Source organism: Erinaceus europaeus, chromosome 4 (assembly GCF_950295315.1).
Source record: "Erinaceus europaeus chromosome 4, mEriEur2.1, whole genome shotgun sequence".
Lineage (NCBI taxonomy): Eukaryota > Metazoa > Chordata > Mammalia > Eulipotyphla > Erinaceidae > Erinaceus > Erinaceus europaeus.
Window position 1 is genome coordinate 137,455,197 of NC_080165.1, and position 128,693 is coordinate 137,583,889.

The 128,693-nt window shown below is 40.9% G+C and overlaps 1 protein-coding gene and 1 long non-coding RNA gene across 2 annotated transcripts; both read left to right on the forward strand.

Annotated features, from left to right (window-relative positions):
* Positions 1-22,074: 22,074 nt before the first annotated feature.
* On the forward strand, positions 22,075-42,918 carry HDAC2 (histone deacetylase 2). Its single transcript, XM_007534487.3, has 14 exons — positions 22,075-22,401; positions 27,715-27,827; positions 29,070-29,187; positions 30,146-30,220; positions 31,236-31,374; positions 32,241-32,382; positions 35,104-35,196; positions 35,275-35,383; positions 35,601-35,741; positions 35,966-36,074; positions 37,425-37,555; positions 38,640-38,795; positions 41,892-41,949; positions 42,550-42,918. The coding sequence occupies exons 1-14, from the start codon at positions 22,350-22,352 to the stop codon at positions 42,578-42,580; spliced, it is 1,467 nt and encodes a 488-aa protein (XP_007534549.1). The 5' UTR covers positions 22,075-22,349; the 3' UTR covers positions 42,581-42,918.
* A 1,447-nt stretch (positions 42,919-44,365) lies between these two features.
* On the forward strand, positions 44,366-121,141 carry LOC132538158 (uncharacterized). Its single transcript, XR_009549613.1, has 2 exons — positions 44,366-44,674; positions 120,760-121,141. It is a non-coding gene; the product is annotated as an uncharacterized LOC132538158 (long non-coding RNA).
* Positions 121,142-128,693: the final 7,552 nt, after the last annotated feature.

The window sequence follows — 128,693 nt, forward strand, 5'->3', positions numbered from 1 at the left end:
CAAGTGCAACTCTGAGTCTCCATTGCTACTACCCTCAGAATCTGGAGCAGCAACAGGGAGGGACACCAGGGTACAGAGATCTAACCGGGAAACTCAGGAGAAGACCTATACCTCGGTGGCATAGCTGAGGGGCTGTAAAAGTCTCTTTGCATAACCACTGGATTATCTCTGCTACACCCTGCTTTATCTCTTGGTCAGGAGTCAGTGATTAAGCTAAGAAGCCTATTGATAGTTTAAAAGCCCTCAGGCTCCCATAGCCTACAGGGAAGAAAAAAAAAGACTTTTACACCACTGAACTCCAACTCAGGGATTGAAAAAACGGTTAACTTATATAAAATGGTTAAAACAACAAGAAAAAATATTGGAGACTCGAACCAGGACAAGAGTCCAGCTAAAAGTCCTCCAGAGGGTGAAGCACAAAACAACGAGTTCAACATCCAAACATTAGCTAAGGAAATAATAACAGGAGTGAGTAAAGAATTTGAAAAAATTGTAATCAGAAATGCAGGAACAACAAATGAGAATATGGAAGAAAATTCTAATTATCTCATGGTTATTAGAGAGCTGAAAGCTGAAATCACTGAGCTAAGAAGGCAACTAGCTGAACAAGCTAAAACAGTATCAGAGCAGGGCAACAAAATAGATGAACTCCAGAAAGCAGTAGAGGGCAGAGAGAATAGAATCAATGAGGCTGAAGACAGAATTAGCAAGATTGAGGATGAATTAGAAACAACTAAAAAAGAAGTAAGAGATCTCAAAAAGAGATTAAGAGATACTGAAAACAACAACAGAGTCCTATGGGATGACTTCAAAAGAAACAATATACGCATTATTGGCTTACCAGAGGAAGAAAGAGAAGGGGAGGAAGAAAGCATTCTCCAGGCCATAATAGCTGAAAATTTCTCTAGTCTAGACAACACCAAAGACATAAAGATTCAAGAAGCCCAGAGGGTCCCAAATAGAATTAACCCAGATCTAAAGACACCAAGACATGTCATACTTAGATTGGAAAGGAATAAGGATAAAGAAAGGATCCTGAAGGCTGCAAGAGAAAAAACAAAGAGTCACCTACAAAGGAAAACCCATAAGATTAGCAGCAGACTTCTCCATACAAACACTACAGGCCAGAAGAGAATGGCAAGATATCTATCGAGTGCTCAATGAGAAAGGCTTTCAGACAAGAATACTATATCCTGCTAGATTGTCATTCAGACTAGATGGAATCATCAAAACCTTCTCAGACAAGCAACAGTTGAAGGAAGCAACCATCACCAAGCCTGCCCTGAAAGAAGTTCTGAAAGGTCTCCTATAAACAACCAGACCACCACAAATAGGACATATATCAAAACACTCTAAAACTCTACAAGAATGGCGTTAAAATATCTTCAATCTTTGATATCAATAAATGTCAATGGCCTGAATTCACCTATTAAAAGACACAGAGTAGGAAGATGGATCAGAAAACACAACCCAACAATATGTTGTCTACAGGAAACTCACCTAACACAACAAGACAAACACAGACTTAAAGTGAAAGGATGGAAAACTATCATTCAAGCCAATGGCCCACAAAAAAGGGCAGGAATAGCTATTCTCATATCTGACATGATAGACTTTAAAATAGATAAGATTAAAAAAGATAGGAATGGACACTACTTAATGCTCAGAGGATCAGTCAATCAAGAGGACTTAACAATTATTAATATCTATGCACCCAATGAGAAGCCATCTAAATACATCAAACTTCTACTGAAAGAGCTACAGCAATATATTAACAGTAACACAATCATAGTAGGGGACTTCAACACCCCACTCTCTCAACTTGACAGATCATCCAGGAAGAAAATCAGTAAAGACATAAGGGAGCTAAATGAAGAGATAGATAAACTAGAACTATTGGACATTTTCAGAGTCATTCATCCCAAGAAACTGGAATACACATTTTACTCAAATCCACATGGATCATTCTCAAGGATAGACCATATGTTAGGCCACAAAGACAGCATCAGCCTATTCAAGAGCACTGAAATCATCCCAAGCATCTTCTCAGACCACAGTGGAATTAAACTAACACTTAAAAATCAACAAAAGATTAGTAACAGTGTCAAAATGTGGAAGCTCAACAGTACACTTCTTAACAACTTCTGGGTCAAAGACGAAATCAAGGAAGAAATCCAAATGTTTCGAGAGTTCAATGAAAATGAAGACACAAGCTATCAAAATATTTGGGACACGGCTAAAGCAGTCCTAAGAGGGAAGTTCATAGCTATACAAGCACACATTAGGAAACAAGAAAAGGCACAAATAAACAGCCTGATTGCACATCTTAAAGACCTAGAAGAAGAACAACAAAGGAATCCTAAAGCAACCAGAAGGACAGAAATCACTAAAGTTAGGGCAGAAATAAATAACATTGAGAATAGGAAAACCATACAAAAGATCAATGAAAGTAAATGTTGGTTCTTCGAAAGAGTAAACAAAATCGACAAACCTTTAGCCAGACTCACAAAACAAAAAAGGGAGAAGACCCAAATAAATCGGATAGTAAATGAAAGAGGAGATATCACAACAGACACTGCAGAAATTCAACATATCATGCGAGGCTTCTATGAACAACTATATGCCACCAAGCTAGAGAACCTGGAAGAAATGAATGATTTCCTAGATACCTACCAACTTCTGAAACTAAGTAAAGAGGAAGTGGATAACATGAACAGGCCCATCACAGCTAATGAAATTGAAACAGTTATCAAAAATCTTCCCAAAAATAAAAGTCCTGGACCAGATGGTTTTACAAATGAATTCTACAAAACTTTCAAAGAAGAACTAATACCTCTACTTTTAAAAGTCTTCCAGAAGATTGAAGACACTGGAATACTCCCTGCCAGCTTCTATCAAGCCAACATCACCCTGATACCAAAAGCAGACAGGGACACAACCAAAAAAGAAAACTACAGACCAATATCTCTGATGAACATAGATGCGAAAATATTGAACAAAATTCTAGCCAACCGGATACAGCAGTATATCAAAAAGATTGTTCATCATGACCAAGTGGGGTTTATCCCAGGCATGCAAGGTTGGTTTAATATACGTAAATCAATCAATGTGATCCATCACATCAACAAAATCAAGACCAAAAACCACATGGTCATATCAATAGATGCAGAGAAAGCCTTTGACAAAATACAACATCCCTTTATGATCAAAACACTACAAAAAATAGGAATAGATGGAAAATTCCTGAAGATAGTGGAGTCTATATATAGCAAACCTACAGCCAACATCATACTCAATGGTGAAAAACTGGAAGCATTTCCCCTCAGATCAGGTACTAGACAGGGCTGCCCACTATCACCATTACTATTCAACATAGTGTTGGAAGTTCTTGCCATAGCAATCAGGCAGGAGCAAGGAATTAAAGGCATACAGATTGGAAGAGAAGAAGTCAAACTCTCCTTATTCGCAGATGACATGATAGTATACATGGAAAAACCTCAGGAATCCAGCAAGAAGCTTTTGGAAATCATCAGGCAATACAGTAATGTGTCAGGCTATAAAATTAACATTCAAAAGTCAGTGGCATTCCTCTATGCAAACACTAAGTTAGAAGAAATTGAAATCCAGAAATCAGTTCCTTTTTCTATAGCAATAAAAATAATAAAATATCTAGAAGTAAACCTAACCAAAGAAGTGAAAGACTTGTATACTGAAAATTATGAGTCACTACTCAAAGAAATTGAAAAAGACACAAAGAAGTGGAAAGATTCCATGTTCATGGGTTGGAAGAATTAACATCATCAAAATGAATATATTACCCAGAGCCATCTACAAATTTAATGCTATCCCCATCAAGATCCCAAGCACATTTTTTAGGAGAATAGAAAAAATGCTACAAATGTTTATCTGGAACCAGAAAAGACCTAGAATTGCAAAAACAATCTTGAGAAAAAAGAACAGAACCGGAGGCATCACACTGCCAGATCTCAAACTGTATTATAGGGCCAATGTCATCAAAACTGCTTGGTACTGGAACATGAACAGACACACTGACCAGTGGAATAGAATTGAGAGCCCAGAAATGAGGCCCCACATGTATGGACATCTAATCTTTGACAAAGGGGCCCAGACTATTATATGGGGAAAGCAGAGTCTCTTGAACAAATGGTGTTGGAAACAATGGGTAGAAACATGCAGAAGAATGAAACTGAATCACTGTATTTCACCAAATACAAAAGCAAATTCCAAGTGGATCAAGGACTTGGATGTTAGACCAGAAACTATCAGATACTTAGAGGAAAATATTGGCAGAACTTTTTTCCGCATAAATTTTAAAGACATTTTCAATGAAACGAATCCAATTACAAGGAAGACTAAGGCAAGTATAAACCTATGGGACTACATCAAATTAAAAAGCTTCTTCACAGCAAAAGAAACCACTACCCAAATCAAGAGACCCCTCACAGAATGGGAGAAGATCTTTACATGCCATACATCAGATAAGAGTTTAATAACCAACATATATAAAGAGCTTGCCAGACTCAACAACAAGACAACAAATAACCCCATGCAAAAATGGGGGGAGGACTTGGACAGAATATTCACCACAGAAGAGATCCAAAAGGCCGAGAAACACATGAAAAAATGCTCCAAGTCTCTGATTGTCAGAGAAATGCAAATCAAGACAACAATGAGATATCACTTCACTCCTGTGAGAATGTCACACATCAGAAAAGGTAACAGCAGCAAATGCTGGACAGGGTGTGGGGTCAAAGGAACCCTCCTACACTGCTGGTGGGAATGTCAATTGGTCCAACCTCTGTGGAGAACAGTCTGGAGAACTCTCAGAAGGCTAGAAATGGACCTACCCTATGACTCTGCAATTCCCCTCCTGGGGATATATCCTAAGGAACCCAACACATCCATCCAAAAAGATCTGTGTACACATATGTTCTTGGCAGCACAATTTGTAATAGCCAAAACCTGGAAGCAACCCAGGTGTCCAACAACAGATGAGTGGCTGAGCATGTTGTGGTATATATACACAATGGAATACTACTCAGCTGTAAAAAATGGTGACTTCACCATTTTCAGCCGATCTTGGATGGACCTTGAAAAAATCATGTTGAGTGAAATAAGTCAGAAACAGAAGGATGAATATGGGATGATCTCACTCTCAGGCCGAAGTTGAAAAACAAGATTAGAAAAGAAAACACAAGTCGAACCTGAAATGGAATTGGAGTATTACACCAAAGTAAAAGACTCTGGGGTGGGTGGGTGGGTGGGTGGGGAGAATACAGGTCCATGAAAAATGATGAATGAAATAGTGGGGGTTGTATTGTTAAATGGGAATCTGGGGAATGTTATGCATGTAAAAAAAAAAAGAAGTAGAAACGCAAAGCAGAAATTGACTGAGTTTAGAGTATGGCACCAAAGTAAGAAAGCAGAAGTACACTAGAGTTTGCAGTGAGTACCTCCCTAATACTTCCTCTCCACTTTTCCAAGCTTTGGGTCCATGATTGCTCAACAATTTGTTTGGCTTTGTATGTTAACTCTCTTTTCAGTCACCAGGTTCCAGGTATCATCAGGATGCCGGCCAGACTTCCCTGGATTGAAGACCCCACCAATATGTCCTGGAGCTCAGCTTCCTCAGAGACCCACCCTACTAGGGAAAGAGAGAGGCAGACTGGGAGTATGGACCGACCAGTCAACGCCCATGTTCAGCGGGGAAGCAATTACAGAAGCCAGACCTTCTACCTTCTGCAACCCACCATGACCCTGGGTCCATGCTCCCAGAGGGATAGAGAATGGGAAAGCTATCGGGGGAGGGGTGGGATATGGAGATTGGGCGGTGGGAATTGTGTGGAGTTGTACCCCTCCTACCGTATGGTTTTGTTAATTAATCCTTTCTTAAATAAATATAAAAAAATAAAAAAATAAAAGAGGAGAAAGAGGGGAAGATACCACAGCACTGAGGCTTCTTCCAGTGCTTGGGGGTTAGACTCAAACCCAGGTCTTATGCATGACAAAGCAATCTCATTGTCTAAATGTATTATCCTGCTGGCCCTTGTCTAACATTTCAACTATTGACATTGGTGAGAAAACGTAGAATTAAAGATTGTTTAATTTGAAAAATAGAATAGCTTTTTTACACATAGGGCTCAGCATTTATATAGAGTTCTCAGCACTGTTTTCACCATTTAATACATTCTAAATTTTTAGAAATCAAAATCCATAAAATCCACATTATAGAAACCAGTCTAGGGTCTTATGTACATTGTTAGCAAAATATCTTGGATAGTAGAGAGGATTCTGAAACAATCAGAAAAGGAAAGAAAAATGCATTGGCATTTTGCTAGGTACCAACTAAATACTTAGAAGTTCTTCTGTAATCAGAAAATGGCATGAAGTTTATTTTTCTAAATACTTTAAAATATAGTATAATACCCAAAGTTCAATTTGCAAATTAACTTTTTGGAAATCTATAGTCCTAGGTGTTTCTTATCATCCTTCAATTTTTTTTTCATTTTTTAAATTGTGACTTGGTGTCTTAAAGGCAGATTAGATATGAAGTGGGCTTGGGGAGGGCAGTGACTCACCAAGCTAGTCGCATGTAGTACTGTGTGGAAAGACCCACACAAGGACTGGGGTTCAAGCTCCTGCTCCCCACCTGCAGTGGGGATGCTTCACAAGTGTTAAAGCAGGTCTGTTGGTGTCTATCTTTCTCTCTCCCTTCCTATCTCCCTCTGCCCTCTTTTAATTTCTGTCTTATTGAATAAAAAATAGGGGGATAAAAGATATGAATCAGGACAAAATGTTTAATAAACAGGAACCAGAAAGTAGGAATAGAGCAGGTGAGAATAGGGATTTTTATGGTGGTAAGAAGGTAAGAAATCTGTTTTAGGTGTGTTCCTAGGGCCCACAACTCATAGTTTGCTTGAGCTTGATAGTTAACATGGAAGTGGACTAAGAATATTGTCTGGGAAAGTATAATCAGATTTGAGAATAGAACTAGAAAGCTTTATTAGGGCAGAGAGTAGCTCCCAAACTTGAAGAGACTATATAAATATAATTAACTCTTTACCACATTAGTCTGACCCAGGGCCCATGAATACTTCTATTTAGTACAAGCACTTGTATAACCTCTGAGCCCTTGTTAGTCTGAGCTTGCAGTCCATGATCACAGCTGGGAACATTCTAGGCTGCACTCATTTCAGGTCCAGTGTTCCCTGAGTGGCAGTGTAGGCTGACTCAGCCTTCCTTCATAAAGTGTGGCAGTCCCTACCATTGCCACTTTATTGTGAGGGCATGGTCCTGGTGAGATCTTCAGAAGGGCTTATGATGATATTCCCAATGGAAATAACCAGTGGAGAGAGGAGTCTATTAGAAGTATAGGCCCAGTGGTCCGGGAGGTGGCGCAATGATAAAGCTTTGGACTCTCAAGCATGAGGTCCTGAGTTCAATCCCCGGCAGCACAAGTTCCAGAGTGCTGTCTGGTTCTTTCTCTCTCCTCCTATCTTCCTCATTAATAAATAAAATCTTTTTAAAAAAATGAAGTATAGGCCCATTGTATCTATGGGAGAATCCAAAGATTCCCTGATTAGGGCCCCAGGTGAGGGGGTAGCATGGTAATGTCCAAAAAGGCTACCATTAACTGAGCCAGTCTCTTGCTCCTTTCCAGCTTTTGTGGTCCCCTCTTTATCTGACAAGCTTGGCCTTCCTGTCAGCTATTAAAGTGTTGAATGTCATTTGTTGTATCCAAACCAGTATTAGGTTTGCAGGGTCTGGCCTCAGATTGAGGAAGAAGTACATCTAGGATTTTACTGGGGTCTAAGGTAACCTCAAGTTTTACTGCATTTATTTGTTTGATAGTTCTATGAATCATGCCCAAATTTTAATAAAACAATTGAATGAAACAAGATCAGAAGGGAAAACACAAGCAGAACCTGAACTGGAATTGGCATGTTGCACCAAAGTAAAAGACTCTGGGGTGGGTTGGAGGGAGAGTGAAGGTCCAAAAAGGATGACAGAGGACCTAGTGGGGGTTGTACTGTTATATGGAAAGCTGAGAAATGGTATGCATGTACAAACTATTGTGTTTACTGTTGAATGTAAAACATTAGTTTCCCAATAAAGAAATTAAAGAGAAAAACACAACTGAATGCAGAAACTAAGATGAATCATTAATCTTGGTTCAACTCATTACCAAGCCAATGAGTGTTTCAAAGTACCAGAGAGCAAAAAGCAATAAAAATAACAATTCGATGGAATTGTTGCTTAACAGAATAAAATAAACCCTGATAAATCTTCATTTTAAAAGTACTGAATAATTTTCTATGGGGAGTAGCAAAGCTCTTTATCATCTGCTGCAAGTACTTTTTAAAAAATGGCTAGAAATACAGTGTAAAGGGAAACTCAGAAAATATACAAATTAAACTATCTATTACATTATTTTCTCCTTTAGTTTCGATGGTTTCTTAGCAGCCTTAAACAAAGGGTTCGTACAGGAGAGCAGTGGTGCAACAAATTTCAATTATATAGCACACAACTTACTTTCTAGTGACATAGTACTAATACTATTAATGTGATTATCTTACAGTTCTCTAGGAAAACAGAACCAATATGAGTGTATATGTACAAAAAAATTCACTATTTGATTGTTTTTAGAAAGATTTATTTTAATGAATTGGTTTCTGCAATTATAGAGGATAATGCCTCCAAAATCTATGGGGTTTGTTAGACCAACAAAAGTCAATGTTCACTTAAGGTTATTGTTTTTTTTTTTTTTTTTTTTTTTTTTAGTGACTTGATAATGATTAACAAGATTATGGAATAAGAGGGGTACAATTCCATACAATTCCCACCACCAGAGTTTCCGTATCCCATCCCCTCCATTGGAAGGTTCCCTATTCTTTACCCCTCTGGGAATGTGGACCAAAATTCTTTACTTGATGCAGAAGGTGGGAGGTCTGGCTTTTGAAATTGCTTCTTCTACTGGACATGGACATTGGCAGGTTGATCCATACCCCCAACCTATTTTTATCTTTCCCTAAGGAGGTAGGAGTTCTTGGGAAAGTGAGGTTCCAGGACACATCGATAAGATTGTCTCTCCAGGGAAGTCAGGTTGGTGTCGTGGTAGTATCTATAAGTTGGTGGCTGAAACGCATTAAGACATAAAGCAGAGCAAATTGTTTAATAATCGGGAACCTAAAGGTAAGAATAGAGCAGGTGAGATTTGGGGTTTCCATTTTGGAAAAAGCTAGTAAGTCTGAGGCTTCCACAAATCTATGGAGTTTGCTAGCAGGTTAGAGACCAACAAGAGTCAATGTTCAGTTAAGTTCTTATTTTATTCTATTTTTATAATTTGTCACTGGTGCATTTTGATAGGAATTAAGCTGTCATCTGTCACCAAAGGGTCCAGATATATTGCTCTCATTGATTACTGACAGCTCGTTTTTTGTTTTTTTTTTCCTCTGTCTTCCCAGGATATTATCTGGACATGAGTAACAGAGAACAGAGTGTGATCCCGGTGTGATATTGCCAACTGTATTCAAGGTCTAGATTTGAGCATGGTAGAACTAAAAGAATTTTATAGTGTCCTCCAGGAAGTAACATTGTAACCAGATTTGCCATATATTTAGCTGTGATGCTGTCTTAAGATCTTGATCCTTGTCAATTTTTCAAAACCTGCTGTTCCAGCTTTCCTATCTATTTTGTAAGTTACTCATACATTCCTTTAATGTTTTTGGTAACCAGAATGGGCAACCAAGAGCCTTGACAACTACAACATTCCTGTCTAGAAAGATTCAAGGGAAGTAATGGAGATATATTTCATAAAGGCATTTCTCTCTAGTCATAACATAGTCTCTGTAGCCTACTCAGTTGACTATGTGACTAACTACAAAAACTACTCAGCCTCAGGAGACAGGTGAGCCTTGAAGTCTGCTGCATCTGACAAGAATACGTCCGAACACAGGAGCCCATGAGAGACCTGCCATTTATAGCAATCTATCCCTACCCATTTTCTGCAGAATATGCATAGATAAGTGACCCTGCTGATCACTCTGATTAATCTGTCTCAGGCTTTATTCAATTAGTCTCATATGGCACTTAAGTAAGGCTGTGCCAAGAGTAGTCCAAAGTCAATCAGCAGTGCGCTCCTCTGTCACGCACTCAATACTGCCCACAGCCCAAACAGTTCCTAAATTCCTATAAATCCAAATTTCCATTTGAAAGTCAGTGGTTTTATACTTAACCCTCTGGTTTGATCTTTTTACTTCATCTCATTCAGTTGGATGCATCAGGGCTGGTGTGCAGTCTGTCACCTCTATTATGTCTAACAACTCTGATCAAAGTTGATGTGGTTCTGCCTGCCAACTGAAGCTCAGTTGGCGGGCTGGGTGATAGCACACCTCATAGAACAGATGTGTTACCAGGCACAAGGACCTAGGTTCAAGTCCCCGGTCCCCAGCTACAGAGGGGAAGCTTCACCAATGGTCTTTTTCTCTCCCTTATGAGACCCTTTCCCTCTCAAGTTTTCTCTCTTTGTCACACAAATAAAACATAACTCAAGTGGCATTAATTTATATCTGGAGCTAAACTCAGGGGCAAATTTCTTACCCCTTTTTCTAATTGACTGACTCCCACTGGGTAACCAACCATAAAATGTATATACATAAATTTATTCTCCCCACTCCCCCCATAGAATTCTTCCAGGGAAATAAGGGTGATCCCCTTTAAGGGAGTTTCCCATAGTTATCCAAGAGCTATGCCATCTCTTGGTCCTTGCAAGTTTCATTTGACCACCAACCTAGTGTACAAGTTTTCATAATCTTGGAAGTGGAAAATCAATGCTTAATGTACACATAGGCACATAATCTTAGGTGTAGATAGGTTGTACTCAGAAATAAAGTTTAGATGACAGCTATTGAGGCTCCACAGCAGGACTATCATAAGTCTGAGAGCACTTCACATGGTGAAGAAGTTTTCAGAACTGGAAAAAATTGCTACATCTAGAACTCCAGCCAGACACCTATCTTTAAAGCTATTCCCTGCTACTCAGCAAGCTATTTTTCACCGTGGTTCCTCTTCACTTACAGTCAACAAAGTGGAGGACTACTTAGCTTCCAGTTAATCATATAATCTGGTCAATATATTTGCTACCTATTCCTCACAAACTTCCCTCAAATTCTGTGGAAGTTGGTTGGCAAGACACTCATCTTTCCTTTTACAGAATGCCATCTCATCATTCTGCGTTCATTATCAAAAAGTGTTAAGAACTGTGAAAGGCCTGAGATTTAGCCCTATCGGCAAGCTGACAAACTAGTCAAAAATGGATTTCAGGAGTTAGGCAGTACTACAGCAGGTTAAGCGCAGGTGGCGCAAAGTGCAAGGATCCTTGTAAGGATCCCCTGGCTCCCCACCTGCAGGGGTTGTCGCTTCACAAGTGGTGAAGCAGGTCTGCAGGTGTCTATCTTTCTCTCCCCGTCTTCCCCTCCTCTCACCAATTCTCTCGTCCTATCCAACAACAACATCATCAGTAACAACAATAATAACTACAACAATAAAACAACAAGAGCAAAAAAAGGGAATAAATAAATATTTTTTTTAAAATGGGTTTCCCTAAGACAGCAGGAACCTCCCACTTCCTCTATAGAGCCTATATTTCCCACAGTCATGGAACCTCTAGGGTGGAGCTCACTCTCCTGCATGCTTCTCTCAATTCATACCAAATGATATTGCATCCGCTGCCTAATCAATGTAATGAGTACCACCTCAGCATACTTCACTTCAGACTGTGTCCAGAGACATCAGGCATGGAATGTCAACCCTTCTTCACCTTCATTACTTGGGTGAGACCTTTCCTTTCATAGGATTCTTTCATTCCATTCCAGGCAGTCCACTTCCTAACAAAGTCCCAAAACCTAGATATAGACCAGGTCCCATGAGACAGGGCATATGTTCACATGTATCTCTAAATTAAGGCAAAATATATACCTGAAAGCAAAAGTACACAATAGTCTGCAGTGAGTTAGTATCAAGTTCCTAATGAAATAGTATTTAATTAGACTTAGATACCCTCCTCACCTACTTCCTATTACAGTTCTCTCACTCACTCCAAAGCTAACCTTAGCAAAGCAAGAACTGAAAAAAGCTGAATAAGGGTAAAGAGACTGGCATACTTTAATGATGACTCTTTAGTCACTATCGGGCCACCCCATCAGCTGGGACCCTAGTCGGGGAGTCATAAGATTTCCAAAAAGACATGATGGGCCTAGACCTCGAATAAATCCCTCTCTCCATTGTTACCAGTCATCTCTATCAAGAACAACAAAATAGACCCCTTTGTGAGCCCCCCCCATAGGACCTTGCCCTCAACTTGGATCAACAACGATAGAGAACGTTGTATCCTTTGAAGGGAGGATGGACAACATACTCTATGCTACACCTGAGGAAAATGGGTCGATACTGGGACAGCTTGGAATGTTCCTACTCATGACCACAGAATGTGAGCTCAGATCTACAGGGACGCAGAGGTCACATAGGCTCCTAAGCTAATTATGGTCCCCAGGTCACATCAAATTGATGGGGTTTACAGTCAACAATAGTTATACCCCTTTCCCATATTGGGGAGCTACTTACTCTCCTCCCTGATCCAGCTTTCTGGTCCTTTTGCTAGCCATGACATCATCTCCCCAGACAATAACTTGGATCCACCTGCATATCAGATTTCAGGCTCAGGGGGAAAAAAAATAAAACTAGTATAGCCACACGCCCTTTGGAATATAACTAAAATATGCCTACTAGCTATCTACAAAATGGAGGAACCCCCCCCGCAACTCTTCATCTACATTATTCTAGCCCTTAAGTCCATGACTGGTCAACAATTTGTTTGGCTTTGTATGTTATCTCTCTTATCAACCACCAGGTTCCAGATGCTAGCATGATGCCAACCAGACTTCCCTGGACAAACAACCCCACCAATGTGTCCTGGAGCTCCGCTTCCCCAGAGCCCCACCCTACTAGGGAAAGAGAGAGGCAGGCTGGGAATATGGATCGACCTGTCAATACCCATGTTCAGCGGGGAAGCAATTACAGAAGCCAGACCTTCCACCTTCTGCATCCCACAATAACCTTGGGTCCATACTCCCAGAGGATTAAAGAATAGGAAAGCTATCAGGGAAGGGGATGGGATATGGAGATTTGGTGGTGGGAATTGTGTGGAGTTGTACCTCTCTTATCCTATGGTTTTGTCATGTTTCCTTTTTATAAATAATAAAAAAGGGGGGTTCATAGATGCTAGAATAAGGCTCAAGACTTCTGTGTTACAGCAAAAGGATAATTTATTATTAACAATAATAGCAGTGACTGATGTTTCAGTACTATTTTTTGTGCTGCTGCTCTGCGCCCCAATTTAAAAAAATTATTTATTTTTAGGTGTATTCAAAGAAACTTAGAAGGAAAGGGGAGATAGATAATAGCTAGCTGTCGTATTACTTCACCACTTGTGAAACTTCCCCCCAGGCAGGTGAGGACTGGGGGCTTGAACCAGAGTCTTTGTGTGTCCTGTAATGTGTGCATTCTACAGATGTGCCTCCATCCAGAACCAAGAATCTAGACTTTTCTCCTTCTCCTTCTTCTTATCATTCTATTAGGGAGATAAATGTCTTGCAGGACAGTTGTTGAGACAATGGTACACTTTCTCATTCCTGTGATATAGGTGTCTCCATTCCAGTTCCACCATAGGCTTAAGTTCTTCACCATTCCATAATGGGTACTCAAAAGCTCTCTCTACCTCTCTTCCTGTCTCCTTGCTTCCAGAATCTTTTGCTTTGTTGAATCCACACACACTCAGTCCAAGTTTCCCAAGTTTCTCATTTATTTCTCTGTTTATTAAGCTCCACCTATAAGTGAGATTACCCAGTATTTGTTTTCCTTCTGGGTTATTTTACTTAGTATGATTCCTTCATAAGTCAACCAAGATGAGACACGGGAGATGATTTAGTCTTTTTTTCATGGTCGAATAGTAATCTGCTGTAGTATTGGCACAACTTTTCTTGGTCACTCATCTGTCACTGGGTGTCTGGGTCGTTTCCAGCTTTGAGCTACTGTGAATGTAGATGTATGGAGATCTCTTTGAATAGATGCTTTTGTGTTTTGTTTTATTTTTCTTTGATTGGTCACAAAGAGAGGAATCTCCAGATCACAGGGGAGATTTCATTTTTAGTGTTTTGAGGAGTCTCCTTATTGTTTTCAGCAGGGGGGTGAATCAATTTACATTCTCACCAGCATAGAAGGAAAAATCTAATTTTTTTTTTATTTGCCTCCAGGATTATTGCTGAGGCTCAGTACCAGCACTATAAATCCACTGTTCTTGGTGGCCTTTTTCTTTTCTAATTTTATTGGATATGACAGAGAGAAATTGAGAAGGGGTGATAGAAAGAGCGTGTGTGTGTGTGTGTGTGTGTGTGTGTGTGTGTGTGTGTGTGTGTGAGAGAGAGAGAGAGAGAGAGAGAGAGAGAGGGAGGGAGAGCGGGAGGGAGAGAGGGAGAGGGACCTGCAGACCTGCTTCACTACTTATGAGGCATCCCCCTGCAGGTGGGGAACCAGGGGCTGAAACTTAGATCCTTGTGCTCAGTACTCTGTGTGCCCAGCCCCCACAAACCTGGATCTTTTATGATGTGTGGTAACACGCTTCAGAGGGCGGCATTTTCCCTACCCTCCCAAACTGTTCCTTAGCCAAACATCTTTGCCTAGGTTGTCTGGAACAAAGGACATTCATTACCTTTACTTTCAAGATATTCAGAAACTCATGAAGATTTATCTCCCAGCAGAGACTTGAACTATAATATAGTAAAAATTACAAGAAATACTAACTTCTAGTTATATTTTGTATGATAGATTTATACTCAGCTGCATATAACAGAAATGCTGTCAACAATGGTTTAAATATATGTTTTTTTCTTTTTTTGAATCTTCTTTATTTATTTACTGGATAGAGACAGCCAGAATTTGAAAAGGAAGGGACTGATAGGGAGAGAGACAGAGAGCTAACTGCAACACTGCTTCACTCTCTTGTGAAGCTTTCCCCTTGCTGGTGGAGATGGGGGATGGGGCTTGAACCTGGGTCCTTGTTCTTGGTAAAATGAGAACTTAAACCAGGTGCGCCACCACCCAGCCTCCAATATATGTTTTTTTTCACATATTTTCTGTATTATTTTGCCATGTCCATGACCCAGGTTCAAGCCTGACCTTGGTGCTGTGATTTCTTTCCTTCTCCCTTTGTTTCTCTGTGTCAAACAACAAACAAAAACTGTATTCTAAATAGGCCTTTTGTTTTTTTTTCCGATAATCCATCTATATTTAACCCAATTTCACTGAATAGTCTCAAAGTACTAAGCATTTTCAATATTAAAAAAATTCAGGGCAGGGGAGATAGCGTAATGGTTATGCAAACAGATTCTCATGCGTGAGGCTCCAAAGTCCCAGGTTCAATCCCCCGCACCACCATAATCCAGAGCTGAGCAGTGCTCTGGTGTTTCTCTCTCTCTCTCCCTCTACATATCTCTCAAAATTAAAATAAATATTTTTAAAAAATCATATAGATAACATGTTCACAGGGTCATGCACAAAGCATTTGTCAATTCACAAGGTAACTAGAGCATTTTGAAAGAATTGACTAATTTAGTAGATATGCTATTACTTTTAAATGCAAAGGAACAACTTTGGATTTTATTATAAACTTTCACTGGTGTTATACCCAGAAGTAAAAATTAGTTAATAGTACTGTGGAAAGTAGAGGTAACATGCTTTTCTTCTTTTTCTTTCCTTCTTTCCTTTTTTTCCCTTTATACCAGAACACTGCTCAGCTCTGGTTTATAGTAGTGGCGAGGATTGAACCTGGGACTTTGGAGCCTCAGGCATTCTCTTTGCATAACCATTATGCTATCTACCTGCTCCCCACCCCCACCCCTGGTACCATGCTTTTAAATAAGTCTATTTGCAATTTTAGATAGTTTTAGTGTGTACTATACCCTAGTTAGACACTACATATCTCTACCTTCTGTATTGCCGCATGGAATTTAACACCAAGAAGTCTAAATTTCCTTTAAGGTATAAATAAGATTAAGTGAGTTATTTCTTTATGGCAAAAGCAAATTAACCTGCCTGCTGTAGTTGAAGGTAGAGTTTAGTTTTTGGCATAGGCTGGGACACTCATTTTCTAAATAGTTCTCTTTTTCTGCAATCCCTATTTATTTGACATTTTCATAGAATAATCTCAAAGCACTAAGCGTTTTCAAGATTAAAAATTTTCAAAATTAAAAATTTCAAGATTAAAAATCAGAGACCACAGAAGAACTAAAAGAGAACAGTGTTTGAGTGATATCTTCAATAGTGTGTTCTAGAATTCCACATTGCAACTGTCACTTGTTTTCTCTCTCTCTCTCTCTCCCTCTCTCTCTTTTCAAGACATTGGCAGGGAAAGAGTAAATAAGAGGGCAGCACCAGGTTCTTTCAATGCAGTGGGTGCTGGTCTTGAACCCCAGTCACGCATATGACAAAGCACTGCACTATCCTAGTGAGCTATTGCCTCGGCCCCCAACTTGTTTTATTCTACTATAGCTCTTGTAGAGCTTCCATTTTTTAAGTAGAAAGACTTGATAAAGATGAGTTTGAGAAGCCGGGAGGTGGTGTACATAGTAGAACGTATAAGTTACACTGTACAAGTGTACAAGAACCCAGGTTCAAGCCCCTGGTCCCCACCTGCAGTGAGAAAGCTTCACAAGTGGTTAAGCAGGACTGCAGGTGTCTCTCTGTCTCTCTCTCCCCCATTTATCACTATCTCTATCTAATAATAAATAAATAAAATAGCGTAGGGTTAGATGGCATAATGATTATGCAGAGACTGTCATGCCTGAAGCTTTGAGGTCCCATGTTCAGTCCCCTGCAACACCATAAACCAGAGCTGTTCAGTGCTCTGGAAATAAAATAAAATAATAAATAAATAAATAATTTTTAAAAAGAATTCAGGTTCAAACCCCTAGTTCCCATCTGCAGGGAGAAAGCTTCATAAACAGTGAAGCATGACTTCAGTCTCTCTCAATTCTTTCTGTCTCTAACAAAAAAAGTGAATAAAGTGGAGGTTGAATTGTTATGTGGAAAACTGAGAAATGTTACGCATGTACAAACTATTGTACTTTACTGTCAATTGTAAGCCATTAATCTTCCAATAAAGAAATATTTTAAAAAGTGAATAAAAGATTTTTATGAGTCTGAACATAGTAAATTAAACCTGGAATTTATTAATATGTTTTAATGATTGTTTATACATTTAATTCTGATAATCTAGTTGGTTATAAATGTTTAGAAACACAGCTTTTTTTTTCCTCATTCTTTTTGTTGTTGCTACCAGGGCTTCAACACTTCAAGCCAAATTTTTTTCAATTATTGCCCTGCCAACAATGATATAGCCGTGTGTGTGTGTGTGTGTGTGTGTGTGTGTGTGTGTGTGTGTGTGAGAGAGAGAGAGAGAGTGTGCGTGTGTGTGTGTGTGTTTCCAGAACTTCAGAGATGTACAATCCAAGTTTGGTACAAATCTAGAAGATCATCAAGGACTCTTATCCCAGCCTTTCTGTCCCCCCATTCATTTACTTATTATATACTTTTTACCATTAGAAAAACAGATTTTACACAATATATGGTAGAAGGCAAAATAAGAACAATTTTATTATTATTTTTTTAAGTTCAAGGCAGGCAGAGAGAGAATAAGAGAGACCACAGCACTGATCTTTCCTTCAGTTTGGGGTGGGCTAGGTTCAAGCACTGGTTAACCATATGGGAAAGCAGCACACTGACCAAGTGAGTGACTTTGCCAGGTCCATGCTTTGCCCAGCTGAAGATTGTCTTAATTCATAAGCTATTTTCTACATGAGCAAATTTTATGGTAAAAAATTTGACTCACATAGTGTCTAGAAAGTCATACTTACAGGCGGGGTAGATAGCATAATGGTTATGCAAAGAGACTCTCTCTCATGCCAGAAGTTCTAGATTCAATCCCCCACACCACCATAAGCCATAGCTGAGCAGTGCTCTGGTAGGAAGAAAGAAAGAGGAAGAAAGAAAAAAAGAAAAAAGGAGGAAAGTCAGTTATACTTACTATTGCCTCATAATAACTGTAGAAGTGTACCTTGAGTTATTTGGGCATAATTCTGGTGGGAACTGATATGCACACTTCACCTCCATTTGCACAATTGCAGTGCTCAGTGAACGGAAAGATTATCAGATTTGAAGGAAAACTTTAAAAATTGAGAGAGGAGCTTTGGGTCCATGATTGCTCAACAATTTGTTTGGCTTTGTATGCTAACTCTCTTTTCAGTCACCAGGTTCCAGGTGTCATCAGGATGCCGGCCAGACTTCCCTGGATTGAAGACCCCACCAATGTGTCCTGGAGCTCAGCTTCCCCAGAGACCCACCCTACTAGGGAGAGAGAGAGGCAGACTGGGAGTATGGACCGACCAGTCAACGCCCATGTTCAGCGGGGAAGCAATTACAGAAGCCAGACCTTCTACCTTCTGCAACCCACAATGACCCTGGGTCCATGCTCCCAGAGGGATAGAGAATGGGAAAGCTACTGGGGAGGGGGTGGGATATGGAGATTGGGTGGTGGGAATTGTGTGGAGTTGTACCCCTCCTACCCTATGGTTTTGTTAATTAATCCTTTCTTAAATAAAAAATAATAACAAAAAAAAATTGAGAGAGGAAAGAGAAAGAATTAAGAGATTAAGTACAGTAAATCAAATTTGAATCTTGTCAATACATTTCAATTACTCATGTCACATACAGCTCTAGTGATATGAAATTCACTACAGGTGTATAAAAACGTAATTCAGTTAGAGAAAGAGACAAGACTAAGAGAAAGATACCATTGCAACAAGATTTACAGTGGGGGCCAGGCTGGAACTTGGATCATACACATGAAAATATTTTAATATTCTATTTATATTTAATAAAAGAGATATGTAGAGAGAGAAAGATACAAGGGCAGACAGATACCAGAGCTCTGGCTTATGGTAGTGTTGGGGATTGAACCTGCTGCCTCAGAGCCTCAGGCATGAAAATCTTGAGTAACTTTTATGTTGTCTCCCCAGGCCAGGAACTTATATAACTCTTATGACCTACTCTTGTCACCAAATACGGCCCGTTCAGTGCCAGCTTATAATTGTCATACATATGCGTATATATATAATTTTAAATATTTCATATTAACTATATAACTTGAGTTACTTTATGAGAGATTATTCTCAAAGGAATACTTCCTCACTGGACAGATATTATCAGATAAGGCAACTCAGACCAAAAAAAATTTTTTTAGGGAGTCGGGCAGTAGCTCAGTGGGTTAAGCACACGTGGTGCAAAGTGCAAGGACCTGCAGAAGGATCCTGGTTGTAGCCCCCCGCTCCCCACCTGCAAGGGAGTCGCTTCACAAGTGTTGAAGTAGGTCTGCAGGTGTCTTTCTCTCCCCCCTCTCCATTTTTCTCTGTCCTATCCAACAACGATGACAATAATAATTACAACAATAAAGCAACAAGGGCAACAAAAGGGAATAAATTTTATTTAAAAAATTTATATATATAGTTAGCATTAAGTCATAGGCACAGAGACAGATTTAAATGCATGCCACTATGATTGCTTTTCCTTTTATGAAAACCTATTCTAATGAGAATGTACAGTAGAGGTAGGGAAACTGTAGCATGCAAGTGTTGAGACAGATGGGTAGGAGTTAACAATTATCATGTGAGGGCAGTGAAAAAAACTTGGGGCTGGAAAGGAGGGACAGTCATCTAAAGTAAATAAAAGTCTTGTATCAGACTTTGCTGTTGACTCTAGTCTGTTGACATTGGTATTCATTCATTCATTCATTCATTCATTCATTCATTCATTCATGTTATCTTTGGGGTGTCCGGTAGGGACTTCAACCTGGAATCTTGCACATGCCAAAGCAGCACATAATCCAAGTGAGCTGTTTTGCCAGTACAAGAACACTACTTTTTACTATTCTGTGATCAGAAGTAAGTTGACTTTTGGTCTTGAGGGAGCATGACTTTGAAAGTCAATACCACGGAATTAACCATACTTTTAGGCCAATATATTTCTCCTAAATTCCTGGAGGAACTTCCTCTTAAGAATATGGACTGGGGGACTGAAGAGATAGCCTAATGGAAAAGAGACTTTTCATGCCTGAGGCTCCAAAGTCCCAGGTTCAAGCCCCCACTCATCATAAACCAGAGCTGAGAAGTGCTCTGATTAAAGAAAGGAAGAGAGAAGGGAAGGAAAGAAAGGAAGAAAAGGAAATCTTATGGACTGGTGCAGGCTGTGGGGAGGGAGGAGGGGAAGGAAGGCTAATTTAGGATTATTTTTTTCTAAATTTCAAGGGGGTAAAGTCCAGAAATATTACTGCTTCAAGTATGAAAAATTTGAGGATTTTTAAGTAGGAAACTTTAAGGAATTTTTTTCTGTGTGACTCCAGTGAATTATAATCACAGTGGGTTAAGCACACATGGCGCGGAAGCACAAAGACTGTCATAAGGATCCTGGTTCAATCCCCACCTGCTGGGGGGGGGGGTTCGCTTCACAGGTAGTGAAGCAGTTCTGCAGGTGTCTTATCTTTCTCTCCCCCTCTCTGTCTTCCCCTCCTCTCTCGATTTCTCTCTGTCCTATCTAGAAATAACAACAATAATAAACAAGGGCAACAAAAGGGAAAAAATGGCCTCCAGGAGCAGAGGATTCATAGTGCAGGCACCAAGTCCCAACGTTAACCCTGGAAGAAAAAAGAAAAGGAAAAAAAAAATACTGGGAGAGTGAGATCTCGTGTGTATTTGAGAGAGACTGCAAATTAAACAATTGGGAGTGTGTGGGAAGCAAGAAGGTTCAGCAGAGAGGGTGCCCGCTTTGCTCTGCACTGCAACCAAGATGGAGGCACCAGTGGACCACATGGCAGTGCCATGGCACTGGGGCACAGTCTCTCTGTTAGGGGTGGGGACACTGGAGACTGTCAGCTGCCGCAGCTTCAAGGTGATAGACTTTGTGCTTTGATCAACTTTGTCTTGTTTCACACAGTGAGAATGCGATTTGTAACTTCCAAGAGTTCTGAAAATCCTTTTCCTTAGCTTTCTGCTTCAATTTCCTTGTGCCCAGCCAGAAGCAGAAAAAAAAAAAAAATTCAACCTCCATACTGCTGAGAGGCATCCAGTTCCTTAACTTATTCTGTCTGTCCTCGTGTAGGAAGGACTAGAGACAAATATATAATTTCCATTCCAGAGCTGGAGTCTCTAGCCGGCAACAGTGAACCAGATTATAAATACGAAGTCTTATATAATAATAATCGTGCTTCACAGATACACGCGTCCCTTAAGGGCGATCGCTCAACCCAGAGAAGACACATCGCAACTGGATGTCGATCACCAAGTTTTACTCCGCAGGGAAGAACTTCTGAACAAGTTATTAGTGAAATAAGCAGAGAGGCAATGAATAGACGTGAATAAATACACCAAGGCACCCGGCAGCCTGGACCGGAGTGGGGGGTGGCTGCAGACGAGCTGGATGGACTGCGGGCGCTGGCAGGGGTGCTCCAGTGGCGACTCCACGCCCTGTTCGTGGCACGTGGTCGCCCGGGGCGGGAGCTTCGCGACCGTGGGGGAGGGGAGCTGCGTGGGCCGGCAGCGGAGCGAGGGAGGCGGGGATCTCGGCGGCCCAGGCTACGGTTGGGGAGGTTTCGACTGCGCAGGCGCGGGGCTGGACGCAACCATTGTGCAAAGCTCGGGGGGGGAACGCTCCCCCTGGCTCACTAAAGATCCGTGGTGGATGAGAAAGTTTGGCCTTTCTTCCCATTTTACCATCGTCTTTGGTGCTGCTCTCTACAAGTTCATCCTAAGAAGACTTCTTCTCCCGGGACGAAAGGGGCTGCATTTCTTTAGTAGTACTCTTCCCCCCCCTCCAGCCCCCCCCCGTGGTAGTCACAGTGGGTGCGTCCCACCTCCCCCTCGGCCTCCGGAGGTGGTTTGACCCCCTCCCCCTCTCCAGTGTCGCGAGTTGCCGCCGCGGCCGCCCCCTCCCCCCTCCCGGTTCCGCGCTCTCGGCGCCCCTCGGCCGGGCCCGTCCCCAGCCCTCCCTGCGCCCCCTCCTTCCCTCCCTCGGGGTCCCCTCCCTCCCTTGCCGGTGGGACTGACCGCCTCCGCCTCAGCCCTTTTCCTTCCCCGCCGAGTGGCATCGGCGGCGGCGGGAGCAGCAGTAGCAGCAGCAGGGACACGAGCCGAAGCCGGGAGGCGGCGGCGGCGGTGACCGGGGAGCCCATGGCGTACAGTCAGGGAGGCGGCAAGAAGAAAGTCTGCTACTACTACGACGGTGAGAGGCCGAGGGGGTGGGACGCAGGACGGACAGACGGATATCCGCGGGGGGGGGGGGGGATGGGGGGAGGGGGCTTATTCACCCGCTTGCGACTCGACGCCCCCGCGGACTCTGCGGCGGGAGCCAGGCCGGCGCCCCACTTTCCCGCCCCCACACACAACCCCCCCCCCCAGAAAAAGGTGGCGGCCCCCGGCCTACCCGGGGCTTCGTGCTGGCGGCGGAGGGGGCGGGGGCTCGCCGGGCTTTGCCGCCCCGTCGCCACGGAGCCAGGAGACGGGGGTGGGGGGGGAGTGCTTCCCCTCTGACCCCTGACCTCCGACCTCTCCTCCCTGGGTCACCCCAGACCCGCCCGAAGCCCCCCCCCCACCACGCACCCCTGCAGCTCCTCCCCTCTGCGCCCCGGGGTCTCCCCCCACCCTCGGCCTCACCTCGGACCCGCCCCAGCGGCCACCCCCCTCCCCCCAAGTCCTCTCGCCAGGGTCTGTGCTGGGGAGGGGTCTCCGATGTCGGGGGGGGACCCCAACCTCTCACCCCACGTCGAGCCGGGGGCGCCCTCCCGCCCACCGCGTGTCGCCGTGAGCTCCATTCATCTCTCCTTTGTTCCCCGGCTTGCTTTGGGCGCCACTTTTCGTGGGGGTGGCGGGGGGGGGGATTTAAAAGGGAAAGATCCTCAACTTCCTCAATTTGAAGAAAGAAAAAAAAAAAGAAAAGCAAAAGAGAGAGAGAAGGGAGGTTTCGGAGTTGAAGGTGCTGGTGAGGATTTCGCCGGGACCCGAAGGGGCGAGGGGGACCCACCCGGCTGCGGGGCCCAGCTGACACGGGTACCCGGGTCCCGACTCGCCGAGCGAGCAGCCCGGGCTGGGGGCCACCCGCGCGGGGCCCGGTGGCTCTTTTGTTCCGTCCGGAAGTAGCACCCGACTGGGGGGCGGGTGTTGGGGACCTGAGCGCTGGCTGCGCGGGACGGACAGACGGACGGCTGGCCTTCGGGTGCTGGGGAGCCGGGAGGGGGCAGCCCGGGCCGCACGGGGACCCGCAAAAAGTCCAGCGCGTTGCCGTGCAGCCTTCAGGCTTCTCTGATGGGGGAGTTTGAGCCTGGTTTCCTGTGCCGGGCTGAAAATTAAATTGCAGGGAGTAGGAGTAGCCTGTCTTTTGTTTGTTTGTTTGGCTAGTGGGTTGCTTGTTTATTTGCTGGTTGCAGATCTCAGGTAGTTTTGGGCACTCTGCAGAGAAGGAATCGCCTCGCAGATGATGGCCCTTCCTCCCTCTGATCTGTCGGTAGCCGAATGAAGCTGGAGGTTGGAATCTAGTCCGTGTGTTACATTACAAAAACCCGGGCAAAGTGGAGAGATACGATTAAAGGGCTCAGGCCAGCAGCTTACTTTATTTTGAAAATGGGCACGGCATCTCTGCGTGTTGTTAGCAAGAGTGAAGCCTTTTTGAATCTGTGTTTAGATAGAAAGTAGCCATCCTGGCCATTTGTGGGAAACATCTTACAGGAGAAACTCAGGTTGTGGACTGTTTGGTAGCTAGTAGTGAACTAAGTAGTAGTCATGTTTTTAAAGTATTCTTTTCAGAGGACCATATACATGTGTAGAACGTTTTGACTTTAAATTATGCTGCTATAAAGGGATGGAAATGGGAACAGAGTGCATTTTGATGTGAATCTCTCTTTTTTTTTTTTTTTTTTTAAACCAGAGCACAGCTCTGGCTTATTGTGTTGGGGAGGTGGGGATTGAACCTGGGACCTTGTAGCCTCAAGCATGAAAGTCTGTTTGCATATCTATTGTGCTATCTCTGCCCTCTGATGTGAATTTCTTCAAGTTCATTATTACATAATTTATGCATATCCGAGGGGGAGTCGCTGGGGGGGGGGTTGCCCTGCATTCCCTGGTAGAATTGGAAATAGCTAAAAATTGGGGAAATCAGTGCCAGAGCTCTTCATGCAGTTGTTAGTTGCCTTTGACTGACTTTGATGGATTAAGTTGACTGTAACTTCTTGGCACAAGACTTTGTTTTATGAAAAGCTGTCGTCCCCCCCCCCTTCCCGTGCTATCTGCAAGTATTAGACATATTAGATAGTAGGAATGGTGGTTCCAAGTGTACCTTTTTCAGTTGATGGATGAGACTTAAACCTCTGAGGAAAAATTAAAAAAAAAAAAAAGATTTTACTGTGGCTGTTGACTTTTCCTCCTACTTAAGTTTTCAGAAGCATTTCTAAATATTAGACATCTTATATTTACTGCAATATTATCCATAATTTATAAAATGTTAAATAAACCTAGTCACTAGTCCCTGACCATAAGAATCATTCCTGGGTCCTGGGAGATTGTACAGTGAATGAGTTCAGCCACTACCATCCCTGAAGCTGGGCGATGCTACACTAGCTACAGATTGGGAAGATCTTTCTCTCATTAACAAACTTTTTTTTTAAAGTTATTTCTGCATTATGTAATTAGCACACCAGGCTGTATAGGCTCCAATTACAGCGCTCACATTTAATATTTCATGAGCAAATATTAACTATACTTGGTTTTATTAAAAAAAGATTTAATGTCATAATGAGAGAGTTTCAAATGGAACAGAGAAGAAGACAAACCAGGGCACCACTCAGTATATTTGGTGCCAGGAAACTGATTCCTGCTTAAGTCCAATGCTTACCTGATGAGCAGGCGCCTGCTAAGCATTAGGCCACTGTCTGTAGTGCTTGTTTTTATGATATAATACGCTTGTGTGTGCACATATATATGTATTTATACACACACATCTATAATGCATACACACATGCTCAAGGAACACATATATTATCTTGTGCTGTTTTACTGAGATTAACACTGGTTTTGTTTATATCATTGTATTTATGTGTGTGTGCATATATACATATATATATATATAGAGAGAATGTTTTTCACACCATTCCAAAAGTAAGTTTTCATATCTGTCCACCACCAATGTACAGCTGTCTATTTGACCTACTCCACCCACTATCCCCCCCACTCCACCCTACTCCTCTGATATCCTTGGTTCTGTCTGGATCTGAGGGTTAACATTGAATGGCTTTTGAGTGTTCTTTTGCTTTGTTCATGTGGTATGGGTCTTTTTCCTGATTTATTTCCCTGCAGTTCCATTCATGTTATTACAAATGGCAATACATTTTTTTTTATTTTGCCTCCAGGGTTATTGCTAGGGAATCCACTGCTCCTGGAGCCTATTTTTTCCCCCTTTTTGTTGCCTTTGTTGTTTATTGTTGTTGTTATTGCTGCTGTTGTTGGATGGGACAGAGGGAAATCAAGAGGGGGAGAGAAAGACAGACACCTGCAGACCTGCTTCACTGCTTGTGAAGCAAGCCAGCCCCCCCCCCCCCCCCGGGGTGGGGAGCTGGGAGGCTCGAACCAGGATTCTTATGCTGGTCCTTGGACCTGGTGCCATGTGCGTTTAACCCACTGTGCTACCGCCCTACTCCCGGCAGTACATCTTTTTTAAAGCTGAGTTGTATTCCAGTGTGTATCTGTGACTTCTTTAATCTACCCATTTGTAGTTGAGCACGGAGTCAGAGTAGATATTTTGCACAGGAACTCTGCCAGCTGGCGGGGCGGGAGGCTATTACATCGCATTAAAAGGTAGAATTTATAAAGAGGAGGTAAGTGGGGGCTAAAAGGCTAGTTGGAAAATCCACTCCCAGAGGAGTATCAGGCAGCTCTAAGAAACTGCAGAAGAGGCGTGCATACATTCTGGCCTTAAGCCCGGTTGTCCTCTCCCTCCTTGCTCATAATTGTTCAGATCACCTTTAGTCCAGTTGACTGTGCAGCACAGGTTATAGATATGGTGGGTATTTTTTGGCCATGCATGTAAGTTCGCGGTTCTTAGGTGTGGGGTATAGTAACTTTTCACTAGGTATGGACTGGTGAGTCAAGTTCTCAGATGATTTTGGTCACAGGTGCATGTCAATTTATGTGTAATTCCAAAATCTTGGGAAGCGTATCTCTTTTCACTGTTTCCAAAACCTAAGTGTCTGCTCTGTTTTGTTGATCGCCAACTGTACATGCGTCAACCTGCTTGAAGTCAGGCAATTCAGAGAAAAACAACTCAGCGTGATAGAAAGAATACAGAAGTCGCCAAGATTGTATTTCCCAGCATAGTCCTAGTTTACACTGATAAGCTCTATAAATTCACTCTGGTAGCCACAACTATAGTGCCAAAATCTTTTGCTAGACAGGCCTTTAATATTGCATGAGTTTTTAGCTGTAGTATAAATCTTTCCTATCCATAAAATGGACAGCTACTTCTTGGAGACAGGTCAGAGCATTCAGTAAATTGTATCAGCAGTTCCTAACTATCAGTGTTCTTGATTACACATAGCTATTTAAGCATAGCAGAACATAGCCAAAACGTTTTTTTTTGTTTAGACCTTCTGTCTTCAAATAGTCTTCAAATATCTCTTCTGTCAAATATCACTTGATCAGAGAGGTTTCTCTGTTACCAGAAAAGCTATTACTATTATTCTCCCTACCACTTGTACCACCCAGCTTTCGTCTCTCTTCACCACAAGTAAACTTCATGAAGACAGTTTTTCTGTTTTGCTTATGTCTCTGTCTCTACCGTCTAAACAAAAAAATAAATCTTAAAAGCTACTGAATTAATGATAAGTACAAAGAACACTTTCTCATAACATTCACTTTAATTCTTACAGCCATTCTGAGTTACAGGTAGGTAGAGTTAAGTGGCATTTTTTTGTCTGCTTTACAAAATGTGTGTTTAGGCAGAATTTTAAAACATTGACCAAGGTGATAAAATATCATTATTTCTAGCTTGTATTTTATAAAGCCACGTTGAAATGATTGGCTTTAGCCATTGACTGTCCAAAAATATTTATATAAAGAGTAAATAAGTAAAATTAATGTATAGGATATAACAAAGCTAGAAATTCTAACTTTTAATGATGAGAAAGACATAGTATTCTTACTTTGACAATGGAAGTGTCACTGTTTGGGTGGCGATGTCCTGGCTAGAGGTCAAGACAGACTGAGGAGCGTGAGCGCCTGCATTCAGTCTCCTGTGTAGGTTGCATGTGCCAGAGTGATGCTCTGGTTTTCTCTCTTGATTAATATATTTTTTAAAAAAGATGTTATCTGCATGACAAAAGTAAACATAATATGTTGGTTTTCTAATATAATTTAAAGTTGCAGAATCTTAACACTTAAGGCTTTAAATATCATGCAGGTGGTAATTGCCTTCTGATGAACATATATAATTTTAGAATGTTTTTTGAAGATTCTCTTGTCCCTATTACTTAGTTTGTCTTTTCTATTTTAGGTGATATTGGAAATTATTACTATGGACAAGGTCATCCTATGAAACCTCATAGAATCCGCATGACTCACAACTTGCTGCTAAATTATGGCCTATATAGAAAAATGGAAATATATGTGAGTATACTTTTTGTTTTTCAATTTAACTATAGCACAACTCAGTTCTGGTTTGTTATGGTGCTGGAGCTTGAACCTGGGACTTCAGAGCCTCAGGCATGGAAGTCTTGTATAACCATTATGCTGTCTCCCTAATAAGTAAAAATTCTAAAACTACTTTGAAACTATTGTTTTCCCTAATGAGTTATTAACAGATGGACAGTTTCTAAAGAAAATGGACCTGGCCCTGCCCTTTCATTGTTTTCATAGAAAGCAATATAGTAGGTAACAGACTTTTTTTGGAGAACAAAAAGTTTAAGCATTTTTATTACCATAATTGCTAGTCTGTCTGTGCAAGTTTATACTTGAGACTGCTACAAAAGAATTATGTAGAGAGTATATTCTGCAAGTACTTACTGGTATATAGAAAACAAGTTTGCTGAAGACTGGATTATATATAAACAAACAAAAGATACACCAGCTCTTACTTTTGAGGTAAAAAGAAGACTTAAACACAGTTGACAGTGTTGGGCAATATTTGTGAGACAGTTTTCTCAGAAATATATATAAAGAGAAGTCAAGTGATTGAGCCAGAAAGTCTTGTGAATTTGTATTAGAAATGTAACTGAGTGCTTTGGATCAAGGCTAGTGACAGTGGGTAGTGGAATAGAAATGAGCGAAGATTTTGAGTCTTACTCTGGTGGTCTTTGAAATCACTGGATATAGAGCAGATGAGAGAAAGTCGAGTTTATAAGCATGTGTTTGACTTGATTTTCTTTAGAATTTTTTTTTTTAATTTATGTATTTGCTAGAGAACTAGAGAGAAAGGGGTGTGGAGAGATAGAGGAGAGAGAACAAGGGGAACCTGCAGCACTGCTTCACTGCCCTCTAAGCTTCCGCTCGCAGGTGGGGACTGGGAACTTAAACAGAGATCATTGTGCATTGTAATGTGTGTGTTCAAACTAGGTGTACCACCACCTGGCCCTTGTTTGACTGTATTATTGTTATTTTCTACCAGAGTGCTGCTAGATTCTGGTGCCTCAGACATGAGGGTCTTTCTGCATGACCACTATGCTCTCTACCCTGGTGCTTTGTTAAGTTTGAATTAAATTTGTGAAGGCTGTTAACTTTAGACATTTTTTAATTTCATTTTGGCAGACCTTGTTCAAGAGCACAGCTAGGGAAAATTATGTACTTAGTGTCTGCTTACTCTGGTATAACCAACTGTAATTTCACGGTGCTGACACATTTCTTCACGCACAGAGACCCCATAAAGCCACTGCTGAAGAAATGACAAAATACCACAGTGATGAATACATCAAATTTCTACGTTCAATAAGACCAGATAACATGTCTGAGTATAGTAAGCAGATGCAGAGATGTAAGTTTTTGTTCCAAAGTGTGTGTGTGTGTGTGTGTGTGTGTGTTTGTGTGTGTACGCGCGCTTGTCCTTGTGCTTGCTCAGTACTCTATGCTAACCCGGCGTGCCACTGCCCGGCTCCCAAAAGTCTTTGTATAACAACTACACCTATACTTAGGGCATTTTTAAGAATGTTAATTATAAAGCAATTAAATGATTATGCTTAAGAGTCTTGATTAATTTTCATATATTTGAGGAGAAATACCTAGCAAATGCAAGTCCACATTTTAATTAGGTAAGAGAAAATGCCTTTTGTATTTTAATAGCTATTGATTTCTTGCTGATAAATTAGAATATCCCACAAATAATCCTCATTAGTTCCCCCTCCCAAAGCTGATGTCTCAATTCAGTGCTTTTAGACAGGAGTCCCTCTACTCAGCCTGTGATTTTTTTAATTAATTAATTTACAGATAGATAAATTGACGGGGGTGAGGGTGGGGGTGAGGGAGCCTAGCTGGCTGCCACACTGCTTCACTGATTGTGAAGCTTTACCTCTGTAGGTGGGAACGGGGGGACAAGGGGGTTGACCTCAGGTTCCTCATGCATTGTAATGTGTGTACTCAGCCAGGCGTGCCACCTACTGGCCCCTCCTGACAAGTTTTGATAGTGGTTTTTCATATCTAATACTTTAATTGCTTTGAATGAAATAAAGGTAGATTATATTTTGGGAACTGGGTAGTGGCATGCTGGGTAGAATTCACAGGTTACCATGCACGAGGACCCCAGTTCTAGCCCCCATCCCCACCTGTAGAGGGAAAACTTCATGAGCTGCGGAGCAGTGCTGCAGGTGTCTCTCCTCTCTGTCTTTAGCTTTGTCTCTAACCCTTTATCAGAATAGCTTTTAAGTTATAAAATTTAGATTGCTGATAAGTTTTTGGTAATCTACAGAAGACTGATTAATGAAATCCACTTTCCACAGTTAATGTTGGAGAGGATTGTCCAGTGTTTGATGGACTCTTTGAGTTTTGTCAGCTTTCAACTGGTGGCTCAGTTGGTAAGTATCCCAATTCAGTGAGATTTAAAAGCTCCTTCTGGGGCCTATAAATAATTCATCTGGGAATACTTGCCATGTATAAGTCACTGCCCTGGTAGCTTTGGGGGCAAGATGTGGTGCTGTGCAGTGATGTCTCTTCCTCTGTCTGAAAAAGTTGGTGCAGAGCAGTGATGCCTTGGTAATATCAACAGAGGAAGTGTATTTGAGAATGTATCTCAATGGGTTTATTTAAAGCGAAAGTTTTAAACTCACTTGTGAATTTTGACAGCAAAAGTAATTACTGTTTTTAGTAGTATATGATTGCTTTTCTTCTTTTACTTTATGTTAACCAGAGCACTGCTTAATTCTGGCTTATGGTGGTCCTGGAGACTGAACCCAAGGCATCAGAGCCTCAGGCATGGAAGTGTTTTAACGGAACCATTATACTATCTAACCTAGCCTGAGAATTCTCAGTTATGTTTTGGATCCTCCAGGCTGTTGCACACCCAATAGAGTGTACAGTCTGTTGCACAAGTTACTATGCACGATGACTGTTCACCCGTTCGGGTAGTGGAGCAATGCTGCAGGTGTCTCAGTCTCTCTCATCCTGTGTCAAAGAAAAAATGGCTATAAGGTGTGGTCAAGTCTTCATGTAAACACTGAGCACCAGCAGTTATCCTACTTGGGGGAAAAAAAAACAAAAACTTGATGGTCGTTTTTTTTTTTAAATGTGTACTTTCAGTTTCACTTAGAAACCTCCTCCCCACCTCTCTCTGGCTGCCTAGCATTGTTCCCGCCACTCGCTATATGTACTGGGACACCTGACCTGCAGACATCAAAGTCTGGTGCTTAAATTTAAGGCTGATGTTTCCCTGGCCCACTGTGTGTGCTCTTGACAGAGAAATTGATACCTGGACAGCAATCCTTATATTTTATGGTATAAATTTTTGCTTACACAAGACATACTCTTTAGGGCTTTTGTTTAGATGTACAAATTTAAGAAAGAAAATTTAATTTTTTCCTATCTTGTTCCTAGCTGGTGCTGTGAAGTTAAACCGACAGCAAACTGATATGGCTGTGAACTGGGCTGGAGGGTTACATCATGCTAAGAAGTCAGAGGCATCAGGATTCTGTTATGTTAATGACATAGTCCTTGCCATCCTTGAGTTACTCAAGTGAGTGAGTTTTTATTACTAAGACTCTTAGGAAAAAAGTATTCTCATTAATGGAAACGTGACTGTCTGAAATATCAAGTGGGTGGTGGGTTAATGGTTAGTTAATGGTGACTCATCAGCTAATTCAGTGCAAGCTGTTGTAGAAACACAGGAAATTTGCCCAATCCTTGGATGTAGAATAAGAAACACATTGACTGCCCTATTAAAAATACATGGGGAGTAGTTTGGCAGTTTGGGTTTGAGTTACAGATAGTCATTGTATAGTGAACACTACTCTGTTGTCTTTCATTTAAGAGTGTGATCCTCAATTCACTGTATCTTAAAATAATATTTGTAGTTCACTTTTTCTTGTTTCAACATAGGTATTACTAATAAGATGGCATGGTAACGGTGACATGTTTCAGCAGCTAATACTAAAAGTAGTTCTTAGATTCGACTGCTGTACTGAGGCCATTGTCTTAATTTGTCATAGCTTGTCAACTCCCGTTTTATAATGTTGATTTACTAGAGAGATGGTTTATGTGAGTAATAAAATAGTCTTAAGTGTGGTGTAATGTGTTGAAGATTACATATAGAATGTGAAATGTAGATTACATATAGAATGTGAAATGTAGATTTCATGGAGTAGGTTTTCTGGCCTAGATTGGGCCCAAAAAGTGTGTGTGTGGGGGGGGGGGGGGCGGCAGCGACATTGGGTTTAAAGTTGTAAGATTCAGCTTTTCTGCTTGATTTATTTCTTAGGCTGGACCTAAAGTATGACTAGAGATCAAACAGTCTGGAATGCTAGAGCACGGCATAGGTTTCCTGAATCCAAGATGATCTTTTGTGTCCTACACCCCTTTAAAAACTCAAGGCTTCTTTTTCAGGTATCATCAGAGAGTCTTGTACATTGATATTGATATCCATCATGGTGATGGTGTTGAAGAAGCATTTTATACAACAGATCGTGTGATGACTGTATCATTCCATAAGTATGGGGAGTACTTTCCTGGTACTGGAGACTTGAGGGTAAGACTGAATTGTATCTGTGTAAGTGAGATCAATTTAGGAGTCTGGGAATCTTCTAGCAGACAATATTTTTTCCTAAGTATTAGTTTGAAGTCTGGGTCTAAGGAGGTGGCATAGTGGTTATACAAAAAAACCTTCATGTCTGAAGCCCTGAGGTTCCAAATTCAGTCCACAGCACCACCATAAACTAGAGCTAAGCAGGTCTCTGCTGTTTAAAAATAAAAGGATGTATGCAAAATCATTTTATGTTATATGCTAGAGTTTACTTTTTGTTGTTTGCAAGCTAAAATTTAATCAGACCTTAATGGCCTTTCTCTTGCTTATGTTCTTTGGCTAAATAAATACTTTTGCGCATCCACAAAGAAGTAAATCAGTTTCTTATATTCAATTTGGATTTTCAAAAACCTATTTAATGATAACTTAACATTGTTGTTGATCATGAAGATTAGGCTGTGGGGCCAGGCTGTGGTGCACCTGGTTAAGTGCACGCATAACAGTGCACAAGGATCCAGGCCCTTGGTCTCCATCTGCAGCGGGAAACCTTTCACAAGTGGTGAAGCAGGTTACAGCTGTCTCTCTGCCTCTTTCTCTCTCATTTCAATTTCTGTCTGTATCCAATAATAAATGTTTTAAAAAGTTTTGTTTTAAAAATTAGGTTTCTGAAGTTGGTGAAGCATGTGTTATTTAGGTACAGAAAAATCACCATACCTGACTTGGTGAGACATGAAGTACATTTATTTTTATTGCAATGCTATTCCATTTGGTACTCAACTGGCTAGTATTTTGTTTGGATTTTTTTTCTTCTTCACTAGAGGGCTTTCTGAAGTACAAAATATATACTGATGTTTATTCAGAAATTGAAGCAGTTTTCAGTTCAGCCTGGATTAACATAGTTTGTTCTTAGCTTGGCAATCAACAGTAAGCAGTAGCCATTCTAAATTGTCATTTTTCAAATCTGTGGTAAGTATAGTTTATTTAAAGAGTTGCATGAAGTGTTCAGATGTTTGACTTTATTTATCCACAAGGTGGTGCTCTTTTAGAACTGTGAAACAATTTCAGTTACTGGGAAGTCATTTTGATCTATTTCAATGTAAAGTGTGTGGCTTTTGTCACGACCCCATGGAGAAGATCTCCAGGCATTGTTTAGTCTTACTTTGCCACCATCACTCCCCTTATTTGATGGGAAGCCAGACCTTTCAGAGTAGCTTTTCTTTTTTCCTATGATAAAAGTCCTCCAGATTTGGTTGCTTTGTTCTAAAACGTAGAACAAAGCAACTTGGATTGGTTGATTGACAAAGATTGATTTTTTTTTCCTCGTACACTACATATTTCTGTAGAGTCATAATTTGAAAGAGCAAAATAAAGGAACCCTTGATGCTATTCTCTTTTGGCACCATCCTTTTTTTTTTTTTTCTTTTCCCCAAATAAATTCTTAGACTGGGCAGATCCTGATTGTGCAAAACTCTCTAAACTTGTGTGAGTTCATAAAAGTTCCACATACCTGTTAGCTAACATTCCATATTTGAACATTGGTGTGAGAATCGGATTTAGAAGAGTTCATGAGCTTAAATACTCTCATATTAATGTCCATTTTGTCTTTGCTACCCGCCCTCGCTACATACACATGCACACACTTTGAAAAATAGTCTGCCCCAAGTTGTATACTGGTGAACTATTATTCATTACCTACTGGGACAGAACTGTGAGGTTTCTTGGTTACAGCTTTTGATAGTTTCGAAGGTGTCCCCAAGATGTTTTAAGGATGCTATAGTCAACTTGACTATATATATATAATTGTATTTGAACTTGTAACTTGTGTTTTTCTACTTAATGCCAAATTGTTTTATGAGAGCTAAGGGAAGAACAAATATCAGTGTTAGCCATCCTAAAGATTTATTTATTATATGTAGTTTAAAATGCATAAGACTCAGTTATACCAGTTCAGTCCCAGACATTGGCCTGAGTCAGAGTGATGCATTGGTTCTGTCCTCAGTAAATGAATAGTTGTTACACAGACAACCCCCAGTTCTTCTGTTTTGTAGTTAGAGTAGAATTTTTAAAAATATTTATTCCCTTTTGTTGCCCTTGTTTTATTGTTATTGTTGTTGTCATTGTTGAATAGGACAGAGAGAACTGGAGAGACAGGGAAGATAGAGGGGAGAAAGAAAGACACATGCAGACCTGATTGACCCGCTTGTGAAGCGACTCCCCCGCTGTGCTACCACCCAGCTACCTTATAGTAGAATTTTATAGAAATTTCTGTCTTGAACTTTCTTAGGAATATATGCATGTGTGCGTATATCACATATGTGCATGTATATAGCATGCATGTAAATTAGACATTAATGTATGTGGGAGTAGTTGGAATTCAGCCCACTTTTCTTTGCTTCTTACTGGGGCTGGAGGAAGGGAGGATCAGTGTTCAGAATAATACTCAGTGAGCAGAGGCAGAATTGATTTCAAGCCAAGTAAAGGACATCTTTTGGAGCTATAGGTCAAACATAAGAAGCACATTATGGAGATAATTGCTGTGTAGGCTCCTCAGCTTAGAACTTACGGTTTCTATAGCTTTACCCGTATCATTGTTTCCTATTTTATGACTAATATCTTGGGACAGTTTCCTTCAGCTGTTTGAGTTAAATGTTTGACTCCCTAAAATAATTGTAAGCTAGGTGAACGTTTTATTGTGAAGCATTCTCTAAAGTCTCTTAACGATTTCAGGACATCGGTGCTGGAAAAGGCAAATACTATGCTGTCAATTTTCCAATGAGAGATGGAATAGATGATGAGTCATACGGACAGATATTCAAGCCTGTACGTATCATATTCTCAGAGCTTAAATGGACTTTCAGTGTCTTCCGAGGTACTCACATTTTGTTGCCTTGAACACAGATTATCTCTAAAGTGATGGAGATGTATCAGCCGAGTGCTGTGGTGCTGCAATGTGGTGCGGACTCACTGTCTGGCGACAGACTTGGCTGCTTCAACCTGACTGTGAAAGGTAAGCAGATTTCAGGGGGAAGTGATCAGAAGAGGTGTTTTACTTCTCAAGAAAAAAGATTCCTAACACCACTACCTAAAGATAGTCTAAGGTTAAACATTTTTATCTCATTCATTTTTCTGTACCTGTCTACAGAATTTGTTTGCACTTGTGTTTTGCTTTCCAAGCTGCTTGCAGTATACAAATTTACCGCGAGCCACATTTTTCTTTGTCGTAGGTCATGCTAAGTGTGTAGAAGTTGTAAAAACTTTTAATTTGCCCTTACTGATGCTTGGTGGAGGTGGGTACACAATCCGTAACGTTGCTCGATGTTGGACGTACGAGACTGCAGTTGCGCTTGATTGTGAGATTCCCAATGGTAAGTGTTCCTGTCGTCATAGCTTTACTGGGTGGGAAAGTGTATATAATAGAGCAAGACTGGTGAATGCCTGTCGATCCCAAACCACAGGAATAGAGTGACCATTAACGAGCACACTTGGTTTCCACTTTGTAGCAATTGATTTGGAATTATCTCACAAGTTGGTTTTGTATGTAAAAGAATACTCTTTTTTGTGTGTAACTTGGTTTTATTATTTCTAATAGAGTTGCCATATAATGATTACTTTGAGTATTTTGGACCAGACTTCAAACTGCATATTAGTCCTTCAAATATGACGAACCAGAACACTCCAGAATACATGGAAAAGATAAAGTAAGACATTGAATTGATTTTAGAAACATTTCATCTTGGTATAGCTTTCTTTTAAAGTTTTTTTTTTAGTATTTATTTATTCCCTTTTGTTGCCCTTGTTTTATTGTTGTAGTCATTGTTATTATTGATGCTGTCATTGGTGGTGGATAGGGCAGAGAGAAATGGAGGGAAGAGGGAAAGACAGGGGGAGAGAAAGATAGATACCCTGCAGACCTGTTTTACCACTTGTGAAGGTGGGGAGCCGGGGCTCGAACTAGGATCCTTACACTGATTCTTGTGCTTTGTGCCATGTGCGCTTAACCCGCTGCACTACCGCCCAACTCCCTTGGTATAGCTTTTGGAGGGCCAGGTGCTGCAGGTTATTTTAGCTTGGTACATCAGTTGTCTCCTTTGTCCTTTTCAGAAGCATTGAAACCTTAAGATTATTGATTTCCGGGAAGGTCTCAAATCATATCCCGGGAACAATAAACTTGCAGAACATTTCTCCAGTAGAAATGTATTGAAGAAATACATTGAAGGGAAGGGGGGGATGATTTTGTTAACTTAAGATAACTGAAATGTATGAGCCTCGTAGCTTGGAAATATTTCTATTTTCTTAAAATTAAATATGAGTTTTTTATTGCAAGGGACAAGCAGGGGAGATAGCATAATGCAAAAAGACTTTCATGCCAAAGGCTGCAAAATTCCAAATTTAATCCCATGCACCATCATAAATCGGAGTGGAGCAGTGATCTGGTTTTAAAAGGGGGGGAGTGGTGCACCTGGTTGAGCGCACATGTTACAATAAGCAAGGGCTCGGTTCAAGCCCCTGGTCCCCACCTGCAAGGAAAAGGCTTTGCGAGTGATGTAGCAGTGATGCAGGTGCCTTTCTGTCGCTCTCTGTATCCACCTTCCTCTCGATTTCTGTTTGGCTCTACCAAATAAAGATAATTTTAAAAATTAATAATTAAAAAATTGCAAGAGATAGTATAAAACTGCAAGTTAGGATTTGTTGTCATCTGAAATATTCTAAGTTTCTTATCTCTAAGAGTAGAGTATCTAGAGACTATTTCATAGGCCTGGGTTTATGTGGGCTTTTTTTTTTTTTTCTTTTTGGCTTTTTTGTTTTATCTTTATTTTTGATAGAGACAGCCAGGAATTGAGAGGGGAAGGGGGGTAGTTAGGGAGGAATTTTATATTTGGTTGTTATTGAAATGGGAAATAGTACCTACCTTGTAAAAGAGGGTTAAATATATTAGTAATATATGCAGTATCTATCAGTGATCAATAAATGTTAATGTTTTCTCTTACATTTAAGAGGAACCTGCAAGAAAACCAGTTTTGTCTGATACTTTTTTTTATGTCATTTAGACAGCGTTTATTTGAAAATTTACGTATGTTACCACATGCACCTGGTGTTCAAATGCAAGCTATTCCAGAAGACGCTGTTCATGAAGACAGTGGAGATGAGGATGGGGAAGATCCAGACAAGAGAATTTCTAGTAAGATGATTCTGTTACATTTGGCTTGTCTTATGAGACATCAGTACTAACTGAAGGCTTTAGTGTCCCTAGGAACTTCACTGTGGCCGTTTCTCTTACCCTTTCTTTCTTTCCTATTTTTAATCTTAAATGAAAGTTGAGTTTCCTTACATCTCAGAGCTTGATTGAAGTGACATGGTTTCAGCTTATGCTACTACTTTTATATCATCAGTTTTCCATAAATTAACCACTTAACTATACTGAAATAAAGCATAATGCCATTTACTCAAGTAAAACACGTATGATTTTAAGCATCTTCTGTCTTACTTTATTTGTCTATTTTATATGGTTACTGTATGTGTGTGTATGTATATACACACACATAAGTATATTGGCATGCTGTTATAGTATACACATTTCTAACAGGTTTGGTAAAACTGATACATTTTACTTGTTTACTTTTCTGCTCAGTTTTGAAATGAAACGTTATCTTTTAGGTGAAGACATTATCCCCACCACCTACTAGAAAAATCAACGTCTTCTTTTTTTTTTTTTTTTTAAGATTGTATTTATTTATTTATGAGAAAGATAGGAGAGAGAGAGAGAAAGAACCAGACATCACTCTGGTATACGTGCTGCTGGGGATTGAGCTCAAGACCTCAAGCAAGACCTCATGTTTGAGAGTCTAATGCCTTAGCCACTGCACCACGTCCCGGACCACGAAAAGCACTTCTTTTTCCTGATAAGTCTCTATGGCCCCTCTCTGACCTGTGGATAATAGTTTACAGTGCAGTTATTGACACGTTGATACAGTTTCTCATCTCCCGTGACAGGTCTCTGCAAGACATCTTCACCTCCAAATAGGTCCTTTTACCCCCCCATCATGCCGTGAACCACGATTTCTTCCTCATCAATTTTTTTTTTTTAATGAACTCTCAAAATGACTCTGTCTAGAACACAGCTAAATTTTCAGTCTTTAGTCATCAAGTGCATTTCATTCTGATTTTATAATTACTAGTATGGTGTCTGATGCAGTTGGTACATAAGTTATACTGTGACAATTAGAAATCTTAAAACTGACTTACTCAATTTTTATATATATCAGTTCGAGCATCAGACAAGCGAATAGCTTGTGATGAGGAATTCTCAGATTCTGAAGATGAAGGAGAAGGAGGTCGTAGAAATGTGGCTGACCATAAGAAAGGGGCAAAGAAAGCCAGAATTGAAGAGGACAAGAAGGAAACTGAGGACAAAAAAGCAGGTTAGATTTCTTTCTTCCTTTCTTTCTTTCTCTCTGTCTCTCTCTCTCTTCCTTTTTGTTAAATGTGTTTTAAGTTTTATAAAATAAGTGTCACACAGGACAGTTTTTTGAGGTTCTGAAGTCTTGGATGTGTGGGTATGCTGGATAAATGACTCATGTAAATGCTGCTTCACACTTCAGTAATTAATTTTATTTATTTAGAGTTCCAAATATTACCCATCATACTTGTTTTTATAACACAGGAAACCTTAATCCTTCTCTTGATTATTTAAAATAGTGAATTTTGCACTATGCTATAGATTAAAGATAAAGAGAAGATAAACTGGTTATAGATCCATTTATAGTGTATAAGTGGGACTGAAATTCTAAAATGATGGGAATAAAGCAGAGGAAAAATTATATTATTCTCAGACCAGTTTCATCATGGGGGGGGTGTCAAGAAATAGACTTGGCTCAGAGATAATTGGAATTAAGGAAAACAAAGAGTCTGGGAGGTGGGACTGGGTGTTGGTACACCTGGTTGAGCACATATGTTATAGTGAGCAAGGGCCCAGGTTCCAGCCCCTGGTCCCCACCTGCAGGGGGAAAGCTTTGCGAGTGATGAAGCAGGGCTGCAGGTGTCTCTCTCCCCCTACCCTCTTGATTTCTGGCTGTATCTATCCAATAAATAAAGATTAAAAAAAGAAAAAAAAAAAAGGCTGGGAGATAGTTCATTCAGTTGAACATGCACTTTCTCTGGCAAAAAGTACCCAGTTCACTTACGCATGGCTTGGTTGTACCTTGTTTATTTTACTTACCATGTTATAGCACTTCGTGTGGGATGTTTTATCTGCTTGTTTGTTTTAAACTAGAGCACTACACAGCTCTGGTTTAGGGTGGTGTGGGGATTGACTGTGTGATTTGAGAGCCTCAGGCTTCAGGAAAGACTTTTTTCATAACCTGTCTGCTATCTCCCCCATGTATTGGACCAACTAGATTGAATCGCTCATGCTTAGGGAAGAGCACACTATTTTAACTACAAGCGGGAAGCATATTTTTAATTATACCTAGTGACTTTGGTTTTGGACTCATAATATTTTGAGCTTGACTACTTTTGTTGTTGATATTAATTGATGCGCTTTAAAAAAAAACTTGACAATTTTATAATAGGGTTCTTCTTTTAGGGACTTAAAATCAGTAAAATTTGTTGGCCGATAGTTAAAAATCAGGTGTCAGGTACTTAGCTCAACATTAGAGCAAGGGACTTGCATTCTTAAAGGACCCAAGTTCAGTCTCAGGCATTGCAACATACCAGAACAGTTCTGGTCTGGTTCTAAGTCTCTGTCGGGTTCCTCAAAAAAAAAATTTTTTTTTTAAGGAGAAGTAACATAGAAGACATTATTTTATTTTATTTTATTTTTTTAAATAACTAAACCTTTTAAAAATATATTAAATACTTATTTATGATAGGGATAGGAAAGAGAACAGCTGGTAACATTCTGGTACATATGCTGCCAGGGATCCAACTCAGGACCTCATGCTTGAGAGTCCAACACTTTGTCTGTTGTACCACCTCCCAAGTGACTTTATTATTTTTTGAAGGATTTATTTTATTTAGGTCACTAGAGAGAGAGTTTCACATGAGAGTGAAAATCCAGAGCACCACATACATACATATGTTGTCATTTAACTTTTCTGGGGATGGAACCAGGAGGCTCAGGCCTGCATGAAGGCCTGTGCTCTGTCCACTGAACTATTTTCATGATGTCATTTTGTTTATTTAGATTCAGAGGAAGGGAGAGATAAGAGAGGAAGACACCTGCAGCACTGTTTCACTACTTGTGAAATTTCCCTTCTGCAGTTGGGGACCAGGGGCTTGAACTTGGTCCTTGCACATGGTCATGGTATATGCTCAACCCACATGCACCACCACACAACCACCATGGTCACATCTTTTTAAGAGAAAAATCCGCTATAATTCATAACCTTAGGATAGGTTGCCCATTCTTTTTCTGTTTTCCTGGTCCCATTTTGACATTTAAGCTTATGTATCCAAAATTAAGCCAGAAATTGAAATCGCGCCAGAATCCATACTGTCAGCATGTGTATTTACTCCAGATCAGATACGCTGTCTCAGCTGTCTTAATGTAGACTACTGAACAGTGTTTATGATTCTATTATGGTGAAAATGTAATAATGTTTTTTTTAAAAAATTGCCTTGCATCTTTGATTTGTCTTTTTATGTAAATGAAACATTCCATAGACTAGGGCCAGCTTATTTCAGCAGCCTTGAGTTTGTAGTGTCGCTCCTACTATTTGATTGGGTTTTATGAGAGTAGTGAGTGTGAATACAGAAGTTATATGGCAGCAAGACAGCAGACCCCAGAGTTCCCAGGTTCTCAGGCCTTGACCACTATGCCAGAGCTGAGCAGTGTCTGATACCTGTTTTTCTTATTTATTTATTAATTTATTTATTCACTCACTAATGAGAAAGATAGAAAGAGCCAGATATCACTTTGGTTCACATGCTGCCGGAGATAGAACTCAGCACCTCCTGCTTGAGAGTCTGACGCTTTATGCCCTGTACCACCTCCCGCATCAAACACACACATCTGTTTTTCAAATAAATGAATCCTTTTAAAATACCAATGGTAATACATCAGCCAGTAAGATTCAGTTTCTTCTGGGTCTCTGGTTTTAGTACTGTAGCCACTTCATTTCATCTTTCATTTCTCCCCAACTTCTAGATTCTTTTTGCTCTGACTTCCTTTTAGTTTTTCTGTTTAAATTGCTTGCCTCCCTCATCCAACAGCTTCTAATTCTTCAAGCTCCCTTTCAAGTGTGCGTTTTTCTTGGTAGTCTTTACTGGCATTCCATGGTACTGTATTCATATCAATATTCACAGCATACATACCAATCTAATACAAAACTCACAAGAACAGAGACTGTGTTCATAGTCATATTGGCACTTTGAATCTCTAGCAAACACAAAACTTGTGAATAGTAATATTTATAATAATTTTCTACTTTGTGTAAAGAGCACTTTTAAATAAAATGTACATGTATTTTGTAATTCAAAATAAAAATTCAATTTTGTTTTCCTCAATTTTTTTTTAGATGTTAAAGAAGAAGATAAGTCCAAGGACAATAGTGGTGAAAAAACAGATACCAAAGGGTAAGCTGTGTTGTGTATCCTAATAGCTTTTGTATAATATAAAATAATAAACACATGTAATTAATTGTATGCATGTGAAGCATTGTACTAAAAAGAGTATCAGATGTTGTATGAGATGCTCTGAATTTTAATGTATAGTATGTATGAAACATAACTATTACTCGTTCATGTCATCTGTTTGCCTGCTTTTTTTTTTAAGTAAAAACATACTTGATGTATTGTCAGAAGACTTGTAAATGCTTGACTATTATAATTTTATGCTAGCCTTTATAGGATAACTTGCACAGATTATAGAATAATTAGGAAGATAGGTGCCCCAAGGTGATGCAGTAAAGAGAGCCTGACAGTCTCAAGCATTGAGGTCCCGAGTTCACATCCCAAGTGCCAGAATGATGCTTTTGTCCCCTCCCCCTCTCTCTCCACCCCCTTACATAAATAAAACAAGTCTTAGAAAAGTTAGATGGCGACAGTTGGTACTACGAAATTCAAAGCATTATAAGCTTATTTGTTGGCTTAAGCCTAGAGGACCTGCTTGTTATGTAAGTATTTCTCAAATGAGATTATGCCATTTTAATATTTTTTTGTTGCCCTCTTTAACAGAGCCAAATCAGAACAGCTCAGCAACCCTTGAATTTGAGAGTCTCAGCCAATTTCAGAAACAACCATAAAGTGAGAAAAAAAGTGTTTTCTTTTTTGAAGACTTCTGGCTTCATTTTATACGACTTTGGCATGGACTGTATTTATTTTCAAAATGGCTTTTTGTTTTTGTTTTTCTTGGCAAGTTTTATTGTGAGTTTTCTAATTATGAAGCAAAAATTTCTTTTCTCCACCATGCTTTATGTGATAGTATTTAAAAAAAAATTGATGTGAATTATTATGTCAAACTGATCTATTAAAGAAGTAATTGGCCTTTCTGAGCTGATTTTTTTCCATCTTTTGTAATTATCTTTATTAAAAAATTGTACTTGGGTTGTCTTTTGTCTTATTTATTGCAACATGGAACCCTTTGGGGGCTAATGGTGTGACTGCTTCTGTAGACTTAGAATATATTAGAGGTGAAAGTTACTGACTAGACTTCTCCAAAGACTTCTCCAGAAATGAGTATTTTACAATTATATATATATATATGGCAGTAGATTTTACTGTCATGTCCTCTGTATGTTAGCCAGTTAGTCTTGGTGAAGATAGGCATTTTATTTTAATGTATCTTTAAAATAATTATATGATCAGGGTAATTTTAAGATAAAGGAATTAGCATTGAGCTATACCAGCGATTCACCAAAAATAGAAATGGAAATTCTGAATTGAAAAAAATGTTAGGGAAGGAAGCTTACTTCCATAATGTCACTTTTCATCAATTCTCACTATATATCAAGTAGATGAGTTTTTTTTTTTTTAAGAGTTAATTATTTCAATTGGAGAGACACCAACTCACTCCTCAACTTTGGTTTATGGGAAAGGGATCTGTACCTGGGACTTTGGAGCTTCTGGCTTGAAACCAATTTGCTATTGTTGTGCCGTTTCTCTGTCCTCTGTAGTTGTTTCTTGGCAGAATATTAAGTTGATCTAAAGTAAATTTTCCTACTTAAGAAAAACCTGGTTCTTCTACTATATTTACATGACACACAGGTTTTCTAACCAAAGGATGGGGGCTAGAACACATAGCTTATTCAAATTTATTGTCTGTTTTTTCTGAGGTTTTGCCTGTTGGAACAGATCATAATAGAAAAATGCCCACTCCCACAGCTTATATTCAAGTAGTAGGAAGCAGTCAAATAGGGTGTATGTCTGCCACTAAAATATATAAAGGAGAAAGGAAAACATCTTTGAACTTGCCACAATCAGGGCCTTTGTACCACCAGGCTCACATTCCTTAGAGAGAAATGATGCACAAAGCGCAGGGACCGGCATAAGGATCCCGGTTCAAGCCCCCAGCCCCCCACCTGCAGGGGAGTCGCTTCACAGGCGGTGAAGCAGATCTGCAGGTGTCTGTCTTTCTCTCCCCCTCTCTGCCTCCCCCCCATTTCTCTCTGTCCTATCTATCAACAATGACAGCAATAACAACAAGGGCAACAAAAGGGAAAATAAATGTAAAGAAGAAAAAAGGAGAAATGACGACATGCTAAGAGATCGATCAGTTGGAAATTTACTAATTACTGCTTATCAAATAGTTCAGACATTGACAAAAGCACACTTTTACTTAGAACACAGCTGTTCTCACACCTGGATTTAACCTGTTTCATTTTTGTCCTGTTTCTATCAAGCTTTTTTGCTTTTGGTGGTAGTGGGGTGTGTGTACCATGGGGAGTGCCTGGAACGAAAATTCAAGCAAAGCATTGTCTACTACCAAGCTCTATATCCCTGGCCCCCAAAGTTGGGAGTTGGAACCTTTTTGTAGACATCTGCCTCAATCTCCCACTTTTCAGAAGTAGTCAACAATCTGCAACCAAAGAAAACTGAGGATTTGAGAGAGACGATAGCACCACCTGGATATGCGCAGTGCAGAGAATCCAGCTCAGACTGCATTCTTGGAAAGCAAGCGCTATCTTGCTAAGCCACCTCCCCACCTGTGCAACCGCTGTTTTGACCTTTGTGATAACTAAATCCTTGTTTTCATTCTTGCTAGGTATCAGCATATAAAGCTTTTTAGGACACTGTAATCGAAGGAATTCAATCCATGAGGGAAATAGTAAAATAAATGTGCTGTGTTGGTGAACCATAAATGGTATGTATACATTTGTGTAACTTGCCTCTGTCAAACAAGTATAGTTTATTTTAAATTGTGAATGATGTTCCACTATACAAACCAGAAATCCGTGTCAGTACTGCAGTGAATCTCCTTGGACATTAATTTTTTTGCATTTGCTAGTTCCAACATTTGTGTAAAATGAAGGAATAATGAGGCAAGTAAATGCCTGATGTAACCCAATATACACAAGACAGTAACAAATGCCTCGACAACCGAAGAATCGTAGAAAGGATGAAAGGCATAATTAGAATAGCAATAAGTTTTAGAAATAAAGTGTAGGGAGTCAAGATGGCTGACTCTTCAGGAAGTCTCCAGATACTAGCATTTCTAAGTTGAAGCTGGACTTCCAAGCCAGTAGGAGAGAAACTGCAGAAGTGGGGACAAAGAGAAACCATGGTGGAGAGTAATCTCCCCCCCACACACACACATGGTTCTCAGTCCACCACAGGGGTTTGGGAGTGGAGACACAGACCTTTGGTGTATTAAACTATACTCCTATTAACTTATAATCTTATAAATCACTATTCAGTGTGTCGGGGGAAAAATAGATGGGATATGTCTCCATTGACTGCCTAGATTTCAGTTCTGAGTAAATATTCTTTTAGTCTCAGCACTTAAATGTTTCAAACTTGTAAACTGATTGAGTTTTGACTTTGGGCTTAAATTGTTAAAGTACTTCTAAAAATAACTTTTTTTTTTTTTTTCAAATACAGACTCACCTACAACCTTAGACCAGACAGATCAGAGTCATTTGGTTCTGTTAGTATCTAAATTTATAGTTATTAATAGATGACATTAAATGACTTAAGTCATGGTGAGGTCAAATCTAATAAGATAAATCCTAACCATGGGGTTTTCAAAGTAAGCAAGGCTCTCAAGTGACTTGGTAATAATAACTATCTATTGCCTTCTTAAATTCTAAAACTGCAAGGAACCATCCCCATTCTTAAAATTTCTCCCAGTTCTGGAACATTTGGGACTTTGCTTTTATTTCTTGATGCCTCTTCTCTCAGTCCCTAACCCTGTTGGACTGCTGCGGCTGACCTCAACTAAATCAGTGCAGCCTTTTCACTTTGGGTTGTATCCAGGGATGCCAAGCCTGAGACATCAGCCTTCCTACTTCAGTAATCTGGTGAGGCCTTTCATAACACATGGAATTACCTAGTTCCATTTCAAATGGCGTTTTCAACAGATTCTAGATACAGACTAGGGTCTGGGGACTCTATACACATATCCACAATTTGGGAAAACTATATACCTCAAAGCACAAGTGCTTAAAGTTCATTGTGATTAGACTTGGACCTAATAATCTCAGAAAACAAGTAGGCCTAAAGAAGACATCACAAATATTCTAATCCAATATTTGCTACTCAGAGCCTAGACACTCCTCTCCTAGCCCCTAGTTCACCTCCATCAGTCTCATTTGAGTAGGTACACAACAGAAAGTAAACGTGTCTCTCTCCTAGTCTCTTCTGGTAGCATCAGCATTGTAGTCACCCCCTTGATAATCTTTAAAGAAACACTGGGGAGTTGGGTGGTGGCGCAGCGGGTTAAGTGCACGTGGCGCAAAGTGCAAGGACCTGCGTTAAGGATCTAGGTTGGGGCCTCTGGCTCCCCACAAGCAGTGAAGCAGGTCTGCAGGTGTCTGTCTTTCTCTCCCCCTCTGTCTTCCCCACCTCTCTCCACTTCTCTCTGTCCTATCCAGCAACAATGACATCAACAACTACAACAATGTAAAACAACAAGGGCAACAAAAGGAAAAATAAATATTTAAAAACAGAAAAAGAAACACTGTAGATAGACCATTGGCCAAGAGTTAGACAGCAATATATATATATATATACACACACACACTAAACAATTACTGTCCCTATGACAACCTTTATCAGAATCATCAAACAAGTAAATGCAATAAAATTGAAGGATCACTTAGACACCACTAAAATCCTGTTTGTATTTCCTCTAACTTGAGACCAGGTCCCACAAGCCTAATACTGGTTTGGATACAACACACTGCACTCACCTCTTAACAAACAGGAGAAAGTCTAAGCTCGTCAGATAAAAAGACTACAAAAGCTGGAGAAGGGCAAGGGACTGACTCTTGAGTCACTACCAGGCCACCCCATCATCTGGGACCCTGGTCAGGGAATTCTTGGGTTCCCACATAGATAGGATGGGCCTACACCTCTAGTGGATCCCTCTCTCAAATATCACTGGTCACTTCCATGAGGAATGTTGGCATAAGTCCCCTCTTGTGGACCGCTCCAGGACCTTGCCTTTATTATAAAGTAGCAACAGTACAAACTGCCCCACTCTCCAAAGGGAGGCTGAGTTAGCCTACTCTGCCACTTAAGACTGGTCTTGAAATGAGTGCAGCCTAGAATGTTCCCAGCTGTGATCAGACTGACCCACTAGGAGGTTGGTTACCCAGGCTCCTCTCTGTATAATGAAAAAGGTCAATATAGCAATGTCACGTCAAATACCACAATATATTTAGAAACAGTATAATAGGAAATAGTGATATTGCGACTTGGTGCAGGGAGATCAGTGATGACTCAAGATGGTACTGAACTACTGGGTAGACACATGGGGGGAAAAGTAAGTTACTGGCTTAAGGATACATGGCAGCAGTAATGCATAACATTTGGATATGGGAAGTCCCAGGTTCCATCAAACAAAAATGGTCTTTTGCCATCAAAAAAGTCAGATCATCACCTAAAAAGTTGAAATATGGAAGGAATCTGAAGGAATTTTAACCGTTTTTTTAATTTTTAAAATTTTATTTATTAGAGACAGGCATTGAGAGGGAAGGAGGGGGAAAGACATCTGTAGCTTTTCTTCACCACTTGTGAAGTTTCCCCCCTGCAGATAGGAACCAGGGGCTTGAACCCAGGTCCTTGTGCACTGTGGTGTATGTATTTAACCAGATGTGCCACCGCCTGGCCCCCAGTTTCTGTAACATATCATGCCTTTTTTATTGGTGATTTTATATTGATTTACAAAGTTATAATAGGGGTATAATTCCATAATTTTCCCGTCACCAAAGTTCTTTGTCCTCATCTCCATTGGAAACTGCAGTAGTTCTCCCATGATCTTTATACCTCCCTCCCATGGTTGACTTTATAAACTAGTCCATTTTTTTTCTACCTTCCTGTCTTCACTTCTTTTCTAAGTCATAACTACACATATTACTTAGTACTTCTTAGTGCCATTCCTTTTTGTCCTCCCTCTTTTCTCTGATAAGTAAACAGTACCTGACTTCCTTTGGTGTTTTTCAAATTTGCTTCCCTTTTCTATGGTGGCACATAAACAAGATTTCTGGTGACAGAATGTCAGGTCCTGGTGGAATTGGGTTTCAGAGCCATTCGGTCCTTCCTCCCCAGGCTTTGACCTGAGAGTATGGGCCAGAGTTGTTAAGGGGGGTGTGGAAAGTGAGTGTTCTATTTCCTCTAATTGCTTCTCTGCTACAGAGCCTCAGCACGACAGTCTAACCATTGTGCTATCTACCCCCACCCAGATGTGTTGTTCTCTCCCTCTCCTTCCTCTCCCAATTTCTCTCTGTCCTATCAAGTTAAAAAAAAAAAATTAGCTTGCCGAGGAAACTGAAGCTGTCAGAATTTTTAGAAAGTAATTCAACAGATTAGCCACTCTAAGTCTGAAAAGGAAAAAAAAAAATTGGTAGCCAATGAAATAGCTTAACTGGTAGGGTCCCAGCCCAGATTCAAGCCCCTGACAGACGAATAACATAGGAATACTGCAACACTAGGGAGGAGGCTTTGCCGCTGAAAAAGTCGGGCTGGAGTGGTGGAATTTTGCATGTGTGATCATTCACAACATAAGATTATTGATAGTGGCCTTGGAGTTGACATAGATGGAGCTTAAAACTTGTAAGCATGATGTTCTAAATTCAGTCCCAGCACCACATATACCAAAGGATTCTTCCAAGTTCTTACATGAAAGAAATTTATCTGAATTTCTGATGAACTCCTTGTTATTTCTGTAGCTACTCTTATGGCACTACTATATCATGGTGTATAGAGAAGTTTTCTTTAAAAACAAATGTTAGCAAAGACATTCTCACGACTTGCTAAGTGGGGATTCCTGTAGTTTACTTGAGAATATATGTTACAATGGTTATAAGTAGGTGATGGGGAACAAAAAAAAACTATTGTGCTGTCATGGGTTACTTATATGAGTAGTAATGTTAAGGAGGAAACAATGCCCTGGAAAATTAACAATTATTTCCAAGTTATTCAACAATTATTGCATTTCCCCAGTTCACCACACGATGGCATTGTTTAATGCTTTTCACTTGTGAATTTTCTACTATTTACACCATTAGTCAATGAACAGCTTCTTTCTAATGTAATATTAGATTAGTACTACTAGAACTAAAATTTAGTGTGCTTCTTTGAAGTTTCTTTAAGTAGAACAACTATAACACTAATTCCCTCATTTTATATTCATAAAATAGTAAGATTGGTGATAAATTACTCATGACTTGTCTAAAGTAGAAAATGGAAATGAATATTAGAGCCAGAATATTTTTCCATTTCACATGTACCTGGAATCCTTCACTATACACAGTAAATGGAGAAATTGAAATTTATTTCTAGGAAATGTATTATAGATTGGTATAGATTATTTTATTTTTGCCTCCAGGGTTATTGCTGGGGTTCAGTGCCTACAATATGAATCCACTGTACCTGGAGGCCATTTTTTTTCTCACTCTGTTGTCCTGGTTGCTGGTTGCTGTCATTATTTCTGTTGTTGCCACTAATGTTGCTGGACAGGACAAAGAAATTGAGAGAGGAGGGGTCAGGTGGTGGCGCAACTAGTTAAGTGCACACACTGCAGTGCACAAGGACCCAGGTTCAAGGTCCTAGCCCCATCTGCAGGCTTCATGAGTGGTGAAGCAGGACTGCAGATGTCTCTCTGTCTCTCTTCCTCTCTGTCTCCCCCTCCCCTCTCAATTTCTGTCTGTCTCTATCCAATAATAAATTAATAAAATAGTATTTAAAAAGAAATTGAGAGAGGGGAAAGAAGATACACACCTGCAGACCTGCTTCACTGCTTGTGAAATGACACCCCTGCAGGTGGGGTCGAACCGGAATCCATCCTTGCTCTTCTTCATGTGCCCTTAACCTGCTGCGTTACCGCCTGACCCCTAGTTTAATTATTATGAGGAGCTCTGGAATTTTATTCTATAACTTTGTTTTTTTATTTTTATTTATAAAAAGGAAACATTGACAAAACCATAGGATAAGAGGGCTACAACTTCACACAATTCCCACCACCAGAATTCTGTATCCAATCCACATCTCCTGATAGCTTTCCTATTCTTTAACCCTCTGGGAGTTTGGACCCAAGGTCATTGTCGGATGCAAAAAGTGGAAGGTCTGGCTTATGTAATTACTTCCCCGCTGAACATGGGCGTTGACAGGTCGATCCATACTTCCAGCCTGCCTCTCTTTCCCTAATGGGGCAGGGCTCTGGGGAAGCAGAGCTCCAGGACACATTGGTGGGGTTATCTGTCCAGGGAAGTCTGGTTGGCATCATGCTGGCATCTGGAACCTGGTGGTTGACAAGAGAGATAACATACAAAGCCAAACAAATTGTTGAACAGTCATGGACCTAAGGGCTAGAATAGTGCAGATGAAGAGTTTGGGGGGGGGGGTTCCTCCATTTTGTAGATAGCTAGTAGGCATATTTTAGTTATATTCCAAAGGGCCTGTGGCTATACTAGTTTGTTTTTTGTATTTTTTTCCTTTTTCTTTTTGCCCCTGAGCCTGAAGTCTGATATGCCTGTGGATCCAAGTTGTTGTCTTGAGATGATGTCATTGCTGGAAAAATGACCAGAAAGCTGGATCAGGGAAGAGAGTAGCTCCCAAATATGGGAAAGGTGTATAAATATTGTTGATTGTAAACCCCATCGATTTGATGTGATCTGAGGCCCAAAATTAGCTTAGGAGCCTATGTGGCCTCTGCATCCCTGTAGATCTGAGCTCACATTCTGTGGTCATGAGTAGGAACATTCCAAGCTGCCCCAGTATCAACCCATCTTCCTCAGGTGTAGCAGAGTATGTTGTCCATCCTCCCTTCAGAGGATGGAACATTCTCTACCATTGTTGATCCAAGTTGAGGGCAAGTTCCTATGGGGGCCCACAAAGGGGTCTATTGTGTTGTTCCTGATAGAGATGACCGGTAACAATGGAGAGGGATTTATTCCAAGTCTAGGACCATCAAGTCTGTTTGGAAATCTCAGGACTCCACGATTAGGTCCCCAACTGATGAGTTGGCCTGATAGTGACTAAAGAGTCATCGTTAAAATATGCCAGTCTCTTGCCCTTATTCAGCTTTTGCAGACCTTGCTTTGATAAGGTTAGCTTTGGAGTGAGTAAGGGAACTGTAATAGGAAGTAGGTGAGGAGAGTTAAGTCTGAGTAGACACTATTTCGTTAAACTTGATACTGACTCACCACAGACTATTGTGTTTTTTTGCTTTCAGGAATATATTTTGCCTTAATTTATGGATACATGTGAACATATGCTGTATCTTACGGGTGGTCTATATCTAGGTTTTGGGACTTTATTAGGAAGTGAAACTCCTGGAATGGAATTAGAGAATACCATGAAAGGAAAGGTCTTACCCGAGTATTGAGGGTGAAGAGTTGACATTCCATGCCTGACGTCTCTGGAAACAGTCTGAAGTGAAGCATGCTGAGGTGGTACTCACTGCATTGATTAGGCTGGGATCAGTGGATGTAATATCATTTGGTGTGACTTGAGAGAAGCAAGCAGGAAAGTGAGCCCCACCCCAGAGGTTGCAGGATTGGGGGAAATACAGGCTCTATAGAGGAAGTGGGAGGTTCCTGCTGTCTTAGGGTTTAATAAGACAATAGATAGTTATTGCTATAATCACATTGTTTGGCAATTGGGTTAACTTTGAAAAATCCCTTTGTTAGGATTTGCTATATCGTATACCACATCACCATATTTTATGTCCTTTGACATTATTTCTTTATAGCTGTGCTACCGGTTGCTACTATTCTGCCTGGACTAAGCTTTTAAGAGGGTCAACATTTCAAAGATTCAACCTATGTATTAAAAAGACTCAGTCTGTGCTTTAAAAAGTTTGAGACATTCAATCAGTTTTTCCCCTCTCATATTACTTAAATAGTGATTTATATATATGACTACAAATTAATAGGAGTGTAAATTAATAGGAGTATAAATAAACACCATTCCCACCACCAAAAGACTGTTTTCCATCCCACCTGCCCTTCCCTCTCACCCCCCCCACCCCCCACCCCCCACCCCATGAAGCTGAACATCTACCCTCAACCCAGGGTTTTTACTTTGGTGCCCTACTCCAAATTTAGTCAGATGCTGCTTTGAGTTTCCCTTTCTGTTATTCTTTCTCAACTTCTGTTGATGAGTGGGATCATCCCATACTCATCTTTATCTTTCTGACTTAGCTCACTTAACATAATTCCTTCTAGCTCCATCCAAGATGGGTCAGAGAAGGTGGGTTCATTGTTCTATATAATAATAGCTGGATAATATTCCATTGTGTATATATACCACAGTTTCTCAGCCACTCATCTGTTGCTGGGCATCTGGGTTGCGTCCAGATTTTAGCTATTATGAATTCTGCTGCTATGAACATAGGTTTGCACATATCTTTTTGGTTGGGTGTTATGGAGTCCTTGGAGTATATCCGCAGGAGAGAAATTACTAGGTCCTATGGAAGGTCCATGTCTAGCCTTGTGGGAGTTCTCCAGACTGCTCTCCACAGCGGCTGGACCAATTTCCCCCCAGCAGTGCAGAAAGGTTCCTCTTTCCCCACAGCCTCTCCAGCATTTGTTGCTTCTGTCCTTTTTGATGTATGCCATTCTCACAGGAGTGAGGTGGTATCTCAGTGTTGTCTTTATTTGCATTTCTCTGACAATCAGCGATCTGGAGCAATTTTTCATATGTTTGTTAGCCTTTTGGATCTCTTCTGTAGTGAATGTTCTGTTCATATGCTCTGTCCATTTTTGAATGGGGTTGTTTGCTTTCTTGTTGCTAAGTTTGCTGAGCTCTTTGTATATTTTGGTGATTAGTCTCTTGTCCGATGTATGGCATGGGAAGATCTCCCATTCTGTGAGGGGTCTCCTTGTTTGTGTGATAGTTGCATTGGCTGTGCAGAAGCTTTTCAATTTGATGTAGTCCCATTGGTTTGTTTCTACTTTAGTCTTCCTTCAGTTGGGTTTTTTTTCATCAAAGATGTCCTTGAGGTTTAGGTGGGAAAGTGGTCCACCAATGTTGTCCTCTAAGTATTTAATAGTTTCTGGTCTAACATCCATGTCCTTGATTAATTTTTGTTTCTGGTGAGATAAGGTGGTTCAGTTTCATTCTTCTGCATGTTTCAACCCAGTTTTGCCAGCATCATTTATTGAAGAGCTCCTCCTTCCTCCATTTAATACTTAGGGCCCCCTTACCAAAGGTTAGATGTCCATAGGTGTGGGGGTTTAGTTCTGGGCTTTCAATTCTATTCCACTGGTCTGTGTGCTTATTTTTGTTCCAGTACCTGGCTGTTTTGATTATGATGGCCTTATAATATAGTTTGAGATCTGGGAGTGTGATGCCTCCATTTCTGTTTCTTTTACTCAAGATTGTTTTGCAATTCTGGGTGTTTTCTGGTTCCAGATAAATGATTTTAGTTTTTGTTCTATTCTCTTAAAGAAGCTTATTGGAACTTTGATGGGTATCGCATTAAATTTGTTTATGGCTCTGGGGAGAATATTCATTTTGATGATGTTTATTCTTCTAATCCATGAGCATGGGATGTCTTTCCATTTTTTGGTATCATTTTCTATTTCCTTGAATAGTGACTCATAGTTTTCAGTATACAAGTCTTTCACTTCTTTGGTCAGCTTTATTTCTAGATACTTTATTGATTTTGCTGGAACAGTGAATGGGAGTGACTTCTGGATGTCTTCTTTGTCAGATTTAGTGTTTGCATAAAGATATGCTACTGATTTTTGTACATTGGTTTTGTAACCTGACACTTTGCTATATTGCCTAATTTCCAGTAGTTTTCTGCTGGATTCTTTAGGTTTTTCTATGTATACTATGCTATCATCTGCAAACAGTGAGAGCTTGACTTCTTCCTTTCCAATCTGTATTCCTTTTATTTCTTTCTCTTGCCTGATTGCTATGGCAAGAACTTCCAATGCTATATTGAAGAGTAATGGTGGTAGTGGACAGTCCTGTCTAGTCCCCTATCTGAGGGGGAATGCGTTCAGCTTCTGCCCATTGAGTATGATGTTGGCTGTGGGTTTGCTATATATGGACTCCACAATCCTGAGAAATTTCCCATTTATTCCCTTTTTTAGCAGTGTTTTGTGTGTGAATGGGTGTTGGATTTTGTCAAAGGCTTTCTCTGCATCTATTGAGATAATCATGTGGTTTTTGGTTTTGCTTTTATTGATGTGGTGAATGACATTGATTGACTTATGTATGTTGAACCAGCCTTGCATTCCTGGGGTAAATCCCACTTGGTCATGATGAACAATCTTTTTGATACACTGCTGTATCCGGTTGGCCAGGATTCTGTTTAATATTTTGGCATCTCTGTTCATCAGAGATATTGGCCTGTAGTTTTCCTTTTTTGTTGTGTCCCTATCTGCTTTAACTGTTTTGATTTATTTGTCTGTGATTGGTGCATTTAGGTTTTGTAGTTATTCTTGGTTCAGTTTTGGAAGGGAATATGTTTCTAGGAATTCTTCCATTTCTTCCAGATTCTCTAACTTGGTGGGTATAGTTCTTCATAGAAGTTATGCATGATTTTCTGGATTTCTGTGGTGTCAGTTGTGATATCTCCTCTATCGTTTACAATTCTATTTATTTGAGTCTTCTTTTTTTTTTTTTTGTGAGTCTGGCTAGGGGTTTGTTAATCTTGTTTAATTTTTCAAAGAACCAACATTTGGCTTCATTGATCTTTTGTATGGTTCTCTTATTTTCGATGTTGTTTATTTCTACTCTAATTTTAGTGATTTCTGTCCTTCTGGTTGCTTTAGGGTTCCTTTGATCCTCTTCCTCTAAGTCCTTAAGGTGTGCAGTAAGGTCGTTTATTTGAGCTTTTTCTTGTTCTTTAATATGTGATTCTATGGTTATGAATTTTCCTCTCAGTACTTCTTTAGCTGTGTCCCAAATATTTTGATAGCTTGTGTCTTCATTTTCATTTGTTTCCAGGAACATTTGAATTTCTTGCTTGAGTGTCTCTCTGACCCAGCAGTTCTTAAGCAGTATATTGTCTAGTTTCCAAATTATGTGACTTTTAGTAATTTTCTGTTTGTTGTTAAATGTTAGCTTTACTACACTGAGAAGATACTAGGGATGATTTCAATGCTCTTGAATTTGTTGATGCTGTCTTTGTGGTCTATCCTTGAGGATGTGCTGTATGGACTTCAAAAGAATGTGTATTCCAGTTTTTTGGGGTGAAGAACTGTGAAAGTGTTCAGGCGGTCTAGTCTGTCCATCTGTTCATTTAATTCTTTTGTTTCTTTGTTGATTCTCTGCTTTGTTGATCTAAGTGTGAGAGTGGGGTGTTAAAATCTCCCACTGTTATTGTATTACTATTGATGTATTTTTGTAGTTCTTTCAGTAGGTTTTTGATGTATTTATTTACATGGTCCCTCACTGGGTGCATAAATGTTAATAATTATCAAATATTCTTGGTTGATTGATCCTCTAATCATTATGTAGTGGCCTTGCCTATCTTTTATTACTTTATTTAATGTCTATTGTGTCAGAGATGAGAATGGTTGTTCTTGCCTTTTTTTTTTTTTTTTTTTTTGTGGTCCATTAGCCTGTATGATAATTTTCTATCCTTTCACTTTAAGTCTTTGTTTTTCTTGTTGGGTTAGATGGGATTCTTGCAAGCAGCATATGGTTGGGTTGTGTTTTTTGATCCATCCTCCCACTCTGTGCCTTTTAATGGTTGAGTTTAAGCCATTGACATTTATTGATATTGTGAATTTAATGTATTCTAGTGCCATTATTCAACAAATTTTTTATTTTCTCTGATATATGGCAAGTATTATGGTGATGCTTTTGTTTATAAGTGGTTTTTTTAGAACCTCTTTCAGGGTAGGTTTGGTGATGGTTGTCTCGTTTAACTGTTGTCTATCTGAGAAGTTTTTGATCCCTCCATCTAGTCTAAATGAAAGTCTAGCATGATGTATTATCCTTGGTTGAAACCCTTTTTCATTGAGGGCTCGATAGATATCTTGCCATTCTCTTCTGGCTTTTAGAGTTTGAGTGGAGAAGTCTGCTGATAATCTTATGGGTTTCCCCCTGTATGTGAATTTTGTTTTTCTCTTGCACCCTTTAGGACCCTTTCTTTATCCTTCTTTTCATTGTAACTATGATGTGTCTTGGTGTCTTCAGGTCTGGGTTGATTCTGTTTCAGACTATCTGGACCTCTTGAATCTTAATGTCCTTTCTGTTGTTTAGGTCTGGAGAGTGTTCTTTTATTATTTCCTCTATAATGTTTACTTCCCCTTCCTCTCTTTCTTCCTCTGGTAGGCCAATTATATGAATGTTACTTCTTTTGAGATCATCCCATATGTCTCTGTTGTTGTTTTCAGTGTCTCTCAATCTCTTTTTGAGTTATTTTACCCCTTTCTTAGTTTTCTCTAGCTCATCCTCTGTCTGGCTATTTCTGTTTTCTGCTTTTGTTAGTCTGCTTTCCCTTCCCTCAGTTTCTTTCTTCAGTTCTGTTATAGTATTAGCTTGTTCTGCTAATTGACCTTTTAGTTCTGCTATTTCAGCTTTCAGTTCTTTAATTACTTCAAGGTAGCTAGTATTTTTCTTGAGGGTCTCATCTGTTATTTCCCTAGTTCTGATAGCCCTTCCCCTCCCTCTATAGTTCTCTTCATTTCTGTGATTATTAGGTTTACTATTGCTTGCATACTTTTCTTATCTATGGTTACTTCTCACTGATTTTGGAGTTTCTTCTGGGCTCCTGTTTTGATTCATTGTGGTAGCACTTTTATTTGCTCTTGATTTAACCTTTTTTTTATTGATGTGTTTTTTATTTTTCTGTTCTGTTTTTCTTCAGTTGTTGTGTTTTGTGTATAAGCCACGCTATACTAAATACCTTTAGGACAAATGCAGTCACCAACCTCAGAAATTACAACAGTAGTAACTGAAGCAAGGATTGATGCAGTTTAACCAATATCAGCTAGCCAAACAACGCCTCCAGTTCAAGAAAAAGTAGCAACGAAATTCAAACGAAAAAGAAAGAGAAAGGAAAAAAAAGGAAAGCAAGAATAGACAATTATGCAAGTCAACTGTCCACTGTAAATTGTAGGGGTAGCAAGAGGAGAAAGGGAAATAGAGAAGAGACACACACAGTACACTCTGAGTCAGATTTCTTCCCAAAAATAATTCACAAACGAGTATCAGTGAATTCAGAAAGCAAAAGAAGGAGGAAGGAAGAAAAGAAGACAAAAACCAAAAAAAAAAACACTGAAAGGAAAACAGGGTTGTTTTTTTTTTTCTTTTTTTGAATTAGCTAGGAGGATGAAAAATGGAGGGTGGAGGGAAGAGGTAGAGTGAAGAGTGAAACAAGTTCCTCTCACAATGGATAGGACACCCAGTCACCTAGCAGTGACTAAAAAAAACAATAACAGTTAATTTTGGTCAACCTGAAGAAGGAATGGGCAAGAGGGATATATGTAATATATATGTAATACATATATGTAATAGTAATAATAAAATAGAATAGAGTAAAAAAATCCTAACAGTCAGTCTGCAGCTTGGATGGCTCTGGATTGGCTCAGGCCGCCTGAGCAAAGACAACCAATTGTAAGAAGTATCAAAAAAAGAAAAAGAAAGAAAGAAAAAAGAAACCTCCAGGTAGTCTTTCCCAGGCAGGGGTCAGGCTCTGATTGGTCAGATATTTTGTCACTCAAATAGAGCTCCAGTCACTTAGAAAAAAAAAAAGAAGGAAAGCAAAAAGTAAAAGGGTTGGAATGACACCGTAGTGAGCCAGGAATCTTGGTAAAGAAAATAGCTCAGCAGGAAACCTGCTAGGAGCAGCTGTCCAGCCCCTGGGGGTTGATTCTGGGGTGGGGGGAAGGGGGCGCTTCAGAAATAATCAAAATATTTCCTTTTTTTTTTTCCTCTTGGCCTCTGTTTTCTAACCCAAGAGTGAGCTATAGGACTCCTCCTTGGTGTCACACTTAGGACCCCTTATTCACCCTCCTGATGATGGCCCAGTAACCTACCCTATCCGAAGAATTCTAGGTCACAAGCCACTCCTTGCTGGAGCTCACTCCAGCAGCTGCCTCCAAGTCACTATCTTGGCTCCGCCCCCAACTTTTTTTTTTATCCAGAGTACTGCCCAGCTCTGGCTTATAGTGGTGTGGGGGACTGAACCTGGGACTTTAGAGCCTCAGGCATTGGGAGTCTTTCTGCATAATTATTATGTTATCTACCATCCACCCTCTACAACATTTTTTTTAAGCTCAGGAGATCATCCACTTATTTTCTTTCCAATATATTATTTGTGATTCACAGTGGCTTACAAGATTGTTAGATTACAGTTTAGAGTTCCATACAAATACCACAAAATTCTGTGTCCCCTCCCCCTCCCGAAGATAAACATAATAGTTCTCTCAGTCTTAAAAATAGTTTTCTTGCTTCTTTCTTTCTTTTTGCTTTTATTTCTTTCTCACTTTCCTTCTTTCTTTCTGTCTTTCCTTTTTTCTTTCTTCAGGTTCATGTGTCTCAGATCCACATATTCATGACACGACCTGGTAGTTGTCTTTCATCTCTACTTACTTCACTAAGCATAATCACCTCCAGTTCCATCCATTTTGTCCCAAAGGAAACATCATCTGTTTTGATTGCAGAGTAGTATTCTATGGAGTATATTAGATTACACTTTTATTATAGAAAATGTTAACAGATACAGATCAATAACCAGATGAAAGAAGATAATAGAACAAGTTTAAGGGAAAGATGTGCTTCTATGCCCTTTCAGGTGCCATTCTCTCTACATCTTACTGTACTTAGCATGTGAGCTCACTCTGAGGTTCATCATTCAGATTTCTTTTTTAAAAAAAATATTTATTCCCTTTTTGTTGCCCTTATTTTATTGTTGTAGTTATTATTATTATTGATATTATCATTGTTGGATAGGACAAAGAGAAATGGAGAGAGGAAGGGAAGACAGAGAGGGGGAGAGACAGAGAGACACCTGCAGACCTGCTTCACCGCCTTTGAAGGGACTCCCCTGCAGGTGGGGAGCCAGGGGCTGGAACTGTGATCCTGATGCCGGTCCTTGCGCTTTGCACCACATGCGCTTAACCCGCTGCACTACTGCCTGACTCCCCTGTCATCATTCAGATTTCTATGCTGCTCACCTGGCTTATAGTGGTGCAGGGGATTGAACCTGGGACCTTGGAGCTTCATAGCCACTATCTTATTTCCCCCACCCTCAGGCTCCTACTTTGCAGTGTCTTACTAAGCCAAGTACTACTACTTAACTCCTTTGATCTTGAAAATGATGATACTTTTATAAAGTTATGACTAGCATTTTGGTAATTTTTTCCTGTGGAAAACATTATAAGGGAGAGTTGATGCCTTGATTAGATTATTTTGCTGTGTGTGTGTGTGTGTGTATTTAACAATTTAAGAATATTTATTCTCCATGATGATACAGTGTAGACATTAACTAATTTCTAAAATAAATTTAATAGAGTTCTGAATAGGTAAACGTTTTTGTGACTAGTGTGCATTTAGTAGTGAGATGAACAATGTTATGTCCTCTCTCTCTCTTTCTCTCTCTGACACCAGATTTACTGCTGAGGTTTAGTGCCTAAATTATAACTCTACTGGTCTCAGTGGTTATGTTTTTTTCCTCTCTCATTTTTTTTCTTAGAGACAAAAAATAAATGGAGATATAGAGAGCACCACTCCATTGCTCTACTATTCATTAAAGCTTCTCTTGCAGGTGGGGACTTGGGGCTTGAACCTGGTAATTTCATGCATGTGTTCTACTATGACCTCTGTGATTAACTTTTTTTTATATTTATTTATATTTATTCCCTTTTGTTGCTCTTGTTGTTTTATTGTTGTAGTTATTATTGTTGTCATTGTTGTTGGATAGGACAGAGAGAAATGGAGAGGGGACGGGGAAGACAGAGAGAGGGAGAGAAAGATAGACACCTGCAGACCTGTTTCACCGCTTGTGAAGCGACACCCCTGCAGGTGGGGAGCCAGGGCTTGAACCAGGATCCTTATGCGGGTCCTTGTGTTTAGCGCCACCTGCGCTTAACCCGCTGCGCTACAGCCCGACTCCCTGTGATTAACTTTTATCAACCTTATCAATCAATCATGTAAAGCCAAATTTTAAAACACTTTTAAGTTATTTTTTTAAAAATTTCTTTATTGGGGAATTAATGTTTTACATTCAACAGTAACTACAATAGTTTATACATGCATAACATTTCAACTTTTAAGTTCTAAAGTATCTTCTTATACACTAATCTGTGCAGTTTAATGAATCTTCTTTATTTTTCTGCCATACTTCTCACTGGAGCTTCATGCCTGCATGATTCCATTGCCCCTGGCACTCCTCGCCTATTAGATAGAGGGTGGGAGACGGAGAGAAAAGGAAAGAGACCACAGTACTGCTGCCACTCCCATGACAGTCGTGCTGTCGTGTGCTAGTGGGGCCCTCTAACCTGGTCTTCAGGCATGCTAAAATGTGAGCTGCCCTCTAACCTGGTCTTCAGGCATGCTAAAATGTGAGCTGCCCTCTAACCTGGTCTTCAGGCATGCTAAAATGTGAGCTGCCCTCTAACCTGGTCTTCAGGCATGCTAAAATGTGAGCTGACTTCTGGCCTGCGGTTTAATGTGTATATGTAATAAGTTTTGGTATAATTTCTGTACTTTCTTTTTCTTCTCCATCTCCTATTTCTTTTCCATTCCTTCCTTCTCTTCCTCCCTTCTTTCCTTCTTTTTCTTTCTTTCCATTCCTTCTTCCTCTCTTTTTTTTCTTTGTCTTCCCTAGGACTTTATTGCTCCAGGCTGACTTTTAGATGGAGAGGTGCAAAAAAGAGTGAAAGAGAGAGAGAGAGAGAGACACCACAGCATAGCCACAGAGTCCTCCAGTGTGATGGGTCCTGGACATGATCCTGGGTAACACACAGGTGGGCTACTTTTCAGGCCCATTAGTCCATTTGGGTAGTGAATACCCCCTTTGAAGCCTGTTTCAAAACAAGACTATGAGATATCTTTACTAAATTACCTCCTTTTTTTCTACCTCAAACCCAGTGTTTAGAGTTATGATCAGTGCATGGAGGTCTCAATTTATTTGTAGGATGAAACAGTTGAGTAGATTGTAGTAGAGTGGAATAAGGATGACCCCAAGACTGGGAAAATACTTCGGGTAGTTTTATCTCTGCACTCACATGTTGTATTATTTTAGGAAAATCACTTCACTCACCAGGCCTCACTTTTTTTTTTTCCTACATCCTTTTTTTTTTTCCTTAATGTTTTTTATGTTATCTTTATTTATTGGGTAGTAACAGCCAGAAATCAAGAGAGAAGGAGGTGATAAAGAGGGAGAGACAGAGAGACACCTGCAGCCCTGCTTCACCACTCGCAAAGCTTTCCCCCTGCAGCTGGGGACCAGGGTCTTGAACCTGGGTCCTTGTACATTGTAGCATGTGTGCTCAACCAGGTGCACCACTACCCGGCCCCAGGCCTCACTTGTATCATTAGTAAAATACAGATTTGTCACCATTTCCAATGTTCTCATTTGCTTTGGTTTTAACATGCAGTGTAAGTTGCTTCCTTGATAAGTTTAGGGGCTGGAGAGAGCCAAACACATTTTAAGACATGTCTTGAAACAATCTCAGATGTCTCTCTGTGTGTGTAGGAGAAAATGAAAAAAAGAAAATCTGAAAATTAACACTGAAATTTTCCCACCATCTCATCTTTGGAATCCACTCAAGTCTCACCAAATGTTACAATAATTGTCCATGAATCCAATTCAAAACTGTGGCCCATCCAGCAGTGATGTTTCTGTAGTCTCATTTACTCTGAAAGCCTCCTTAGTGTTTCTTTGATTTTTATGACCTTGACTTCTGAAGAGGACAGGCTTCTTATTTTGTAAGCATCTCTCAATTTGAGCATACTTGCCAGTTCCTCCTGGTTGGAATTGGGCTGTGAATCTTTGCAGGGACCTCATAGAAGTGAGGCTGTGTAATCAGTACTTCTAGTGGTGGCACTACCTAACAATTTGTCTCATTACTGATGACAGTAACTTTAGTCACTTGATTATATAGTTTCTCTCTCTTTCTCTCCCTCCCTTACTTTCTGGCAAGCTCATGTGGAGGAGCAAACAGATTGAGAGAGAGTTTGGGCACCTTTCTACCTTTCTTGGACATCATAGGAGTCATAAATAGGGTTTTTGTTTTCTTCATCATTGGGGCCTCAACAATCCAGGCCCACTTTTTCAGATAGAATGAAAGAGAAAGAAGACGAGAGGGAAAGAAACCACAGCTCCGGAACGTCTTCCAATGCAGTGGGAACTGAACTTGAACTTGGGTCACACGCTTACCAAAGCAGGTACCCTGCTACATAGGCTACCTTGCTGGCCCAAGGGACTCAGTTTTGATTCAGACCTGTACATTCCCGCTCAGAAGTCCATGCCATTCTCTGTTGCAAGGGCTGTTTTATTTTCTTATTTACTGAAATGATCTCCTTTCTTTTTAAATTTTTTATTTATTTATTTATTTTTATTATCACTATTTATTGGATAGACACATTCAGAAATCGAGAGGGTGGGGGAGATAAAGAGACACCTGTAGTACTTCACCATTTATAAAGCTTCCCCCCTACAGGCAGGAATCAGGGGCTCAAACCTGCCCTTGAGCACTGTAACGTGTGCACTCAACCAAGTGCATCACCACCTGCCCCCTTGAGATGATCTTCTTCGTGAAAAAGTACCAATGTCTCCTAGTTCATTTTCCTTCCCTCTAATCTCCTTAACTCATGCTGCTCCATTAAACCCTGCTACAAGGCTCATTTCCTACAAACATGTCTACCTCTGACATCAAAGTTTCCTTAAGTTGTTTATTGAATCTGGCAAGGGACAGAGCTGTGAGGTTCCAGTAATGTCATAAAATTTCACCTTTAGGAAAAGAACATTTCTGCACACATTAAAACTATCTAAGATTAAAACAAATTTAAAAAGATAAATAATGAGAAGAAAGAGAGGTAGTAAAATTTTTACAGTGCTTTGATCTGAGCCCTCAGCTCAGGGAAAAGGACCAATCTGGACGGTACCTCCTTTCCCTCACTTCCCCCAACACACCAAAGAGAGGACGGTCCCCCTGCACTGCAGAGACCAGGTCTGGGAAACCTACCAACAACCCACAATGGAAACTGGAAAAGGAAACTGATGTTTTGATTAAGCGAATATTTGAAATTATTTCATTACAAAGAAAAATATTCCAATTAAAGAGCCGCGCATTCAGTATTCACAAACACAAAACAGATGCAGTATGCGTTCAGGTTGAAACCAAATTGGGAATAGCTCTCCCAAATCTGTGTGGACATATTTAAACAATATAATTCATAACAGAGGCCTAGAGAGGTTTCTAAGGAGACAAAGGAGTACTATACACACATTTCATGATCCATGATCCCTAGAGTATGGGTAGGACCAAATATAATAAATACATGCCTTCTATTTTGCTCTGCAATTTCCACATATTTTCAGAGTGACTGTATTACTTATTACATGAGACACTAAAATCTTTGGGAAATGTATAATGATAATTTTTTTAGAACCAAATTATAAAAGCAATTAGCCACTAGGGGAAAAAATGTTTTTATTTTATTTATTTTCCCTTTTGTTGCCCTTCTTGCTTGTTGTTGTAGTTATTGATGTTGTTGTTGGATAGGACAGAGAGAAATGGAGAGAGGAGGGAAAGACAGGGAGGGGGAGAGAAAGATAGACACCTGCAGACCTGCTTCACCACCTGTGAAATGACTCCCCTGCAGGTGGGGAGCTGGGGGCTCGAACTGGGATCTTTATGCCAGTCCTTGCTCTTGGTGCCATGTGCGCTTAACCTGCTGCACTACTACCTGACTCCCAATAATAAATACATTTAAAGAAATGTTTAAAAGCTTCTGAATAATTATTTTCAGTGAAGTTTTGAGAAGTTGCTTTCTCCCTGAGCTTTGGCCAGATATCTGTTAACTCTAGACTTGGTTTCTGTTCTGCTTTCAGAACCCAATCTCAGTCAGCCATAGCAAGTGAACATTTATCATATGAAGATGCCTCTGAGGGTTCTATCAAGACTGGCTGGACTGCTAGTACCATTGACTCTATGGTTTGGGGACCCCACCTTGCTTATAACTTGGCTCTACAGAATCTTCACTGCTGTAGTATGTGGGAGGGAAGTTCTTGCATGAGGACTTCTCCAGAATGCAAGACCACTTATTGTGTCAAATGATGTACTATGTAGAGGCATTTTTTTCTCTGCAAAACTGGGAATCTTGTAGGAGGAAACAATATTTTTAATTTCTTTATCGGGGGATTAATGGTTTACAGTCAACAGTAAAATACAATAGTTTGTATATACATAACATTTTCTAGTTCCAGGACCTGAACGCCCCCCCCCCCCAATCCCGGAGTCTTTTACTTTGGTGCAATACACCAGCTCCTGTCCAAGTTCTGCTTAGAAACAATATTTTTTACCTAAATGTACAATTTGAATTTAACTTAAGAGTAATCCAGAAATTGCTCAAAATCTATACCAGCAATTTTTTTAAAACTATATTTATTGGATAGAGAGATAGGAAGGGGAACACCTACAGCACTGCTTTATCACTCGCAAAGCTTTCTCCCTGCAGGTTGGGACTGGGGCCCGGGTCCTTGAGCATTGTGATATGTGCGCTCAACCAGGTGCACCACCACCCGGCCCCAACTAGCCAATTTTCTTCACTTCTATCAGTGAATCTAGAAGGCACAAGTCCATGTTGCTATACTAAGGGTTTTTTTTTTTTTTTGCCTCCAGGGTTATCATTGGGGCGCGGTGCCTGCACTACAAATCCACTGCTCCTGGAGGCCATTTTTTCCCTTTTGTTGCCCTGTTGTTTATCATGGTTGTTATTATTATTGTTCTCATTGCTGTCATTGTTGTTGGATAGGACAGAGAGAAATCGAGAGAGGAGGGGATGATAGAGAGGGGCAGAGAAAGATAGACACCTGCAGACCGTGCTTTACCGCTCGCCAGTGGGGAGCCAGGTCTCGAACCAGGATCCTTGAGTGGGTCCTTGCGTTTGGTGCCATGTGCACTTAACCCACTGCGCTACTGCCTGACCCCTATCCTGAGTTTTTATTTCATTTAATGCTGTTCTATGTTTTCATTATCATGCTTCTAGAAAAATAGTTACTTGCTCTATTGAATGCTGTGACAAGAATATTTCCCACATAAGTATGTCTGAGCCCACTTTTGGCCAGACGTCTGTGATGCAAAATGAGTCTGAGAACCCATAGGAATGTTGATTTCAATCAAGATGACAGAGATGTGTACCTAGGAGATTACATTTACATTGAAAGTTTTATAATTGACTAAGTAAGGGAAATGAAAGATGTGGCTAGACTGATAATTTAAAAAAAAATGATAGTAGTAGCAACAATGATGATTACAAACACTGGAGTTTATTAGAAGTTTTCTCTTGGGAACCAGGCAGTAGCACAGCGGGTTAAGCACACATGACACAAAGTGCAAGGACCGGCATCAGAATCCCATTTTGAGCCCCTGGCTCTCCAACTGCAGGGGAGTCGCTTCACAGGCGGTGAGCAGGTCTGCAGGTGTCTGTCTTTCTCTCCCGCTCTCTGTCTTCCCCTCCTCTCTCCATTTCTCTCTGTCCTGTCCAACAACAATGAGAGCAATAACAACACCAATAATAACAACAATGATGATAAATAAAGGCAACAAAAGGGGAAAGTTTTCTCTTGGCATCATGCTAAGCACATTATATTCTTTTTTTTTTTAAATAGGGAGCCCAGCTCAAGAGCTATTTTTCTTTTAATATTTATTTATTCCCTTTGTTGTCTGTTAGTTTTACTTTCTTTTTTTAAAAATTATTTTATTTTATTTATTTATTCCCTTTTGTTGCCCTTGTTGCAGTTATTATTATTGTTGTCGTTGTTGGATAGGACAGAAAGAAATGGAGAGAGGAGGGGAAGACAGGGAGGGGGAGAGAAAGATAGAAACCTGCAGACCTGCTTCATCACTTGTGAAGCGACTCCCCTGCAGGTGGGGAGCCGGGAGCTTGAACCAGGATCTTTATGCCGGTTCTTGAGCTTTGTGCCACCTGCGCTTAACCCGCTGCGCTACAGCCCAACTACCCAGCACATTATATTCTTAAGTTCATTTCTCCTCCACAATGCCACCAGTATGGAGGCAAATACCAGTAACATCTTTGTTATTATTATTTTATTTTTCAGATGAGAAGATTAAGATACAAAGTAATGAATTGAGGGGACCAGGCAGTGGCACACTGGGTTAAGCACCGGCTCAAGGATCCTGGTTCAAGACCCTGGCTCCCCACTCGTGTGGGGGAGGGGGCACTTCACAAGTGGTGAAGCAGGTCTGCAGGTGTCTGTCTTTCTCCCTCTCTATCTTGCCCTAATCTCTCAACTTCTCTCTGTCCTATCCAAAAAAAAAAAAAAAAATAGACTGCAGGAGCAGTGGATTAATAGTGCAGACACAGAGCCCCAGTGATAACCCTGGAAGTAAAAAACAGACACCCTCCCCCAGTTTGATTTATTGATTTATCAACTTAAAAATGTAAAGTGACTGAATTAGGATCTTTAACAAGATCCTGGGCTCTAACCTATTACACTATACTATTTATTGCCCTTTATTTGTCAAATCTTTTTCTGTATTGTGCAGACTGTTACTACGTGTGTGTGTGTGTGTGTGTGTGTGTGTGTGTGTGTGTGTGTGTGTGTGTAAATACATGTCAGGGAGCTAAAATCCAAGCCTGACAACAGGATATATCATAGCCATTACCATGTTTTCATGCTTAGATCTTCCTGAATTCATCATTTGACAGAACTACCCAACAATTTAGGAAAACATTTTTAGTAATTTTGAATGGAATTCTTTTTCTTTTTTCTTTTACCAGAGGACTGCTTAGCTCCAGCTTATGGTGGTGCGGGGGACTGAACCTGGGACTTTGGGGCATCAGGCACGAGAGTCTCTTTGCATAACTACTATTCTATCTACCCATGCTGAACAGATTTTTTTTTTTTATGGACAAATTACACTGTGTTTGCAACATGTACTCTCTACAGTAAAGTTCTTTATCTTCCTTCAGTGGGGAGTTGCAGTTCTTTTTATTATTATTATTATTTGGATAAAGAAAGAATAAAATTGAGAGGGGAAGAAGTAGAAAGGGAGAATTAGAGACACCTGCAGTATTCTTTCATCATTAGTGAAGTTTTCCCCCAGCAGATGGGGCCCAGGAGCCTGAATCTGGGTCCTTGTGCATTGTAACATGTATTCTATCATCCGTGCCACTATGTGGCCTCAGGAATTGTAGTTCTTTCTCTTTTAGAACCAATAATTACTTCATATCCATATCTTTTACATAAATAAATTAAAAAAACCTTTTTATTTCCCTCCAGGGTTATTGCTGGGGCTCAATGCTGACCCTACGAATCCACTGCTCCTGGTGGCCATTTCTCTCTCTCTTTTTTTTTTATTGATAAGACAGAGAAATTGAGAGAGGAAGGAGAGACAGAGAGGGAGAGAGAAAGATAGATAATTCCGGACCTGCTTCATGTCCCATGAAGCATCCCCTGTGCAGGTGGAGAGCCAGGGGCTTGAACCCAGATCCTTACTTGGTCCTTGTGCTTTGTAGTATGTGTGCTTTACTAGGTGCACCACCGCCCAGCCCATAAATAAACAACTCTCCATTATTAAAACCACATAAAGGGCTCTTTTTCCTCCTTATCTCATCTCCGTCTGGCTCATTCTAGGGGAATCACTGGTAATAACATCATTTACCTGTGTATCCATTCTTCTGGAGAACAGCATAACCACCAGTCTCAGTGACACATTGATCCAGATATCCAGGGACCAGAGACAGAGGACAAAAGATACATTGCTATGTTCTCTCACCTGTTCTTTCTTTCACATCTTGGGCTGATTCTGTGGGAGCACAAGACATCTAAACAATCAGTGAAGGAATATCTGGTTTCTGTTACAGTTATAACAAAACCTTGGAGTGAAGACTAGCTTGGACATGTCTGATGATACCTTGTCTACACACCACTATTTATAAGTCCACATGGACTCTTACAAGCAGTGAATCAACAGCATCTGCTGTAGACCTTGCATAGCCCCCAAATAAAACTCATCTCAAGCCTCCTCGTTACGGCCAATAAGGTCTGTCACACCTGGCATATTCATGGACAGCAGAGGAGACTTTCCAAATGTGCCTTTCGGGGAATCAGAACAGCAGTCAACTAACTAGATTATAACCCAAAGTTTTACCAGTAATGAACACTTCACCTCCTGAGGGTAGGAGTGCGTGAACAGAAGTCATTGTCTTTCTGGGTATTGCACTGAAGAAGAGGGAACTCTCTGTCCACGTCAACAGTGTTGTTCATCTCTGTGCATGTCTTATATGAGAGCATTCTCTCAGGAGAATTCATGGCTCTGACTGAACAAATGCAATGGCTTCTTCTTTTACCTACATTATTTTTCCTCTACTTACATTATTAACAATTGCTTCCTCAAGAAAATGTACAAGCGGTATTTCTATTGGCATCTGATTGGGTGGGGATAGATAACATAATGGTTATGCAGAACAGACTTTCATGCCTGAGGCTACAAGGTCCCAAGTTCAATCCCCTGCACCACCATAAGCCAGAGCTGAGCTCTGGTAAAAAGATAAAAAAGACTTATATATATATATATATTTTTTTCCTATTAGCTACTGATATATACCATTGCCCTAAACAGGGAGTTTTATTATTATTTTTATTTAGCATCTTGAATATGGTAAAAAAAAAAAAAAATTCACTTGGATCAAAAAATACAATTGAAAAAAAAATACAATTGAATTTCAGTGTCATACAGTATACAAAATGAATTCCAGATGGATTAAAGACTTAAATAGGGAAAACAAAAACATTTGGGGGAAAGAATATGAATACTTTCATAAGCTGAAGTGAGAAAAAGATTAACAGGTCTATTATGTTAGAATGAATAATTTTAGTGTTTCCAAAACATTAGATTTAACTTTCTAAAACAATTTAAAAAAAAAAACAAAACTGTGAAAACCTTACGAATAACTTCAGCTACTGCTCAGCAGAGAATTTATCCACTTTTGCCATCAAGGTTATTGCTAGGTTTCAGTGATAACTTCACCACTGCCAGCCGCCATTTTTTTTTTTTTCCTCCTCCTCCTTTTTATAGAGAAGAGAAAAACTGAGAGGGAAGGGGGATAGAGAGGGAGAGAGAAAGGACACCTGCAGCCGCACTTTTTCATTATTTGCGAAGCTTCCCTAGAGGATGTAGGGACTGGGGCTTGAACCCTGGGTCGGGACACCTGGTAATGTGTGCACTTTACCCCAGACCCTGCCATTCTTAGCTGATTTGTCTCCCTACACCCACTACATGTTATCCGATTATAAGAGAGGACATTTAGCAAGATGATTACGGTAAAAACCACCAAAGTGGACCTATCTCCAGTGCGACATCCTAATGAGAAGGACAATTTTGGACACACTGAGAGATAATAGACATGCACAGGAGAGAGGGAGAGAGTTTGGAAAGATCATTTGAGGGCACAATGAGAAGGAGATCATCTGATAGCCGAGAGAGACCCCAAAAGAAATCAGACCTGGGGGTCAGGCAGTAGCGCAGTGGGTTAAGCCCACATGGCACGCGCAGCGCAAGGACCCATGTAAAGATCCAGAAGGATCCGGGTTTGAGCCTCCACCTGCCTGCAAGGGGATCGCTTCACAAGTGGTGAAGCAGGTCTGTAGGTGTCTTATCTTTCTCTCCTCCTCTCTGTCTTGCCCTCCTCTCTCCATTGCTCTCTGTCCTATCCAACAACAACAATAATAGTAACCATAACAACATTAAAACAAGGGAAAGAAAAGGGGAAAAAAAAAGAATAGTCTCCAGGAGCAGTGGATTCGTGGTGCAGGCACCGAGCCCCAAATAGCCCTGGAGGCAAAATAAATAAATAAATAAATAAACAAACAAATACTAAGAAAAGAAATCAGACCTCTCAACATTTTGATCTTAGACTTCTCACCTCGACTTTTGAAAGTAAATTTCTGATATTTTCATTTTGTTTCATTTTCATTTTATTTATTCTCAAATATTTTACTTACTAATTCATTCACTTTGGATAGAGATAATTGATTGGGGAGGGAGAGAAAGAGAGGAAGAGAGAGACAGAGAGATATCTGCAACCCTGCTTCACCGCCTGTGAAGCTTCCCCCTGCAGGTGGGGACCAGGAGCTTGAACCCAGGTCTTTGTGGTGGTGATGTGAGCACTCAAGAGCGTGTACCAGCAGTTGATTCCTTGTTTTACTTATTTATTTATTTTTACTACACACAGCTCAGCTTTGGTTTAGGGTAGTGTAAGGAATTGAAACTGGGCCTTCAGAGCCTCAGCCATGAAAGTTTTTTGCGCAACCTTTATACTATCCCCCACCTTAATTTATTTTAGTTAAGTTACTCAGTCTCAGGCTTTTTGTTATGGCAGCTGTAACACATTTCACAGCTAAGATTGCTCCTGGAGAAGTTTTCTTTACTTTTTTGTTTTTAAGTTTTTTAATTTATTTTATTTTTGTGAGAGATGAAGAGAGAGAAAAACACCAGAGCACTGCTCAGCTCTGGCTTATGGTGGTGTGGGGATCAAACCTGGGACTTCATAGCCTCAGGCATGAGAGTCTTTGCACAACCATTATGCTATTTACCCCTGGCCCTGGAGAAGTTTTCTAAGCTGCAGCACAGGGGGTAGAGAACTCAAGAAGATTAAGTTTTCCTGAGTTGAGAAACTGGAACTAGAGTAGGGAGTCAGATGGCTAGAACAGAGTACAGGGGTAGGAGAGAGCTATACAAACCTCAGTTGCATTTTTTTTCTTTTGCTAGTTTATTGTCTTTTATTATTTTTTTTTAGAAGCAAGTGAACTGATTCTTTTTTTTTCCTTAACATTTATTTTATTTATCATTGGATAGAGACAAAGAGAAATTGATAGGAGAGAGGGAGGTAGAGAGGAAGAGAGAGACAGAGAGATAACTGCAGCTCTGCTTCACCGCTTGTGAAGCTTTCCTCTTGCAGGAGGGGACCAGGGGCTTAAACCTGGGTCCTTGCTCACTGTAATGTGTGCACTTAACTAGGTGCTCCGACCCCTGGCCTTCCTAATCTGCATTTTCAGTTAATCACTGATCAATATGTGCTTGTAGAAAGCTACCTGAAACTGGAGAAAGAATCATTCAAAAGGAGTTTACTTAGTAAAACTTGCAACTCAAGCAAGACTAGAGATAGCTTGTGTTTCTATGGACCTGACTAGGAAGCCACATAATTTCTTTTTTTTTTTTAATTTCTTTATTGGGGAATTAATGTTTTACATTTGATAGTAAATGCAATAGTTTCTACATGCATAATATTTGCCAGTTTTCCATATAATAATACTACCCCCACTAAGTCCTTTATCATCCTTTTTGGACCTGTGTTCTCCCCCCCCTCCCCCCACAAACCCCAGAGTCTTTTACTTTGGTGCAATATGCCAATTCCAGTTCAGGTTCTACTTGTGTTTTCTCTTCTGAACTTGTTTTTCAACTTCTGCCTGAGAGTGAGATCATCCCATATTCATCCTTCTGTTTCTGACTTACTTCGCTTAACATGAATTTTTCAAGGTCCATCCAAGATGGGCTGAAAATGGTGAAGTCACTGTTTTTTATAGCTGAGTAGTATTCCATAGTGCATATAGACCACAACTTGCTCAGCCACTCATCTGTTGTTGGATACCTGGGTTGCTTCCAGATTTTGGCTATTACAGATTGTTCTGCTAAGAACATATGTGTACACAGATCTTTTTGGATGGATGTGTTGGGTTCCTTAGGATATATCCCCAGGAGAGGAATTGCAGGGTCATAGGATAGTTCCATTTCTAGCCTTCTGAGAGTTCTCCAGACTGTTGTCCACAGAGGTTGGACCAATTGACATTCCCACCAGCAGTGCAGGAGGGTTCCTTTGACCCCACAACCTCTCCAGCATTGGCTGCTGTTACCTTTTCTGATGTATGACATTCTCACAGGAGTGAAGTGGTATCTCATTGTTGTCTTTAGTTGCATTTCTCTGACAATCAGAGACTTGGAGCATTTTTTTCATGTGTTTCTCAGCCTTTTGGATCTCTTCTGTGGTAAATATTCTGTCCATGTCCTCTCCCCATTTTTGGATGGGGTTATTTGTTTTCTTGTTGTTGTTTTCTGTTGTTTATATATGTTGGTTATTAAACTCTTGTCTGATGTATGGCATGTAAAGATCTTCTCCCATTCTGTGAGTGGTCTCTTGGTTTGGGTAGTGATTTCTTTTGCTGTGCAGAAGCTTTTTAATTTGATACAGTCCCATAGGCTTATGTTTGCCTTAGTGGAAGCCACATAATTTCTATAGCATTAGATAAAGTTCTCAGAGAGTACAACTTCAGCATCGACTGAGACAAAAACTAGTGACTAGGGAGTTGGGTGGTAGCACAGTGGGTTAAGCGCAGGTGGCGCAAAGCGCAAGAACCAGCACAAAGATCCTGGTTCTAGCCCCCAGCTCCCCACCTGCAGGAGAGTTGCTTCACAAATGGTGAAGCAATTCTGCAGGTGTCTATTTTTCTCTGCCCCTCTCTGTCTTCCTCTCCTCTCTCCATTTCTCTCTGTCCTATCTAACAACTACAACATCAATAACAACAACAATAGCTATAACAACAAAACAACAAGGGCAACAAAAGGGAATAAATAAATATTTTTTTAAAAAACTGGGCAGTATTTTTAAAAAAACAACTATTGACTGTGTTTCCGTCTGAGAAGTTTTACAAGGAAACCCTCAGAAGATCAAGACTTTTTACATATACTAATTGAAACTTAAGGTAGAGTTTAATAATATTATTTATGATTTACAAAAATCTAGCCTCTAGTGATAAAAAGTTCACAATTTCAGCCAAGTGAGAAAATAGGAGCTGTGAGACACTATAATTATAGTCTATTTTTCTTCTTTAAGAAGGTAAAAGAGGGTTTGGGAAGCGGTCGACTGGGATGTGAATCTATGTTGCTGTTTTAGCCAGAGCACTGCTCAGCTCTGGTTTTTGGTGGTGCAGGGGACTGAACCTGGGACTTTTGGAGCCTCATGCATGACAGCCTCTTAGCATAATCATTATACTAGTTTCTGGAGTGAGGGAGCACTAAACTTTGATGGTGGGTGTGGTGCAAAACTTTACTCCTAAAATTTTAAGATCTTATAAGGTAATATTTAATCACTAATATGGCCAAATTATTAAAACTTAGACTATGTTTCTTTTGTCCAGGGAGGTGGCTCAGTGGAGGATGAAGAACTTGAATGTCTAAGATCTCAGGTTGAATCCCTGGCACTGTTTGTGCCAAAGTGGTGCTCTAATCGACATTTCAAAATAGATAACACTTTCAAAAAATCAAAATGAATACAATGTCTGTTGTTTTTTTTAAAAAAAATATTTACTTATTGGATAGAGAAGAGAGAAATTGAGAGGGGAGGGGAAGATAGAGAGGAGGAGAGAGACAAAGAGATATCTGCAGCCCTGCTTCACCATTTGTGAAGCTTTCTCCCTTGCAGGTAGAGTCTAGGGGCTTGAACCTGGGTCCTTGTGAATTTTTTATTTATTTATTTAGTTAGTTGCCTCCAGGCTGAGATTATCATTGGGATTCAGTGCCTGCAATTCCTGGCACCACATGCTCCAACTTGTCTCTGTCCCTCTGTGCTTTCTGGGAGTTACTCTGTCTCTCTGATGTAATGAAACACATCTTCAATAAGTAAAAGTGACCATGGAGATTGCTCAGTGGTAGAATTCTGAACTTACAGGCAGGAGGTTCTGAGTTTGATCCCCAGGACCTCAGAGTGATTCTTTGGTGTTCTCTCTCTCTCTCTCTCTAAATTAAAAATAAATATTAAAACAAACAAATAAAGAATCCAGGGTATGGGCCAGTGGTGCACCTGATTGAGTGCATACACTACCATAAACAAGGACCTGAGTTCAAACCCCCAGCCCCCATCTACAGAAGGGAAGCTTCCTGGGCAGTGAAGCAGGTCTATAGGTGTTCCTTTTTGCCCTCTCTCCCTATCTCTCCACTGCCTTTCAATTTCTCTCTGTCCTATCAAATAAAAAGGGAGAGGAAAAAGAAAATATCTTTATACACACGGCCCACACACATATGAAGAAATGCTCCACTTCACTTGTCATTAGAAAAATGCAGATTAAAACTACACTGGGATACCATCTCACACCTGAGAAAAGGGCTTCCATCAACAGACCATGAAACAACAGGTGTTGGAGAAATTGTGGAAAAAAGAGAACTCTGCTTCACTGCTGGTGGGAATGCAAACTGGTACAGCCCCTTTGGAAGACTGTCAAAATTAAATAAATAATTTTATAAATAAAGAAAACAATTTTTATCTAAATAAAAATGAATTACTCTTTGATCCATCAATATCATTCTTAGACTTTTATCCAAACACTCAAATACTAATTAGAAAGGACATATGCACCCCTATGTTCATAGCTGCGTTATTCACAATAGCTAAAGAGTGGAAGCAGCCTAAATGCCCATCAATAAATGGCTGACTAAAGAAGTTATGGGGGGTGGGTCAGCGGAAGGATCCCAGTTCGAGCCCTTGGCTTCCCACCTACAGGGTGGTCACTTCACAAGTGGTTAAGCAGGTCTGCAGGTGTCTATATTTCTCTCCCCCTCTCTGACTTTCCCTCTTCTCTCCATTTCTCTCTGTCCTACCCAACAACAACATCAATAAAAATAACCACAACAACAATAAAACAACAAGGGCAAGAAAAGGGAGAAGATAGCCTCCAGGAGCAGTGGCTTCATGGTCCAGGCACCACGCCCCAGCATTAACCCTGGAGGCAAAAAAAAAGTTATGGGATATATATTCCATGGAATATTACTTTGCAATAAAATGATGATATTGTGTCCTTTGAGACAAAATGGATGAAGCCAGAGGTGATTATGTTTAGCAAAATGAGTAAAGGGGTGAAAGACAAATACCAGGGGGTTGGGACAGTAGTGCAGCGGGTTAAGTGCACATGGCGCCAAGTGCAAGGACCACACGGTAAGGATCCCAGTTTGAGCCCCCGGCTCCCCACCTGCAGGGGAGTCGCTTCACAAGCGGTGAAGCAGGTCTGCAGGTGTCTGTCTTTCTCTCCCCCTCTGTGTCTTCCCCTCCTCTCTCCCTTTCTCTCTGTCCTATCCAATAACAATTACATCAATAATAACAACAAAAATAACAAGGTCAACAAAAAGGGGAAAAAAGAAAGACAAATACATAAAAATGGTTTTGCTCATATGTGGGATCTAGAGATCTGATTCACATGGACTTGCAAAACAAAAAAAGCAGAAGCAAGCAAGCGAACTGTTTCTAAGACTCATGAGTGAGAACTCTGATGGTTATTTTTGGGAGGTGAGAGGGTGGGGATACAGAACTATACATTTGTAATCCTACAATCTTGTAACAAACTATTAACAAAAGTCTCTTACGGGGCCAGGTAGTGGCACAACTGGTTAGGCACTCACATTACAGGGCACAAGGACCCAGATTCAAACCCCTGGTCCCCATCTGCAGGGGGAAAACTTCATGAGTGGTGAAGCAGGGCTTCTGGTGTCTCTCTGTCTCTTTCCTTCTCTATCTCTCCCCCCCTTTCAATTTCTCTCTGTCTCTATCCAATAATAAATAAATAAAAGAAAAAAATACCAAAAGACTTTAAAAAATCTCTTACAATCTTGTAACATACTATCAAAAACCAATTAAAAGTTAAAATAACTAATTAGTTAACATCTGTATACACTACATTATATTGACCTCCAGAATTTAGTTCCTTCTGTCATTATATTCCTACCTTTTCCCCTTTCCTTTATGGCATCCACTTCTTTATTATTATAGTCTAAGTTTTTATTTTCTCTTGGTTAAGTTCCTTTAAAAAATTATCTATCTGGGAGTCGGGCTGTAGCGCAGCGGGTTAAGCGCAGGTGGTGCAAAGCACAAGGACTGGCATAAGGATCCCGGTTCGAACCCCGGCTCCCCACCTGCAGGGGAGTCGCTTCACAGGCAGTGAAGCAGGTCTGCAGGTGTCTATCTTTCTCTCCTCCTCTCTGTCTTCCCCTCCTCTCTCCATTTCTCTCTGTCCTATCCAACAACGACAACAACAATAATAACTACAACAATAAAAAAACAACAAGGGCAACAAAAGGGAATAAATAAATAAAATAAATATTTTTAAAAAATTATCTATCTGTCTATCTATCTTTTATTGTCATCATCACTCATATTTTTAAAATATTTCATTTATTTATTATATATTTATTTTTTTTCCTTATGATCTTTGTTTATTTATTGGATAGAGACATTCAGAAATTGAGAGAGCAAAGGAGATAGAGAATGAGAAAGACAGACAGAGAGACACCTGCAGCACTGCTTCACCACTTGCAAAGCTTTCCCCCTGCAGGTGGGGACTGGGGACTCGAACCAGGGTCCTTGCACACTGTAACATGTACGATCAACCAGATGTACCACCACACCAGCCCCTTTATTATTCACTGGATAGAAACAGAGATGAATGAAGAGGGAAGGGGGAGAGAAAGAAAGAGAGACCTGCAGCACTGCTTCACCACTTGCAAAACTTTCTCCATGCAGGTGGGGATCAGGAACTTGAACCCAGGGCCATGTACATTGTAACATTTGTGCACTCAGCCAGGTGTGCCACTGCCTGGCCCTAAAAAATAAATTTTTTATTAGTGGTTTAATAGTAGTTTAAACAATCATAAGACTTCAGGGGTATAACTTCATCTACCAATGTATTTCCGTCCTACCCTTATCCCACCCCATAACCACCAGAATTCTCACAAAGTCTGAGACACAGCTTAGATATATATATTTTTTTTCAAATTTGTATGATTTGATTATCTATATTCCACATATGACTGACATCATCCAGTAGCTGTCTTTCACTTATTTCCTTAAATATAATCAACTTGGTTAAGTTCTAAACATCTATCTCATTGGAAAAAATGTGTAAGTCTATACTTTATCATTCTCTTTTGATTTGCACAAGGAGAAAAAATATTTCTTAAAATCTTTCTGTTCATTAAAAATTGCTATTCTCTGTAATTGAATGATAACAAAATATTAACATAATTAAAGTATTCATATAGAAATGCCTATAACCCAATTTTCATGTTAATAACTACTTAATTAGAACAGATAAATTGGATTATTGGGTAAATTAGATTATATTAACGTTTATTAATAATGTCAGCAATCATGATGCTAGAATATTAAAGCAGTATTCTAAATCTGGTCATTAGATTTGAAAAAAATGTTAGAGATTTTTTTGTTTACTATTTAAGCTAACTAAATGAGAAGAAGGAAGAAGACTGGTTTCACTAGTATGACTATATTACACAAATAGCTTATTTATCTATTTTTTGGATAGTAACAGAAATCAAGAAGCAAGGTGGAGATGGCGAGGGAGAGAGGGAGAGAGACATTCACAGTGCTACTTATACTACTTCTCCACTCAGGAAGCTTTGTTTGCCCCTGCAGGTGGGGGTTGGGGGCTTGAACCCAGATTCCTGCACAGTTTAACATGCTTTCTGCTATGTGTGCCACTGCCCAACTCCTATAACTGTTTTTATGTTTGAGAGTTCGGCACTTTTTTAAACTGTGCCACCTCCTGGGCCACTGTTTTTGTATTTGAAAGGGGGAAAATAGAAAAAAAAAGTTAAAAAGATTCTCCTTTAAGGTAAATAACATATACTATTTTTTTTTCTTTCCCTTCTCTGTTGTACTTCAGGGAGCTATTGGGATTTAGAAAGTTGCTCATAAATATTTGTCAGAATTTTGTTCTGCCATAATGTTTCTGGCTATCTTTAAAAGACTAAAACTCTGGGGGCTGGGCGGTAGCACATAGGGTTAAGCACACGTGGTGGGAAGTGCCAGGATCAGTGTAAGGATCCCGGTTCGAGCCCCCCCCCCCCCCCCCACACACACACCTTCAGTCACTTCACAAGTAGTGAAGCAGGTCTGCAAGTATCTGTCTTTCTCTCTCTCTTTCTTTCTTCCCTTCCTCTCTTGATTTCTCTCTGTCCTATCCAACAACAACAACAAGGACAACAAAATGGGATAAAACAGCCTCCAGGAGCCGTGGATTTGTAGTGCAGGCACCGAGCCCCAGCAATAACCCTGGAGGCAAAAAAAAAGAAGTAAAACTCTGTTGCTTTGATTTCTCACCCTTCCTCTTGTGTCCTCTGATGTGTCTGTTGACATTGATTGAACAGTTTTGAACGGTTTAACAAAATCATTGTCCCTAAAATTCAAAGAGATGGCGCTATGATTAATGTTCTCCATGTGTTTGCTTAGCCTGAGTCTCACTTCCAAAGTCAGGGAAATAGGCAATCAGTGCTCCCAGTTATCAAGGGGAGAGCAATTCAGGGAAGCATTCATGAGATGTCAACTAGGTAGACGGGAAGAGGGTGGCTAAATTCTTTTTCTTCAACTTTTTGAAGATGTAAATATTGGCTTAGTGAAAAGCAAAGGTCAAATCCGCCAAACATGTCATTAAACATTGACTACTTGCATCATTGTACAAATTATATGTCTGATTTGGTCCTTGTGATAACAAAAATGTATTTATCCTGAATTAGAACACTAAATTAAACAGTATGCTAAGGTAAAGAGGATTTATGTAGGGGTTCAGGGAGATAAGACAACGACTTGCAACGGTCTTTCATTCCTGAGGCACCGGAAATCTTTAGTCCCCTGCATCATCATCAGCCAGAACTGGGCACATGACCTCACTAATGTGTCCTGGAACCTGCCTCCCCAGAGCCCTGCCCCACTAGGGAAAGAAAGAAATAGGCTGGGAAAAAGAAAGAAAGAGAGAGAGAGAGAGAAAGAAAAAGAAAGGAAGGAAGGAAGAAAAGAAAGAGAGGAAAAAGAAAGAGGCTGGGAGTATAGCTCAACCTGCCAATATCCATGTCCAGTGGAGTAGCAATTACAGTAGCCAGACCTTCCACCTTCCACACCCCATAATGATCCTGAGTCCATACTCCCAGAGGGGGTAAAGAATAGGAAAACTTCCAATGGAGGGGATGGGATATGGAACTCTGGTTGTGGGAATTGTATGGAGTTGTACCCCTCGTATCCTATGGTCTTATTGATCATTATTAAATCAATAAAAATAAAGTAAAATAACAGAAACAAAACAAACAAAAAATATCTTTCCACTTTGCACTTTGAAGAAGATAATCGCGGGATTTTAAAGAGTATTCATATGACCATGAAATGAAACAGACCCTGCAGGCCAGTGCTGGACATCTGCTATACCTTAAAGGTAAAACAGGCAGCTAGAGAGATGACTCAACTATTAAGAGCATGAGGCTCGCATACCTGAGTGCTCTCATTAGATCCCCAACACTGCATAAGCCAGAGAGGTGTTTTGGCTTCTTTCTTTCACTCCATGTCTTGTGTGAACTCTTATCTCTCTCTCTTTGCCCCCAGTCCCTGGGGCTCTATGCCAGCACTATGAATCCAGAGCTCCTGGAGGCCATTTCCCTCCTATTTTTCCCCCCACATTTTTATTGTATAGGACAGAGAAAAATTGAGAGGGGAAGGGGAAATAGAGCGGGAGAGAGAGAAAGATGCTTCACTGCTTGTGAAATATCCCTGCTGTAGGTAGGGAACAGGGGCTCAAACCCTGGTCCTTGCACATAGTACTATGTGCTCTTAACTAGGTGCACCACCACCTGGCCCCATGTACGAACTCTCTCTCTCTCAAATGTAGGTGATACAGTGAACTTTTTTAAATGGTAAAAATGATTAAATACCCAGATATCTATATGTAGGTTTTAATATTGTGTTTATTATTTAGTTTTTTTTTTTCTCTCTCTCTCTCTCTCTGGGGCTCAATGCCTGCACTACAAATCCACTGCTCCTAGAGGCCATTTTTTCCAATTTTTTAATTATTATTGGTTAGGACAGAGATCATTTGAGAGGGGTTGGGGAGATAGAGAGGGAGAGAGAAAGATAGACACTTGCAGACCTGCTTCACCGCTCATGAAGTCCCTCCCCACATGTGGGGAGTGGGGACTCGAACCGGGATCCTCGAGTGGGTCCTTGCATGTCGTACTACGTGCGATTCACCAGCTTGGTGCGCCACTGCCTGGCCCCCTTTAGCTTCTCTTTTACACATCAGGGTTTGTAAAATTTGCACCACCAGGTTTTAAATGCAAGGCTATTTGTATGGATCATTTCACAAATGATGTAAGGGATTTTCAAGAGTAATTTTGACTACACACACCTTTCAGCTTTTGTATTATTTAGAGCATTTGTGGCAATAGGCATTCACAACCAGTTTTCATTTTTTTAACTGATTTAATAAGGATTGACAAGACTGTAGGACAAGAGGGGTGCAATTCCATACAATTCTCACCACCAGAGTTCTATATCCCATTCCCTCTATTGGAAGCTTCCTTATTTATCCCTCTGGGAGCATGGGCCCAGGATCACTATGGGATGCAGAAGGTGGGGGGTCTGGCTTCTGCAATTACTTCTCCAGTGGACATGTGTATCCATACCCCCAGCCTGTTTCTGTTTATTTCCTTAGTGGGGTAGGGTTCTGGGGAGGTGAGCTCCAGGACACATTTGGTTAGGTCATTGGCCCAGGGAGGTCAGGTTGGCATCATGGTTGCAACTACAACTTGGTGGCTGAAAAGCATTAAGATGTAAAGCAGAACAAGTAATTTAATAATCAAGACCCTAAAGGTAAGAATATAACAGATGAGATTTGGGGTCTCCATTTTGGAAAAAGCTAGTAGGTCTATTTTAGGTATATTCCAAGGGACCCGTGACTTGACTAATTTTTGCCTGAGCATGACAGCTAACATGCAGGTGGGCTAAAGGTATTGTCTGAGGAGATGATGTCAGAGTTGGAAATAGGACTAGAAAGCCGAATCAGGGCAGAGAGTAGCTCCCAAATCTGGGAAGAGTATATAAATACTATTAACTGTTGACCCCATTGATCTAATCTGAGGCCCATGTCTGTCCATAATTCAGCATAGGAGCCCATGTAACCTCTGCATCCCTGTAGGTCTGAGCTCTCATTCTGTGGTCATAGCTAGGAACATTCTGGGCTGCACTCATTCCAGGACCTGTCTTCCTCGAGTGGCAGAGTATGTTGACCCAACTTCCCTTCAGAGAATAGGGAAGTTCCTACCACTGTTGCTCTACATTGAGGGCAAGGTCCTGTAGACGCCCGCCCACAAGAGAGCTTATGATGTTCCTGATGGAGATGACCAGTGATGGTGGAGAGAAGGACTTGTTAGAGGTCTAGGCCCATCATAGTTATGTGGGAATCCCAGGATTCCCTGACTAGGGCCTGGAATGGTGGGATGGGCTCACAACCAGTCTTTCTATTCATTCTTTCCAAGCCCTGACAATACCCTCTTTTGGGAGAGGAAGTAGGATTTGAAGAGTCAGTCTGAATAAGAGTGTATTAAATATATGCCTCTCTTTATTTCTTTCTATTAGACAAGGATTAAGACAATAAATTTGTATCAACCAAGTTCTGCATTAGAAACATTCACAACAATGTGATAATACTCTCTTCTAAGTGGCTACCTGACTTTTTTCCCTATCCTGAGAGATGCCTTTGGTGGAATTCAATGAAGATGATCCATGAGAAATGACATTTTATGGGACAGCTTCAGCTTGAACTAGTTTTAAGAGGGTCTATGCTTATCAGAACATTTTGCAGAGTGGGAAATTATGACATCACTTTCTTGGAACATTTGTAGTAATTAACTTATACATTAATTAGGTGATAATTGCATTTTGGTGTGATCTGAAACTCAATAAACACATTATTAAAAACTGATAATTACAAATTATAACAGTCACCATAGTATATTTTGTTAGAACTACTGTGGGGTCTAATGTGAATGAAGTAATAAAAAAAAAAATAAAAGGGGGAAGCTCAGTTTCTGGGAAAGTTAAACTTAATTCGCTAAAATTATTTTAAAAAAATCAGACTTCGTCTAGTAGTAAAGACAACTTTTACCACTAGAGGGAGGTCACACCTTAAAAATGTTTGGAGCATTACCCAACTGCTCTAGTGACTTTAAAATCTGTGAATCACTGTACTGCTTTTGGGGGGATGCTTCTCATATTTTATTTTATTTTTATATATTTTATAGAGACAGAGAGAAATCAAGAGGGAAGGAGGAGTAGAGAGGGAAAGAGATAGAAAGACACCTGCAGCCCTGCTTCACACTCCTGAACCTTTCCCCTGCAGGTGGCGACTGGGGCGGGAACCTGGGTCCTTGCTCACTGTAAAGTGCTCTCAGCCAGGTCACCACCCAGCTCCTTGGGCATGCTTCTTATGCAACTAACATTCCGGAGGGATAGATAAGGACAAAAATTGTAAGCGTGGGGATCAGGCGCAGCGGGTTAAGCGCACATGACGTGAAGTGCAAGGACTAGCATAAGGATATTGGTCTAATGTATTCATGTTGATACACTTACAATGTTTTTTTTTTTTTTGCTTCCAAAGTATTGCTGGGGCTTGGTGCCTGCACTCTGGAGGCAAAAAAAAAAAACAAAAAACAACTTGTAAGTGTATCAACGTGAATACATTAGAACTGGCACAAATATTCAGAAGGGCAATTTATAATCACATTTAATCATATTTAAAACTATGGATTTAAACTTACTTATTTTTCCCAGAACACAAAGTATTTGTCTTTTTCTTTTTCTTTTTTTTACTTAAAAGTCACATTTATCTGGAAGAGAAAGTTATAGAAATATTTATTTTGAGGGAGTCAGGCGGTAGAGCAAAGGGTTAAGCACAGGTGGCATGAAGCAAGGACCACCATAAGGATCCCCATTCGAGCCCCCGGTTCCCCACCTGCAGGGGAGTCACTTCACAGGTGGTGAAGCAGGTCTGCAGGTGTCTATCTTTCTCTCCCTCTCTCTGTCTTCCCCTCCTCTCTCCATTTCTCTCTGTCCTATCCAACAATGGCAACAACAACAACAATAATAACTACAACAACAATAAAAAAACAAGGCAACAAAAGGGAAAATAAATAAATTAAGAAAAAGAAACATTTATTTTGTTTTCACCTATCCACTTAATAAGAGACTTAGTGTCAAGATTTTTTATTACATGTATGCAAAATCAGTAATAATTCAGGGTTATACCAACCCCTAGAATGCTCCTTAAGTATACTTACTCCCTTTACTCCATTCTTACTACCACAAGCAGCAAATTCATTGTTTTAGAGCTATTTGTTCTTTTCTGCATTCTCAGCTCTTAAAGTTTTGTAAAAGAAAAGAGAGAGAACTAAAGCATCACTCTAGCATATGTGATACTGCCTCCCTATAGCTAGTTTCTTTGTTTCTTTCTTTTTCTCTCTCTTTCTTTCTTTTTTGTCTTTCTTCCTGGTTGAGAGAGACATGGAGAGAGGAGAGATACCTCAGCACCTCTCCTCCACTCATAGAGGTCTCTTAGCGTCATCTCTGGTGCTGACAGGTACTGTGGGGACTGAAACTTAAAGCCTTGTGCATGGTCAGCATGTGCTCTGCATGTGGACTGTTTCCTGGCCCCTCATCATAACTTCTTCACTGAACTTCCACCTTCACTCACTGACACAGCTGCCTAATGTTTTCCAAATTTGCCTCCCAAATATATAATATTTTCAGACGTATTTTTCAGAAACTTATTTTTTCATTCTCTCCACTTTCAACCTAGAAACTTAGTAAGCTTCTGTTTTTACTCAACAAAGCTAGAGATGCCCACTTGGCAATTGAACTCCAGTGCAGACCCTCCTTTTCAGATCTGCTAGTTCTAGTTACTCCCTCTCATTTCTTAGTTCCTATGGTATTTTTCTCCAGTGCTATATTTTTTTTTAAGAGTAGGTAGGGCATCCCAGGTCTAGGGGGTTATAACTCCCCCCTTTTGTTGTCCTTTTTTTTTTTTTTTGTTATTGATGTCGTGGTTGTTGGATAGGACAGAGAGCAATGGAGAGAGGAGGGGAAGACAGAGAGGTGGAGAGACAGATAGACACCTCAGACCTGCTTCACTGCTTGTGAATCAGACTCCTCCCTACCCCCTGCAAGTGGGGAGCCGGGGGCTCTAACCAGTATCCTTACTGGTCCTTGTGCTTCGGACCATGTGCGCTTAACCCGCTGCGCTACTGCCGGACCCCCAGAACTAATTATTTATCTTATAGTTACTTGTGAGCTTGTCTTATATTACCTCCAAAGACTTACTTCCTTAGATGCATGAGTCCTTGCTCAGAAACCAGAGAGAAATCTTAGCCTTATCAAGTAAATCATGCAAAGACCTGCCTAAGAGAATCAGAAGTAGGGAGACATTCAGGGAATTGACAGCACTTGTTATTGTTTTCTATTGCTACATAACAGACTACCTTAAAACTTAACATCATGGGAGTCGGGAGGTAACACAGCGGGTTAAGCGCACGTGGCACAAAGCGCGCAAGGACCTGCGGAAGGATCCCAGTTCAGGCTCCTACCCAACCTGCAGGGGAATCCCTTCACAAGCAGTGAAGCAGGTCTGCAGGTGTCTGCCTTTCTCTCCCCCTCTGTCTCCCCTTCTCTCTCCATTTCTCTCTGTCCTATCCAACAACGACAACATCAACAACAAGAACAGTAACAACTACAACAATAAAACAACAAGGGCAACAAAAGGGAATAACTAAATTATAAGACAACAACAAAAAAACCTGTAACATCATAAAGTGACAATTTATTATCTCTCAAGATTCTAGGATTATCTAACCTCAGCTAGATCGTTCTTGCTGACAACCATACATGGAGTTGCAATTTGATAGACAGTGGCTGGACTAGAGTCATTAGAATGATTACCCCGACTGGGCATCCAAGATGGCTTCTTTGCTTGCACCCAAAGCAGCTTCCAGAGCAGGCAAGGCTGAAATATCTAGCAGCAGGCCGGCCATTTGTCTCTTTTCATGTGACTCCTTCATGTGACTAGCTTGAACCTCTTCAAAGTCATGCATTTTCAGGCTGACTTCCCTCATAACAAGTGTTCTATTTCGCTCCGCTCCTCTCCTCTCCCGGATCAACTAGGAATACCAAAGGAGACCACCCGGACCGAAACAAGACAGGACTAGAATGACCACAGAAACCCAATAAATCACCCGTGAGTACAAACACGCGTGGCTGGTGACAGAGAGGAGAGAGGGGCCTAAGGAGAGATTAAGTGACTGCTAACAGTTCGACAGTTTGTCAGTGGAGACACCACCTCCAGTCTGCTCCACCAACAAGGGGACAGCTGAAGGGAGGAAAGGACTCCCCAGAGACTCACCAAGTACAACTCTGAGTCTCCATTGCTACTACCCTCAGAATCAGGAGCAGCAACAGGGAGGGACACCAGGGCACAGAGATCTAACCAGGAAACTCAGGAGAAGACCTATACCTCGGTGGCATAGCTGAAGGGCTGTGAAAGTCTCTTTGCATAACCACTGGATTATCTCTGCCACACCCTGCTTTATCTCTTGGTCAGGAGTCATTGATTAAGCCAAGAAGCCTATTGATAGTTTAAAAGCCCTCAGGCTACCATAGCCTACAGGGAAGAAAAAAAAAGACTTTTACACCACTGAACTCCAACTCAGGGATTGAAAAACCTCTTAACTTATATAAAATGGTTAAAACAACAAGAAAAAATAATGGAGACTCGAACCAGGACAAGAGTCCAGCTAAAAGTCCTCCAGAGGGCAAAGCACAAAACAACGAGTTCAACATCCAAACATTAGCTAAGGAAATAATAACAGGAGTGAGTAAAGAATTTGAAAAAATTGTAATCAGAACTGCAGGAACAACAAATGAGAATATGGAAGAAAATTCTAATTATCTCATGGTTATTAGAGAGCTGAAAGCTGAAATTGCTGAGCTAAGAAGGCAACTAGCTGAACAAGCTAAAACAGTATCAGAGCAGGGCAACAAAATAGATGAACTCCAGAAAACAGTAGAGGGCAGAGAGAATAGAATCAATGAGGCTGAAGACAGAATTAGCAAGATTGAGGATGAATTAGAGACAACTAAAAAAGAAGTAAGAGATCTCAAAAAGAGATTAAGAGATGCTGAAAACAACAACAGAGTCCTATGGGATGACTTCAAAAGAAACAATATACGCATTATTGGCTTACCAGAGGAAGAAAGAGAAGGGGAGGAAGAAAGCATTCTCCAGGCCATAATAGCTGAAAATTTATCTAGTCTAGACAACACCAAAGACATAAAGATTCAAGAAGCCCAGAGGGTCCCAAACAGAATCAACCCAGACCTAAAGACACCAAGACATGTCATACTTAGATTGGAAAGGAATAAGGATAAAGAAAGGATCCTCAAGGCTGCAAGAGAAAAACAAAGAGTCACCTACAAAGGAAAACCCATAAGATTAGCAGCAGACTTCTCCATACAAACACTACAGGCCAGAAGAGAATGGCAAGATATCTATCGAGTGCTCAATGAGAAAGGCTTTCAGCCAAGAATACTATATCCTGCTAGACTGTCATTCAGACTAGATGGAAGCATCAAAACCTTCTCAGACAAGCAACAGTTGAAGGAAGCAACCATCACCAAGCCTGCCTTGAAAGAAGTTCTGAAAGGTTTCCTATAAACAACCAGACCACCACAAATAGAACATATATCAAAACACTCTAAAACTCTACAAGAATGGCGTTAAAATATCTTCAATCTTTGATATCAATAAATGTGAATGGCCTGAATTCACCTATTAAAAGACACAGAGTAGGAAGATGGATCAGAAAACACAACCCAACAATATGTTGTCTACAGGAAACTCACCTAAGGCAACAAGACAAACACAGACTTAAAGTGAAAGGATGGAAAACTATCATTCAAGCCAATGGCCCACAAAAAAGGGCAGGAACAGCTATTCTCATATCTGACATGATAGACTTTAAAATAGATAAGATTAAAAAAGATAGGAATGGACACTACTTAATGCTCAGAGGATCAGTCAATCAAGAGGACTTAACAATTATTAATATCTATGCACCCAATGAGAAGCCATCTAAATACATCAAACTTCTACTGAAAGAGCTACAGCAATATATTAACAGTAACACAATCATAGTAGGGGACTTCAACACCCCACTATCTCAACTTGACAGATCATCCAGGAAGAAAATCAGTAAAGACATAAGGGAGCTAAATGAAGAGATAGATAACCTAGAACTATTGGACATTTTCAGAGTCATTCAGAGCAAGTTGTGGTATATATACACAATGGAATACTACTCAGCTGTAAAAAATGCTGACTTCACCGTTTTCAGACGATCTTGGATGGACCTTGAAAAAATCATGTTGAGTGAAATAAGTCAGAAACAGAAGGATGAATATGGGATGATCTCACTCTCAGGCCGAAGTTGAAAAACAAGATTAGAAAAGAAAACACAAGTCGAACCTGAAATGGAATTGGAGTATTACACCAAAGTAAAAGACTCTGGGGTGGGTGGGTGGGTGGGGAGAATACAGGTCCATGAAAAATGATGAATGAAATAGTGGGGGTTTTATTGCTAAATGGGAATCTGGGGAATGTTATGCATGTAAAAAAAAAAAAAAAAAAAGAAGTAGAAACGCAAAGCAGAAATTGACTGAGTTTGGAGTATGGCACCAAAGTAAGAAAGCAGAAGTATACTAGAGTTTGCAGTGAGTACCTCCCTAATACTTCCTCTCCACTTTTCCAAGCTTTGGGTCCATGATTGCTCAACAATTTGATTGGCTTTGTATGTTAACTCTCTTTTCAGTCACCAGGTTCCAGGTATCATCAGGATGCCGGCCAGACTTCCCTGGACTGAAGACACCACCAATGTGTCCTGGAGCTCAGCTTCCCCAGAGACCCATCCTACTAGGGAAAGAGAGAGGCAGACTGGGAGTATGGACCGACCAGTCAACGCCCATGTTCAGCGAGGAAGCAATTACAGAAGCCAGACCTTCTACCTTCTGCAACCCTCAATGACCCTGGGTCCATGCTCCCAGAGGGATAGAGAATGGGAAAGCTATTGGGGGAGGGGGTGGGATATGGAGATTGGGCGGTGGGAATTGTGTGGAGTTGTACCCCTCCTACCCTATGGTTTTGTTAATTAATCCTTTCTTAAATAAAAAAAAAAAAAAAACAAGTGTTCTATTTCTTTTTAATTTTAATTAATTTTATTACCTTTATTTATTTATTTATTGGATAAAGGCCATCAGAAATCGAGAGGGAAGGGGAAGATAGAGAGGGAGAGATACAGAGAGACACTTGCAACACTGCTTCACCACTTGCATAGCTTTCCCCCTGCAGGTGGGGCCTGGGGGCTCAAACCCAGGTCCTTAAGCATTGTAACATGTGCACTCAACAAGGTGTGCCACCACCCAGCCCCTCATTTTTTTTTAATTTATAAAAAGGAAACATTGACAAAACCATAGGATAAGGGGTACAACTCCACACAATTCCCACCACCAGAACTCTGTATCCCATCCCCTCCCCTGATAGTTTTCCTATTCTTTAACCCTCTGGGAGTATGGACCCAGGGTCATTATGGGATGTAAAAGGTGAAAGGTCTGGCTTCTGTAATTGCTTCCCTGCTGAACATGGGTGTTGACAAGTCAATCCATATTCCCAGCCTGCCTCTCTCTTTCCCTAGTAGGGTGAGGTTCTGGGGAATTGGAACTCCAGGACACATTGGTGGGGTTGTCTGTCCAGGCAAGTCTGGTCGGCATCATGGTAGCATCTGGAGTCTGGTGGCAGAGTAATGAGGCTATAACATGTGCTCTCAGCCAAGTGCGCCTCCATCCAGGCCCTCATTTAAAAAAGTTTATTTATTTATTTATTTTAATGAGAAAAATAGGAGGAGAGAACAGGACATCACTCTGGTACATGTGCTACCAGGGACTGAACTTAGGACCTCAACTTGAGGGTCCAATGCCTTGTCCTTTGCACCACCTCCCATACCACATCATAAGCATTTCAAAAGACCCCAAATAGAAACACAGAATTTCTTATGAACTAACCTTGAAATCTAAGGATTCATCCGCTAGGGTAGAAGCTAGGATTCTTTGTGGGAAGAGACTGCATAGGTACACAATTACTAGAAGTGTTTCCTCAAGAAGCCAGCCATCTTTGAAACCTACTCATCTCACCTATCCTCAAGAAGCCAGCCATCTTTGAAACCTACTCATCTCATCTGCTAACATTTTAAACATGGACAAATTTTTAAAAAAGATTTTATTTATTTATGAGAAAGATAGGAGGAGAGAGAAAAAACCAGACATCACTCTAGCACATGTACTCCCAGGAATCGAACTTGGGACCTCATTCTTGAGAGTCCAAAGCTTTATCACTGCACCACCTCCCGGACCACAACATGGACAAATTTTATTTGAGATGTGAAAAGTTGAAGATGAAGATAAGTCCATCATAAAATGGGGGGGGTGGGTGGATGAAGGTGACAAGATCTTAATTGCAAGACGTAAGTCCCGGTCAGTATTTGTTAGATATGTTGATGCATACCATGATACTCTTTTTTTTTTTTTTAATTATTTAAGAAAGGATACATTAACAAAACCATAGGGTAGGAGGGGTACAACTCCACACAATTCCCACCACCCAATCTCCATATCCCATCCCCTCCCCTGATAGCTTTCCCATTCTCTATCCCTCTGGGAGCATGGACCCAGGGTCTTTGTGGGTTGCAGAAGGTGGAAGGTCTGGCTTCTGTAATTGCTTCCCGCTGAACATGGGCGTTGACTGGTCGGTCCATACTCCCAGTCTGCCTCTCTCTTTCCCTAGTAGGGTGGGTCTCTGGGGAAGCAGAGCTCCAGGACACACGGGTGGGGTCTTAAGTCCAGGGAAGCCTGGCCGGCATCCTGATGACATCTGGAACCTGGTGACTGAAAAGAGAGTTAACATACAAAGCCAAACAAATTGTTGAGCAATCATGAAACAAAAGCTTGGAGTAGTGGAGAGGAAGTGTTAGGGGAGTTCTCACTGCAAACTCTAGTGTACTTCTGCTTTCAGGTATATATTTTGCAGTAGTTTGTGGATACGTGTGAACATATGCTCTCTCTCACAGAAACTGGTGTATATCTAGGTTTTGGGACTTTGTTAGAAAGTGAACCACCTGGGATGGAATTAGAGAATACTATGAAAGGAAAGGTCTCACCCGAGTAATGAAGCTGAAGGGTTGTCATTCTACACTTTAAGTCTCTGGACACAGTCTGAGGTGAAGCATGTTGAGGTGGCAATCGTTGCGTTGATTAGGTTGCGATCAGCAGATGCAACATTATTTGATATGGATTGGGAGAGGCATACGGAAAAGTGGGCCCTATCCAAGGGTTCCAGGACTGGGGGAAGTATAGGCTCTATAGTGGATATGTGAGGTTCCTGCTGTCTTAGGGTTCCAAAAGACAATCGATAGTTAATGTTATCATCACATTATTTGGTAACTGAATTAACTTTGAAAACTCCTTTTGTTAGGGTTTGCTGCACAGTATCCAGTATCTTGTATATAGCTGTGCTATTGGTTGCTTCTGATTTACTTGGTCTAGGCTTTTGAGAGAGTCCGCATATCAAATACACGGCTTATATATTAAAAAGATTCAGTTTGTGTTTTACAAAACTTCGAGACATACAATTAATTTTCCCTCTCTCATATTAATTAACTAGTGATTTATATGACTACATCTTACTAGGAGTGTACATAAACACCATTCCCACCACTGAAAGACTGTGACCCATCCCTCCCACCCACTCCCACCCCCCACTGGCCCAGGAAGCTGCATGTCTACCCCTCACCACAGGGTTTTTATTTTGGTGCCCTACTTACAATTTGGTCAGGTCCTGCTTTTAGTTTCCCTTTCAGATCTTCTTACTCAACTTCTGTTGATGAGTGGGATCATCCCATACTCATCTTTATCTTTCTGACTTAGCTCACTTAACATAATTCCTTCTAGCTCTGTCCAAGATGGGTCAGAGAAGGTGAGTGGGTTCATTGTTCTTGATAGCTGCATAATATTTCATTGTGCATATATACCACAGCTTTCTCAGCCACTCATCTGGTGTTGGGCACCTGGGTTGCTTCCAGGTTTTAGCTATTATGAATTGTGCTGCTATGAACATAGGAGTACACACCTCTTTTTGGTTGGGTGTTATGGAGTCCTTGGGGTATAACCCCAGGAGAGGAATTACTGAATCATATGAAAGGTCCATGTCTAGCCTTGTGAGAATTTTCCAGACTGCTCTCCACAGAGGCTGTACCAATTTACATTCCCACCAGCAATGCAAGAGGGTTCCTCTGTGCCCACAGCCTCTCCAGCATTTGTTGCTGCTGTCCTTTTTGATGTATGCCATTCTTACAGGAGTAAGGTGGTATCTTAGTGTTGTCTTAATTTGCATTTCTCTGACAATCAGTGACCTAGAGCAGTTTTTCGTGTGTTTGTTAGCCTTTTGGATCTCCTCTGAGGTGAATGTTTTGTTCATATCCTCTGCCCATTTTTGGATGGGGTCATTTGCTTTTTTGGTGCTAAGTTTGCTGAGCTCTTTATATATTTTGGTGATTAGTTTCTTGTCTGATGTTTGGCATGTGAAGATCTTCTCCCATTCTGTGAGGGGTCTCTTTGTTTAATAGTTTCTTTGACTGTGCAGAAGCTTTTCAATTTGATGTAGTCCTATTGGTTTGTTTCTGCTTTATTCTTCCTTGCAATTGGGTTTGATTCTTCAAAGATGTCCTTGAGGTGTAGGTGGGAAACTGTTTTACCAATGTTTTCCTCTAAGTATTTGATTGTTTCTGGTCTGATATTCAGGTCTTTGATCCATTTGGAGTTGATTTTTGTTTCTGGTGAGATAAAGTGGTTCAATTTCATTCTTCTGCATGTTACAACCCAGTTTTCCCAGTACCATTTATTGAAGAGAGCCTCCTTCTTCCATTTAATCCTTTGGGACCCCTTATCAAAGATTATATGTCCATAGGTGTGGAGATTTATTTATGGGCTTTCAATTCTGTTCCACTGGTCTGTGTGCCTATTTTTGTTCCAGTACCTTGCTGCTTTGATGATGATGGCTTTATAATATAGTTTAAGGTCTGCGACTGTGATGCCTCCATTTCTGTTTCTTTTCCTCAAGATGGTTTTGGCAATTCTAGGTGTTTTCAGGTTCCAGATAAATGATTGTAGTGTTTGTTCTATTCTCTTAAAGAAGCTTGGTGGAACTTTGATGGGTATTGCATTAAATTTGTATATCGCTCTGGGGAGAATATTCATTTTGATGATATTTATTCTTCCAATCCATGAGCATGGGATATCTTTCCATTTCTTGGTATCAGTTTCTATTTCCTTGAGTAGCGACTCATAGTTTTCAGCATACAAGTCTTTCACTTCTTTGGTCAACTTTATTCCTAGGTATTTGATTGATTTTGCTGAAACAGTAAATTGGAGTGATTTCTGGATGTTTTCTTCTTCAGATTTAGTGTTTGCATAAAGAAATGCCACTGATTTTTGTACACTGATTTTGTAGCCTGATACCTTGCTATATTGCCTAATAACTTCCAGTAGTTTTCTGCTGGATTCTTTAGGTTTTTCTATGTATACTATCATATCATCTGCAAATAGTGAGAGCTTGACTTCTTCCCTTCCAATCTTTATTCCTTTGATTTCTTTCTCTTGCCTGATTGCTATGGCAAGAACTTCCAATACTATGTTGAAGAGTAACGGTGACAGTGGACAGCCCTGTCTAGTCCCCGATCTGAGGGGGAATGCTTTCAGCTTCTGTCCATTGAGTATGGTGTTGGCTGTGGGTTTGCTATATATAGATTCCACTATCTTGAGGAATTTCCCAGCTATTCCCATTTTTTGTAGAGTTTTGAGCATGAATGGGTGTTGGATTTTGTCAAAGGCTTTCTCTGCATCTATTGAGATAATCATGTGGTTTTTAGCTTTGCTTTTATTGATGTGGTGAATGACATTGATTGACTTATGGATGTTGAACCAGCCTTGCATTCCTGGGATGAATCCCACTTGGTCGTGATGAACAATCTTTTTGATGAGTTGCTGTATCCGGTTGGCCAGGATCTTGTTTAATATTTTGGCATCTATGTTCATCAGAGATACTGGTCTGTAGTTTTCCTTTTTTGTTGTGACCCTATCTGCTTTTGGTATCAGGGTGACGTTGGCTTCATAGGAGGTAGAAGGGAGTATTCCTGTTTCTTCAATCTTATGGAAAAGCTTAAGAAGTACTAACTGTCTCCTGAAAGTTTTGTAGAATTCGTTTGTGAAGCCGTCTGGTCCAGGACTTTTGTTGTTGGGGAGATTCTTAATAACGGTTTCAATTTCTTTGTCTGTGATTGGTGTATTTAGATTTTGTAGTTCTTCTTGGTTCAGTTTTGGAAGGGCATATGCTTCTAGGAATTGTTCCATTTCTCTCAAAGTTTTTCAAAACACAAACTGAATCTTTTTAATATATAGGCTGTGTATTTGATATGCGGGCTCTCTCAAAAGCCTAGACCAAGTAAATCAGAAGCATCCAATAGCACAGCTATATACAAGATACTGGATACTGTACAGCAAACCATAACAAAAGGACTTTTCAAAGTTAACCCAAATACCAAATAATGTGATGATAACATTAACTATCCATTGTCTTTTTGAACCCTAAGACAGCAGGAACCTCACATCTCCACTATAGAGCCCCTACTTCCCCTAGTCCTGGAACCCTTGGATAGGGCCCACTTTCCCGTATGCGTCTCCCAATCTATACCAAATAATATTGCATCTGCCGATCACAGCCTAACCAGTGCAATGATTGCCACCTCAACATGCTTCACCTCAGACTGTGTCCAGAGACTTCACGAGTGGAATGACAACCCTTCAGCTTCATTACTCGGGTGAGACCTTTCCTTTTATAGTACACTCTAATTTCATCTCAGGTGGTTCACTTTCTAACAAAGTCCCAAAACCTATATATACACCAGTTTCTGTGAGAGAGAGCTTATGTTCACACGTATCCATAAACTATTGCAAAATATATACCTGAAAGCAGAAGTACACTAGAGTTTGCAGTGAGTACCTCCCTAACACTTCCTCTCCACTATTCCAAGCTTTGGGTCCATGATTGCTCAACAATTTGTTTGGCTTCGTATGTTAACTCTCTTTTCAATCACCAGGTTCCAGATGCCACCAGGATGCTGGCCAGGCTTCCCTGGATTGAAGACCCCACCAATGTGTCCTGGAGCTCAGCTTCCCCAGAGACCCACCCTACTAGGGAAAGAGAGAGGCAGACTGGGAGTATGGACCGACCAGTCAACGCCCATGTTCAGCGGGGAAGCAATTACAGAAGCCAGACCTTCTACCTTCTGCAACCCTCAATGACCCTGGGTCCATGCTCCCAGAGGGATAGAGAATGGGAAAGCTATCAGGAGAGGGGGTGGGTTATGGAGATTGGGTGGTGGGAATTGTGTGGAGTTGTACCCCTCCTACCTTATGGTTTTGTTAATTAATCCTTTCTTAAATAAAAAAAAAAGGACAGGATTTTCTAATGAATAGAGATTAGACTGATTGCACTGCATTCCCACTCATCAGTAAAGACTGAACTGCATTCCCAGCTCAGCCATGAGTCCCTGGTCGTCTCTCTCCCACCCGTGAAGCTAGCCCAGCAGTCTCAGTTTTCAGATACTCAATAGAGTGGCATTGGACTTGTTGGGGGGTGGGGCGGGGGTCATTGCAAAGCTCAAGTGTTAGAGCCCCAATGAAGCTGTTAACATTAGATTTGAGGTTGAATCAAAATTTAGAATGGGGCAAGGATAAGAGCACTAGTGGGCAGGATACGGACTATCCATCAGACCACTTCAGACCTCTTTGACTCCTGTCTTAGGCCAAATGCTGTGCGACTTGTTATTTCCTTTTAGTTTTTATTTTTCTTTTGTTGCCCTTCTTTTTTATTGTTGTTGTTATTGTTATTGTTGTTATTATTGCTGTTAGATAGGACAGAGAGAAATGGAGAGAGGAGGGGAAGACAAAGAGGGAGAGAGGAAGACACCTGCAGACCTGCTTCACCACCTGTGAAGCGACTCCCCTGCAGATGGGGAGCCAGGAGCTTGAACCAGGATCCTCATGCAGGTCCTTGAGCTTTGGGCCACGTGCGCTTAACCCACTGTGCTACCGCCTGACTCCCTTCCTTTCAGTTTTTAGCTACTGACGCTTTTTTTTTTTCTCCTTAAAGATTAGGTTGAGATAAGCCATATAAATGTGAAAAGATAGGAGAAAATGTGCCAACACTATTTGTGCAAAGCAAAGACAGAGGGAAGGAAAACAAATGCCCTGGGAACCCTGACAAGTTCCTTTGGTCTTCTTCTGTCCTTCTAAATACGTGTCTCTGTGGCACAGTAAGACATTCTTACAGGGAAACAACGTCCACTGACGTCATTCCAAGATAATCAGGAACAGCATCCAGTTGTCTTTGAAAAGGAAGGAAGAAGACATTGAGAGACAGGGCAGATGGGGGGGTGGGGAGAACCACTGGTCACTCTTTAAGCAGACTTCCCAGTGGGAACTTGGCGCCTGGGATAAACAAAGACGCTGGCAGAAAGGAGAGTTAAAATCCAGTAGAGAGGGCTTGCAGACCACAGCCAAGGCAAGGACCATCCAAAGAGAAAGCCTGGACAGGGGGATCCTTAGTTCCCTTCCCAAAACAACTGTTAGGTCCCTCTTTCTCCAGCATGGCCAGAGGGGACACCCTGTGAACTGGGGGTTGGGAGGTCGGAGGACGTGGATGGACAGCAATGAAAGCAGGTTCTGCCTAGATAATTGGCAGGAAGTAGGAGGACTGGAAGCAATTGAGGTTGAGGGTACAAGAGACTTTCTTGCCAAACCTATTCCCAGGCTTTCTAACTCTCTAGGAACAGAAAGAGAGAGAAGAATGCCTTGGCCAGCTTCTTGTCATTCAGTCAGTGGAGGGGGGCCGAGGGTGGATGACAGGACGACTTGCTCTGAGCAAACAAACGCACAAGAGAAAAGGACAAGTGAGAGGAAGCAGCCAGAGAGGGAACTCCAAAGGGGATCCGCAGCAAAGCTCATGGGCAAACTGCTCCATTCAGGAAGCAAGTAAAGCACAAACAGGATCTACTCGAGGTCATTTGTTTTAAAGAAGAGAGAGAGGGGAGGAGGGTGGAGTGGCAGTGTTGAATGTGCAGAATTCTCCCAGAGCTTCCCAGATCTCTGGGACGTCCGGGGCGGCAACCTGAGGAACAAACCCTCCCTGCTGGCCAGGCACAGCTCTGGCTGAATTACGTCAGCGCACTTGAAAAAAAATTAATATTCCTTGGGACACAAGGCCGACTGGAAGGTTTACTTACCATCTTGGGGAGCTGCCTGGGGGAGGGGATGGTGAGTGTGGGTTCCTGAGGCAACCTTTATGATCTGTTTGCAAAAGTTTAAATGTATTTAATAAGTTGCCTTTTTTTTAAATGAAAAAAATGTCATTCTTTGAACAGATTGTATTGATTTGGCGGAGTAACTTTCTCAGCACATTTGTGACTTTATCAGCTGTGATAGCTTTCTTCATGAGGTTATTTGGGCTGGTCAGTAAATAACTGGAACTTCCTTAGGGTATTTGGCTCTCTGAGAAACTATTTCAAGGGCTTTAAGGTATGAAAGAATGTCGGTATAGCATTACAGAATGATATTTAATACTGGAAGATGAGTGAATTTAGTATTAAGGGGGAAATAGCATGCATCAGATTCTAAGAACTTACATAACTCAGGTTTTCAAGAAATGGGGACTCATCCACGTGTCCACAACCATACTGTAAACCAGTAAGACTCCCCTCCCAGTAAAGTGATTTAAAAGAAACAAGGGGGGGAGTTGGGCGGTAGTGCAGTGGGTTAAGTGCAGATGGCAGAAAGCCCAAGGACCTTCGAGCATAAAGATCCTGGTTCGAGCCCCAGGCTCTCCACCTGCAGGGGAGTCTATTCACAGGCCAAGTGAACCTGTGAAGACAGGTCTGCAGGTGTCTATCTTTCTCTCCCTCTCTCTGTCTTCCCCCTCATCTATCCATTTCTCTCTGTCCTATTTAACAACAACAACATCAATAACTACAACAAGAATAAAAAAGGGCAACAAAAGGGAAAATAAATAAATATAAAAATTATATAAAAAAAACGAGAAGAGATCTTGGATGGACCTTGAAAAAATCATGTTGAGTGAAATAAGTCAGAAACAGAAGGATGAATATGGGATGATCTCACTCTCAGGCCGAAGTTGAAAAACAAGACCAGAAAAGAAAACACAAGTTGAACCTGAAATGGAATTGGAGTATTACACCAAAGTAAAAGACTCTGGGGTGGGTGGGCGGGTGGGGAGAATACAGGTCCATGAAAAATGATGAATGAAATAGTGGGGGTTGTATTATTAAATGGGAATCTGGGGAATGTTATGCATGTTCAAACTATTGTATTTACTGTTGAATGTAAAGCATTAATTCCCCAATAAAGAAATAAATTATTAAAAAAAAAAAAAACGAGAAGAGAGAAGAAATGGTCTTAATGCTCTTAAAAGGATCACCAACTTTTCCTGAAAGGCAAGACATTTCTTTTGACTTAACTCATGATGTAAGAGCCCCCAAGTAAGCAGCATTCATTAATCAAAAAAAAAAAAAAATACAATTGTGCAGCATAAACAATAATCTCCAAGTAATCGCTCAAGGAAATTCAGTTGTATTCACCTGACTATTAAGTCCTTTGGCATTTTCTGTTCTGTGGGTCCTGACAGGCCACACCAACCCATTGCAGTTTAGTGTCATTTCTGTGGTCTGAGAAGGGAGGTGGGAGTACCATTCTACATAGTGGGTCAAGCTAAAGGAAAGGAAAGGGGATGGGCGGCTGGCCAACTTAAACAGACAATTTTGTATTCCAGAGAATTTGCAGGCTGCACTGGCTCTAAATAAGATGCAACACAGTTTCTCTGCAGGCTCCCTGTACATTCCGCAGAGAGGACTTAACTTGGCCCAGCTCCTCTTCACATTTTTCTGTACACTGCCCCCCCCCCCCCACCCACCCCCACTTGATACTCTAACTTGAATTTCTTTTCTGGAAACAATCACCTGGCAAGGATTAAGCCTGGATATCACTGGGGAGTCATTAGACACAGCTGGATTCTTACATTGGTTTAAAAAAAAAAGTGTCTTTTAAATGGAGTGTCCTGAAATGATTCATGAGGAATTCAGTGAAGTATTTGTGGTAGAAACCTTTGTGCATAGCTGTTGGGTCAAGGCAGTGGTTTGTTTTTTTTTAAAAAAAGTAGAAGTTGCAGTTGAAATTTAAGACATTTTAGGGTCTTTTATTTCTAAAATGGCTACACACATTGTTTAGGACAGCTGCATAAGACTCAGTTCTTTTTTTTTTTTTAAATAATTTATTTCTTTATTGGGGAATTAATGCTTTACATTCAACAGTAAAGACTCAGTTCTAATGTGTCAGATGTGACTGCACGTCTCTATTTTAGAGCCTGTGTTTGACTTCATTGGAATTTTATAATACGTGTATTTAACTGACCAAATTCAACCACTAGAGATAGGAGCTGATTTCATGCCTCCTAGTGCACTCAGTGGCATAGAGTCTGTACTGACCCCCCCCAAAGGAGACAGATTCTTTTATTATTATCTTTATTTATTTATTGGATACAGTCAGAAATCGAGAGGGATGGGGGAGATAGAGAGGAAGAGAGACAGAGAGGCACCTGCAGCACTGCTTCGCCACTCTCGAAGCTTTCCTCCTACAGGTGGGGACCAGGGGCTCGAACCTGGGTCCTTGAGCATTGTAACATGTGCCCTCAACCAGATGTACCACCGCCTGGTCCCAAGACCACCTCTCTATCTGGTATGCAGCCAACAGTGATGTGTTTTTTTTTTTTTTTGCATTTGTGTCTGTTTGATTCAATCAACAAACACTGAACACCAGCTGAATGTCAAAGATTGTGACAGGTGCTAAGAATGCAAAAACAAAATTGTTACTACCTTCAGGGAACTCACCGTTCTCCTAATGTAGGAGACAGCTACTTTGGCAACTATCTGTAATCCAGTATGACGTGTTGGAAGAGCAGTATCAGCTAAATATTATGGGAATGGAAAAATAAAAGTGAATTCTTAAGTCTAATTTAACACACAATAATGATGATGTAGTGAGATTTTTTTTCTTTTCTTTTTTGCTTCCGGGGTTATTGCTGGGGCTCGGTACCTGCACCATGAATCCTCTGCTCCTGGAGGCCATTTCCCCCCCGTTTTGTTGCCCTTGTTGTTGTAGCCTTGTTTTGGTTATTAATGCTGTTGTTGATGTCTTTTGTTGGTTGATAGGACAGAGAGAAATGGAGAGAGGAAAGGAAGACAGAGAGAAAGACAGATACCTGCAGACCTGCTTCATCACCTGTGAAGTGACTCCCCCGAGTGTGGGGAGCCGGGGGGCTCGAACCATGATCCTTATGCCGGTCCTTGTGCTTTGTGCCAAGTGCGCTTAACCCGCAGCATTACCACCTGACCCCCCCCCCCCCCCGTGAGATCTTTTTAAAACTAACAATCACGAGCAAAATCATTCAGTATTAAGAATGAAGATCAGCAAAATTTATTGTGGGGAAACAACATTTTTTAACTATGAACTCCCAGGAAAAATAGGAGTAGAGAGACCTTGAGGACACAATAGAAACATGCCTATTTTTAACAGCTCAAGAATAGTGATGTTTCAATGAGAGTGACACAAGTGATTTCTTTTGACTTATTTTTAGACTGTATGGTGGTCTCCAATGTGGTGCCTCATTTTTAAGACCGTGCTTTAGTCTGGATGAGTCCTACAGTATACATGCATAAAATATGACTCCACGAGGACATATGATCATGTTTCTGCCCTGTCCTGAGTGCTAGTAATATGAATTTAGTTCCAGTAGAACATGCATGGATATACTTCTGAGATGCTATTCATGTGAGACCTCCAGTCTCCTACGAGGGACAACTGTTGGCTTATCTTAGGTGTCAGAGATCTGTCTTTCCATCCCTGAATTTGAAGAAGACATAGCATTATTTGGCCATTAAAGTTTAAGAGATCTGCTGTGTTTATTCAAGTCAATATTTGGTAGCCCATTGTTTGACTTCAAAATCTAGTTTCTAGTTTATTCTGAAGATACACTTCTTCTTCTAGCGTTTGCCCTTCTTCCGTAGCCAGTCAACAGCATCAGGTTGAGCCTGATGTAAAGTTTCCAGACCTCCTTTGAATCTGGAGAGGTGGCAGTCGTTGACTATGTGGGTCATAGTCTGTCTGGAGCCGCAGGGGCAGTTCGGGTCGTCTCTGGCTCCCCAGCGATGGAACATAGCGGCGCACCGGCCATGGCCTGTTCGATAGCGATTGAGGAGGGCCCAATCATAACGTGCTAGGTCAAAGCCGAGTTGACGCTTGCAGGGGTCTGTGATGAGGTGAAGATACACTAACACATATGAAAAGACACATACACAGGACTTCATTAGAACACTATCCTGTTTATTATAAATAGTTAAAATGTTTATCTAAAAAACGTCTGTTAGCTATGGTACATTTATACATGGAATATTACAGATCTATGAAGAGAACTAGATAATATCTCTACTCCTTTTTTTCTTTTTTTGCCTCCAGGGTTATCACTGGGGCTTGGTGCCTGCATCATGAATCCACTGCTCCTGGAAGACAATTTTTTCCCCCTTTTTGTTGCCCTTGTTGTTTTATCGTTGTTGTGGTTACTATTATTGTTGTTGTTGTTATTGATGTCATTGTTGTTGGATAGGACAGAGAGAAATGGAGACAGGAAGGGAAGACAGAGAGGGGGTGAGGAAGACACCTGCAGACCTGCTTCACTGCCTGTGAAGCGACTCCCCTGCAGGTGGGGAGCCGGGGGCTGGAACCAGGATCCTTACTCCTGTCCTTGCGCTTCATGTCATGTGCACTTAACCCACTGCGCTAACGCCCGACTCCCCCTCTACTCTTTTTTTTTTCTTTATAAGAATTTATTTATTTATTCATAAGAAAGGAGAGGGAGAAAGAACAGACATCACTCTGGTACATGTGCTGCCAGGGATTGAACTTGGGATCTCATGATTAAGAAGCCAATGCTTTATCTACTGCACCACCTCCAGGACCACTCTCTTTCCTCCCCCTTCCCACCCCCACTTTTCCAACATGTTTATCTATTTTTCAAAGAATGGTTTTTGAGGAAGAAAAACACGAAGCAGAGAGGTCTGGAAGATAAAATAAATACAAATACCAGCTATTTTGCTACTACAGAGAACGTCTGTAGAAAACAACCCAATGAAGGTTCAAAGTTGAGGCATTCCTTGAGGCAAGGCTGCAGATTTCAGTCTCTGGTATTTGAAACTTAGGCTGCAGTCCTTGTTTTTGAATGGATCTCTCAGTGAACGGCATGGCACAGTCCATGTTTTTAACCAGATTTGAATAGAGAAAGGGCCACCTGGCCTAAGTAGCAGCTGATGAAGTGTTTGGTTTCATGTGTCGCATAACTACCGAAGTTCCTCCCCACAATGCAGTGCCAGGTGGGCCTGTACCTCTTGTCAGACTTCTTTTTGATATGGGCTGCAATGTCTTTCTCCGTGTTGACTTTCTCCAGCACATGAGTAGCACACTCCACTGAGTCCTGTTGCATCTTCTCCGGCATGCCCGGCATGCCCGCATTTTTTTTTTTTTATCTCCGCAAATGGTTTCGGAGAGGCAGGGCTTGCAATGGGGCTGAAGAGCCTCACTACTGAAGCGGGGGCGGGGAGCATCTAGCTCTGTTTACTCCTATGTGAGGATCTCTAGGGTAAAACCAAATGAAAACTTGAACCTAACTAATCATCAAGTTTATGGAACTTCCTCTCAGGGAGGAATTTTTTCTTCGTCAATATTTTTCAAATATTTTTTAAAAGTCTATATTTATTTATTATTTGACATAGACAGAGAGAAATTGCGAAAGGAGGGGGTACAGAGAGGTAGTTAAGGGCAACAGTGTGAACACATCAATGACAATCTCAAGGCAGTGTAACAGGAATTGGAGGGGATGCTACCCCAGCAGTAGCTGTGTTGGGAGGTTTGAAAAGAGAAGGGTTGGGGTCTGGGTGGTGGCACACCTTACTGAGTGCACTTGTTACAATGCACAAGGGCCCAGGTTCAAGCCCCTGGTCCTCACCAGCAGAGGGAAAGCTTCACAAGTGGTGAAGCAGTGCTACAGGTGCTTCTCTGTTTCTCTAGCTCCCTCTTCCCTCTCAATTTCTGACTGTCTCTATCAAATAAATAAATATAATTAAAACATTTAAAAATCATTAAGAGAGAGAGAGAGAGAGAGAGAGAGAGAGAAGGGTTGCACCATGCTGGGACCTGGATGTAGACAGGAGGCAGAGAAGGGCAAGGTGGGGGTGGGGGGGGCGACTCTGGCGAGGACAGAGGTAACATTTTCCTCCATGTTGTCATTGTTTTGTCCGAGTCGATGATCCAGGAAACTACCCTTAGGCGTGTTCTCATCAAGAATCATGAAATAAATTACTCTGACAAAAATCTAACAAAAAATACAAACACAGAACCAGTTTCCCTCCTTCCTCCCTCCCTCCCTTCCTTCCTTCCTTCCTTCCTTCCTTCTTTCCTTCCTTCATTACTGCACTGCTCAGGTCTAGTTTATGGTGGCGCCAGGAACTGTATCTGGGACTTCGAAGTTACAAGTGTGAAAGGTCACTGTGTAACTGTTGTGCATTTCTCTATTCCCAAGAGCCTCTGTTTCTTTCTTTTCTCTTCTTTTCCTTCTCACTTCTTTCCTTTTTTTTTTTTTTTTTGTCTGTTTCATTTGTTGTTTTTTAATTGGGGGGGGAACGATAGTTTATAGTATAGTTGTTGACAAATGATACAATTAATTTTTTATTATCTTTATTTATTGGTTAGAGATATTGGTCAGAATTTGAGAGGAAGGCGGGGATACAGAGGGAGAGAGACAGAGAGACAGCTACCACCCTGCTTCAACACTTGTGAAGCTTTCCCCCTGCAGGTGGGGACCAGGAGCTTGAACTCAGATCCTTGAGCACTGTAATTTGTGTGCTTGACCAGGTGTGCCACCAGCCGGCCCTAGTACAATTTCTCATTATCCAGAACACGAATTGACAAAACATTATCACTCCCAACTGAGGTCCTTTCCCTTTGTCATGCACTAGGACTCCAATGCCCACTTGACCATCTCCCATCCCCTTACCGGACATCTTTGCTTTGCTACAACATACCACACCCAGTTCAAGTTTCACCCTACGAACACATAATTTTATTACACTCAACTTTATTGGAAGACATAATGCTTCCTGCTTTTTCATTTCAAATAGAAATTTTGATTGAGAATGAAGATTTGCTGCAGCTATCTGTTAGTATTCATATATGAGAAAAAAAATTGCTCTCAACTGAGTCCTCACCGTGTCCCATGACTTATCTCTTCACTTAAGCTCTCTGAGAGCTAAGGGAGTCAGTTTGGCTTTAAATTGCAGATACCATCCATCCTTCGGTGGGGGGTATATTTGAACAGGGATTGTGGCTAAACTCTCTTGAATCACAGAGACTAATACTTTCCCTGACTGAAGTGCAGTGAGAGAATTTATGTGTTTTTATGACTGCAGGCTTACTTCCTGGTTTTTCAGATTTCAAGAAACTATTTGAAATAATAAACTTCCCTTTTCTCATGTGATTGAATCTATGATGGTAATGAAAAAAAAAAAAAAAAAGAACAGCTGTACAGAAAGGTGACCAGGACTCCATCGTTTCTAGACAACTCTAGATTACGACAAATATACAAAAAAGAAAAACTTTCTTGGAGCAAACATTCTGTTCATCTTAACTCTAATCCTTATAGTATCCATGATGTTCTGCTATTGAAAGAAAAGTTGTCCACAGAGTGTTAAGTTTGGAGAACCAAGAGCTGGGAGCAGCAGTTTGATAGAATTTCCCCCTCAAGTACTTAATCTTTTTTTTTTTTTTTGCCTCCAGAGTTATTGCTGGCGTTCTGTGACTGCACTAGGAATCCACTGCTCCTGGAGGCTATTTTTCACCTTTTGTTGCCCTTGTTGTTTATCGTTGTCATTACTGTCATTGTTATTGCTGTCATTGTTGTTGGATAGGACAGAAAGAAATTGAGAGAGGAGGGGAAGACAGAGAGGGGGAGAGAAAGATAGACACCGGCAGACCTGCTTCACCGCCTGTGAAGCGACCCCCCCTGCAGGTGGGGAGCCTGGGGCTCCAACCGGGATCCTAATTCAGTCCTTGCACCATGTTTGCTTAACCTGCTGCGCCACTGCTCAGCCCCCAAGTCCTTAATCTTATTTCCTGATAAATTAGAAGCCCACCATTTCTCCCCATCTTTCTTCTTTCTCCTCTTTCCAGGTTCACTGTTCTGATTCTGTAATCAAAACAAAAGTCTTTAGCGTCAGAGAACTATTTTACCATGTACTGGAGCTGCCTTGCTATGTCTAGGTTCAAACCCTGGCACATTTGAGCAGTGCAGAGTCACCAGAGGACACTCTGATAGTGTGGTTTCTCTCTCACTTTCTCTACCTGAGTGAAAAGTAGGTCTAGAGCAGTGAAAATGACAATTAACAAGACCCAGACTCTGGGGCAAAAAAAGCAATGACAAAATAAATTCTTCACTAATTGATATAGATTGAAAATTGGAGGTAGCTGGAGAGATAGCATAATGGTTATGCAAAAGAGCCTTTGTTGCTTGAGGATCCAAAGTCCCAAGTTCAATCCCCTGCACCTCCAGAAGCTAGAGCTGAGTACTGCTCTGGTAAGAAAAAATAAATAAAATAAAACTAAGGAAGGAAGTTTGGAAGGCATTAGAGGATTTGACATTGCAAAAATACGTACCAAGTGATTGGAGGTGTTCTTTACTGGCTAGCCCAGAGGTATGTAGTCTCTGTAGTTAGGCACCAGGAAAATAACTGGTGATTAGTCTTCAGCTCATGATTGAGAGGCTTAATTTAGAGCAGTGGCTTAATGGTAGAATGCTTGTTTTCCATGTGTGAAGTCTTGAGTTCAATCACTAATGCTTTCATAGCAGTAAGAAAAGGGAAGGCCACACATCACAGTGAGAAAAGACCCAGGTTCAAGTTCAAGCCCCTAGTCCCCACCTGCACGAGGAAAACTTCATGAGTGATGAAGCAGGGCTGCAGGTGTTTCTCTGTCTCTCTCCCTCTCTATCTCTTCCTCCCTTCTCAACATATCTGTTTCTATCCAATAATAAATAAAATATTAAAAGATAGAGAGAAAGGAAGAAAGAAAGAAAGGAAGAAAGAAAGAAAAAATTAAAGGAAAAGGAGAGGAGAGGTGAGGCATATGGAACATTATAAATGGCAGAGCAGTGCTCTGGTCTTATTCTCTTTTCCTCTGTCTAATAAAAAAAAACAAACAAATAAAAGTAATGCAGTGAAAAATTGGCAGTTTAAGCTGTTGAGGTTGGTTGGTAGCTATTTATTTCTGAGTAAAGAATGATATCATTTGGCAGGGGTAGATAGCATAATGGTTATACAAAGAGTCTCTCATGTCTGAGGCTCTGAAGTCCCAAGTTCAGTTCCCTGCACCTCCATAAGCCAGAGCTGAACAGTGCTCTGTTTTTAAAAAAAATGATATTATTTAAAAAGATAAGGGGGGGAGTCAGGCAGTGATGCACCAGGTTAAGTGCACATAGTACAAAACGCAAGGACCAGTGCAAGGACCCTGGTTTGAGCCCCCAGCTCCCCATCTATGGCAGGTGGGGGAGGTGTTGCTTCACAGCTGCGAAGCAGATCTGCAAGTTTCTCTCTGTTTCTCTATCTTTCCCCCTCCTTTCAAATTCTCTCTGTCCTATCCAAAAAAAAAAGTCAAAAAATGGCCACAGGAGCAGTGAATTTGTAGTGCTGGCACTGTGCCCCAGCCATAACCCTGGAGATTAATCATCATCATCATCATCATCATCATCATCATCATCATCATATGAGGGCAGAGATCATTCTTAGTCTCTAGAAAAAAAATCAGAGAGGATATATCGAAACATTTTATTTATTTTCCCTTTTGTTGCCGTTGTTGTTTAACATTGTTGTGGTTATTGATGTCGATGGATAGGACAGAAAGAAATGGAGAGGGGGGGAAGACAGAGAGGAGGAGAGAAAGACAGACACCTGCAGACCTGCTTCACCGCTTGTGAAGCGACTCCCCTACAGGTGGGGAGCCAGGGGCTCGAATGGGGATCCTTTAAGCCAGTCCTTGCGTTTTGCGCCACGTGCGCTTAACCCACTGCGCCACCCCTCGACTCCTGAGAGAATATATCTAAGAAGATTGAAGCATCTACAAAAATGTACAGAAAAAATTAGTTAGCTTTGTAGTACCAACTGCTATGAATTAGGCCATAGAGGTTGTAGGCTCAATCCCTAACATCACCTTGTACCTAAACTGAGCAGTGCTCTGGTTCTCTTACTCTTATTCTATAGACAAGTGAAATTCTTAAAAAAAAAAAAAAAAATCTTTGGGTATAGAATGTGGCATGTAACAACATTTTTAAAAGGCAAAATTTAGCAGAAAGCTATGGTGCAGAAAATGTTACATAGAGATCCTATGTAAGTTTTTTGATTTCTAAGAAAGATATTTGTTTTGGTGTTTACCTTACTGCTGGCATTTTAGCTCACAGACATGCCTTTTGGTCAGTGGTGGAAAGCACACTTAGAAAACTGTAAGAACTACAGTATAGTTGGAGTTGGGCGGTAGTCCAGCGGGTAAAGCGCAAGAACCTGCATGAGGATCCGGGTTCGAGCTCCAGGCTCCCCACCTGCAGGGGAGTCGCTTCACAATCAGTGAAGCAGGTCTGTAGGTGTCTTATCTTTCTCTCCCCCTCTGTGTCTTCCCCTCCGCTCTCCAATTCTCTCTGTCCTATCTAACAACAACATCAGTAACAACAACAATAATAACTACAACCATAAAACAACAAGGGCAACAAAAGGGAATAAATAAATAGTGTTTATAGTATGGCAGTACCAGGTAATAAGATGAAAGCAAGGAGACTAAACGATGAATGTGTATGGGTGGTTTTGATGTTACTTAGTGAGTGATAAAGAATAATTGAGGCTTTTTTAAAAAAACATTTATTTATTGTTGCTGTTGTTGTTGACAGTAGTGATTAAACAAGAGGAAAGGAACAGGAGAAAAGGTGCTGAACAGTGTCATCTCTGAATTCGATTCCTCCAAGATCATTCTTAGACTTGAATGAATCAACCTAGGAGTGTGAGCATTCAAGCAGCCAGTGGGGTAGGTGGTCGGAGGGTGGGAGCCATGGGAGTAGGAAAAATAGAAGTGGAGGTTCCTGCGGTCAGTCATCCTGTATCACCACCAGTGTTTTCTTGATGGTAGTTGTTGATGTTTCTTTCTTTCTTTCTTTTTTTTCTTGTACTGGAGCTTCTGATTATTTCTGCCCGTAATTCCTCCTCACTTAGCAAAGCTCACATGGTGAGTGTTGGGAGCATCAGTTCTGCCCTTCTATGGGTGCCTCATAGCCGAGGCAGTTTCTAAAGGCATCATTATCTCTGGCTGTCTATGAAACTTGAAGGGGACTGGCTTGTTTACCCCAAGTTTTCCTGTTATGTAGGTCATGACTCTCTTTCTTTCTTTCTTCCTTTATATTTATTTTTTGTATTTATTTGCTTTCAGTGTAATGATCTTATTTTTTTAAAGAAAGAACAAGTTATATTTTTCCTTTCTTTTCTTTTCTTTTCTTTTTTTTTTATTTATTTAACAACTCCACACAATTCCCGCCACCAGATCTCCATATCCCATCCCCTACCCTGGTAGCTTTCCTGTTCTTTATCACTCTGGGAGTAAGGACCCAAGGTCATATGGGTTGCAGAAGGTTTCCATAGGTCTGGCTTCTGTAATTGCTTCCCCGCTGACCATGGTGTTGACAGGTCAATCCATACTCCCAGCTTGCCTCTCTCTTTCCCTAGTAGGGTGGGGCTCTGGGGAAGCAAAGCTCCAGGACACATTGGTGGGGTTGTCTGTCCAGGGAAGTCTGGTCTGCATCATGCTAGCATCTGGAACCTGGTGGCTGAAAGAGAGTTAACATACAAAGCCAAACAAATTTTTGAACAATCATAGACCTAGAGGCTGGAATAGTGCAGATGAAGAGTTGAGGGGTCCTCCATTTTGTAGATAGCTAGTAGGCATATTTTAGTTATATTTCAAAGGGCCTGTAGCTATACTAGTTTGTTTGTTTGCTTGTTTGTTTTTTCTCTGAACCTGAAATGTGATATGCAGGTGGATCCAAGTCATTGTCTGGGGAGATGATGTCATGGCTGAGAGAAGGACCAGAAAACTGGATCAGGGAAGAGAGTAGCTCCCTTATATGGGGAAGAGTATATAAATATTGTTGACAGTAAACCCCATCGATATGATTTGGTCTGGGGACTATATTCAGCTTCTTCTTCTAGTAAACAGCTCTGGAAACACAGACAGGCTCTTTGAGGAAACTGAGGCCCAAAGTGGGACTCATGAGAGCTAGTGGTGCTGAACGCCAGGAGTTATATATACTGTGGCTTTTATAGAAGATGAGCAGGCGATTTGCAACTTGCAAGAAAACCTCAGGAGCACAGCTACACGCTGGAGCTAGAGTCTCAAATTAGGGCTGACTGCAGGACAGCCAAAGCTGCCATCTGAACTTCTTTCAGTGTGTGTGGGGGGACATGACTGACTGGACTTGTTATATGCATATGACAGAGCAAAGCACACTATCCAACTGAGAGCTATCTGGCCAGTTTTAGCTTTATTATATTTATTTTCTAACTTTTTTTTCCATTCAAATGTAAGATTCCAGAGGACAGAAACTTTATTTTGTTTCTGAAATTCCCAGCTCCCAAAACAGTACCTGGATCACTGTAAGCACCCAGTCATATTGGGTTTGTGAGTGCACCAGTGAGAGCACTTAAAAAAAAAAAAGCAGTGTGGCAAGGAACAGCCCTGATTTTCCCATTTGGTTGTTAATATTGTTTGTCTTGTATCTCCAATCTCAGTTCAGAGTGTTTTCATCTTTTCAGGGGCACCAAATGTGCAAGTTGGCTCTTAAAATGCTTTTGTTTATTTTCTTCCCAAATGAGTTAAACAACTAAAATGTTACAGGTTTTTTTCTTCTTTCACTCTCTTTAGTTAATTATTTTTTTTTAAAAGAATATAACCCCCAGGGGGCAGGCAGTGGCCCACCTGGTTAATTTCACCATGCTCAAGGACCCAGATTCCAGCCCCCCCCCACTTGCAGGGGGGATGCTTCACAAGCCATGAAGAAGGTCTGCAGGTGTCTGTCTTTCTCTACCCAGCTCTATGTCCCCTCCCTTCTTAATTTCTGTCTGCCATGTCCTATCGAGTATAAGAGAAAGAAAAGGAAAAATGGCCTAGACTAGACTACACTAGGCCTCAGGAGCTTCTCAGAAACATAAGTGAAGTCCTAAGATCATCCCCAGCGCTCCTTTGCTCTCTCTCTCTCTTTCTCTCTTTCTCCCTCCCCCCTCTCTCCCTACCTCTTCTTTCCTCTCTCCCTCTCCTTTTTCCTCTCTCTCCCTCCCTTTCCCTCCCCCTCTCTCCCTCCCTCCCTCTCCCTTCCCCTCTCTCTCCCTCTCCCTCCCCTTCTCCCTCTCTCTCTCTATGTTATATATATGCACATGTATATATATTATACATAACAATAAAAAGCTACAGAAAATATTCTTAATAATGTATGCATGGCGGGTTGGGGGGTAGATAGAATAATGGCTATGCAAAGAGATTCTTGTGCCTCGGGATCTGAAGTCCCAGATTGTTGTATGCTTTACATTGGTTTGGTCTAGCTCTCCTCCCGCCAGAAAAGTTGGTTTGGCCCCTGCTAGTTTCGTGGCCCTCTTGTCCCCGCCTCAAGGGAACCCCTACAGAGTTCCAGAGTTCTTGGCACCGCTGCATGAGAAGGATGCAGGAGAGTTCTATGTGGTGGTTAGTTTAAGGGTCTCTCTCTGCCGCCAGAGGAGAAAGACAGGAGAGCACATGTTTGCCCGCTCATGAATAAAGATATACAGCTTCCCAGCCCAGCTGTGTATCCCCGAGTCTCTGTCTACCACCACGATGCTAGCCCAGCCTGCTGGAGCCTCCGAAACTTTAACAACACCAGATTCAATCCCCTGCACCACCATAGGCCAGAGCGGAGCAGTGCTTTGGTTATCAAAAAAAAGAAAGAATGGATACATATCACTCCTCTGGCACATATGATGCTGGTGATCAAACTCAGGGCCTCATGATCAAAGGTTGAACACTTTCTTCACTACACCACCTCTGGGCTATCTGTCATTATACTTTTGTCCCAACCCACTGGGACAAAGCCCAGAAAAAATCCTAATGTAAACAAACTTTGGGTAGTAGTGATTTGTCAATATGGTCACAGATTGTGATAAATTATGAATCTGGTAGGAGGGTGTTGAGAAAAAGGAGAGAAGTTGTACATATATGGATGTGGGAAAGATATTGGAAGTCTCTGCTACTTAATTCTGTTACAAGAATAAATTAACACTTTTTAAAAAGTTTTTCTTTTTAAAAAATATTTATTTATTTATTTATTTTCCCCTTTTTGTTGCCCTTGTTGTTTAACATTGTTGTGGTTATTGATGTTGTTGTTGTTGGATAGGACAGAGAGAAATGGAGAGAGGAGGGGAAGACAGAGAGGGGGAAGGAAAGACAGACACCTGCAGATCTGCCTTACTGCCTGTGAAGTGACTCCCCTGCAGGTGGGGAGCCGTGGTCTCGCACCAGGATCCTTACACTGGTCCTTGTGGGTCCTTGCGCTTTGCACCACCTGCCCTTAACCCGCTGTGCCACCGCCCGGCTCCTAATACTTTTTTTTAAGGTGGGGGGAGCTAATGAAAAAAGAGACGTAGTGGGGCTGGGTGGTGTCACACTTAGTTGGGCACACATGTTACAATGCACAGGGACCTGGGTTCGAGCTCCCGTCCTCACCTGCATGGGAAAACTTCATGAGCTGTGGGGAAGGGTTGCAAGTGTTTCTCCATCTCTCGCCCTCTTTCTCTCTCTCTCTACCGTCTCAATTTCTGGTTGTCTCTATCCAAAATAAAGATAATAAAATAATTAAAAAAGAGAGAGAGGTAGTTAACTTATACAGTGAAATCCTAAGAAGATATAAAGAATTGACAAGAAGTTACTTAAACATGCACAACTTGTAGGTGTATTATTCTCTGCCATCAGAGACTTATCCTTTTTCTTTTCTTGAAAGATTTTACTTATTAATTATTAATGAGAAAGATACCAGGAGAGATAGAATGAATCAGGCATCACTCTCGTACATGTGCAGCTGGGGATTGAACTTAGGACCTCATGCTTGAGAGTCCAATGCTTTATGCACTGTGCCACCTGCTGGGCCACAGACTTACCCTTTTCTTTTCTTTCTTATTTTTAAAATCTTTATTTGTTGGATAGAGACAGTCAGAAATTGAGAGGGAAGAGGGTGATAGAGAGGGACAGAGAGACGCCTGCAACCCTGCTTTACCACTTGTAAAGCTGTCCCCCTGCAGGTGGGGACCAGGGGCTCAAACCTGGGTCCTTGCACATTGTAACATGTGCACTCAACCAGGTGCGCCACCACCTGGCCCCTATACTTGTAAAATAAAATAAAATAATAACAATATAAATAAAAGGAAACATAAATATTCTCTCATCTTGATTCCTTCCAAAAACAAAGCTCCCCACCTCAGCCATGATGCACACTCTGCTTTCGATGATGTCAAAGACTGTCTCCAAGTACAAATAGTTCCTCGTCCACAGTTATCTCTGCCTTTTTCCACTTTACACATGTGTGTGATGACACACACACCATAAGGGAAGATTGTTGGGTAGTATGCCAGCTCCCCCTGGCTTCTGCTTAACCAAGCACCGGTATGCCTGTATGGGATTGGTTTGATCCCACTCAAAGCTGCAGTCTATTTGCATAAATCACTTTTACATTTACATAAAGCACCATCCTCCCTCCAGGGCATTGGTGGTTCAGCGGTAGAATTCTCGCCTGCTCCGCCCCCTCTCCTTGTCACACCCTGATTTTCACCAGTCACTTTTCTCTCCACCCTCTCTACGTCACATCCTGTTCACACCCTACTCGGAAAGTATATATAAGGACAGCATTGTTCGTTTTAGTTTAGTTTTAGTTTAGTCTAGCTCTGCTTAGATTGCGCTGCGTCCTGCATGAATAAAGAGATACTGCGTACAACCCTGCCATGAGTCCTGGGTCGTCTGTCTCCCGTCAGTGAAGCTCAGCCCGATAGTAGATGACCCCCAAATTCCCTGATAAATTTGAAGCCATCCATTTTTCTTTTCTCTTTTTTTTCTCTCTCTCTCTCTCTTTCTTTCTCTTTCTCTTTCTTTCTTTCTCTCTCTCTTTCTTCCTTTCTCTCTTTCTTCCTTTCTTTCTTTTTATATTGCCTCCAGGGTTATTGTTGGGGCCCAGTGTCTGCACTATGAATCCACTGCTCCTGGAGGCTGTTTTCTCCTTTTTGTTGCCCTTATTGTTTATCGTTTTTGTTATTATTATTGTTGTTGTTATTGCTGTCTTTGTTGTTGGATAGGACAGAAATGGAGAGAGAAGGGGAAGACAGAGAAAGACGGACACCTGCAGACCTATTTCACTGCTTATGTTGTGGACCCCCCTGCTGGTAGGGAGCCAGGGCTCAAACCAGGATCTTTACACTGGTCGTTTTTTCTTTCTTTTTTTTTTTAAACCAGAACATGGGTCAGCTCTGCTTTATGGAGTTATGAGGATTGAAGCTGGAATTTCAGAGCCTCAGGCATGAGAGTCTTTGCATAACCATTATTATCTCCCTCAACCAAGGCCCTCTTTCAGGTTCTCTCTACACCTTGAAATTTCCCGCTGTCTCACCTATTTCCTCTTCTTTTTCTACTTTAAAGATGAAATACATCTCGGATCCTGAGGTGTTGAGTGCATGTTACCATGCACCCAGGTCTGACTCTCCACCTGCAGGGGAATTTCACAAGCTATGGAGAAGTGCTGTAGGTGTCTCTCTCTTCCTCTCCCTCTCTTTCTCTATCTCTGTCAGGAACAACAACAACAAAAAGCCACTGGAAGTGATGGAAGTCACAAGCAGGCACAGAGCCCCAGTAATAACCCTTCTAGTGAAAGAAAGGAAAGAAGGAAGGAAGGAAAGACAGAACGAAGAAAGGAGAGTGAGGGGAGGTGTATGTAGCATAATGATTATGCAAAGCAACTCTCATGCCTAAGGCTCCAAAATCCCAGTTTCATTCCCTTACACCACCATACGCCAGAGCTGAGCAGTGCTATGGCGTAAAATAATAATAATAATAATAATAATAATAATAATAATAATAATATAAACACAATGTAGCGGTGTAATTAAAAGAAAAAAAGAAAGGTGAGGAAACTGAAGTCTTTTCATCACCCCCCCATCTTTTTTTTTTTTTTTTTTTTTACCCACACATCTTCAATATCTGACTTTATTTTTGCCATCAGAGTTATCTCTGGGCCTCCTTACCTGCACCACAGCAAACTATTTCATTTTATTTGGTTTGTAAGTTACAGGGAGAGACAGACAGGGAGAGAGAGGCAGAGGCAGAGGGGAGGAGAGAGTCCACAGCACTGCTTCACCAATAGTGAAGCACTCGCCCGGATAGGTCTTTCCATGTGGTTTCTGGAGCTTGAAACTGGGCCTCTGTGCAAGGTGAAGTGTGCATTCTATCTGATGTGTCATATCCCCTGCCCTCCTGACTTAGTTTTCTAAAATTTTCTTCTCCCATCTTCACTTTCTCTGTCTCTATGCAGTTCTTACCTTGGGTCTCTAAACACGTTAGCATTCCTCTCTCCTTCAACATAAAAATAGCACCCAAGCACTGGCCTTCTTCCTCATGGGAATCAGTTTATTCTGCCAACCTTTCTCAGAGAAGAGCTTGTGTGTTTGCTTCCTTATCTTCATTTCAGCATTCAAGCCACGTCTCTACCTCTGTGCTGCTGTTTATTTACTTATTTTTTTCTCCTAACAGCTGGATAAACTTTATCCGCATATTCAGTGACTTCTCACCTTCTGACAGTTAAAAAGTTTAACGCTAAACTCTCTTCTCATTTTGTATCACCTTTCTTGGTAATGTCACCCTTTCCTAAGACTTCTCTATTTGTATAATTACAACTATCTCTCTGTCTACTGATTCTCTTCGAAAACAGAGAAATGAGTCGAATCGGAGTCCAAATGCAATAATGTATAAAACCCCCGGAAGTGAAGGTGGAGACAGATGGCCCTAGATGACAGATGGTAGCTGTGATTAAGGCCCCCAGGGGGACAGAGGTGTGGAGGGATGCTGCTCTCCCTCCCACTTCCCTATCTTGGCTTCTTTCTGCCTTGTATTTCCTATTCAGCATCGGCTTTGTCTCTACATTCTTTATCAAGATGATCCTTTTGTCCATGTTGTTGCCTTTACCCATGATCATGGGTTTAGCAATTGCTTCTGGTACCTTTTGCCTACAATTTCCAACCCCCTTGGCCCTACCTTTTTATTCCTGTCCTTAGAACAGCATCCAATTCCACAGAGACTTGGAATAATTTCATAAAAGAAGAGTGAAGCCAGGTTTCATCACTGGGGACAGCCAGGACTGTGCTAAGACAAAATGAGGACAAAGACTATAAGGTCATATTCCCTTGAATGAGTTAAAACTCATCTCAAGTAAGAACAAAGAAATGCCTTGTGAAGTTTATCAATCTGGACAATGAGAATTGATGGATAAGACATCCCCTGTCTTGCCCTGTATGGACAATTGTAGCTATATTTCCTAAGTCTCCTTAAAAGTCCTTCCAAGGTAGAACCTCATCATCAGCAATGATGGAGACCTACTGAACTAATATTATTATTATTAATTTGTTGATGTTGTTGTTGTTGGACAGGACAGAGAGAAATTGAGAGAGGAAGGGGAAGACAGAGCAGAAGAGCGAAAGATGGACACCTGCAGACCTGCTTCACCGCTTGTGAAGACACCCTCTGCCTCTTGCAGGTGGGGAGCTGGGGGCTCAAGCCGGGATCCTTACGCAGGTCCTTGCACTTTGTACTATGTGTGCTTACCTTGGTGTGCTAGCTCCCAGCCCCCTGACTTTTTTCTTTCATTTAAAATTTTTATTATCTTTATTTATTGGATAAAGACAAACCAGAAATCAAGAGGGTAGGTGAAGATGGAGAGGGAGAGGGAGAGAGACACCTGCATCATTGAGCAAGACTCAGGGCTCAAACCTGGATCCTTACACATTGTAACATGTGCGTTCAAATAGGGGCACCACCACCGGGCCCCCGTGGAGACCTACTGATACAGAACCTTTGCAGTGATTTTCCCTCCCTCCCATATTTATTCTTCCTGTGTCTCATCCTTACTGCTGCATTCACATTCCAAACTAAATGATCGCGTCTGAACTATAAAATAAGGCAGTGACTTTAAAACTGTGTCAACTCTCTTCTCTCATTCTGCCCATTGTTTAACAGAAATCTCTCGAGTAAAACTGGCAACATTTGAAAGCACATTAAAGTGTATAAAGTCCTTCAGCCGCTATGTCTAATTATGATCTTCTGTCCACAGGAGCAGTCAGGCAGGCACAATTATTTACTTGTCAGTGGAGGAAATGAGTTTTGGCTTGCTCATGGTCACAGAGTTAGCAAGTGGTAAAACTGGGATTTGAATCCAGTTTTCTGGCTCTTAGTGGCACCATTCCATCTAGCACTGTGAAAAGAGCCTGGCTGTTTGGGATCGTATAAAAGGGAGAGGTCATTCGCTGAAGCCCAGTCGGCTAAGATAGAGCCGTCAGCACGAGTGGAGGAATATCCCCAGTCTTGGTGATGACTATTAAAGTCTCCAATGTAAACGGCTGGGTGATTCGGGCTAGGCAGGACCTCATTATCCCATGAGGCACTGGGAGGCTTATATACGTTGACGAGCTGAATAGTTCCAATATTAATGGAGTCGTAGAAGGTCGAAGAGGCCATATGGTAAACGTCCACAAGATACGATTTAGCGTAGATGGCTCGGCCGTGTTTAGGATGGAGATTATAGCATATTAAATCGAATCCACTGATGGTGAATCGAGCAGCTTCATCGACTGCTATATGTGTTTCTTGTAGGCAAATAACATCTGCCTGATGCTGTATCGCCAATTGACCAATAAGAACGTGTTTGGCAAAGGACAGCCCCTCAACATTAAGTTGGAGGACTCGAAGAGCAGGACCAACAGTTTGAAAGCTGTCAGGAGCTGCTTGTTGCTGGCTTTGAAAGTGACTAGGATCCATGTGGATTCAGTCGGCTAGGAAGGATTGTCAGTTTCCCCAATGAATGGGTACTCAGGGGATGCACCACGAGAAGGTCGATCCAGTGCAACCCAGTGCAAGGAATAACATCATTGCAAGACTGGCCAGCTCCTCTTGGGGTGCGAGAGCTTCCACACTACGATCATCATCTCTGGCATTATGCTATTCCACTGCAGAATACTGTGCCCCAGGATGGTTCCGTAGCCCCCATGTCCACTTGGTCGATTCCAAATTATATTCCTCCATGAGGATCATTTCTGGAACCATCCGTTCCACCCCGGTTCCACGGCTGCCAGTTCTTAGCAACATCGCCCCGCCAGATATTTGTCGGGATGCGGCACCATCTAAGTTCATTTCCCATGTCTACACTCTACCGGACCTGCCAATATACGTGGATATCTTCGCCCACCCTGTCCAACGCTTGACGTCTCGTCACCCAATCTGGTCCCCTACGCCTACACTGAACTTCTCTGTTCCAGTCTCTTGGAAACAGAGTTGGCAGTCAGCTGAGGTAAAGAACAAACACCTCATCACAGACCCCTGCAAGCGTCAACCCGGCTTTGACCTAGCACGTTATGATCGGGCCCTCCTCAATCGCTATCGAACAGGCCATGGCCGGTGCGCCGCTATGTTCCATCGCTGGGGAGCCAGAGGCGACCCGAACTGCCCCTGCGGCTCCAGACAGACTATGACCCACATAGTCAACGACTGCCACCTCTCCAGATTCAAAGGAGGTCTCGAAACTTTACATCAGGCCCAACCTGACGCTGTTAACTGGCTATGGAAGAAGGGCAAACGCTAGAAGAAGTAGAAGAAGTGGCACCATCAGGTTTCCTCTATTGTCAGGGTAGAATTCATACATGAGATGTTTATGTTTAGATAGAGAAGAAAGAAGAAAAGTAAAACTGAAATAAGTATCCTACGGACAAAGCCCTCATAATTTAAGCATACCCTTTTTTATATTTCACTGGCTATAGTTCTCCATTCTTAGATCCTTCGGTGTGTTACCCAGGAATGCTTGACACCATCTCAAAACCCAAGTGGACATATTTATAGCATCTCTCTACTTTGAAGGGAATGAAGCATAGAGAGCTGGGAATAATTTATCTGGATAAAAATTAAAATCAGGGAGTTGGGCAGTAGCGCAGCAGATTAAGCGCATGTAGCAAGAAGCTCAAGGACTGGCGTGAGGATCCTGGTTCGAGTCCCTGGCTCCCCACCTGCAGGGAAGTCATTTCACAGGCAGTGAAGCAGGTCTACAGGTGTCTGTCTTTCTCTCTCCCTCTCTATCTTCCCCTCCTCTCTCCATTTCTGTCTGTCCTATCTAACAATGACAACAGTAATAACTACAACAATAATAAAAAAGGGAAAATAAAAAAAATTTAAAAATAAAACCATATTTTCTTTTATTTTGAAGAGTATGAGGAATTAGGATTAATTCCTAACAAAGGTGCCAAGATATGCTATGTAGCTACCCATAAAAGATCACATGTACATTCTGCCCCCCTTTTTGTACATTTTTTATATTAAGAGAAAATGGAAAACTGGAATTTATGTGCACTGTTTCATGGGAAAGAAAGTGTAAAGAGAGGAGAATTTTACTATTGTGTTTGTTTTGTGTTTCCACAGCAATTCTCTTTCTGGTGGTAACAAGAGAAAGCTAAATATTAATTTATATCTTTCAGCTGTCTCTGTGTTTTGCCAATACTTTCTGGTTGAATACAACTGGGTGCTTTTAATGACAAAATCTTGTTCAGTGCAATTTAACTACAGGGATGAAACACATGAGTGTGCTCTGTAGCTTTCACACATATGTACAATTACTTCACAGTATAACATAGTTGTTAAGAATTTAGGGATCAGGATTTAGGAGATATAGCATCAGACCATGATACCCTAAATCCCAGGGTCCCAGGTTCAGTCCCCAAGCACACTACCATAAACCAGAGCCAAGCAGTGCTTTGATTTAAAATAAATAAATAGAAAACACAAGTAGAACCTCAGTTGGAATTGGCATATTGCACCAAAGCAAAAGACTCTGGGGTGGGTGGGAGGGTGGGGACAATACAGGTCCAAGAAGGATGACAGAGGACCTAGTGGGGGTTGTATTGTTAAATGGAAAACCGAGAAATGTTATGTATGTACAAACTATTGCATTTACTGTTGAATGTAAAACATTAATTCCCCAATAAATAAATAAGTACATAAATAAATAAATAAATAAGACCTTTCTTTCTTTCTCTCTTCCTTTTTTAACTTAGAAGTTAGTTTTAGGGGCTGGGTGGTGGCACACCTGTTTGGACACAGGTTACAATGCAGAAGGACCTGGTTCGAGCCCTCAGTCCGCATCTGCAGGAGGAAAGCTTTATCTCTTTATCCAGATCCTTTTAGTTATGATGACTCCACTTACCTCATCTTCTTATTATTTCTTTCTACTTTTCCCATTCTCTATGTTATCTCATTCTTTTTTCCTGTTTCTTTTACGCTTCTATTTTTATTTTATTTTTTTTCCTCCAGGGTTATTGCTGGAGCTTGGCTCCTGCACCAGGAATCCACTGTTCCTGGAGGCTATTTTTTCCCCTTTTGTTGCCCTTGTTTTTTTAATCATTATTGTAGTTATTATTATTGTTGTTGATAATGTCATCATTGTTGGATGGGACAGAGAGAAATGGAGAGAGGAGGGGAAAGAGGAGGGGAAGACAAGGATGGGGAGAGAAGGACACCTGCAGACCTGCTTCACCGCTTGCGAAGTGACCCCCTTGCATGTGGGGAGCTGGGGGCTCGAATCCAGATCATTACACCGGTCCTTGCACTCATGCCATGTGTGCTTAACCCGCTGTGCTACCACCCGACCCCCTAATTTTTTTTAAAATTCTCTTTATTCATTTATTGGATAAAGACAGTCAGAAATCAAGAGGGAAGGGGGAGATAGATAGAGAAAGACAGAGAGACACCTGCAGCCTTACCTCATCACTTGCAAAGCTTTCCTACTGTAGGTGGAGAGTGGGGCCTTGAACCCAGGTCCTCGCACACACTTTGAGTAACATGTGTCCTCAATAAGGTGCACCTCCACCTGGCCCCTTTAACCCTTACCCTTCTCACTAAAAACTATTTAAGACTTTGTTTTGTATTGTTGTTAATCATTGTGATTTCACTCCTCCAGGCCAACCTTTTTAGAGAGAGAGAGAGAGAGAGAAAGACACATGACACCAAAGCTCCCCCCACTGCAGGTGGGGACCAGGTTGGTTTCCCTCAGTGAAGTGGGGACCAGACATGAGCTTGGGTTACATTCATGACAGAGCAGCACACTCCTAGGTGAGCTCTCTTGCCAGTCCAAGACTAGGAAACGTTTTAGTCTCAAGGAAAAATGGTTTCAAGTAATTCAACCTCTTTGAGTCTGTTTCCTTGATAAAAAAATAAATAAATAACTACACTTGGGACTGAGTGGTGGCGCAGCTGGTTGAGAGCACATGTTACAGTGCTCAAGAACCCAGGTTCGAGCCCCAGGTCCCCACCTGCAGAAGAAAAGCTTTGCAAGTGGTGAAGCAGGGCTGCAGGTGTCTCTCTGTCTCTCTCCCTCTCTATCTCCCCTATCCTCTCGGTCTCTGGCTGTCTCTCTCCAATAAATAAAGATAATAAAAATATTTTTTTTAAAAATAAATAAATGTACTTTCCGGTTCAAGTTTATTTTATCAATTAGAAATAGGATATGAAAGTACTTTACTTCTTGGCATTGCAGTACACTAACTGCCGAGTGATGTAAAATGAATGAAGTCTAGGAGGGTCCTTCCTCAACTCATTTCATATTCCAGCAGATACGTTAATAACTTTTATATAAAAATAAAGTACTTGGCATACTGGAGGCCCTAAAAATGAGCATGACACCATTCTTGGCACCATTCTCAACTGTATTTTCCTTGAACCTGATTCTTTTTGTCTTTCCTGGCCTGTCTGTTCTTTGTAGTCTAATATGAGCTTTATTTTTCTCTATTTATTTGAGTTCCTGAAGCAGCAGGTCCTTTCTTTCTTCAACTATAGCCCCCTTCTGTAAGTCTGGGCACATGTTGGCCGCACATTGTCTTTCACAGCTAGGTGTCGGCATTGCCAGGACAGAAACCTGGGCTCCTTGACTCTGAGTAGGAGTCCCTTCCTTCTCACCATATGGTCTCCAAGGGCCCAGCAGCTGACTCCCATTTAATTGAAATTCTTGTAGAAGATCATCAAGAATAGCATTAGCGGTAAGCAACTCTTTTTAATCGCCTGGACAATTAATTCTTGTCCGTTTTTGTGCAGATATTGTCTTTCTCCCGGGGCAGCTGTGAATGTGTGAACTCATCGGTGGTGTGGACCCTGCCCAAATAGTAATCAACACAGAAACCTTATAAAATTACCAACAAATCACAACTTCTGTCTACCAGCACTTTTGATGCCCCAAGCCTAGAGTTTTTGTTTTGTTTCCCACTGAAGTTGTTTGTGATTTAGAGTCTTTGGGGCTGTGAAGGAAAACATAGGTTCACACTCAACGAATGAACTTTGGCAAATCGGAGGGTACATTTGTGGTGTATTTACAAAAAAGAAACAATCACCACCTAGCAAACCAAAGATCCTTTATTTTCTCTTTCTCACTTTCATAACCCAGGATAAATTTAATAAAGTTGTCTTGCCTTAGGCTGAATGCTATATGTTACAAGAAAAGCCAAAAAAGTAAGTCACAAGAAGTAAGGACAAATGCAAGATTGCAGCATGATGACTGTAAATCATTTGCCAGGACAAAAAGAAAATGTGAAAGTCTCTATGCACACTGGTTACCATCTTTTTAGAAGGTTACATACATGACACAGCTGCGGGATGCCTTCTCCCAAGTGCGAACGTTAACATCTTAGTCTTTCACCGTTTACCTCCTGCTGGGTATGCTCTCAATTTCCTCCTAATGGCCATTTCAGCTGTCGCTCAGTGACTTCTCTTGCCTTTATGTGATAGATTATCTAAAAACAAACAAACGAACGAACAAAAATCCTGTTTCTGTGACGCCAACTAAACCACGATCCCATAAAATCAAAATGATGAGCTGTAAAACTACTGAGCACAGTTGAGGATTATGGTCCCTGTGGAATCACTAGATCTCTAAACTGCCAAGGAGCTCTAGACCTAGAAGTGAATGACCACTGTCCCCCACATCCCCCTCCCCTGCATTTCTCATTTAGTATTCTCAGATTTGATGGTATAGAACAAAGTTTCATTCATGTATCACCCTATCTATTCTCTTGGAGGGTTTTGTTTGTTTGTTCTTTTTTTAATTTTGTTTCACCGGTACACTGTTCAGCATTGGCTTATGGAGGGTTGAACCCAATACCTTGGAGCCTCAGGTATGAGAGTTTCTGTGCATAACCATATGCTATCTCCCCCATTCTTGCATTGTTTCTTAATCTCACAGATGAGTGAGATGATCAGATATTTGTCTTTCTTCTTCTGGCAGTTTTGTTTAGCATAATCTTCTTCACTTTTGACACATTGCAGCAAAAGTCAGGATCCCATCCTTTTTGACAGTAGAGTAATATTCCACTATATGTAGATCATCTTATTCATTTTTTTGTCATGGTGAAATTGGATTGTTTCCAAAGCTTAATTGTTGTATATACTGACACTGTAATAAATATAGGTATGTCTTTTTTTTTTTTTTTTCTGGTAAGTGCTTTTGTGTTCTCTGCATAGATAATTTGGAAAGTAATGGCCAGATCTTTTGATATGCATATTTTTAGTATCTTGAAAATCTTCACACTATTTTCCATAGGAGCTAGACAAATCACATCTCCACCAACATTTTACCAATTATTATTTTTAAACATGTGCTCTATTTTTAAAAAGAAAGGGGAAAGGAAGTAAATAAATATTTAAAAAATTAATAAAAATGCTCTAACTACTGCAATGTGTCATATAGCGCATTTTACAAAGTGGCTTACACTGAGACTGCTATAAAAGTTTAATGAGTAATTAGATGTCAAAAACTGGCATTACCATTACAATTCAGATGGAGTATCTGTGAGCTTCACCATAAACGCTAGGGTCTAGAACAAATGTCTGTAAGGTTCAGTGGTCTTGGAGCCTAACCAAAACCTGCTTAGTTGCTACATTGCTAAGAAGAGCCTTGTGTTAAAAGAATCCAACTCTTTTCCTGGAGGTAGTAATATATTTACATCAAATCATTCTACTAAATATTCAGTCAAAAAAACACAGAAGACTTTCAAAGTTGATTGATGCCATGCTGAATGACATCAAGTAGCTTTTCTCCTTCCTTCCTTCCTTCCTTCCTTCCTTCCTTCCTTCCTTCCTTCCTTCTTTCTTCCCTTCTTTCCTTCCTTCCTCCCTTTCTTCCTTTCTTTCTTTTCTTTTTGCAATTTCCAGCTCAGTATTACCTGACTGCAATGTGCCAGGGAGACTCCAAACTCAAAAACAAAGCTTACAAATACTCCATCTGAACTGCATTTCCTACCACTAAGTAAGTCCATTTTCTTATTAGTGTAAACAAGATGATTGGTTATCACTCTCCTCTTTCACGATCCTTTTTACAGAATTCAAGCCTTTGGTCTCTATTCGTTTCAGCTCTAAAAAAAAAAAAAAGTCATATATTTTAAAACTTGCAGCATTTTAATGATACTACTAAAATCTACATCTAGCTAAATTTGGGTAGAGTATTCCCTGTTGTGATTTGTGAATGCTGGTAATACATGAGGTAATGTTTATTGCATTGTGTTGTACAGGCAGTAGTACCTCAGTAGGGCTAAGAAGAAAGCATAGTCATTATGCAAGTGATTTTCACGCCTTGGCTCTGAGAAGGTCCCAGGTTCAGTCACAGGCACGACCATAAGTCAGAGCTGGGGGCCAGGTGGTGGCGCATCTGGTTAGTGCTCACATTAAATGCATAAGGACCCAGGTTCAAGCCCCTGATCCCCACCTGCTGATGGCAAGCTTCATGAGTGGTGAAGCAGGGCTACAGGTAGCTCTCTGTCTCTTCCACTCTATTTCTCCCTTCTGTCTCTGTCCAATAATAAATAAATAAATAAATAAATAAATAAATAAATAAAAAATATTTTTAAAAAGTACTGTTCTACTCTATAAAAATGTCAGAGCTGAGCAGTGCTCTGGGAACCAACCAACCAACCAAACAAACAAACAAACAAAAAACCCTGTTACCTCAGTTAAGTACTCAGGGACAATTCTAGTTTCGTCTTCTAGAAGAAGAATCTGAGGCACAGAGTCTAGCTAGGTAAACTGTCCGAAGTCCAAAGTAAATTGTCCAAATTGCCATTAGGATTCTGGAGAGTAGAAATAATGTTGCAACCGTTGCTCTCTCCTGTCTCTGTGGAGCTTACTTGTTTGGTAGTCAAACTTCAAGATGCATACTTAATTTCTCTCTAAACATTTTCCTGGTAAATAGTTTTTACTATAGCTTTAAAAGTATACTTGCTAGTGGGACATACATTCATGATCAGAGAAAGAAAATTGTGCTGTGGAAAAGCTAATTCTTTTCCTAGGCTACTCTAGCCCTGACTCTGTTTACTTCTCAAGCGATACTGTTGATCTTCAGCTCCTTTTTTTTTTTTTTTTTTTTTACATTGAAAACATTTAACTTCACCTTAACTGCCAGATTCTGCGCAGATTTTAAAAATGAACTGAAGCTGTTCTTGAGGTGGGAAAGCAGCTAAAGTGTTGGACCCTGTTCCTGAGGTCCCAAGTTTGATTCTTGATGTCACATGTACCATAATAATGCTTTAATTTCCTTCCTTTCTCTCTGTCCCTCATAATGAAAGAAATAAGTCTAAAATCAAGAACTGAAAATATGAACATTCTTTAGAAAAATCTAGACTAAAGTTGAACATGAGTAAAATGATAAAAATAATACTGCATTCTGAAGTTGTCAAAATCTAAGCTAAAAGGTTTCCTTGGGAAAAATTCTCTACATGCCATGTTCACCTTAACCACTAGGAAATTCTTTTAGATAATTTGGGAGGTGGGAGTCAACTAGTAATTTTTATTTTTCTTTTTTTAAAAATTTATTTTATTTTATTTATTCCCTTTTGTTGCCCTTGTTGTTTTATTGATGTAGTTATTATTATTGTTGTTGTCATAGTTGTTGGATAGGACAGAGAGAAATGGAGAGAGGAGGGGAAGACAAAGAGGAGGAGAGAAAGACAGACACCTGCAGACCTGCTTCACCGCCTGTGAAGTGACTCCCCTGCAGGTGGGGAGCCGGGGCTCGAACCCGGATCCTTATGCCGGTCCTTGTGCTTTGCGCCACCTGCGCTTAACCCGCTGCGCTACAGCCCGACTCCCAGTAATTTTTCATAGTAGCAGACATCACATGAAACTAAAACCAAAATCTGAAAATTATTTTTAGGTATTTTTTAATACATCTAAAGTTTGAGAATTTAATCTACTAAAGAATGCCCTTGGCCTTTGAACTGTGGTACAATGCACACCACTGACCTCTTTGTGTCACTGGTGAACTTTCCTTGACTCTTTCCTACTCCATCTCTTGACCAGGCTTCCAGGCAAGCACTATAGACTTGAGGCAAAGGCCATTCATCACAAAGGCCTTTTTTTTTTTTTTTTTCCCCACAGCTGATCTTTTCCCAAGACAAATAATATTCAGAGTGAAAAAGAAAGCTCCTGGTTAATTTATGTTGCCGAAACAGATAAAGAAATCACTTTTTAAAAATCACCACTGCAGTGTAATATAATCAGGAACTGGGTAACATCAACAATAGAAGGAAGTCAAGTAGGCTGACATGTAAGTGGAAGTTAGTGGTGGAGTTTTGTTGTGGCTTCTGTTTTCCTAAGGAATTTGGAATCTGGGTGGGGAACTAGCCTATTCTTTAAGCTGGGAAGAGAACAAGAAAGAATTGACCCACCCTTCTTGAGGAGGGACATATTATTCTAGTGACATTCATCTCCCCAGAAGATACACGTGACACCACCAATCAGTAACTTAAAACGCACTACTTATCTCTTACAGCTGACCAGCACAGTCCTAAATTTGTAGAGGGTTGCGAAGGTGAACAAAGATGCAAAGGGAGTAATGGAATGCTCTGAGGTTATATATAGTCTTTTCTCTAAAGAATTTTATGTTCTAACTCAGGTTGCTTCACTTAAGACCTATTTGAAGGTATTTAATTTTCTCACATCATCATTTATCACTTCAAAAAGTTAATCCTAGAATGCTTCGATAAACTATGATAGCTGGGTTTTCTAATGTAGTATCAAAAATACTATGTGTGCTGCCTATTCCTTTTTTTTTTTTTGTCTCCAGGGTTATCACTGGAGCTCAGTGCCAGCACTATGAGTCCACGGCTCCTGGTGGCCATTTTTTTCCATTTTATTTGATAGGACGGAGAAAAATTGAGAGTGGTGGGGAAGATAGACAAGGAGACAGACAGAGAGACACTTGTAGACCTGCTTCCACTGTTTGCAAGTGGGGAGCCAGGGAATTGAACCCAGATCCTTGTGCAAGTCCTTGAGCTTGGTACTGTGTGTGCTTAACTGGGTGCTCCATCACCCTGCCCCCTATGTATTGTCTTTTCACATAAATATATTAGCAAATCATAAATAGGAGGTCACAATTAAACCCTGTGCTTTAAGTTGAGTTTATAAAATATGGTCTTTAGAATGCCCTATTTTATTTATTTATTTATTATTCATTAGATGGAGACAGAGAGAAACTGAGAAGAGAGAGGGAGATAGACACTTGCAGCCCTGCTTCACCACTCATGAAGCTTTCTCCCTGCAGGTGGGGACTGGGGGCTTGAACCTGGGTCCTTGTGCGCTTAACCAGGTGCACCATCACCTGGTCCTCTGAATGTCCTACCTTTTGAAATAAAATGATCCATTTTACACTTATTTTTCAAAAAGTGAGGGTCTCAAGTGAAACAGAGACAATACATAAGTATCAATTCTGGAAACAGAACCCCAGGGTCAGTCATTATTTTTTTTTTATTTTTTTTTATTTAAGAAAGGATTAATTAACAAAACCATAGGGTAGGAGGGGTACAACTCCACACAATTCCCACCGCCCAATCTCCATATCCCACCCCCTCCCCCGATAGCTTTCCCATTCTCTATCCCTCTGGGAACATGGACCCAGGGTCATTGAGGGTTGCAGAAGGTAGAAGGTCTGGCTTCTGTAATTGCTTCCTCGCTGAACATGGGCGTTGACTGGTCGGTCCATACTCCCAGTCTGCCTCTCTCTTTCCCTAGTAGGATGGGTCTCTGGGGAAGCTGAGCTCCAGGACACATTGGTGGTGTCTTCAGTCCAGGGAAGTCTGGCCGGCATCCTGATGACACCTGGAACCTGGTGGTCAGTCATTCTTTGAGCTGTATTTTCATCCAAAATTGTCCCATGTTTGAATGCATTACTTTCAGATTCTTAATGGACAGTGTTTGTTGTTCGTATAAGCTGAAGCCTATGCAGAATATTGTTGTCCACAGCTTTAATATCTCTCACACGACTGTCTTTCTGTGTCCTTTTTCCTTCTCTTACGTCTGTTGTGTCTGTTCTCAATCCTGAATTAGTTGATTTATTATTCTTTTTAAAAATTTTACTTTATTTACTTATTTATTTATTGAATAGCTACAGCCAGAAATTAGAGAGGAGGGAGAGATAGAATGGGAGAGAGTTTTGGAGTGCATTTATTTTAACTCTCCTCCATGTTTCTCTCCCCACTGTTTGGGCTTTCAACATTGTCGCCATGGCCGGTGCGCCGCTATGTTCCATCGCTGGGGAGCCAGAGACGACCCGAACTGCCCCTGCGGCTACAGACAGACTATGACTCACATAGTCAACAACTGCCACCTCTCCAGATTCAAAGGAGGTCTCGAAACTTTACATCAGGCTCAACCTGACGCTGTTGACTGGCTACGGAAGAAGGGCAAACGCTAGAAGAAGAAGAGTTGTCGCTAACTTCCAAGAAGGGTGTATCCTGGGCATAAAGTTACAAATTTCTTAAGAGCCAATTATGAAAATTAGACCAAAAAAATCACTTCTGCCATTCTCTATTAAGCAAAATAAATTAATGGGTCAGATCAAATATAAAGGGGATGGAGAGTCAGGCTCCATTTCTTAAGCAGAACAGTAGCAAAGGACTTATGACCATCTATGCATCTATGAAACAGAGATAATAGTTTATATACTATCTAACTGGTGCATACAGCCTACTTATCTATGCATCTGTGAAATAGAAGTAATGCCTTATATACTTTAAAAATATTTATCTCCCCTTTTGTTGCCCTTGTTGTCATTTTTATTGTTGTTGTAGTTATTATTGTTATTGTTGATGTTGTCATTGTTGGATAGGACAGAGAGAAATGGAGAGAGGAAGGGAAGACAGAGAGAGGGAAAGAAAGACAGACACCTGCAGACCTGCTTCACCACTTGTGAAGCGACTCCCTTGCAGGTGGGGAGCCGGGGGCTTGAACCAGGATCCTCATGCTGGTCCTTGTGCTTTGTGCCACGTGCGCTTAACCTGCTGTGCCTGGCTCCCTGTCTTAGATATACTTATTTAGAATACTTTATTAAACCAATATAATGTACAATAATTATTTTTAAGTGAAGAAGACTTAACAGTCTACACAATATGATAGTATCTTTATAAACATAAGGAGTGGGTCAGGAAAATATGCTTAATTGCCTTCATGTACCCGAGAATATTTCCAGAGATACATAAGAGACTGGGGTAGTGAGCCCCCAAAGTAAATATATCTTAATTTTACTTTAGATCAGAAAGTATAATCTGTAATGCTTACCATTTTTACATTACGATTCTACAGTATAAATTTTTTAAGAAATTATGCATTCGAATTATACAAGATGAGAAATAAAGACAAATTAGAGGATAATCCCCCCCCCCCCGTTATTGCTGAGCCAACTTTTTCAGACAGCAAGAGAGAATGACACTACAACACCTCTATTTCCCCTGGTGCAGTGAGTGCCAGCCTTGAACCTGGATGTTGTGCACGACAAACTATGCCCACTATCTGTATGAGCTGTCTTGTTGGACTAACTTCCCCTCCTCTCCCCCTCCTAACCCCTCTCCTCCCCTTGCTTCCCTTGTGCTTCTTTCTACGTACACTTAACCCGGTGTGACACCACCTGGTCCCCAGATGTAATTTTTACAGTGCACTTGTTGATACGTGAGTACAACATCCCATCTCCTTGTGAATAGGTGCCTGGAAAA

Excerpts from the sequence above, each read along its gene's own strand:
- HDAC2 (XM_007534487.3), top strand. The coding sequence starts at position 22,350 with ATGGCGTACAGTCAGGGAGGCGGCAAGAAGAAAGTCTGCTACTACTAC. Across the intron at positions 35,742-35,965 it reads TGATTGTGAGATTCCCAATG|AGTTGCCATATAATGATTAC; the intron begins GTAAGTGTTCCT and ends TATTTCTAATAG. Across the intron at positions 36,075-37,424 it reads GAATACATGGAAAAGATAAA|ACAGCGTTTATTTGAAAATT; the intron begins GTAAGACATTGA and ends TATGTCATTTAG.